A 144,179-nucleotide genomic window follows, 5' to 3' on the forward strand; every position below is an offset into this window, starting at 1 on the left:
TTTTATATGTGGATGCACTCACACTCCACACATGTGAGGCATTTGAGGGCCAAAGTAACAAACATAAGCTATTTTGACCTTTGTTTTATTACTCAGCACTTGCATGTCTTGGTTCCTGTAATTTACAATATTGGATTGCCCTTGTGCATCCTTCTGTGGCACAAGTACAATACTAATCCATTAGAATTAGACTAGTACAGGTACAACCATCCAGAGTAATGTCATGTTATTTATCTTTTGTCTGAGCAGAGATGGTTTATAATCTTTACATTGCAACATTTATAATGATATTTCTTACAGTGTTTTATCCTCACATCATACGCATCCCATTTATAGGTGGTAAGTTTGTGTGTACTTTTCAAGAAGCTTCTCACTGTATGTCTATCAAGAAAATGCATCTTGTTGATATACTCTTGACTACATTAATAAGGTAGACATTACTCATCATAACATTGTAATGAATGTAATTGGTGTGGTTGCACATACAATCAATCAATCAATCAGTACTTGTTAAGAGTGACTGCTCACTCGTGAGTGTCTCAAGGCACTGGGCAGAGGGGTGGGCTGCAGGTGCGATTGGGCACTGATGTTCTGAAAGCATTTGCAATTAAGATGTGCTCACTCTTCTTAAGGTTAAAAATAGTGACGGGCTTATGGTTACATTATGTTTGTAGACTTTTTATGAACAACCATCTAAATCTCATCATGCTTTCTAAAAATCATATTTATTTTCTTCCAGAGTTTCCTATCCTCACATGACAACATGTGAGTATTTTTATTTTTAGAAAATTTTACAATCACATATGTCAAATCATTAGTTATTGTGTGTAAAAATACATTAGTTTGCACGTTTCTACACATTTACATGTGTGAAATAAAATCAATGATCAATGAGGAACAAAAAATTGCCATTTTCAAGTGTTGCATAGTATTCAGGGGCATGAGTCGACAGTATAAAGAAACGCACAAACAAACAATATAGACCTGGGTAGCAAAAAGGGTGGCCTGATACCCTACACAGGATAGATAGGAAAACTTTCCAGGGGCATTCACAGATTTTCATCGGGACGTTCTTCTTTGGAAACTAGTGAACTCTACATCTTCCTCCTCTGATGCGTTTTATGCCTCCCCTGGAAGTTATGGTGTCTGTCTGAATGGGAGGTAGCTGAGAGATGTTACTAGCCTCAGGAAAACACGCATCAGAGGTAGAAGATGTAACTCCCATGTGTCCAACAACATTTGTGAGTGCCAGTCAGGCAGCCTGAAGGTCCCTGGCAAGGGTTTGTTGGTTAATCTACAAAACAATGATGTTGCTATTGAGCGCATTTGGTGATGCTATGAAGAAGTCTATCTTGGCCTCTGGGGACTGGATGGATGTATTAATGGCCCAAAACTGCCTAACAACTTCACTGTTGTCAAATAAAGAAGGCTGATGTTGTTGTTCCTTCTGCAGCATGACACCAGCGATGTCAGCCAAGAGTAGGTGTCTCTGATATCCTTTATCAACCCTTAATTATGACTATTAGGGACTCCTTCAAGTGTGCCCGCTATGGTCTCCATCCCCAACTGGACCTCATCAGCCATTCACTGCTGGACTCCTACCAGTCGCTATTGAAAAGCAACCTGAGGATCCTCAGAGTCCTCAGCTGTGAGGTCACAGGATAATGGTCCATATCCAGTGTGTCTTAGTTCATCTGGAGACCAAACAACATTGTCTTCCTTAACAGGTTGAGCATCACGGACAGGCTATTTTGATTATGACATAAGTGATTTCTATAACATTCTGACTCAATTTTTATTTACTTACAAGTACATAGGGATATATGTGGAACATATGTTTCTACAAGTGTATATGGCCATGTTGTACTATTTTTGCTTTTTAGATGACAATACTTGTACGTTTTCCACACAATCTCAGTATTCACAAGGGGTCCAGTTTGTGTACATTTCACACCTTGCAACACAGCTAGGTGGCTGTTTGATTCCCTGCTTGAAAGAGTGAGTGCAGAAATAGGGAACATTTTACAAGTTACGTAGCATTTCTGCTGTCTGCCTGCACTGATGGAAATGTCGCTTCATAGCACCACTGTAAGCACCACTGTAGAGACCATTGCATCATGTAGCAGGGGTGCCTGCATTTGCTCTAGCCATCAGTTTACATCCCAGCACTAGCCAAGGGATGTCCTATGTTGTGATACCTCACAATATCCTGCACACCACCTTTCACACAGGACTACACACCAAGCTGCCTTGCAGTACTGTCTTGCATGCATGTGTGCATTATGGCACCCTAGGGTTCATATTTCATAAATATCCACACAACATGGCAAGCCACCTTGCTGCACTGTATGAAAGGGAAAGGGATTGTACATGCCATAATTCCAATTTTTCTGGGGAATCCTGTAGTATCTTAGCACTCAGTGAGTGAACTCCGGACTCCACAACACAACTCGGCGATGCAGAGCAAGCAAGGTAAATAGTTTTATTTATTTATTTACTTACTTTACTCGTGGCCGTCATATGTCCGACTCCACTACCCCCCCACCCTGCCCCTTCCCGCCCCACCCCACCACCCCGCAGAACTCCCACTGTGAGCCAGCACTGCAACTAAGCCATCCTGTCATGAGCAAAAGCCTGATCCAAAGCACACTCTAAATATATGGAAAACAATAGGTCTGCCTACAGATAGCTAAAGCTGTTCTGTAGTCCAGACCTAATAAAAAACACATACTACATGAATACATTATATTTTGTTTTGTGAATTTTTTTCCGAGTTTTATATAGCACAAATTTGAGCCGAAAATATCAGAGTGCTTTATATGAGCACCAGTTGCATTACACACAAGGACACATTCATAATTTTTTTTGTTACGTTCGGGGAGATTAAGTGATTTGCCAGAATCACGGGCTGTTGAGTGTCATTGCTGAGACTCGAACCCGGTTCTCCAGATTTGTGATCGACTGCCATAGCTGTTAGGCCACATCCTCTTGTTGTAACAAGCAAAAGCAACAACCCAAAAATAGAAGTCTACTAGCTGGAAGCATATAAGTAACACCATGCCCTTCCAGTGTGCCTAATTACATTACAATATGCGGTCCTATTTAGTTGCTTGTAAACTAAATGGTAATAATGAGCAGTCACATTGTTACCACTTGCCACATTCACATTCCGGGAGTATTTAACTGCCGGAGATATTCGAGGTAATTACTATGTACTCATCATTATTACCAACACATATTTTCGTAATTACTGCAAACGTTTAAATGCCACTATTGCAGCTATTGAAACAGGAGAAATTCTTCATAAAACGAAGGGGCATATTAGCAAGAACCTCGTTAAAATGATCGCTGTTTTAGCAGCAGGAAACTGCCGCTAAAACGGCGATAATGAGCTTGCTAATATGTGTTATAGAATTCCAGTAGAAGCCCAGGTTAGATGTGCAGGACATATAACCTGGGCTTCTATTGGAATTCTATAATGCATATTAGCAAGCCCATTATCGCCGCTTTAGCGGCAGTTTCCTCCTGCTAAAACGGCAATAATTTTAACGAAGTTCTTGGTAATATGCCCCCAATTTTGCAACACTTACACTAAGTTAAATAAAAAAAAAAAATTCCACCATATGATAACGCTGCTACCTCCACGATCGAAGATGCAGATCTTTGTTTCATATTTTTTACTGTTTGATACTTGTTTGGCTAATATACACTTATAATAGGGGTAAAAATACATTGATATGATTAACATTAGCCAATAAAATAATCTTTAGATTTGATCAAAGCACCAGGCTTACTAATAAACACAATGAAACATATGAAGACCACCTGATGAACAGGCATATTACCCAAAAGTTAATCTAGCACGTAATGGGGACACATTCATTCAAAAAATCCTTTAAAAGTGAAATTATTTATCAAAATTCAAAACAATAGTATAATCTTAACAATCATATCGTTTTTGGAAGAACTCCTATAGGCGATTGTATACAGCTAACTAATATTTCAGCATATGCTTACTTTATTTCTGAGTTTTAGCTACGTTAGCCATATCCTAATTGTGCATTTGAGCAGAGAAAGACAACATTTTTTACCTAAGTCATACTTTCTCAAAATTATTAAAGATAATTTCTTTCTAAGTCGATTTTAAATTAGTAGATATAATTAGGGTCATTGTGTCAGCCAGATCTTTCCACCAGTTTAATATTTTTGAAAATTCGACAAAAATTTCTAGTGTAAATAGAATCACATCTCCAGCACCAACCCCTAACCGATCATGCCTATTTTTCCACGTTATGCCCCGTCCAAGTGGCTGTCAGAAATTGTTTCTCTTAGAAACATTTTCGGACAGGTTTTTAAAGATTTTGCATCAGGGATGTGACACTTTTTTGTCACAGCGCCTCCACAAAATCGGTTTGGTATTTACAAAGAAATGCAAAGACAGACTTGCATGGCTTGCATAACTTTGCAAATAAAAAGTAATACAAGTCAGTGCTAAGGATTGCCTTGTGTTACCTTACATCAGAGCGGTGTTACATTAGTGGAGCATGAGCATTCCAGTGCATCCTTCCATGTATTTTGACACAAACCCAGATTTACAAAACTCTGTAAAACTGGGTTGGTGCCAAAATGATTTGACTACTTGAGGCTGTCATAAAGAGGAGGAATCTACTTGAGGCTGGAATAATGAAGAGGAATATCTTTATTTCTACTTGTTACTTCTTCTGTGCATGTGTGCTGCATTCTGCAGCACACATACAAAGAGGAATTCACCTCTAAGGGTAGTTCTTGTGCAGGAACTTAAGCCTTTCTGCACAAACACTGCCCTGCTTAAAACGTAAGCACCAATGATGCAAGGGTACATGCTTTGAAGCTCAGATGCCACAATCTTTCCAGTGCAGAGATGAACAGTACCATATCTTTGTAAATATGGTGCAATTCAGTTCTTTCCTTATGATGCAACGCAGCACAGCAATTTAACTTTCTGCAATGTGTTGCATGAACTGTTAGTAAATCTGGCCCTAAATTTGTAGGACACACGTATCTAAGAAATATATGGATTTTATACTATTTTCTGTAATTTTTCACCTGTTGGTTGTAAGTCACCACACGCTTTTCTATTACTACTTCATGTATAGAAAAGATGTTCTTCTTAAGGCAACATTTGCATTGAAGTGATATTCTCATTTTCATTGAATATATGTTCCCATTGTACAAAATGTGGGTGTGACAAATTTAAGTTATTTGCTTCGCCATAAGTACACACAAATTTCAGCAAGATTATGCAAAAGTATGCAAAATGAAAATCCATTATTTAGTGCTGTAATGTGAAATGTGTCCCCATGTCAATTTTTAACATAAGAACACATTAAGGGGCAGATTTACAAGGCCATTGCAACACTTTGGTGCCACAGTTGCAACACTTTTTGTGACACAGTGGCTGCGTAAACACTGCGCCATGTTACAGCCCATTTACAAGGTGATGCATCTAGAGAGATGCATCACGTTGTAAAGCCCTGCTCCACGTTATACCTGCGTGAGGTATAATGTATGCCGGGTGGACATTCCCACGCAAAAAGCCATGTAAATCTTTGGACACCACCACCATAATATGCCCTTTCCGCCGCGGTCGCAAGGCGACCGGGGCGGAAAATGCGGCGGACGGTCATATTTGTATGGCGGGGGGAATTAGTGAAACAGTGTCGGGCGGATTGCCTCCTCCAGGCAGGCGGTGGCTACCGCCAGCCTGGCGGAGGCAATCCGCCCGACATTGTAATGGGCCCCTAAGATTGGTGACAATTGCTAAAAATACTATTATTGATATTTTCTCAGAAAAAGTGATAAGCAAGGCAACAATGAATAGGGATATATATGAGCTGAGCGAGCAAGTCGGTCACCAATTGGCAGTTCGAACTAGACAACAAAACACAGACAACGTAATAAGGGAGATTAAAGATCCACTATATGGTCATAAGACTGATCCTAAAGAGATAAGAGCTGCATTTCAAATATATTATCAAGAGTTGTATGAAGAGACCAGTATACGACAGGATAAGACTGAGGAATATCTAGATCAGATTCCGACATTAAGATTGGCACAAGAGGATCAAGATAGCCTGGATGGTATGCCACAGTGGGAAGAAATTCTACTGTCAATGAATAGTCTAGCTAAGGGAAAGGCAGCTGGGATGGATGGGATACCCTCAAGGTTTTATGCTATTTTTTTCAAGCCACTACAGAGGATTTTAAGTGATCTATTTGTACATATCTTCCAGGGTGGTCGTCCCCCGGGATCATGGGCTCGAGCCTAAATTGTGGTTTAAAAAAAAAATAATTAAAGACGCTACAGAACTTGGATCATATTGTCCCATCACCCTACTAAACGGTGACTCAAAAATATATGCGAAACTTTTAGGTAGTCGGTTGGCGCCAATTATTCAATAAATCGTATCTGGTCGCCAGCATGGGTATATCCCAGGGAGGTCTACTACCGACCATGTACAGAGTAATCACACTTTTTGACATTACCGAGGTTGCAGGAGACCCTATGTCACTCATACTACTGGATGCTGAGAAAGCCTTCGATAGGGTCTCCTGGAAATACTAGTGGACAGGGATGTCAAGAAGTGGTATACGGAGCCTTTAATTAAAGCAACCCAAATGTTATATACGGCAACAGAAGCTCTAGTGATGGTAAATGGGGCATTATCAGAAAAGATAGATATAACCAGAGGGACAAGATAGGGATGCCCATACTCTCCCCTATTATTTGCAAAATGTATTGACCCCTTTATCCGTAGACTCGAAAATAATCTGTTAATCTCACCAATATGGTCGCAAACCTGGGACACTAAAAACATTGGCTTTTGCGGATGACATAGCACTGATTACCAGTGATCCAGTTGTCGCAATAAAGCCCATAGAAGAGGAGGCTAAAATTTTTGGAGAGGTATCCCGGTATAAGCTGAATCAGGATAAAACTCAGATAGTTCTTATTAATAAACTTACGATGAGGGATGATCGAGTATTGGAGAAAGCCATATATCTGGGTGTCAGCATAACAGCTAATCTGGATAGTTTAGTGAAGGCTAATATGGATCCAGTAATACAACAGACCGAAAAAGATCTTAACAGACGAAATATCCCGCACCTATCTATTGGAGGTAGGTGCATGTGATCAAAATGCTTTTTTTCCAAAATGATTGTATTTTTTCAGGGTACTTTGTTTAAAGCCATTGATAGTATGTTTTCATGGTTTATATGGGGTTATAAAAGACCTCACAGGGCAAATATTAACTATTGACGCTAAACAGAGATAATAGGATAAGCAGTTAGATACCAACACCACAAGAACTTATCTTGGGCACTGAAGTTAGCGGGTTCCTAGGCGACACACATATGACAACTACTTCAAAAAAGTACGCTTTAAAACCACTATTGATATACATAAAGCTTGGAATAACGTGCGTAAACTTCTGGGAATTGGAAGGTATTCTTGCTATGCAGTATTATCTAAAAACCATAATCTTCCGGAGATATTCAACGACGTATGTATGAATAGATGGATAAACATAGGGATCACCCAATTAGGGTGTTTTTACTCCACTGCTGAGCTAAAATCATTTGAAGAATTAAGAAGTGATTATATGTTAGATTATAGGTATTTCTTCAAATTCCTTCAAGTTAGGGATTTTCTAACGAAGAAAGCGGGGGGCAGAGCTGAATTCCCCAAAATACAAACCATCGAAATAATAAATAAGATTACATCAGAAAAGACTGGAGAAATCTATGATAGAATGATCGCCTCACTCCCAGACGATATGAATACATTTTTGTTAAAATAGCAGGATAAACTGGGGACAACTGCAGAAACGTGCCTTAAATCGTATGAATTATTTCAATCTATATTAATGTCCGCGAGATTACAAGCTCAGTATTACAAGGTGTTTTTTCAATTGTACTACACACCAAGCAGGAGAGCTAAGGGGGGATCCGGTAAGGGAACAGAATGTCCACAAGTGCCTTATACAAGGCCAACATTATACATATATTTGCAACATGTGACGCACTACAAGAGTTGATAAAAGACTGATCTGGCTTTTTATCTGAGATCTTTAATGTAAGAATAGAAATTACAACGGGATAAATAATGTTGGGTGTAGATGGAGATATTCGACCAAGTAAAATGCAAGGACTGATATTTGTGTCAATGGCGGTGTTTAGAATATGTATAGCTTCCGCTTGGCTGGATCAGAAGCCGCCTGTGTTCCAACAATGGCATGCGCGTTTGCTGGCGTCATGAAGCTTAGAGGAAGCTATGTATAGAACGAAGGGATGAAATAAACGAAAAAAGGGGCTGGAAATTTGGGATCCCCTAATGCAGTGGATACAAAGAAAAGAGAGAGCAGGTTAGGTTCCCGGCGGTCCTGATTGTACAAACAACAAAATGCTTATGGAAATGATTTTGTTATAGAATTAATTGCTGTGATGATATTAGTTGCGCTAGACGATTCAAGTTTGTGAAACTTCTAATTTTTCTGATTTATGTAATATACTGAAATGTATTGTCTGAGTGGGGTGGGAGGGTGTGGAAGGGAGGGGAGGGACGTAATATATATGTAACATGCAATAATAAAGATTATTTGTAAAATAAAATGCTGAATTGATGTCATACATCATAAAGAAACAATAAGCACTGACAAAGATGCTCAATTATTGTTCAGCTAATACAAGCCAGAAAAAGCCCAGTAATTCCCCTTTTATGATCTGCAATGTATGATTTTGCCAGTACCAAAGGAAAAAAGGCTGTCTACCAAGAGCAAAACATGGTGGTGGGGCTTGAGTTAGAGCATGCTTTGCACCATGGATACAATAGCTGACAAATTTCTGGGTTTTCCCTGGGTTTTGTTGGCAGAAAAATATCTGACCTTTAACTGTGTGGATTTTCAATAAAAAAGTAATATACAAAGCTACACCGACACGCTTTGTGTTGTTTTGTCGCATGATGACACCCTTGTTTGTTTAAGCTGACATAATAGTTTGTATTATTTTGCACCAGAGTGCACATCTCCTTGGAGGTTTAGAGTATGATTTCGGAATTTTATGTGCTCTTCACCCATGCATGCACCTTTAAATATGTATATATTACCCATTGGGTAGTTAGAGTTAGGATGGTGTTTCAATGGGAAATTACCTTTTGATTTGCTGATAACTTTGGCGGTGTTTGATAAATCTTCATGAAACTTTCCATAAAATGTTCCTTTTTTTATTAGCTCCTTTCTTGGAAGTTTCAGGGTGATACATCAAGTGGGGGCTGAGATAAAAGGGGTCCCTAAATGCAATTTCTCCATGTCGTTTCTATACTGACTTTCAAACAGATCTACAGCAATAACAGCCAAATCGAACTACACCAAATTTGGCAGAAAGGTAAATGTTTATCCAGAATAGTGTGCTTTTTGTGATTTGTTGTAAATCGTTCAGTAGTTATGGAGATGTTAAAGTTAAAAATGCATGGATATTTGAAAGATTGGGCTCGCAGGAGTCTCGGGGGCATGCAAATTGAAAAAGTAAAGATTCTGATTGCACGAGAGGTCCCTTTTTTCCACCTGGCCTCTTCCTCCCATGGGAGCGAATCGCTCCTGTGGAAGCTTTTGTTCTGACTGGCTAAAACATTAACAGACATTTTGTGGCAGCCATTACAGGTTTGGGGACTCAATCTCCTTGTCCTGAGTGAAAATAGGGCATAAGGGGGCAGGGAAGGGGGAACCCTGAACCCCTGGTCCTTTGGAGTGTCAAAGAGGGACCCCATGGCGTCAAATAAAAACAAATATGAGGGGGTGCACCATGATCCCACGGGACTCACACAGGAGCCATTGCTGGCCCCTAGACTCCAGCGGCATGTCCCACCAAAGCCAACGCAGCCCCACACTGGACTGCGTGATTCCCATAGACTGAGGAAAGCAATAAAAAAAATCGAGGGTTGCTGTCCATTGGGGTTGCGGAGTGTTGACCGTTGAGGGGCTAGGAACAGGATCTGCCTCCCTGCACGGCTTAAGATCTCACATATTGCAACACTCATGGCATGTTGTATGACATCATGGATAACATCACCTATGACAACTGAAATGACATCACTGTGCCTGGCAAGGGTGCAAGGTATATAGGGGCATATTAGCAAGAACCTTGTTAAAATTATCGCTGTTTTAGCATCAGGAAACTGCCACTAAAACGGCGATAATGGGCTTGCTAATATGCATTATAGAATTCTAATAGAAGCCCAGGTTAGATGTCCTGCACATCTAACCCGGGCTTCTATTGGCATTCTATAACGTATATTAGCAAGCCCATTATCACCGTTTTAGCTGCAGTTTCCTGCCGCTAAAACAGCGATAATTTTAACGAGGTTCTTGCTAATATGCCCCTGAGTTATTTGAGTTAACTTTAACTGGTGGATTTCGGTGGTTCTTTGAATTTACAATGTTCAATTTAAACTGACAATTTCACATCCTTATCTATCTATCTATCTATCTATCTATCTATCTATCTATCTATCTATCTATCTATCTATCTATCTATCTATCTATCTATCTATCTATCTATCTATCTATCTATCTATCTATCTATCTATCTATCTGTCTGTCTGTCTGTCTGTCTGTCTGTCTATCCACCCATCCATGTATCTATCTAAATAAATATTACAAAGGCTGTTTACAGCCGAAATGTGTCGGCAGAGTCTCTGTGTTCCGTGCATTTCTTTCGGCTGCCACAGGATTCTGCAGAAATTGCCAGTAGGTAGTTATAGGCAGGACCATGTTTCCATAGGCCAAGTGGTTTTTGATTTGTTTATAACCTTGACACTGTTTGATGAATCATCACAAATGTTTCCCAAAAAGGGTTCTGGTAATTCTAGTTGTGCTTGGAATTTTTTGGGGTGAGCCGTGAATCAGGGGCTGAGAAAAAGAAGGGAGTCCAAAAAGTGCATTTTCAATGTTAATTTCCATAGGGATTTTAAACACCACAACAGCCTGAACTTCTGTATGGAATTACATCAAATTTGGCAGAAAGGTAACTTTTGGTGCAGAAAGCACACTTTTTGTTATTTGGTATAAATCCGTTAAGTAGTTTTGGAGACACTAAACGAAATCCAAATTTAAATATCTAGAGGCGCGAATTCTTTGCCAATCATTCATGGTGCTTCGCAAATTCACGTGCCAATAGCACAGTTGTGACTGGCTGGTCGCAGCCTGGGTATAAAGTTGCGGCCACTATTTTACATACTGTAGAACAGTCCTCTGCAGAATAAAATATGAAATGTAGATGTAGGGTAGAGGTACCCTGAACCCCTGGGAGGTACATGAGGATTTGTGAGGGACCTTTGGTGAGAAGAACATGCCCAGAGGCATTTTTTTATTCCATGTGCGAATATTCGCAAATTCATCATAGTGCTCAGTGCAGCACGCTGTGTATGACAGATTCGCAGATTCTATCAATAAATAATTAAAAAAGACTCAGTCACTCACTCAGATGCTTATCCATGTACTAACAGACCCACTCTGATTCTCTAGCACATACCCACTCAGCCACTCACATGCACTCACAGGCCCACTCAGATACTCTCACACCCAGTCACTCCGTCACTCATGCATCCACTCACACACCCACTCTGGCCCTCATGAACCCACTCAAAGACCTATTCTGACACTCTTGCACCTACTCACACTCCTACTCAGCAAATCACACATGCACTCAAACCCACTCAGATTCTCACACCACTCACTCAGTCACTCATGCATCCGCTGATACACCCACTCTGACCCTCATGTCCCACTAACAGACTCACTGAGACACTCATGCACCCACTCACAGACCCCCTCAGAGATGTATGCACCTACTCACACACCCACTCAGATTCTCACATACCCACTCATAGATCCACTGAGACACCCACCTACCACCCACTCACAGGCTGACTCAGAGACTAATGTACTTAGTCACACACCCACTCAGCCCTTCCCACATGCAATCACACACCCACTCAGACACTCTCAAACCCACTCACAGACTCACTGAGACACTCACGCAACCACATACAGACCACTAAGAAATTTACAAACCCACTGCCACACCCACACAGATCCTCATGTACCTATTCAAAGACCCACTGAGACTCTCACAAACCCACCCAAAGACCAACTCAGAGATGTATACACCCACTCGCACACCCACTTAGCCACTCACAAATGCCCTCACACCACTTAGACATTCTCACACATACTCAGTCCCTCATACATTCAGTCAAACAACCGTTCTGGCCTTAATGTACCCACTCACAGACCCTGTGAGATACCCACGCACCCACTCACAGACCCACTCACAGACCCATGCAAGCACTCACAAACCCACTCACACACAATCTATCACATCTACATACATCCACTGAGACATTGTCACACCCACTCACAGGCCCACTCTGGCCCACATGTACCTACTCACAGACTTAATGAGACACCCACACACCCACTGAGAGACCCACTCAGAGATGTATGCACTCACTCACACACCCAGTAGCAGTCAGGAGAAGGCTGGAGCTGGATGAGGCAGTCTTCAAAATGAAAGGCAGTTAAAATGGAGGTCAGATGCTGCTTTTAAAAATTACCTACTTGATTAGATGCTGTAAATATGTTGGTAGCTAAAAATAGGTAGTGATTTAATACATAAAGAAAATAGATCTGTGATTGGTTCTGGTTAGTTAAAAAAAGGGCATGCTGTTTTGGAAATGGTAACTGTAGCACCTGCTACAGTTGAACTTGAAGCTAGTATGCTGTTAACTGAAAGTGCTGTGAACTTATGACCTACTGGTAGAGTAGAGTGTTGCAAAGGAGGTTGCCATGGCAACTGAGGTAAAACAGTGTAGGGGATAGGATCTAAATGCATTGTACTTTCAAATTAGAAAGGAGAGTGGTTTACACATCCTACCTATTCGGAAAAACAAATTTCCTAAATTAGCATTATCACTGTATGTGAAATGAAGATGAAAAATAATAGAAGCATAATGGTAAATGCATTAACAGACTCCCATAGAGATTTGCTAATTAGTCGCGAAGGTACACGGGGAGGCCACGCTGAGCATTGCAATGGATTCACAAAAATGTTAAAAACTGACCATTTCAGAAGTTGAATAACACAGAAAAAAATGACAGAAAAGGTTCCGATTTGCTAAGTACATCAGTATCACTCAAACAAGAGTGAAAATATTGCCATTACTTGTTCTTTTCCAGAGAGCAGTAGTTATAATTTTTTCTACTACATATAAGTCACCCCTAAAATAGGCTGTAGGTAGGCTATTAGACAGGGTGTTATGAGCTTAAAAGATAAGACATGTTTCAAGTTTGATTGAGTTTAATGTGCATTTGCAGACCCATATGTCCAGTTGTAGATTCATACTGGTAATCACATACTTATGTGTAAAAGGATAGTCACTAATACACCAAGTCAGACAGTAAAAGAGGCACTTAAACATTCACTCACACACACATACAACTCTTATATATCTTGTAGTAATGGAGAGAGTTGCACACACAGTAAAATACCCAAAATCTCACTCACACAGCCAGTGAGCAATCCATGCAGTTCCTTACATACACATTGAGAGACCCTTAGAATAACTAAGAGAGCCAACATACTTACATCTGGAACTGTGGTTTCAGTTACCACAGAGGGGGCAAAGCAACCAACTCTGTCACCTACTCAGTCGCTGGCTCTATGTCCTGAAGCAGAGGGCAGCGTCCGCATCTCACTCCGCAACCCTGGTCTCACCAATGAAAATGACAGACGCAACCGCCACCGATCGGCTGCTTGCAGCGTGACCTGTGGGCCCCGCACTCCATACCACCCTGCTTTTGCCACCCTGGTCTCACCAATGCCGACGCTGCATTCTGACTGTGACTTCCATGACCACATCGTGGCTTGGGGGCACTGCTCGTAAGTCTCACAATGTACTGCCCCGTCCCACACCGCAATCCAGACCAACCAACGCCAGCTCTGTCGCCTGCACTGTGATTTGTTAGCACGGCAACGAGCACCGCCTTCATTTCACACTGCAGCCCTGGTCTAACCAACATCGCTTGATGACGTTCATCGAGCTGTTGCCTGCACTGCGATTTCAGGGTACCGCATGCCTCACTGCTACATTTTGCATCGCAACGGTGGCCACAACCGGCATGCACCAACATGTTGGGTGCAGCATAAAAGGCACTCTTTACAAGTCTGCTGACACCTCTCACCAACAAGGTTAAACAGAACTGTTGGATTCTGTTGTTTTCAGTAAAGCAGAGGCACCAGACAGAGCTACCGACTTCAAAGAACTGCATTTTTAAAGTATTCTTGCAAAGTGTTTTAGCCAAGCCAGAAAGTGTGGGTCATGGCCCAAGTGGAACTTTGTGCCTTGAAGGACAAGTGGGCTGGGCCTTTTGAGTTGGTGGAGCGCAAAAGTGATGTCACCTACCTGGTGAATTTGCAGACTCCCAGAAACCCTTTGAGAGTCCTCCACGTGAACCACCTCAAGCCTCACTTACGAGAGGTCCGAAGTGAGCATGCTCTTGGCGAAAGATGATGTGGTGGAAAAGTGGAGTGGACCTCTCCTTGACCTCTATCAAGGAGCACAATGGGTCAGTGGAATGTGTGGTCCTCTCCCCTACACTGACCCCAGAACAGCAGAGTGAATGTCACCAGCTGTTGGGACACTTCACCACATTGTTCTCTCTGACCCCAGATGTTACTCACTAGTGTACCAATGACGTGGATACTGGTGACTGCCCTCCTGTAAAACAATATTTACAGGCTAATGGACCGGGTCAAGGCCAGCATCAAATAAGAGTACTCTAAGGTGTTGGCTTTAGGGGTGTTTGAGCCCTTCAACAGTCCTTGGGCCAGCCCCATGGTCTAGGCCCTAAATGCTGCCCTTCCTGAACTGCTGTTCTGCGTGGACTAACGTGGGCTCAATGCCAATACCAGTACTAACGCACATCCCATCGCTAGAGCTAATGAGCTCATTGATTGGCTGGGAGCTGCTAAGTCCTTCAGCACATTTGATAGGATGAAGGGGGACTGGCTGATTGCTCTAACCAATGGGGCCAAGGAGAGGTCAGCACTCTCAACCCCAGAGGGGCATTATCAATTCTGGGTAAAGCCCTTTGGATTAAATAATGCCCCTTTAACCTTTCAGAGGTTGGTCATCAAGGTGTTGACTGGACTGGAGGATTTCAGTGCTGCCTTCCTGGAAGACATTGCAGTGTCAATCTCTAGCTAGGAGGATCACTTGCAACACCTCTGGGAAGTGTTGAAGGCTCTGCAGAAGGCAGGCCTCATGATCAAGGCCCAACTGCCTAAGATTTACACCATTCTAGCTTGGGAGCCCCCCAGACAGAGGTGAGAGCCTTTTTTTTTAGGTCTCACGGGTACTATTGAAGATTTGTTAAGGGCTATGGCACCATTGTTGCTCCCTTAACAGAGCTTACTTCCAGGAAGCAACCCAGGAAGGTCATCCGGACTGTTGCCTGCCAAAAAGCTTTTGATGTCTGAAGGCAGACAAGTGCATGGCACCCGTGCTCAAGGCACCCAACTTCTCCAAGGAATTTGTAGTGCAGACTGACTCTTCAGAGCATGGTGTGTGAGCGGTGCTCTAACAAATGAACGATGAGGGCCTAGACCAGCCTGTAGTCTTCCTTTGCAGGAGACTACTCCCAGGGAACAGAGATGGAGTGCCATAGAAAGAGAAGCTATTGCTGTGGTCTGGGCACTCAAGAAGCTAAGACCCTAGCTGTTTGGGACTCACTTCCGAGTTCAGACAGACCACAGGCCTCTCAGATGGTTAATGCTGATGAGGGTTGAGAATCCAGACCTTGCATCTTTTGACGTGTTTCCCTTGGCTTTTTGCTTCCTGGCCTCCCAGTTTTTACTCTGTTTTTTGCTAGTTTTATGTGTCTGCATACTTTATCACTGCTATTCAGTGTTAAAGTGCAAGTACTCCTGTTGTAAATTGGATTATGGATTGGTGTTTCCATGATTGGCATGTTTGGTTTTACTAGTAAGTCCCTAATAAAGTGCATTGAGAGTGCCAAATGCTGTTAGTGGGCCTGCAGCACTGATTGGGCCACCCACCGAAGCAGCCCTGAAAAGGAATCTTAGACCTGCCGCTGAAGTGTCTGCACACAGTTTGTAACTAATCTTCCCTTTTCTTACATGTAAGACACCCCACAGGTAGGCCCAAGGTACCCCTATAGGCAGGGTGCTGTGTATGTTAAATGTAGGGCATGTACTGGTGTGTGTTACATGTCCTGGTGGTGAAATGCATTATTTTGTTTTTCACCACTGCAAAGCTATCTGTTCCATAGGATAGAATAGTAGGTTGCTTATAAAATCTTACAATCATATCTTCCCATTGGAACAACATTGAGAAATGGAGTTTGGCATACCTGGACTCAGAATGTAATAAAAATGCATCTTTTAGTAAAGATGATTTTTATGTTCTGTGTTTGAAAATGCCACTTTTAGAAAGTAGGTATTCTCTTGCTTAGCCATCCTGTGTGCCTCTGCGGGTTTTGTGGATTGACTGTCTGGCTTTGGAGTGACAGGGGCTGGGGATGTGCATTCAGTGTACACAGCCACTGGGGAGGTTGATGTGTGTCCTGCCTTTCCTGTGTGAGTCAGGGCTAGGATGAATAGACCTGGGCTTCATTTACAGTAATGGGAGGAGATTTCCGTGCACCTGAATGGGCCTGGTCTACCTTACACAATTTTGTCTCCATCTCCTGCTGGGAAGCTGGGCCAGAGAGGACAAAACTGGTTTGGACTGAGCCCAGAGTCTCTCTGCCTCAGAGAACAAAGAAAAACTGAGTATAAATATTGGGGCCCAAAACCCAGAACATTAGAACCACTGGAATCATGGATCCTGTCAAGAAGAAGAGCTGGAAGAACTGCTGGGAGGAGTACTGCCCATTTGCTGTGTTGTTGCTTCGTTGGGTTGGCCTGCAGTTGCTGCTTCTGCCTTGGGCAGTGAAAGAACTGGACTGAACTTTCTTTACTTGTGCTGAGTATCTCCAAGGGCATGAAGTAGAGCTTGCCTCCTATTCTGAAGTCACAGGGACAGAAAAGACTTCACCGACCTCTGTGTACTGCCTCTGGAACCGTGGCTTCAGTTGCCACAGAGGGGGGAAAGCCCCCAACTCTGTCATTGGCTCTACATCCTGAAAACACCATAGAGGGCACTGTCCACATCTCACACAGCAACCCTGTCTCATCAATAACGACGACCGACGCTGCCTCCCCCTCATGCTGCTTGCACTGAAACTTGTGGGCACCGCTCTCCACACCACCTCACTTCACCTCACCACCCTGGTCTCACCGACGCCGTCGCTGCACCGCAGACCGTGACTTCTGTGACCGCATCATGGCTTGGGGGCACTGCTCGTAAGCCAAACGATGCACCGCCGTCCCAAACCACAGTTCAAACCAACCAACGCCAGCTCCACGCGACCAACTCTGTCACCTGCCACGTGATCTGTCAGTACTGCATCAAGCTCCGCCTTCACTCTCCGCCACAGCCCTGTTTTCACCGACGCCGCTGGACAACTATCACCAAGCCGCTGCCTGCATCGCGACTTGAGGGCACCGCAAGCCGAACTGCTACATTTCGCATCACAACCATGACTGTTGCCACGACCGGCCCACACCAACGTGCCGGCCACAGCACAAAAAGTATTGTTTACAAGTCTACCAACACCCCCGACCAACATGGTCAGACTGAACTATTGGATTCTGTTGTTTTCAGTTTCGCAGTAGCCCCGGATGGACCTACCGACTTCATAGAACTGTATTTATTTAAGTATTCTTGCACAATGCATTTTTTTAAGTAACTGTATGTTGAATTTTTATCATTTTGGTCTTGTTTTAAAATATATAAATTATTGGATATTTTTCTAAAGTGGTGTGGTGTTCTTTTGTAGTGTTCTCACTGTATTACTGTTGGTTATGTGCAAATACTTTACACACTGCCTCTGAGATAAGCCTGACTGCTCATGCCAAGCTACCAAGGGGGTGAGCAGGGGTTATTTAATGAGTGTTACTCCCTTACCCTGACTAGGAGGAAGGGTCCCTGCTTGGAGAAATGGAGACCCCCATTTCTAACAGTAACCCACTCACACATCTACAAACAACTCACATGCCCATACAACCACTTAGACCCCCACTCACACACCAATACAACCAATCACAAACCTACAGAGCTAGTCAGAAACCCACTCACTCACCCATACAGCCACGCAGGCACACACTCACAAACCCATACAGCCACTCAAACACACACTCGCACACTGATACAGACAGTCACATAGCAACTCAGATCAAATGTGAGAAAATATATAACTTATTAGTAGTACAACTAGTATACTAATGTAACTTTAGTAGTAGGTTAGTATATGTGTTTAACACTCATAAGCTCTTACAAAACACTTACACTGACTTGATGTCATCATTGAGCTCCTTTGAGATGTCATCAGTGATGTAGTATTGTATTGTATTGTATTGATGATTTGTAAAGCGCGTTGGCTACCCAGGGGCGTCCCAGCGCTATAGAAAAGAGTGAGTTGGGCTGGAGAGGCTGGAGTAAGAGAAGCTGAGTGAAAAGTTAGATTGGAATTTTGCTGAAGAGCCAAGTTTTTAATAGTTTACGGAAGGTGAGAAGGTTAGGTTCTGATCTGATAGGGAGGGGAAGGGAGTTCCAGATCCTAGCCAGGTTGTAAGAAAGCGAGCGGCCTCCACATCTGGCCCTCCTAATGCGTGGTACTGAGGCGAGGTGGGAGGTCGTAGACCTGAGTGGGCGGGAGGGTAGATAGGCTTTCATCAGGGGGGAGTTAATAGAGGGGCCTGTACCCCAGTAGGATCGGTGTGCGATGCACATGCTCTTAAATTCAATTCTGGATCTCACCGGGAGCCAGTGAAGATCCTTCAGTCTGGCTCTGACTGAAGTTCGGCGGGGGATATCCAGGAGGATTCTTGCCGCACAGTTTTGAATGACCTGGAGTCTGTTAAGTGTAGATTGTGGGGCCCCCAGATATAGGGCGTTTCCACAATCGAGACGGGAGAGGATCAGGCCTTGAACCATAATCCGTCTTGAATGGAACGGAAGGAGGGGGGGTATGTGAGGTCATAAGCAGTGCATTGTGGGGCATCAGCTACATTTAGCAAAGGTAAATATAACTGCTGAATTTCAATGGTCTTGTATGAGTGAAATCTAATCCTAACTCTAATGTCCCTGTAACCTTTGTTTTTTCCGTGAATTCTTAAGGTTTTTAATTCTATTTCCTAACTATAACATCCCTGTAACCTTTGTTTTTTTTCATTGAACGTCAAAGTTTTTTTAAACGTTAAGTAAGATGTCCATCACTATGCACAGTGGGGGGGGTGCTATTTTCCAATCCTGTGCCCCATCATTGCCCTACTGTTTTGCCTGTGTGCTTAGCTTCCTGCCCCTACTCTCCTTCCACCTGCCCTCTGATATCTATGAGCATTGCCCTGCTCCCTCCTTTCTGCCAACTATATTTCATGGACTCGCCAGCCTCCTATATACTCTGAGTGTTCTGTGGAGCTAGCACTGCTCCTCCTACCTGTCTTGCATGGTCAGATGGCTGCGCCTGTTTCTGGAACTTATACCCTGCCTGTCCAAGTTCCGTGCCCCTATCCCATCCCTCCTGCAAATACCCTTCCTGTCTTCCCTGCATGGTCCGCTGTGGAGCCCCTTTCTTCTGCCCTCTTTTTTCTGTGTCAAACCCCTACCCCTCCCTTCTTTCCTCCATGGTCCTATGTGCATTCCCCCTCCCAATTGCCCATTTTTGTTGTAAACAGATTTGATTGCATTTTCAATTAGGTATTACAGTCAAACAATAATAGGTTGCCTTTCTCGTCTTAGTATTTCCACGGCATTGTAGAGAATATGCTTTCCCCTTAATGATCCCACCGGGAGCAAGTGCTTACCAGTCAATTCCATAACCCCAATTCTGGAATAGGTATTACTTACACAGTATCAATATTGCATGTGACGATGTGAGTTGTAAATCAGATGACGCAGACATACTATCTTAACCTTACCCCAGCTACACCCCCACTCTACCCTCCCACCCAGGCGTGTCTCTATAGTCGGCTACCTGCCCAGCTGACTGCTGAGCCACATATTTTTAACTTTGAGGGTCACTAACATATGCTCAAGGGACTTTCCCTTGGCTTGGGGGGTTTATCTAACATGACGCCACTTCGCTAAGTAGGCCCAGTGCAGGGAAATCAGACAGCCCCATATTGGCCTTCTTCCTCTGTGGCCAGGGCGACTGACTCTGGAATCTGGGGATCCCGGTTCGATCCCCGGTGACGGTGGTAGATTAGCCCAGTACCATATGACTCTGGGCAATTTGCTTAATCTTCCCGACGGCCCCCAGCGCCTAGAGACCCTTACGGGTGATTGTCGCGCTTTACAAATGTGGATTATTATTATTATTATCCGCAAGATTTGGATTTTTAAGTATGTCAAGCAATGCTGTCCACTCTCTAGCTACTTCCAGCGATTTCTCACTTCCCGTTCGTTTAACTACTCTCAATCTGACAATGGTTTCACATTCAGCCCACTTAATGAACTCCTTTTTCCATCTAGAGAAACTAGGGCCAATTCTCAATTTCCAGTGACTGGTAATGTCTCTCTTAGCTAAAACTAGCCCAATGTCTTGGAACGTACTTGTTGCTTTGTTTTTAGCAGTATGGGGAAACCAGTGCAACAGACCGTATTCCGGAGTATTCCCTATTTCTTTCTCAGTCAATTCCGCCAGTATTAAGGTTACCTCCTCCCAGAAGTCCCCTAAGTTCGGGCAGCTCCAGAACATATACAAAAATCTGCTCCTATTGTATGACATCATAGGCAGGCTGCAGTTTGCATATTGAAATATTTATTGAGCTTGCCTGGGGTAAGGTGGGCTCTGTGTAGTACATAAATGTTGATCAATTGAAACTGTTAATTTCTAGTACTCTTCCACGCCCTCTCCACCAGTATCCCCCATTCTTTATCTGCTATGGGCTTGCCCAGGTCTGCGTCCCATTTGCAATGGATTTTGACCAGGGGAGGAAGTGTTGTGTATGCAAGTCGCCTGTACAGACATGAGACTGCTTTAAAGGTGCCCGGCGCAGTAACTAAATATTGGCATCCCATTGAGATACCTCCAATGTTTCCTCAATGGTGCTGTAAGGGCTGTGTGCAATAAAATGTCTCCTCCCGGTAGATTGTGACGCTCCCTGAGTTCATTGAATGGGATCAGCGTGTCCTCGTCATAAAGGTCCCCTCTCGCAGATATACCCAGATCCACCTATGTGCCCACCCTACACCAGTCCCCACCATTGAGGAGTGCCTCACACATAAGCAAAGGGATTTCCGGCACATATAGATGTTTGACCTTGGCCCTTCACAGACTTCTATTCCAGCATTTATGTGTGCACTGAGGTCCATAGGGCGATCCCCTTCACTGCAAGGAAGTCTCAAAATTATTTGCGACAGGAGCCGCAAGTCTGGGGCCTCACCCCTCCTTTCCACTGGTCCCCTAAGTTTATCCGCCACTCATTTTGTGAGCCATTGTAATTGCGCAGCTATGTAGTAGCATTCAAAGTTAGGTACTGCTAACCCCCCTTCAAAAGTGTGTTAAGTGCTACCCACTGCCTGCCGGTTCCCCATATGAACGCCGTTACCAGTGATTGCAGTTGGGTGGATCGATTCATTTGATATGATTTTGAAAATTTGGTTGGGATCCAAACTGGTAGACCTCCATAATAATAGAGCAGCCGCTGGAGCATCACCATGTTTAGGAGGGCCACTCTACCCACGCCGGACAAGGGCAGAGTCCCCCAGAAATCAAAGCTGCTTTTAACTCCCCGTAAAGCCCGCCCTACATTCCCTTCAATAGATCATCAGGAGAGTGAGAGATCTGGGTTCCTTGGTAGGCCAAGCAGTGGGGTTGCCATTGTACTCCTTACATCGCTAAGGGGACAGCTACATCCGCCCTGACCAGGAACAGGGATGACTTTGCCCAGTTCACTTTTAGGCCGGCTACTTGACCCAAGCCATGGAGGAGGTCCTTCGCCCCTCTAAGTGCGTCATTATCATCCACCAGAAACAGCAGCAGATCATCCCGTATAGAGAGCAATGTGGTGAATCTGACCGCCTAACTCCAGCCCCGGGAAATATTGTGCTGTGTGAGCTCTACGGCCCCATGGACAGGTCAAACAGCAGAGGCAACGAAGGGCACCCCTGCTGCGTGCCCCGTTTTATTCTACAACTTTCAGAAATCAGTCTGCCCGTCTTGACCCGCATATAGGAGGGCTGTCCACTTAATGAATGCTGGGCCTAACCCAAACTTCCTCATCACCTCGAAGAGGTAGGCCCATTCAAGGCTATCAAAGGCCTTTTCAATGTCCACTGCAAAGACGTTCTCACCATTCTCGCAGTCAGATCTCGCCTCTAGGATCCGAAGGAGTCGCCTAATGTTTAGTGCGATGTTTCTGGTGGGAATAAAGCCCGCCTGATCCTGGTGGATTAAAGTTGACATATGGGGTAGAAGCCAAGTCGCCAGTATCCAGTATCCGACTCAAGACCTTATAGTCCAGGTTTAGCATAGACAATGGCCGGTAGGTTGCTGTGTCCCATGCTGGTTTCCCCATTTGTAGTAATGGGATAATCACCGCCTCTCTTGTGGTGGAAGGGAGGTGACCCTCCCGTACTGCTTTGTTATAGAGCTCCAATAGTAGGAGTGAGTAGATCAATATAGGTCAAGTAGTACTCCACCGGGAGACCATATGTACCTGGTGTCTTATTTGTGGCCATGGTTTTTATAGCCCTTCTCACCTCACTTAACCCTGTGTCGGCTCCCAGATCTTCCCTATTTCTTCCCACACCACCGGTAAGTCCACTGCATCAATAAAATTAGCCAAGTCAACAGGGGTGGACGATTGTTTGCTCTTATATAAAGTCTCATAAAATTTGAAGAATCTATTATTGATGTCCTGCTGGTGGTACAGGGGTACGTCCCCTTGACCCCATAGTTCTAGTATCACTGATCCCGTTGAGCCGGTTAGCCAGCCAGGCCAGCAGGGCTTTAGGTTTATCTCATTCAGCATGGGCTCTGGCTATATAGTTTTTGTAGTCAAAACAACGAAGTCGCTCCACTTGGGCAGCCACCTCTTCCCTAGCTGCTAGAAGTTCCTCCAGCTTGGTTCTCTGTACTGGCCGTTCCCTCTCCAATTCCCTAAATCTGTTTTCCGCTGATATTGTGTCCTGTAGTAAAGTCTTACGCACACCCACACACTCAGAGATATACCGCGCCCTGATAACTGACTTAACAGCATACCACTCTATTATTTTTGGGATTCTCTTCAAAATACTGCTCAATAGCAGTACCCACCCCCGTTTTGTAAACCTGATCTTCCAAAGCCACTGGTTTCAAGCACCAGGTCGGAATTCTAAGGCGTTCATGACTAGTAGAAGCGGGTTACGAGCTGAGATTGTTCTAGTGAGGTACTCGGTAGTCTGTACATTTTCATGAATGTCTGGGGAGCATAGTATAGAATCCAGTCTAACATGGAGTTCTTGCAGGGCAGAGAAAAAGGAATAGTCCCTGTCAGCTGGATGTTGTGCTCTCCATGAATCTATCAAACCACAATGCAATTGCCAGGTAAGGCATGCTGCTGCTCATTTATGTGTAGGTGTGTCCAGGAGTGGTGGATGTGGCAGGTCTAGGCCAACATCAGTAACACACTTAAAATTCCCACCTAGGATTACTGGGCCTGTCAGTACAGAGGCCAGTGTCCCAGATAGCTGGGCCAAAAACTCCGGCTGTTCCATGTTTGGTCCATAGAGGATGCATAGGGCTACATCTCCACCATCTAATTTATCTGTGACTACTATGTATCTGCCCTCTGGGTCAATCATTTGGTTCATACATTGGAAGGGCACCCTTGCTCTTACACAAATCAGGACCCTAGAGCAAAAGGTGAATAGTTAGTATAAAACACCTGACCTCTCCATCTACGCTGGAGTGCGGCCCCCTCTTTAGCCATAACATGAGTTTCTTGGAGCAATGCAATCTTAACCACTCTCCTTACTAGAAAAGCATGCATCCTTTGATGTCGTGACAGGGTGTGCGTCCCCCATACATTCCAAGAGATACATTTAAGGTCTATTGAATTAGGCAAGACATCTTTTCTTCAATTACACTGATTAAGATACGCCCGGTCCCAACAATTCCCCAACCCTTAAATAGTGCAATAACAAAACCCCAACTCCCCCTCCCCAGGACAGGTGTAACCAAATGATTTCCCATCCAAACTCGGAGTAATCTCCAAAACAGTGCTCTATCTAGTGATGGGGCTGTGAAGTGCAAGCAACGGCTCCCAGAGCTCCACCAACATCTGCCCCCAGCAGTGTTCAAAAACATTACCTTGCCTAAGATCCAGTTTGGAAGGCCAACACCTTTCCCTCCAACCAAGTAATTGTAGGCCTAACGGTACCACTACTAAATAGCCACATTGACCACCAAGATTGTTCAATTCAGGCAATGTTGTCCGCTGTTTGAGGCGTGACCTGTAGCAATTCTTCGTCTGAGTTTTCATTAGAGCTAGCAGCCACCAATCTGTCTGATTTATCTACGTCCTGACCAGTCTTATTCGAGCCAGGGCAGGAGTTCCCACTGGTGAGTTTCACCACTGCTTGTAATGCCTTACGCCTTTCGTTTCTGGCTTCTCTAGATGATGTACAATTATCAAACAGTGTCCTGTAAGGTAAAAGTTAGTAGGCAATTATAAGTAGCATGCACATAGCATTACTTAGGTGGACAGGAAGGAGATTACTCAATTGTTTTTAATGAAAAAGTAGTTATTCATTTTATGTTGTAACGTTCATTTCATGGTTGGACATATACAGTTAAGTATAGCACTGCATAAATTGTGAGGACAACCACATAAGACTTGGTGCAACAAACGTGAATAAATAGTGCAAGTGGCGACGCAAGTGAGGGAGAACAGCGTGAGCGGCGCACTGTGGTAAGGTGCAAATTATATACAGTGAGTGGCTAGAGGCGGTACATGTGACATAATATATTCACAAGGAGCACAGTTAATTAGTTAAATTTGGAGCCACTAGATGATGGCGCACCTGCCGCAAGCGCGTTCCTTCCTGCGAACTGTTGTGATCTTTCTGGCGATTCAGTTACTTCAGTCTGGCTCCACCGACTGTCCAGCCAGTCACACGTGTGCTGAGGGGTGGTGAAAAATTGCGCCCCCGCCTGGCCCACCACTCTCAGCCGAGCTGGAAATAACATGGCATAAGGTATCTGAAGTTGTCTTAGTTTTTTCTTCACCACTAGAAATGAAGCCCTCTGACGCTGTACTTCCTTCATGAAATCTGGGAAGATCATTATTTTACTGTTGGCGGCCTGCAGTTCGTATTTTTGAGAGGCCGTAAGGAGCATATGATCGCGATCCCAAAAATTAAGCAGTCTCGCTACTATGGGATGGGAGGGGCCCCCGGATGGGATGGCGGGGCTGGGACCCTGTTGACCTGTTCTAGCGCAGAGAAGGGGGGGACTCCCTCTGGGGTGACTTCAGTTTTGATCCAGCCTTCAAGGAAGCCCACCATATCGGTACCCTCCGATTTTTCCGGCATTCCAATAATCTTCCTTCACTGTCCTCTGCGAGCGTCTACAGCCCTTTGACTCGGTCCTCAACAGTGGTGAGCACCTTCTGGAGCATCTCCACTTTCTCCGGTATATCCGTGAGCTCCTTTTCTGAGGCTAGCACTCGTTCTTTGTGTTTATGCGGGTTGTATTTTAGTAAACTCACATCTGTCCCAATCGAGTCGATTTTTGCCTCTAAGGCCTCCCTGGAGGCCGTGATAGCCTGCATGATGTCGGCCAGGGTGGGGGTTGCGCCACCCTTGTACTTTCCCGACTCTACTCACTCCTTCTCGTCATATGTTTGGGGCCCTGGACCCCCGGTGCTGAGGACGCTATCTTCCCTTCTCTTTGATGACTTCTCCATCGCTCCTTGTAGGCTTCCACTTACACACTCCTGTAAAGTCCTCTATGCGCAGATCTCCACTGCATGCTGGGCGCACAGTGCTCTCAGGTGGGGCCCCCTCCCAATACGCTCCTTGTTTGTGGCATTGATTGCCTGCACTGAGGTTCCGGTGGTGTGGCCAGGCTATGACCTCTTCAGTGGCCCAGTATCCCCAGGCTATCAGTCCAGTTAGATATTACTCCAGGGATTAGCGGGATTCTGCACTTTAGGCAGTGTGTATGGGTAGAATAATGGCAGGCCGGTTTCAGATTCCTGGCTCCCCATCACTAAATAATGTGCAGACGGAGATGTCTGGGCTTGTCTCACCACCGGCAAAAACACAACTTACCAAAGATGCTCCAGGCCTCTCAGTAAACTGTCCAGGACTCCCCTGTGGTCCCCCGCTAATGAATCCAAGGTGTATGCCCCCACAGGCCCAGAACTCTTACTCAGGATCACCGCTGGTAGCCTCCGGTTCAGTTCAGGTGCTAATGCAACAATCCAGGCACCCTGCGTGCACTCGTCACCTCAGCCACATTTTCCTTCAAAATGGTGATGTCAGGGGGAGGAGCCCTGCTCACCGTCCTACGATTGTGTCCCTGTTCACCCCCGGAGTCTTCTCAGGGCAGTCTGAGGCTATGCTCTTCTCTGGATGCGAGCGCCGCCGCCCTCCACTCACAGGCCTCGCTTACCGGACTGCCTCGGGGAGAGGCAGTTGCACAGGACCGAGGCACTCATCCAGGGCCCTCCTTTTCTGTCTCTGCATCAGTGTGATCAGCAGTGTACACAGGACTCCCGCCACCAACTCGCTTAGCCCTCTGCCTCCTCTTGCAGCAACTTCAGCGCCAAGCACAGCCAGGCTTTCTCAGCTTCCAGCTGCTCGTGCCCTTCGTGTTCTGCCGTGAGTTAAGTTCACCGGCCCTCCCCGCCCATCATCTTGCTTCTCGCCGGAGTGTCGACCACCATCTCGATTTTCTGCAATTCAGCCACGAATCCAGCACATTAAACCACGGCATTGAGATAAGCGCACTCCGAGCCACTTTCCCAACCAGGTGCTCTAAAATTGATGTGCCCGGGTCTCAGGATCAGTGTTTGCCGGGGAATGTTGACCGGAGCTTCGCTGCCCAGGTCACATTGGATCCTGGCCACGCCCCCATCCCTCCTACCCACCATGGCCGTAGTGCTGCTACTAACCATCCCACTTGACTTGCATGGGCTTCTATGCTGCCACAACCCCTACCACCTGTCCTGTTTGGTCAGCTTGCTGCCCCTGACCCCCTCTCATCATCCCTCTGTTGTCTGTGTGTGTGCCATTATATACTCACCATTGCCCTTCATCAAGTGTTGTAATCCAGTGCCCATCCCACCTGCCCTTCATGGCCAGCTTGCTGCTCCTACCCGGCCCCCTTGCTACCTGCCCTCCAATTTCCATGTGCCGACCCCTATCCCCTCCCTACTGCCTGCCTTGCCTGGTCGGCTGTCGTGCTCCTGCTCCGTCCCTCCTGCTCCTCATGGTCCGTTATGCTGAGACTGTCCCTCCTGTCTCTTTGGTAGGGTCAGCTTGCTGCCCTTGTCTCTTCCCCTCTGCTCCCTGTAGTCGATGTGCATGGCCCTGCCCCTCCCAATTGCTTATCATAGTCTGTTGTGCTTCACTGCCATCCTGCTTGCCCTGTGTGGTGTATTGTGCTGCTGCAGCCTTTGACGCCTGCCCTATAAGGTCAGTTTGATGCCCCTGCCCGTCTCCCTCCTGCCCTCTCTTAGCCAAGTCTATATCCCTACCCTATTCCTACTGCCCTCTGTGATCCAATATACCTTTCTTTCCAACATTTTGAACTTGGTAAGAGGGAAACTTTGACTTACATTGGAAAAGAGAAGATTTAGGAAGGAGTTAGATAAAATAAAGCCCTTTTGGGCTTAAAGCATCAAGAGTCTCCTACTTGAATCTGGCTATTGGCATGTATGGTTGTACTGCCACTACCTCTTCCTTCTGCCCTTAAAGTCTTTTATATTGCCACAGCCTCTATTGCCTGTATTACATGGCTGGTTGGTTTCCTCTGCCCCCCTTTCCCCTGCGCTCCATGGTCCCCTCCCACCTTTACAGCATGGTCAACTTGTTTTCTCTGCACCCTCTCCATGATAGGGTCTTATTCCCACAGAAATTGTGCTTAGTTCTCTGAACAACTAAAATGAGGACATATTTTCTGAGTTCTCAAATAGCAACAAAGCACTTTCAAATATTTTGCTATCTTTATGTTTTTGTTATCCAGTTGATCACTTGATTATATGTTACACTTAAGGGAGAGGATGTGGCATTATGGTAAGAGCAGAAGAATTTGCAAATGGGGACCCAGGTTTGAGTTTCAGCGTCAGCTCGACATCCTGTGATGCTGGGCAAATCACTTAATCTCCCCATGCCTAAAACCAAAATGAATGTGTCCATGTGTAATGTAACTGATGCTCATGCAAAGCTCTCCTACACCTTCAGGTCAAGTCTGTGCTATATAGAAAAACAAAAAAAGTAAATGGCATATTTACAAGTCCCTTGCGCCACTGTAGCATCGCTTCTTTGTACGCTCTGGTGGTGGACAGTGCATGTCCATATCTACAAGGCCACGCAAAGGCACCCAGCGTTGCTTTTCATGGGCTGGTTGATAAGGTGTAAGGCCAAGCAGACTAAGTTGCTGAATTGCCTTACATTGTGGCAGGCTAGCACGCCATGGGTGATGCTGTGGGTGTTCCCACGCAACATCCATGGATTTTGACACTGTCTCAGATTTAAAACATAGCATGAATCTGGGGTAGCACCAATAAATTATGCCTCCCCAGAGTAGGCAAAATGAGGAGAAATGTTTGCATTTCTTACCTTTTATTCTCTTTCAATGTGTGCTGCATTCAGCAGCACATAAAGAATTAGGAAAATGCCTCTCATGGTTGGTTCTGGGCAGGACGGTGCCCCTTTCTGCACAAAAACAATAATGCCAACACAGACACACTTACACCATGGTGCAAGGGTGCCTGCATTGGCACACAGCTGCAATTTGTGTGATGGCACTGGCTGAAAGGACAGGAATGAACTGTATCTTGTAAATATGGTGCATTTCTGTCCTTTCGAATTGGCGTAGGATAGTGCTACAAAATTACTTGCGACGCTGCCCTACACCAACTCATTGTTAATATGCACCCCAGTGTTTTGTAGACTTCTGTCATTGGACTATACTTGGGCTACATTTGAGTGATATTTCTGCTACATTTGCGCTCTTTTTTCTTTGATGGCTCTTGGGAGTCTCATTTGTTAATGAAGTTCCCTAATTTCCTCATTTACTGCAGTATCCTCAGTAGAAAATGCTTTCCGTTTTCAACTTTGATTCCATAAAGACAGCATTCAGATGTGCCATACTTTTGGCATAAATTCTGGATTTTAACCTTTTAGTGGCTCATTAGAACACTGTAGTAAAGATGATCACCAGTGAGTTAACTTGCAGTCTGCTGCTGGTGCTGAAGGTAGATGTTTCAGTCTGCATGTCAGAATGTTTTAACTAAATAGAAGAGGAGATATTTGAGAACTCATTTAAAATGTGTCCTCAGTTTTTTCTACAGCACTAACCATAATTTCTACAACAAACTGAATCCCCTCATTCTGTCCCTTTCTAAATTAAATGTTTTAAGTTTTACCAGTTTGATTCAATCAACATGGCATCAGATGTGCATACTTTCGTCTTAATTAACACTTTTAGCACTCAAGTCGTTCTTTAGAACACTCTGGGAGGCTGCAGTGAAGCACAACAAATCATCTGACAGGCTGCTCCTGTTCAAAGTACATGATTTACTGAGAATGTCAGACTTCATTTTCATATGGCTGAGAAAGATAATGTTAATTAAATATCAAGAGAAAGCAGTTTTCTCTCTGATTCATGAAATATTAGCAGAAGGCTATTCCATTGGGTAAAATCACCTTAGTACGCACCACAATTCCTAAAATTAGTATGGTACCATCAACAAATGATTTACACTGTAACTATAATCTGTTATCACCCTTTATATATTCTCCTTTTTGTGACCATTAAAACCTGCCATTCACTACATTGCATTTCAATGCATGTATATTGGTCCCAAGATGGCTGCCAACACTTCCTGGTAGAAGTGCTGACAGCCAATCAGATCTAACCATGAGATTTGTGCTTAGGCTCAGCCTAGATATACAAATGTGGTTTTCCTTCAATATATCCAAAACTACTAAACGGATATTCACCATATAACAAAGAGTTTGATCTCCGGAACAAAATCTGCCTTTCTGCCAAATATGGTGTAATTCCGTCCAGCGGTTCGGGCTGCAGGCTTGTCTAAACACTCTATGGGAATTAACAAGGAACCCCCCCCCCCTTTTTCACGGCCCCTGCTTGATGGATTACATTACTCTGCATTTGTTCATGCAGCACTAGAATAAGTGGGGAACTTTTGGGGGAAAATTTTGTAAATATTTGTCAAACAGCAGCAAAGATATAAGCAAGTCTAAAGCGATTTATCCTGTGGAAGTATATATTTTATGAAAAAACCCCTTCAATTTTGCAAAAAGAAGTGAAATCAGCACTCCGTAGAGTTCCAGTCTATTTTATTTCATGAGTTATCATCTACGCATTTCAGCTGTTACCTCACGGCCTTGTTCACGATACATATATGTACACAAACTATATATACCAGCTCTGTAGAAGACACATCCTCTAGAATTATTGTGAAAAACTGTGCTTTGTTTTATATTGACAAGTTTGTGGTGCTGATACGTTTTGCTTAAGAAGAGCCTTGTTCAAGTGGAGCGCCATGTAGAAAAGACATTGAAAATAGACTTCGAATCTATAGCATATTAGTCTTTCTTTTGATCCAGGAAACAGTACAGCATAAAATTTCTCACCTTCATGTAAATCCATATGTATAATAAGGCAAATCATTGGCTTATTTTTTACAGATTCATTACACAATCATTGCACCAGTGGACTAATTTATAAACAATTTTAGTCATCTCAATTTACTATTGTATCGTAAAAATGTATTATAATTCTATTTTCAATCCATGCCCTACCTTTTTCTTAGTACCCGCTCTGACGAATCAGCATGAAATTTGTCATGATGAACTTGAAGTAAAAGCCTTTTTTGTTTTGTGTATAGCTGTCGATCAGTGACAAACTATAAGGAAAACATTAAAAAATGACTTTCTTATTGAAATTCTGACTCAAGCATAACTAAATTGGCTCTATTGCAGCCACTGTGAAAAAGCAGTGGTATGACACCGATATTACACAGTTGATAGAGCACGCGGGACCACTAGCTCAATTTTACCATACTCACCTAGGCCCATAAAACATTCACACCTTGAACTAGTAGTCCTGCATTGGATTACTATCTAATCACCTATCACTACTTTGAGTCCTTTTAGGACTTATACCTGTAAACCATGACTTACCAATCCTTGTCACCTTTACTATTAGTCCTAGGGATCGAAAAGGGAGTTAGAATGAACAGGCAATATTTAAACACTTTTACCTTTCCTGTAATAACCACAGACTCGGGGAAAGTTTTAAAAGCTTTAACTATGCATGATTTTCTGAGTTAAAAAGGCCACAATACCATGAACATAAATTTACAAGCAAGAATGTAATCATTAGGACATAAAGTTTGTAAGAAATCACAGTAACACCTTTAAACATCGGTACCTGGGAAGGGTGAGAAAGGGAAATAGCACAAAGACATACCACATGGATTACATATACCTAGATTGGTGCAATGACCAATCCTGGTCAAGGGCTGGGGCAAAAAAACAGGGCTCCCGACGAATCAGGTGCCCCCGGGACAAGACAGGTGCAGTTCATGACAGGTGACCTCAGCTAAGTGCAACACCAGCATCACACCCTCTCTCTCTGCAAGCCAATTTGTACCCAACTGGGTAATCGATAATTTCCCACAAACACCTTGATTCTTCTGACAGAGCTCTCCGCCAGCACCTCTGCTCTCGAACTCCTATAGCTTGCGTTGGGTCAGTGACAGGTCAGCTACTCGGATAATTCGGACAATTTCTCTATCTAGACCTATCTTAGTTATACCATTTTCAGGGCAATGTACCACCCCTAAATGTTGCAAATCTATGTTTTCCCCTTCAATGATTGGTCAGAAAGATGAGGAGAGGTCATCACACCATACTAAGATGAGATCATTTCATTATTGGTTTTAGTTGATTCCGGTTACCACCCATAATGTATTTTCCTATGCACTTTTATTCCACCCAGAAATACTGTTCAACAAATGTGATACATTTTATATAGCTTCAGTTCCTCCTGAGGTCAGAAGGGCATTTTCTCATAGACATTGTGGGTGAGATGGTTCCTGGCTGGGATTCAATGCCAATGCTTCAGCAGCTTCAGAGCTAGAGTGCGCACGTGCCGCTTTTCCAATATGGAGTTTGTATCAGTATTCAGGTCCAAGTACGAGCTAGCAGCCATTTTAAGATACTCGGGTTAATGTTAGTAAAAACACATATGCAAGCTTCCCCAGCTTACTAAATATGTAGTGAAATGCAAATATTAATGAACAAAACATGTTGATTAATATGTTATATGTTATTTCTAGAGGTTTGAATACAAGCAAGTTTCTGTACGGGGTAAACCTTGCTCCATCACAGTGAACAGTGAAATATAGAAAATATTTCATGGTTCCCTGTAAAATACGTACTTTACTCTTGTCATAGATACAACGATTATGTGGCATGTGGAACTAAATTATTTGTTAAAGTTATCTAGAATTGCAAACTATGCTGCACTCTACCTAGCAATCATTTTTTCATCCATGTAAGCTAGAAATAAAGTTTTTGGGGTGAAAGCTGAAACTTGTGAAAATGATGTGGCAAATGATATGGAAGATGCAACACATCCATAACTATGCAGAAATTGCTGCAGAAACGGAATTGCCTAAATATTTTTGCCCTCACTACAGTCCATTGCCTTATCAGTAATGTACTGATAACAGGTAAACCAAATCTAAACATTCCAATTCTGATTAGCACCTAAAATTAGCTGCACTTTGAAGAAAACAGGTTTTTATAGGTAATTAAATGAACAAAACAAATTAATGAATGTAAGTTTAAGTGCAAAATCTGTGACCAGAAGCTCAGCCAGGGAAAGTGAGGCCACTACTTCTTCTGAACATTGAAAATGAGGAGAAAAGAAAGCATGAAAAGAGTATGGAAGATGGCAGAAAGCACGTGCCAAAGTGCAGGAGAGGAAAGCCATTGCTGAAGATGCATGGATGATCCTGGAGAAAGAACAGGAGAGGAAACCTCACCTGAGTGTGTTTGCATGAAATTCAATGAGAATATACGATGCATATACCAAACGTGAATAGAAGATATGAAGATAGAACAACATTCTCAAACGTTTTACCAACTTAAATAAAAGGTTTGAAAGTGGCTGTATGCCCCATATGCTACGTAAAAAACGTAAAAGAACAACAAAAGCATAAAAATACTCCAAAAGCACACTGATAAAAAATTGATCTTTAAAACAAATCAAAACCAAAAAACAGCTTTTTTAGTTCGAGTATTCGAGACCTCTTGTATATACTTTAGTATATTACCTACTGGCGGTCGCCAATAGGTATATATAGTTAGGATTGGCTACCATAGGAAATCCGCAACATTCTTTTGGGATTAACTCTGGCGCCAGTTGTGGAATTTGTGTGTCATTTTTCAAAATTTTGGCCAGCTCTGCTGCGCTCCTTCACTGAAAGTTTCGGGGGGATTCGTGAAGTGGGGGCTGAGAAAAAAGGGGGGTCCCAAACGTGTTTTCCCCATGTTCATTTCCATAGGACGGTCTGACAAGTCTACAGCCCGAACCGCTGAACGGAATTACGCCAAACTTTGCAAAATTGTAGGGACTGGTACGCAGATGTGCCTTTGCTATATTTGGTGACAATCCCTCCAGTAGTTCCTGGGAAAATCAAAAGAGAAAAAATATATATATCTATAGCAGCTTACGTGTAAGCTTACTGTTAGCTTACCTTTCCGAGCATGAGCTGCATTCTGATTGGCTGCCAATGTCTGTCAACACTCCAAACCAGAAAGTGTTGGCAGCCATCTTGTGCCTCAGTAGACTGAGGCACAGGAAAGCAGAAAAACAAACGTGTAGAACTCAAAAAGGGGGCAGGGTAGAAGCAACCTGACCCCCTAGACCTGCTCAGGGGGTCCCACAAGGACCCACAAGGCAAATAAAATACATTGTTTTCAAAATTCAAATTCTTCATCCAAGAAGTGTTGGCAGCCATCTTGGGACCAATATACATGATAGCACCTCATTAAAAAAGCATTGTAGTTAATAGAGGATTTTAGGACTTTAGTTAAATTATAAATCATTTGTTGATGGTACCATACTCATTTTAGGGAATTGTGGTGTGTTCTAAGGTGATTTTACCATGTGAAAAAGCCTTCTGCTGGGATATCATGAATCTTGTTTGAAAGAAAGCTATTATCTCATGCTTTTCCCACAGTGGTTTGGAAGGGGATCTATAAGCTAAACTGAAAGCATATTTTCTGTAAATTCACATTATCTTTCTCAGTCATGTGAGAATGAAGTCTGACATTCTCAGTAAAACATGTACATCCAACAAGGACAGAGACTGTCAGTTGATTCCCTTGTGTACTACTGCAGCTTCCCAGAGTGTTCTAAAGAACAACTAGAGTGCTAACAGTCTTACTTATGACAAAAGTATGGCTCACCAGAAGCCGTCTTGATTGGAATGAAGTGGTGAGTCTGAAAACATTTAATTTAAAAAGGAACAAAATGAGGGGGTTCATTTTGCCATAGAAAGTATGATTAGTGCTTCAGAAAGAAAAATTAGGGCACATTTTGAGTAACTTCTCAAATACTCTTCTATTTCATTAAACAATTCTGACATGCAGTCTCCCAAGATAGCCTCCAGAGACAAAAGAGCCCAAAATGTAGCCCAAATAGCACCCAGATGTAGCCCAAGTATAGCCCAATGACAGAATGTCCCAGAGTGTTCTAATGAACAACTAGAGTGCTAACAGTCTTACTTATGACACAAGTATGGCACACCAGAAGCCATCTTGATTGGAATGAAGTGGTAAGTCTGAAAACATTTAATTTAAAAAGGAACAAAATGAGGGTGTTAATTTTGCCATAGAAAGTATGATTAGTGCTGCAGAAAGAAAAATTAGGGCACATTTTGAGTGACTTCTCAAATCCTATTCTATTTCATTAAAAATTTCTGACATGCAGTCTCCCAAGATGGCCACCAGAGACAAAAGAGCCCAAATGTAGCCCAAATAGCACCCAGATGTAGGCCAAGTGTAGCCCAATGACAGAATGTCCCAGAGTGTTCTAAAGAACAACTAGAGTGCTAACAGTCTTACTTATGACAAAAGTATGGCACAACAGAAGCCATCTTGATTGGAATGAAGTGGTAAGTCTGAAAACATTTAATTTAAAAAGGAACAAAATGAGGGTGTTAATTTTGCCATAGAAAGTATGATTAGTGCTGCAGAAAGAAAAATTAGGGCACATTTTGAGTGACTTCTCAAATCCTATTCTATTTCATTAAAAATTTCTGACATGCAGTCTCCCAAGATGGCCACCAGAGACAAAAGAGCCCAAATGTAGCCCAAATAGCACCCAGATGTAGGCCAAGTATAGCCCAATGACAGAATGTCCCAGAGTGTTCTAAAGAACAACTAGAGCGCTAACAGTCTTACTTATGACAAAAGTATGGCACAACAGAAGCCATCTTGATTGGAATGAAGTGGTAACTCTTAAAACATTTAATTTAAAAAGGAACAATATGAGGATATATTTTGCCATAGAAAGTATGATTAGTGCTGCAGAAAGAAAAATTAAGCAACATTTTGAGTGACTTCTCAAATCCTATTCTATTTCATTAAAACATTCTGACATGCAGTCTCCCAAGATGGCCACCAGAGACAAAAGAGCCCAAATGTAGCCCACATATCACCCAGATGTAGCCCAAGTATAGCCCAATGACAGAATGTCCCAGAGTGTTCTAAAGAACAACTAGAGCGCTAACAGTCTTACTTATGACAAAAGTATGGCACAACAGAAGCGATCTTGATTGGAATGAAGTGGTAAGTCTGAAAACATTTAATTTAAAAAGGAACAAAATGAGGGGGTTCATTTTGCCATAGAAAGTATGATTAGTACTTAAGAAAGAAAAATTAGGGCACATTTTGCGTAACTTCTCAAATACTCTTCTATTTCATTAAACAATTCTGACATGCAGTCTCCCAAGATAGCCTCCAGAGACAAAAGAGCCCAAATGTAGCCCAAATAGCACCCAGATATAGCCCAAGTATAGCCCAATGACAGAATGTCCCAGAGTGTTCTAATGAACAACTAGAGTGCTAACAGTCTAACTTATGACACAAGTATGGCACACCAGAAGCCATCTTGATTGGAATGAAGTGGTAACTCTAAAAACATTTAATTTAAAAAGGAACAAGATGAGGGGGTTCATTTTGCCATAGAAAGTATGATTAGTGCTGCAGAAAGAAAAATTAGGGCACATTTTGAGTGACTTCTCAAATCCTATTCTATTTCATTAAAAATTTCTGACATGCAGTCTCCCAAGATGGCCACCAGAGACAAAAGATCCCAAATGTAGCCCAAATAGCACCCAGATGTAGGCCAAGTGTAGCCCAATGACAGAATGTCCCAGAGTGTTCTAAAGAACAACTAGAGTGCTAACAGTCTTACTTATGACAAAAGTATGGCACAACAGAAGCCATATTGATTGGAATGAAGTGGTAAGTCTGAAAACATTTAATTTAAAAAGGAACAAAATGAGGGTGTTAATTTTGCCATAGAAAGTATGATTAGTGCTGCAGAAAGAAAAATTAGGGCACATTTTGAGTGACTTCTCAAATCCTATTCTATTTCATTAAAAATTTCTGACATGCAGTCTCCCAAGATGGCCACCAGAGACAAAAGAGCCCAAATGTAGCCCAAATAGCACCCAGATGTAGGCCAAGTATAGCCCAATGACAGAATGTCCCAGAGTGTTCTAAAGAACAACTAGAGCGCTAACAGTCTTACTTATGACAAAAGTATGGCACAACAGAAGCCATCTTGATTGGAACGAAGTGGTAACTCTTAAAACATTTAATTTAAAAAGGAACAATATGAGGATATATTTTGCCATAGAAAGTATGATTAGTGCTGCAGAAAGAAAAATTAAGCAACATTTTGAGTGACTTCTCAAATCCTATTCTATTTCATTAAAACATTCTGACATGCAGTCTCCCAAGATGGCCACCAGAGACAAAAGAGCCCAAATGTAGCCCACATATCACCCAGATGTAGCCCAAGTATAGCCCAATGACAGAATGTCCCAGAGTGTTCTAAAGAACAACTAGAGCGCTAACAGTCTTACTTATGACAAAAGTATGGCACAACAGAAGCGATCTTGATTGGAATGAAATGGTAAGTCTGAAAACATTTAATTTAAAAAGGAACAAAATGGGGGGGTTCATTTTGCCATAGAAAGTATGATTAGTACTCCAGAAAGAAAAATTAGGGCACATTTTGAGTAACTTCTCAAATACTCTTCTATTTCATTAAACAATTCTGACATGCAGTCTCCCAAGATAGCCTCCAGAGACAAAAGAGCCCAAATGTAGCCCAAATAGCACCCAGATATAGCCCAAGTATAGCCCAATGACAGAATGTCCCAGAGTGTTCTAATGAACAACTAGAGTGCTAACAGTCTAACTTATGACACAAGTATGGCACACCAGAAGCCATCTTGATTGGAATGAAGTGGTAACTCTAAAAACATTTAATTTAAAAAGGAACAAGATGAGGGGGTTCATTTTGCCATAGAAAGTATGATTAGTGCTGCAGAAAGAAAAATTAGGGCACATTTTGAGTGACTTCTCAAATCCTATTCTATTTCATAAAAAATTTCTGACATGCAGTCTCCCTAGATGGCCACCAGAGACAAAAGATTCCAAATGTAGCCCAAATAGCACCCAGATGTAGGCCAAGTATAGCCCAAATGACAGAATGTCCCAGAGTGTTCTAAAGAACAACTAGAGCGCTAACAGTCTTACTTATGACAAAAGTATGGCACAACAGAAGCCATCTTGATTGGAATGAAGTGGTAACTCTTAAAACATTTAATTTAAAAAGGAACAATATGAGGATATATTTTGCCATAGAAAGTATGATTAGTGCTGCAGAAAGAAAAATTAAGGCACATTTTGAGTGACTTCTCAAATCCTATTCTATTTCATTAAACAATTCTGACATGCAGTCTCCCAAGAAAGCCTCCAGAGACAAAAGAGCCCAAATGTAGCCCAAATAGCACCCAGATATAGCCCAAGTATAGCCCAATGACATAATGTCCCAGAGTGTTCTAATGAACAACTAGAGCGCTAATAGTCTTACTTATGACAAAAGTATGGCACAACAGAAGCGATCTTGATTGGAATGAAGTGGTAAGTCTGAAAACATTTAATTTAAAAAGGAACAAAATGAGGGGGTTCATTTTGCCATAGAAAGTATGATTAGTGCTCCAGAAAGAAAAATTAGGGCACATTTTGAGTGACTTCTCAAATCCTATTCTATTCCATTAAAAATTTCTGACATGCAGTCTCCCAAGATGGCCACAAGAGACAAAAGAGCCCAAATGTATCCCAAATAGCACCAAGATGTAGCCCAAGTATAGCCCAATGACAGAATGTCCCAGAGTATTCTAAAGACAACTAGAGCGCTAACAGTCTTACTTATGAAAAAAGTATGGCACAACAGAAGCCATCTTGATTGGAATGAAGTGGTAACTCTTAAAACATTTAATTTAAAAAGGAACAATATGAGGATATATTTTGCCATAGAAAGTATGATTAGTGCTGCAGAAAGAAAAATTAGGGCACATTTTGAGTAACTTCTCAAATCCTATTCTATTTCATTAAAAATTTCTGACATGCAGTCTCCCAAGATGGCCACCAGAGACAAAAGAGCCCAAATGTAGCCCACATATCACCCAGATGTAGCCCAAGTATAGCCCAATGACAGAATGTCCCAGAGTGTTCTAAAGAACAACTAGAGCGCTAACAGTCTTACTTATGACAAAAGTATGGCACAACAGAAGCGATCTTGATTGGAATGCAGTGGTAAGTCTGAAAACATTTAATTTAAAAAGAAACAAAATGAGGGGGTTCATTTTGCCATAGAAAGTATGATTAGTACTCCAGAAAGAAAAATTAGGGCACATTTTGAGTAACTTCTCAAATACTCTTCTATTTCATTAAACAATTCTGACATGCAGTCTCCCAAGATAGCCTCCAGAGACAAAAGAGCCCAAATGTAGCCCAAATAGCACCCAGATATAGCCCAAGTATAGCTCAATGACAGAATGTCCCAGAGTGTTCTAATGAACAACTAGAGTGCTAACAGTCTAACTTATGACACAAGTATGGCACACCAGAAGCCATCTTGATTGAAATGAAGTGGTAACTCTAAAAACATTTAATTTAAAAAGGAACAAGATGAGGGGGTTCATTTTGCCATAGAAAGTATGATTAGTGCTGCAGAAAGAAAAATTAGGGCACATTTTGAGTGACTTCTCAAATCCTATTTTATTTCATTAAAAATTTCTGACATGCAGTCTCCCAAGATGGCCACCAGAGACAAAAGATCCCAAATGTAGCCCAAATAGCACCCAGATGTAGGCCAAGTATAGCCCAAATGACAGAATGTCCCAGAGTGTTCTAAAGAACAACTAGAGCGCTAACAGTCTTACTTATGACAAAAGTATGGCACAACAGAAGCCATCTTGATTGGAATGAAGTGGTAACTCTTAAAACATTTAATTTAAAAAGGAACAATATGAGGATATATTTTGCCATAGAAAGTATGATTAGTGCTGCAGAAAGAAAAATTAAGGCACATTTTGAGTGACTTCTCAAATCCTATTCTATTTCATTAAACAATTCTGACATGCAGTCTCCCAAGAAAGCCTCCAGAGACAAAAGAGCCCAAATGTAGCCCAAATAGCACCCAGATATAGCCCAAGTATAGCCCAATGACAGAATGTCCCAGAGTGTTCTAATGAACAACTAGAGCGCTAACAGTCTTACTTATGACAAAAGTATGGCACAACAGAAGCGATCTTGATTGGAATGAAGTGGTAAGTCTGAAAACATTTAATTTAAAAAGGAACAAAATGAGGGGGTTCATGTTGCCATAGAAAGTATGATTAGTGCTCCAGAAAGAAAAATTAGGGCACATTTTGAGTGACTTCTCAAATCCTATTCTATTCCATTAAAAATTTCTGACATGCAGTCTCCCAAGATGGCCACAAGAGACAAAAGAGCCCAAATGTATCCCAAATAGCACCAAGATGTAGCCCAAGTATAGCCCAATGACAGAATGTCCCAGAGTATTCTAAAGACAACTAGAGCGCTAACAGTCTTACTTATGAAAAAAGTATGGCACAACAGAAGCCATCTTGATTGGAATGAAGTGGTAACTCTTAAAACATTTAATTTAAAAAGGAACAATATGAGGATATATTTTGCCATAGAAAGTATGATTAGTGCTGCAGAAAGAAAAATTAGGGCACATTTTGAGTGACTTCTCAAATCCTATTCTATTTCATTAAAAGATTCTGACATGCAGTCTCCCAAGATGGCCACCAGAGACAAAAGAGCCCAAATGTAGCCCAAATATCACCCAGATGTAGCCCAAATGTTGCCCAATGACAGAATGTCCCAGAGTGTTCTAAAGAACAACTAGAGCGCTAACAGCCTTACTTATGACAAAAGTGTGGCACAACAGAAGCCATCTTGATTGGAATGAAGTGGTAACTCTTAAAACATTTAATTTAAAAAGGAACAATATGCGGATATATTTTGCCATAGAAAGTATGATTAGTGCTGCAGAAAGAAAAATTAGGGCACATTTTGAGTGACTTCTCAAATCCTATTCTATTTCATTAGAAAATTCTGACATGCAGTCTCCCAAGATTGCCACCAGAGACAAAAGAGCCCAAATGTAGCCCAAATATCACCCAGATGTAGCCCAAGTATAGCCCAATGACAGAATGTCCCAGAGTGTTCTAAAGAACAACTAGAGCGCTAACAGTCTTACTTATGACAAAAGTATGGCACAACAGAAGCCATCTTGTTTGGAATGAAGTGGTAACTCTTAAAACATTTAATTTAAAAAGGAACAATATGAGGATATATTTTGCCATAGAAATTATGATTAGTGCTGCAGAAAGAAAAATTAGGGCACATTTTGAGTGACTTCTCAAATCCTATTCTATTTCATTAAAAAATTCTGACATGCAGTCTCCCAAGATGGCCACCAGAGACAAAAGAGCCCAAATGTAGCCCACATATCACCCAGATGTAGCCCAAGTATAGCCCAATGACAGAATGTCCCAGAGTGTTCTAAAGAACAACTAGAGCGGTAACTGTGTTACTTATGACAAAAGTATGGCACAGTAGAAGCCATCTTGATTGGAATGAAGTGGTAAGTCTGAAAACATTTAATTTAAAAAGGAACAAAATGAGGGGGTTCATTTTGCCATAGAAAGTATGATTAGTGCTTCAGAAAGAAAAATTAGGGCACATTTTGAGTGACTTCTCAAATCTTCTTCTATTTCATTAAAAGAATTCTGACATGCAGACTGAAACATGCACATTGAATACCAGCAGCAGACTTCCCTGGTGAGCAGTAGCTTTACTACAGTGATATAATGAGCAACTAGAGTGCTAACATTCAGAATTGATGGCAAATGTGTGACACATCTGAATGCCTTCTTGATGGAACCAAAGTAAACAAGCATTGAAAATGCAATAGATCTCGCCCTCGTTTAAGTTAAAGCCATTCTGTTTGTAATGAGGTGGCTTTTTAGCTTTGCTTTTAATAGTGTTTTTCAAACTTTCATGTAAATAACATGCATATGTATGCATATAACAACAACACACCGATCAGATTGAGGACCCACCGGAATATTTAAAGACCTCAACTCTGGGAACATTCCCGAACTAATTATAACAAAAAAAGGGTTCCAGAGGGTCTAAAGGTACAGTGAGTCAACCGTGCAAGTCGCCGGAACGCACAACAACCTACCAACTGACTGAGAAAGATGGTAAACAAAGACACCCTATTAGATGGTCTAAGGTACCCATCAGTCACCACTCGGAACCGCCCTTCATCATTTGGGATTCCTTTTTTAGGCCATATATGCGGATGTGCTATTCTCATGAACAAAGGTAACCAAGATGGTGAAGTGGTTCCTTTGACTGGAATAGAGGGTAGTATGGTCCTATACTTCCTTAGAAAGGTAAGTGGCAAGTCATATAGTGACTAACAGTGTGCAGTGCAAAAAAAGGAAACTAAATGCAAAAGAATAAAAAGTGTGCAATTAAAATTGGATTGGGGAGTAATGAACAATTTTATTCGAGTGATACTCGCCCTACCAATGTTTAAAAATTTGCCAAGACAGGTAGAAAAATAGCTGTCTAGATGTGGTACCAGGTCGAAATGTTTCAGCAATAGTGGACGCAATTATCCTTGCTTTCTTCAGGACCCAACAACAAATATTGCTACTGCAAAAACTAAAATAGGTGAAAAGTGAAAAAGCATATGTAAAGACAGGTACAGAGATCACCTGAAGGTTCCTAGGTGTCACTTCATGTCTTATTCTTACAGGTCGTGTGTTTTTCACTGAAAAAAGTCAGAAAGAAGAAGATAAGTGCCACCGGTTCCTCGGACACATGTTAATACACAAACATCACTAGCTTGTAAACTGTAAACCTTAGTATAGCCAAATCAGCGTGCTATCCATACCCATTGTAGTAGTATTCCATTATAACATTCAGGGGTATATAGTTATATCCCACATAAACACAGTAGTATAAATCTTACCAGGTTTGTAAGAAGTGAGGACCTCACCCCACCTGGCAGCGGCTCAGGAGTAGAGTGAAGCACCGCTCTGTATCAGGGTAAGTAAGCAAAAAATGAGAACAAACCCCTCCTTATAGTAAGCACACAAAAACTAAGTTACACACTCACACGCACACAACTCTTGAATTAAAAACTCTCAATTATTCCATGTTGTAGAATATTCGCTGTATGTCTCATGTATGAAAAATGATTGAATCTGTCCCTTTTCCGTTTTATGAAGAGCGGAGCAGTATTTGAGCAGAGTTAAAAGCTCAGCCGCTAATCACAGGAAATGGACAGCTGGTATCTGGCATAAGGCTCGACTCGTAGAGTCTCAAAGATTCGATGCTCAAAGGTACGTAGATTTAAACAGAACCGACACAGCAGAGCATTACTATCGATCTAGGAGCTCAAAGTAACATAATGCTGTCAGCGATAGGGACATAAACAAAAAACCCAAACTATCTCGGGCTCACCTGTCCGTCGGTACTCCAACGCCGTCATCTGAACCGACTGGGGAGGTACCGGCGTCACAAACCACACCTGTTTCAAAGGCATGACAGGATTTGTCTACTGAGTCATGTGACCCGCCGGCTTGTTTCTTAATTGGTCAAACCAACCGCATAGTTGGAACAAGCGCAGCCATTGGTGCTGAAAGTGACTCTGGTTAAGAAATTTAAATATGTAAACAAATCGGAACATACTTCGTCCTATTGCTGCAGCTAGCGCTATCACCATGCGTTTATTATCGGTGATCTAAGTGCATGTAGATCGCGTTTTTCTTCTATAAAATATTCACCTTCTGAAGAGGCAACATCTAGATATCACCTTAAACATATGTTATGTGGATGTTCACGAAATAACAGATGTGTGCATAATTCTATTAATACAGATGTGGCGGAACTAATGCCAAGTCTGCATGTTAATCAGAGATGAAATATTATCAGAACAGGGAGGGTTGCGACCTCAAGATGATGAATCAATGATGTCATTTGAGATGTCATCAGTGATGTCACTGATCATGTCATGAATGATCTAATATGTGACATCGTCAGCAGTGGATTGCAGGTGCGCGAAATGTAGTTAGTACAACTAACTATATAGGAGCCATTTCAATGGTTTTGTATGAGTGAAATGTCCAGCTAAACTATAACACCCCTAAAACTTATAGTTTTTTGAGTGAATTTCAAAGGTTTTTTAAAAGCTAATTCCTAACTATATAACGCCTGAAACCTATGGTTTTTTTCAGTGAATACTTATATGTGAATGTACATTGTGGGCTCTGGAGATCAGCCCTCGGACTTGTCTGCTTCTGCTTAGGGATTATTTTTCTGTTCAACTTCCTCTATTTAACTGTTTTGATAGAAAACGACCAGTATAGGTCAGTAAAATACCAACATTTGAGGACTTTCTTTTTTTCTTCTGGCAACTGCTTCTATTTAACTTTTACGATAGAAAACGACCAGCAGAGGTCAGTAAAATACCAGAATCACTTTAGCATTGTCTAGATTCCAGTCCATAGAAAATGTCTTCCACAAGCACCCATAGACAATCATTTTTTTTTTAAATCTTGTATTTTCAGTGATATGACCTCCGAAGGCCATGATTTATATTAATAACAGAGCTTTGGACTATACCATTTCCTGCTGAAAGGCAATGTTTCTCTCCATGTGTTCCCATACCTGGCGTGTCACTCAGTTTGGTGCTTACTTTCCCTCCATGTTAAAGAACAGTAGATGTTTCATCACCCAGGCTAATACGCTGCATAGCTAAATACATATGAGGTCCCAAAGGCTAGACCGGTTGCATTGCAAATGCTTGTTCTATTAAGCTCTGCATGCCACGCAGTGGGTTGGGTGCATGTACTAGCTGCAGGCCAGGCCCTGCACTGAATCTCCGCTGCACACAGCCAAAGGCTATGCACAGCGGACGTTGTCTTCCTAGCTCTCCTTCCTTAGTGATCGGTGATAGTTTGGAGTGGACAGCACTTTTTAATACTAGCTAGCACTACTGCATGATGGAAAGCACTGCACCATTATGGGTCCTGTTTCCATCTAGTGTTCTTCGCCATATCATGTAGGGGAGCACTGTTTTTAATATTGGTTATCACTGCCACATTTAGCGGAATTGTGACATGTTAGTCAACATAGGTGACTTTGATAACTAGTGTGTTGTTCTGAGCAGAACTGTCCTGCATTTAGCATCATTGCATGAAACTCACCATGGCAGTGTCATATTTTAACTGCTCTGCATATTACAGTATTCATTTTAAAGGCCCTGATCATGTCTCTGCATGGATGCTTTATGCTAAAGAAAACGGTATGTAATAGTTTAGGTTACTTCACTTTGATTTTTCTTTACTTTTTATTTTACCTTATGTTTAACTTCACAATGCAATATAAATTGTCTTTGGGCCCAAAGGGCCATATGTATCAACATTCCGTTTTGCGGATCCTAAATAGCGATTTTTAAGGAATCGCTATTTCGAAATCGCAAGATGGTATGTATGTAGAAATCAGCTTCCTTTTAGCGATTTCGTAATATTCCTTAATTGTGATTAGCAAATTGCTAATCGCAATTAAGGAATAATTTCCCATTCATTTCTATGGGCCAGGAGGCCCATAGGAATGAAGGGGTAAATGTGCGATTAGCAATTAGCTAATCGCATAGTGAGAATATTTTCAAGGGTGCAGGGGTGTCCAAAGGACACCCTGCTGCACCCCTGAAAATGACATGTGTGAGCATATGGCACACATACATGCCCTAAGGGCATGTATGAGCGTCACATGGCACCTTTTGTTTTTTTTAAAAAATGTTTTTTTAAAGGAATTCGCAACGTACCATCAACTTGAAGTTGGTGGTACGTTGCGATTCCTTAGGGACAATTGGCAATATTTTTTTGTATCATACATTGCATTTAAGGAATCGCAAATTTTGCAATTCCTTAAATGCAATCGCAAAATAAGGAATCGCAAATTGTGCGATTCCTTATTTTGAACCACATTTGCATAATACATACCAAATAGGGAATTCGCATTCGCAAAGGCCGAAATTCTGAGAATTTCGGCCTTTGCGAATGCGAATTCCAATGATACATATGGCCCCAGAAGTCTCCGTTTAAGAAAGCTGTGAAATGCAACTTTTTACCCAGACACTGCTGTGCATGGCTACTCGTCACTTCGCCGATACCAATTCCAGAATCTTTGGAACCCTTTCACTCATTCAATACCATCGTTGCATGATGCATGTTGCAGTTTGAATTTCTGGATCGTCCAGTGACGTAGCTCGGCATTTTGCCACCCGTAGCAGTCCCAGCCTTTTTCTGCTCTGAGGTATCCATCAGAGCATGGGGGGGGGGGGTACTTGTGATAAATTCCTGCTTTTCCCGCCCACGTGGCCACAGGTAAGAGCGGGGGTTAATTCCGCAGGCGCACCAAAAACTGGTGCAGGCTGGGGCGCCCTGCCCCTCCCCTTGCTATGCAACTGGGACCTTCTCTGATTACCCCGTCTTGTTTTGGTGTGCATACGCTAAGCATCTCACAGGCTTTACGGCCACGCTGGTGCTGTGGAGCTACCTATATGTTTCAACACTTATTACTATTATAACTAGTGCATCTATTTCTTACATTCTCATCCTTCATCACGCAGGGTATTGCTTTCCATAACATATTAATCACACCTCAGTGGTCATCATGTATGAAATGAAATCACCTGTCCACATAGGGTCCAATCAAAAACACTCTTCTTACCCCATACCCTACACAGTTACTTGTTATGCATGTGGGCAAATACTTCAGTGACTCACATTGGGGTAGTAAGAACTATACACATGCTACAATACAATGCAATACAATACCATACAAGAAAGTGGGTCCTCAGTTTATTCATCAAGTTTTTTTTTTACATTCCGTGTTGCCCCTCATGTCTCATACTTTCTATATTTTGAAATCGGTGGCCATGGGGGGAAACATCCATCACAATGCAACTTTTACGACGCACTACCATTACAACGCAGGATTTACAACGCAAGTCTTTACAACGACTTGCGCTGGAGGGCGCTGTAGAACAGGGAATAGTTTAATTTACTATCCAAAACCTTCCCTACTATCCACGGTGACTGGAGTTGGAATAGTAAATTAAACTATTCCACTATCCAGCGCCCCCCAACGCAAGTCGTTGTAACGCCTTGCGTTGTAAAACCTGCGTTGTAAAGGCATGCGTAGTAAAAGCATGCGTTGTTATGACATACATCCGGCCAAGGGCATCTTGGAAACTGAAGTTGGAATTGTAATTTGTTGGACAATTATGCATTGCGGACTAGAGCAACTTAAGAAAAGCCTAGACCTATACTATATGCCAATCTTGTTTACTTTGCACTTGCAGTACATTTATTTGATGGATGAAACATGACAGACACTGCTCTTTGCAGAGAAGTAATGCGGAAGTGATTGAACAACCACCTGCTTGTAGCAAATAAAGCCCTTTTTTGCAGTCTCGTTAGGGACAGTTTTAGCTCTCTGTTGCAGACAACATTTCAACGAATACTTTAACTTATACGTAAAGTGGGTTTTTGTTCTGCCCCTTGCTCATGATTGAGTAGCTTTCATATCCATTTCCATTCAAAATCTCTGCACCTGATTTGATACTTGTGCTTGTCACACCAATGGAGCATTTTGTTTCACTCTGTATTTTTATCCCCCTGCTTATATCTGGGAATCCTTTTTTTCTTTAGCGTGTTCCAATGGCATTTGATATTTTGCACTCTTGGGAGTCTCTGACCCTTTCTTTTTACATTTCTTATATTCACTTGCAGCTCTTTCTCAGTCTTTGTGGCAGGATTCTGCTCCCCCGATCTGTGCCTCTCTCCCCCCCTCTTCTTTTCATCCTTCCATCGTTCTCTATTCTACACTCGCGCCCTGGTGCTTTGCACGCCTTCCTCTTCCCCATGTCGAGGCTGCTTCTTCGAGCCTAAAAGCAACGGGACAGATTTACAATAACTGGTGCATCCCTGCTTATCAGCAGGGATGCGCCAGTTATTGTGCGTCATGGCAGACACCTCTTGCGCCACCATGGATGCGCCGCATTCACAATGTGGCGCACCATGGGGCAAGAATAGACAGAAGCGTGGCTTGTAAATCTGCCCCAACAAACCTAGCTGACCGTACCCTCCCACTGCTACTGTTGCCTTTATTTGCTTCGCCAATGCTTGCACAATTGCAAACTTCCAAGATGGGTGTAAAATGGTGTCTACGTGTGGCATCTAGATGCAATGTGAGGCCATTTTGATGCATACAAGTTCTAAGTGCTTTTATTCATATTCCAGGGCGGAACATCCTCTTTATTTTCCAATTGGGAGTTTTAGCTGGCTTGCCAAGCTTTGACCCTGATGAGAGACATTTCCACTGGACTTGGTGCATTTGGTTTTGCTGATAGAGGCTCAGGTCTTGGAGTGTGCTGATATTGCCCAGTTTGCATTTGTGCTTTTCACAAAGTGTGTGTTGCTGGTCCATATGCCAGTGGTACTGCCTAAGGAAGCTTATGTTGTTTCTTAGATGAAATCTTCTCATATTGATCTTCTCAGGGATACCCAATGTAGATCAATTGGTCTGCTACTCTCACCAGATTGAAGTCTGTTATCTGTTCCTAACTCCAACACTGTCATCTTTATAAGCTCTAAGTATTCAAAGTGGTCAGCTGATAATATAATCTGAAAATTTGTCAGGTTAAATAAATGAAGGATCAATACAAGAGTTTATCCAAAAACTTTACTTTACTTTTATTTCATTTGTATAGCGCATAAATCACCCGAAGGTCTAACACTAGTGGTTGGCTTTAATTGATGGGTAGATAATTCCAAAACTAAATGATAAAACTGTTCAGAAAGACCTAGAAACAAAAAGCAAAACTCACAAATTTCTTTATGACTGAAAAAAAGTTTCTTATATCATGCTTTAATAAACGATAATGCACAGTAACAAAAATATAATAGGGCTATTCACAACGGTATTTTGGAACACTTAAAAGCATATCTGTAGAACTTTTTACGTACTCTTACATTACTTTTGATGTCCACAAGGATTACCTCTCTAAGTTTGATCCCCTTCAACGCATACATGACCCCTCTCGCTAACACCATCCACTCAGACAACATTGACGTCCTTTCCTATGCTTGACGACACTTAGCCTATTATCTCAAGCAAGTTTCTCAGCACTCAGAACAAGTTCACAGCCTAAAAAAACAATATTGCCCACTGAATGACGACCAGTTGCCTGAAACTGAATGCCGATAAGACCAAAGTTGTGAGCTTCAGAAAGAGCACCTCAAGATGGTACTCCACTTGGTGACTGTCAAAGCTAAGACCCACTTCCACCTCCACCATCCATGCCAGGAACTTTGGTATTGTCCTTGACTGCAAACTCGATATGACTGCCCAAGTCCTTGAAGGTGTTGAGGAAGATTTTCAAATGGCTCCCTATCAGCACCTGAAAAAACGATGCTCACACTCTCATCACAAGCAAGATGGACTATGGGAACAACCTCTACATAGTGATAAAAAAAATGTCACCAGAAGACCGCAGACCATCCAGATCACGGCAGCTGGAATCATGTTCAAGCCCCCATATGTCACCTCAAGGAGCTCCACTGTCTACCCATACACACATGATCAGAGTTCAATTTCCTAACTCACACATACAAAAAACTACACAACACTGAACCAGCATACCTCAACAATCGCATCTCTTTTCACAAACCCACAGACAACTCCAGCCACCCTCCTACTTTCTCACATCTCACGCATACAGAGAACTAGATGTGGCAGCCGAGCATTCTTCTACATCATTCCTAAAGCATGGAAGGACCTGCTGCTGAACAGCTGAGTCTCCTCTTCACCTCATGAGTTCCGCAAGAAACTGAAGATGCGGCTCTTCAAATAGTCCCCTACCGCCCTAACAAAGGCCAAACTCACACCTGCTCAGAGCCAGGAATCCCTCCTGGATGGCAGTGCTCTTTATTAGCCCCAAAAAATCCTAAATGGGAATATTCAGGAGGTATTCATTAGTGCACAACTCGAGACCTCACGGCCGACATTTAAACAGTACACATATAGGCAACAAGACCGACAAATACTCTTGCTACCCATCTCCAATGTGCTACCTTGCCAGGGGCATGGAACGTATATTTCAATGCAACTGCAGCAACTGCAGTACAATATCATACAATATCGACCGGACACCCAGTGCTAGGCAAGTGTAAAATAAGTGGCAAATGCCATCCGCAATTAAAAAGCAAAATGCCTTCCAATCCCTAAACTTTAAAATTTTTCTTGGTGAATTTTGAAACCTAAGTGATACACAGAGTTACAAATAAATTCCATTTAAAATTTTTTAGATTTGAATTGGATGTGAAAGAGATTTTGTGGCGATCTCCGTGTAAAAGAGGTCTAAGAGTAGTGATTTACTCAAGAGGCATTAATTGGCTGCATGGGTGTATTTAAAACGAAACAATATATAGCTACGTTTGCAAATTATTCTACAATTACATGGAGAACACAGAAATACAAATTACTTACAGTGAAACTGCGATTATGTTCGTCAAGCCACTGCCCAGGAAAACTGAGTATCAGGGAAATGTGATTTGAAGAGCGTGGCAGTATCAGAAATAAACACATTTTGAACGTTCCAAATTTAATTTAAGCTGCTTTCCCCTGAATGATTCTGATAAACATGTCGTCAGTGCCAGTATTGATGTTCTAATGTGTTTGCATATCAGAGAAAATGGAGGTCTTTTGTTGCGGGATGGCTTTTCCGTCATCATGTTGGCTTTAATGCCTCAGATGCAGCCGCAGTAATTGGCTTCTTTATTTCACGGACTGCAGATTCGAAGCAGTGATTGCTGCAAATTGCCTGTTTTCACAAATGACCCAGTGCATTTTCTTGCTTGTGTGTCCCTGCGGTATAATATGGAGCCGCTAGACAGTACCAATTAGTCGAAAGATAAAAGATTAGTCTGAAAGGGTCAGGCCCGGGCCATCAGCAGCTACTCCTGCTTGCACACATCACCAGGGTATTTACACAATGGTACGCATACGCTATATTACACATCCTGTACACGTGTTTGTATTAAGATTCTGGCCAGATTTGATTGTCCCATGTTATAAAACAATTTTATTGAAAATTTGGTGTGGGAGAAATCCATGATGGGTCACAGTGGTGAGTCATTCACATAGGCCCTGATTTTGAGGTGGGTGGTGTGTAGCCAACTGGAGTTATGCAGCAATGGGACATATTGGTGACAAGTTCAACTAAACTATGTGGCATGAATATGGCACGGTCTGTGGCAGTATTATTTCTATATTTTGTTACTTTAGTGCACATTAATACTCTATTAAAATGATTTATCTCATTTTTGGCATTTTACACCCAAATATAGAAATATACTACTGAAATTCCAGCTTCGCGTTCGCACTATCAGCATCGGCTTTAACGCTTTCCCAGATTTATGCCATGTTGTAAATCTAGGAATGTGTCAAAACCTTTGAGCATTACACAGGAACACCCATTGCAATGCCCATTCCACTCCTCTCCAACGCAGTGTGAGGCAACGCAGTGACTTGCGCAGTGTTGCCTCACTCCATATCTACAAGGCCATGAAAAGCCATGCAGGGTGGCTTTGTGAGGCCTTGTAGATATGGCTAAGCCATGTGACGTTTGTGCCTTTGAGCAGCTATCACAGTTATTACCCTGATTTGTAGCCTTGGTGTACTGTGTGACAGGATGGACAAGGTGATGCTTGTTTCATACATTTTTTTATAGACCTAAGCCTTTCTACTTCAGCACTGGCCAGACACAGAAAAGGCCAGTTTATTTTTGAAGTGACCACTCCTCCCCATCTTGCCATGAACACTGTTTCCAGTCTTGGACTTTCAACCCACAAAAACGTGCTATCAGGTGTGTCCGACAGATTAGCTCAATGAACTGAATTAAGACTACATCCCCTGGAATGCATCAGTGTATTGTCAAAGTAAAGCACAATACTTAAAACTATGTGGCATATTAGCAAGAACCTCGTTAAAATTATAGCCGTTTTAGCGGCAGGAAATTGCCGCTAAAACGGCGATAATGGGCTTGCTAATTTGCGTTATAGAATTCCAATAGAAGCCCATGTTAGGTGTGCAGGACATCTAACCTGGGCTTCTATTGGAATTCTATAACGCATATTAGCAAGCCCAGTAGCGCCATTCTAGCGGCAGTTTCCTGACGCTAAAACGGTGATAATTTTAATGAGGTTCTTGCTAATATGCCCCTATGTTCATGATGGCATGGAATGTGGTGGCCAGCCAAGTTACGCCAAACATTCTGTTGTACCATCGAACTATGCAACTGAATGTAGATAAAATGTAGGTGTGTCTACAAAAACTATTTATCCTACACACATAAAAATAAACGTGGAAGATAGGGTGATGTTCCAAACCATGCGTTTTCTTTAAATGATCAGCAGACTAGCAATTTAAAGTCACCAGAGGCAGTTGGCATTGATTACTTATTGATTTACAAAAAAAATATTTATATGTCACGTGATATGAAGGGGACACGTAAAGCCTTTATTTAGTGGTTGAGTAGTTTCAGAAACAAATAGAAAGATTTATTTGTCAGTCGCTTTTAGTGTCAAGGGAATGATTTCTCTTTATTTAGACTTACTCATCACACTATTAGACTAATCAAAAGTAGAGAAGTGTCAATGATTGTGAAGAACTAAACAATCAGAAGGTCCTTTGGGTGTAATAATTCAGAAACGCTTCTGTACAAACTGTTCCTTGGGATCAGGGATACACAGGGGGCCTGGGCAATACTAATATCAGTGTTAAGGGCATGGTGCTGTCCTGTTTAGACACTTGACTCAAAAGGTTTCGTGTGAGAAATTGGGTAAGTGGTTGAAAGGGGACCTATTCAAGCATCAGCCACAATTCCTGTCAATTTGAACCACAAAAGTCACTAAATTAACAACTGCTGAACCATTTGGTAGCTAGGCACAAAAGCAGTCAGGCTTCACCTGGCACAATATGTAAAGTATTTATTCAGTACACAAAGTGCAATAAAGTGAAAACACAACACAAGAAAAATCCCACACCAATTTAGAAAAATCGAGTCAATTTTAATGAATCGTTCCACATCAAATTGACAAAACCCAATTAGTAGAACAGGAGTTAATCATTTTTAAAGTTTTTAGCAAAGCTCCCATCTAAAAGATCAACTCGTCAACCACGGACATCTAAATGTGCGAGAACGGGACAAAGTAAAAAAATATGGCATGGGTTGAATACAAATAGTGTATTAGGCCCAGTGAGCACTTACAATTTTACTTAAAAGAAATTTTGAAGAAAAAGTTGAGTGAAGTTTAAGTTCAGCTGGGCAAGGATGCAGACTGTGGCTGAAGAGGAAGCGTCGTCGATGAGGAGCCGCTGCATCAAGTCGTAGTGAAGATTTCCTTGTTTTAACTCAGCAACTTTTTTTAAAGTAAAAAATCTCCCATGGGATGAGTCAGGAGACTGCAGCCGAAAAGAGCTCCAGAAGGTTACATACCCTTTTGACGAAAGACAGATGAACAGGATTGGCTGCTGCAGAGAAGAATGCAGCAGGAGCTGCCTGGAAGTCAGGCCTACTGGCAATCCACTTAGGGGGGACAGATAAGTAGATTGGTCCCATTCTTCTATCAGTTCTCAGAGCAGTTTCTAGCTTAACATTCCCAAGTTTTGAATTCTGGCTATCTGGGCACCTTTAGCACCACCACCAGAGATCCAGGATTGGAGGAGCATCACTTAGAGGGCAAAACTCACTACTGCTCAGTCCAGGTGCTGGTTCAAGGTGTGGGAGCCTGTTATGTCCCTATGACTCTGAACAGGAGGCCTGCACACTAGCCCAGGGCTCAAAAAGCAGGGCACACCTCTGAAGGTTCAAGGCAGGCTTAATGTGCCAAAGCAGTCCTTCCAGGTGCATCAAAGCAGTCTTGTGGAGGAAAAGGAAGGCCACAGCATCATCCAGTCCTCTGAAAGTCCTTCTGCAGGTCCAGAAAGTGAACTGAAAAGTGGCTCTGATGACCGCAGTTTTATATATGGTGCCTTCTTTGAAGTAGAAGACATTTCTATAGGTTTCCTTTTGAAGTGCTTTGTATTTTCTTACTCCACTGTCCTGGCTTCAAGCTGGAAGGCCTGATAAGCCCTTTGTGTGAAGGCAGAACAGCCTATTCAGTTGTAAGTTTGGCTGTGCCCAGTTATGGCCTGCATCCTGCCAGCAGATGTCCCATTCACACACACCTAATCACTCTACTATGTGACTGTTTGGGAGGAATTCACAAAGCCTAACTGCCAACTACATCCAGTCATGTGACTCAAGACAGGCTGCAGGCACTAAATGGTAGATGGCAGGAAAATGCCAATTTCTAAAGAGTGCCATTTTCAGAAATTTAATTTTAAATCCAACCTTACCATTAAAAATGATTTTTAATTGCAATTTCATAGATCCCAAACATGAAATGCATATCTATCCCAAATCAAGCGTTAGAACTTATTAAATGTAATAAGGCAACCCAATATTATCCTAGGGTCAGGTAGGCCTCACAGCAGTGAAAAACTAATTTAGGTGTTTTTTACTACCGGGACATGTAAAACTGAAACGTAGATGCCCAATCTATTAACCTTGACCTATGGGCTACATATGGCCTACCTTAGAGGTGATCTATATGCAATAAAAGGGGAGTTCAAGGCTTGGAAAGGGGTTTGTTAGTGACGGGGTTACTGGTTGACTGGGGTATGAGAATGATCAAGCAGCAACCACAATCCTATTCTGGGTAGGGCACAAGCAAACCCCCAATTTAACCTGTGCTCAACTCCCTGGTAGTTTGGCACAGAGAAGGCATGCTTAACTTAGAGGCACCGGGTAAAGTATTTGTGCAACACTTCAAACAGTAAAACACTGAAGTAATCCCACAGAAAGACTCCCATGTCAGGTTAGAAACATAGAACTTAATTTCATGAAAAAAATAAGACCAAAACAACAAAAATCCAATTTGTAGAACCAGAAATATTCATTTTTAAAGTTTTAGGTAAAAATAGCGCCAAAAAGCACAAAGAGCCAACTGTGGATATCTGGTCTTGCCAGATCAGGACAAAGTCACAAGTTCAGGCTAACAACGATGGAGAGTCAGATGGCTGCAGGGACCCATTTAGGCCCACTGAACAAAGTACCTTAAATTCTTCTTATTAGAGCGTTAAGAGGATCCTCGACAAAGATGTGCTATGCAGCTGAAGTGATTTGTTGGTTCTGAGATAGACTGTGATGTGAGGGCCGGCATCACCATCAATGATTCTGTTGGCGGGGCCTGTGGTGCAAAGTCCGGGATGGTGAATGTGGCGGGCAGTCGGGCGATGTGTTGCTTAGGAAGATTGTGGACCAGCGATGCAGACTTTCATTCTCAAGGCTGCCATTGAAGAGGGAAGCAAGGTCCTGCACTGAGAATGTTTTGTGCAATGGTGGTTCTGAAGCTATTTCATGTTGTGGCGGTGATGTGGGTCTTTGTGATGGGTCCAAACCATGCTGCAGCAAAGATGCGTTGGTTCTCTTCGGATTTGTGCTTCTCAGCAGAGGAGATGCGTTGGTTCTGCTGTATCCACAGAGGTTGGAAAAGCACCATAATCTCACTTCCCAGGTTCCAGGACAGGTGTGGCACCACTTAGCAGGGTAAACATACAGATAGTAGAGTCCAGGTGCAGATGTAAGGTTGTTGGGTGCCTGTTATGTCCTTGAGGCTTCAGATCAGAGAAATATCCGGAGGAATGTTTTGAAGTGCACAGATGCCTTGCCCTCCCTGTCCTGGCACCAGACTATCCACAGGGGTATGCAGCCCTTTGTGTGGGGGCAGGACACAGCCTATTCAGGTGTAAGTGAGGCTGGATCTAGCTCCTCCCTTCCATCCTGCCAGTGATAGACCATCCAGTCACACCTAAGCTCCCATTGTGTGTGGATGTCTAAGAGGCGAACACAGAGCCCAAATGTCAACTACACCCAGTCATGTGACCAGAGAGATGCTGCAGCCTTCAAAGAATAAGGCAAGAAATTGCCTACTTTCTAAAAGTAAATTCACTTGGGGGCTTGAGGAGTTTTAAGGACCTGGGTGAGCCAACTACCCACCTAACTAATGTCACACAAGAAAAGAGCCACAGGTCAGGATTAGGAGGAGGTTAGTTAACTACCATGCAAGACGGGGGGTTTCCCTAATCAGAACGGTTCCCCTCACACATCAGAGGTGTCATGCTTCATCATAGGGGTGCCTCCTCACACGAAAGACCTAGTCTTCGTGTGGGCTACAACCCCCTCTCTACGAGGGAGAAGCTCAGGGATGTTTTTGTTGAGTCAGGCGGGGTGTACTAAACCAATGAAAATGAAAAGCATGTGGGTAAATAAAAAGTAGCCTCCACTTCTGCCGAGCAGACGCCGCATACTGTACCGGCTTTATCCACATCCTCCCCGAAGTCAGCTTCATGTGCCAGAATCGAGGCGCTCACCATAGTCGCCATTATTCCATGCAGGAGACACCGCGTAATACACCGGTTTTCTCCACCTCCCACCTCGCAGGCACTATGGCTCTATGCTCCGCGCCCACCATGGCTCTCACCTTCAATACAGCCCCATCCGCTGGATACAACCTTCACAGGCTACCTGCAGGCCCTTTGGCTCCACGTGCCGGGAACCGTCCTGATAAGGGAAACCCCCGTCTTGCATGGCAGTTAACTAACCTCCTCCTAATCCGGACCCGCTGCTCTTTTCTTGTGTGACAACTTACTAAATTGCCCTTTTCAGAATTGTAATTTAAAATCTGACTCCACCATCAGTTTGGATTCTAAATTAAGATTCCAGAGACACCAACCATGAACCAGGATCTCTTTCCATTTGGAAATTACCTGTATAAAATGTAATAAGGCAACTCCAATGTTATCCTATGGGAGAGTTAGGCCTTGCAGTAGTGAAAAACAAATGTAAGAGTGTTTTACTACCAGAACATGTAAAACTTAAAAGTACATGTCCTACTTTTCACCCTTCCCCTCTGGGCTGTCCAGGACCACCGTAGGTGTGATTTATATGTATCAAATGTAATGTTTGGGCCGGGCAAAAGGATTATTTACAAAACAAATGATTGAATGCATTCCTTATTGTACTCAAATTTCAAGGATGCTAATGAAAACGTTTTGGCATGCAGGCTTGTCTCGTGATCTGCCACAATGGCACAGATATGTAACTCCATAACATGTGGCACATCATCACACACCAGCTGCAAGTCACATTCCCAATTCACCCTGTCCAGCTTCACACATATTTACCTAATGCAATTCAGGCTAAACGGCCCTTCGATTGGGGTAACTACAATATTAAAAAGAGCATAAATACTCTACAAGGTTTGCTTGAAAAGAAAATCTATAAGAATCATAGCCCCATGGAAAAAATGCAACCCATAAAGTGATTACCACTTTTGCTTTGTTGTGAATAATGAAAGCATTGAAGAAGTTTGGAATAAAACATGGATGTGAATAGTTTTCCGGACTCTTGTCTATTAGACAACGTGACTTGTAGCTGGTGTGTGACTACATGCCACAAGCTAAAAGGTTTATTTTGCCAGGTTGACATGGCAGGCTAAAACTGCACACACAGGCTCTGCAATGGCATGCCTGATACATATTTAATGATGAGCCACTTAAGTGGGTGGCACAATCAATAATGCATTTAATTTACAGTCCCTGGACACATATAGCTCACTTTATTAGCGACTTATAAGAAGCTTAAATATGCAAATGTTATCATGCTCTGAGCAGAGAGTATAATCACGTTACCACTCGTTAGCAATGGTAAAGTGCACAGACTTTTAAGGCCAGCAAAAACAAAGTCAGAAAAAAAGGAGGTCTCAAGGCAAAAAGGTAGGGGTAAACCACGACAAGGATGCCAGGTCTAACGGTTATATTACCAAGTCAAATTAGCAGTATATAGCTGCATTCCGGCTGCAACGGCAGGTCTAGTGCATGTTCTCAGGTGCTTCTTAAGTGGGTGGCACAATAAGTGCTGCAGGCCCACTAGTTGCATTTAATTTATAAGCCCTGGGTATATAGCATACAACTGTATAAGGGACCTACAAGTAAATTAAATACGGCAATCAGGTGTAAGCCAATGTTACCATGTTTGGGGGAGTGAGCAAAAGCACTTTAGCACTGGTTAGCAGTGGTAAAGTGCACAGAGTCCTAATGCTAACAAAAACTAATTCCAACAAAAATGGAGGAAAAAGGGCAAACGTTTGGGGAAAGACCACCCTAGGGTTGACAGGTCAAACATATGTCTCCCCCCAGCTGAAATCAGGGAGAACTACCCAACCTCCTGGAAGTTTTCATCACTAATGCGGAAGAACCTAGGCAATCAGCAGTGGAGTGGTCTGAAACAAGATGGTGTTGTACCCTAAAGTCCTTTCCATGTAGGGAGATGGACCACCTCAACAATTTTGAATTATCACCCCTCATGATCTACATGAACCACCTGAGGGGCCTGAGGTCTGTCTGAACCCAAAAGTGAGTCTCAAAGATGTATGGTCTCAGTTTCTTCAATTCCCAGACCACTGCAAAGGCGTCCATCTCAATAGCACTCCACTTCTGTTCAATGGGAATTATCCTCCTAAAGATGAAAGCTACAGGTCAGTCCAGGCCCTCCTCCTTTAGCTGTGATAGGACTGCCTCGACACAATGCTCTAAGGCATCTGTTTGGACAATGAATTATTTGGAAAAATCATAGCCCTTGAGCACATGGTCTGTGCACATGACCTGATTGAGGGAGTCAAAAGCTTGTTGACAGGTCCCTGTCAAGACCACCATCTTGGGCTGAATCTTGGCAGTCAGCTCAGTCAAAGGGCAACAATGGTGCCACATCCCTTGACAAACTGCTTGTAGTAATCAGTGAGGCCCAGAAAGGACCTTTTTTCTGTCTGAGTTTTATAGGGCTATCAGGCCTGGATAATCTCTGTTTTGGCCTTGGAGGAGCTGCACCTTATCCCCACCCTTGTGTATCTTCTGAGCTACTTCATAGCTGAAAATCACTTGTCTATATCATCTCCTACCACATAATTGAGCACCTCTTCTTGTGGTGTGTGGAACCCTCACCTCTCCAGTTGACATGTCCACTATGCTGCCATCAATACTGCTGGACTCTGCTTATTTGCCTCTTACATACAGCTCTCTGAGACTGAGGGCCTAGTTTATGAGCCCCCATGCGCAACTAGAACATAATTTTTTGTGACGCTCCGTTTTGTGGCTCAGGAGCCTGCTCCATATTTACAAGGCAGCTCTAAGTCACTTTTTGTGGCTGAATGCTACCTCGTAAATAATGTTTCTTTTAGCACAGTTTTCTGCATTAAAGGTGTGTGCAATGGGTGTTGCTGGGGGTGTTTGCAGCAATATCCCTAGCATTTTGACACCACCTCAGATTTACGAGAAATAATTAATCAGAGGCAGCACCAAAAATGTACGCTTCCCTAAGGGAGGCGTAAGGGAGGCATTTCTGGGATGATTTTTTTGTGCAGGAAGGAAAACCTTCCTGCATTTTGAAGCATACACAGAAAGAGGAAAAAAGTATCTTGTGATTGTTTTTGTACAGGAAGGTTTTCCTTCCTGCACAAAAATAATCATCCCCGAAATGCAGGCACACTTGCACCATGGTGCGAAGGTGCCTGTGTTGTTGCACGGCAGCCCATTGTGCACCAGCGCAGGGGAAAAGGTTAGGAATGTACCGTATCTGATAGATGCAGCACATTCCAGCCCTTCTCTTTAGCTGTAGGGCAGCGCAGCAGGAAGGCCAAACCTCATAAATGAGGCCCTGAGTTTATAGGCCATTCTTTTCCTGGCTATCCTCCACTCTGCTTCCAGCTTCTATTTGGTCAGCTACACGTTGAGCTCCCTCTCTGCCTTCCTCTCCTTCAGCACCTCCAGAGACAGGCCCCTGGTGGGCCCATCCTGGGCATCCTTGGCATCAGCTGGGGTTGAGTTGGGCTCTCTTTGCAGCTCAGGACCCAGGGCTGGGTCTTTAATCTCCTCCTCATCCTCTGAGAGTGCTCATCCCTCCTCATTATCATCTTCATCATCATTATCTCTTGATGTGAACTGCCACCTCAACACTTCCTCCAAGGCTCCAAGGACTATCTGAAGATCCAGTTCAGTAGCCATCTTGTCTGCCTTCAACCCAGTCTGTTTGCAAAGCTTCAGCAGCTCAGCCCTTTTCAGGGTGTAAACATTGAACAGATCCATCTCCATGGTAAAAAGAAAGAAAGAACACTTACATTTAGGAAAAGGAGAAAACAGACACTAGAAAATTAAGATGAATTTATAAAGAGGTCAGCTCTGGTGTCAAACTATGTATCTGCAATTTTCTGTAACACAATTCACTCTATGTGTTTGAAATGGGGGACCTCAGTTATGAAAAGTGTTGCATCACTGTGGTAAAACAGCGATGCAACACTTTTCACTGTGACCTCCTTGTGACACCATGGATGAACTGTATTTACTGTATGATGCTCCATTACACAAGGATTGACAGATGGGTCAGAAATCCTGAGATATCTGTTGGTACAAAACTCATGCATTGCTGAAGTTGTGTCATAAGCATGATGCAACTCCAGCAATGCATGGGGAGGCCTATACCTATTGCACTGCATCACCCTTATGCCTGCTGTGAGGCAGGTGTAAGGTTTCGCTGTAGTGGTGTCCTAGAAGTGGTGCATTGAAAACTGATAGATTTCATCGTGCCACTTCTACAAGGCTTTCTTGCAGTGGAATGCCTACCCTCCATACATTTTACATAAGGCAGGTATAATGTGGTGCAGGGGTTTACAAAGTGACACATCTGCCTAGATGTGCCACTTTGTAAATATGGCACAACTTGGCACATTATTTATGCTGCCGCTGAGTCACGAAAAGTGACACAACGGTGGTGCAAAAGTGTCACAAGGGGCTCATAAATAAGCCTCTAGTTTGCAGAGATATGCACCATGTCCAAGTATGGACCACCACTCTAGTCAGGATAAGTCGAATACACAACATAAATTAACTTGTGCTCACCCTCTGATAGTTTGGCACAGAGCAGTCAGGCACACCTCAAAAAATATTCCACAACAGGTTGGAAAATAGACTTTAATTTTATGAACAAAACAAGATCAGAATGACAAAAATCCAATAAGCAGAACCGGAGTTATACATCTTTAAATAATATCTTGAATTACATTGCCTAGAGTTATAAAGGACCAACAGGGGCTATCTAGTCTCTCTGGACTGAGTCAAATTTGAAAAGTCAAGCCAACAGCGATTGAGGAAGGGTCGGATACAGAAGCGATGCAGGCCCGATGAAACAGTACCGTTATGGAGGACAAGCGTCGATGTCGAGGACCAGCTGTGTTGGTTCCAAGTTGTGCAGTTTGGTAGATGTGTTGTCGTCGGGCCTCGCAAATGGGCCTGTGTTGTCGCAGACCCCTTACTGTGAAAGCAATGCATCATCATCGAGCCTCACAGTTAGGTTCTGTGTCATTGTCGAACCCCTTACAATAAAGGTAATGTGTTGCACAGCGCAGTTGATGCTGTGGAGTCCTTGAAGTAGCGATGCGTCTGCGTCGAAAAGGCAGGTGATGCATCGATTCTGGCAGAACAGCACTGAAAGCAACTCCTCCAAGGGCCCAGGACTTGATTGGCACTACTTGGCAGGACAGGACTCACAGGTGGCAGAGGCCAGAGGCTGTAGCCGGGTTGAATAAAGTGTTTGATTTCCAAGAGATTTCAGAACAGGAGGAAAGTCAGCAAGCCATTGGAGCCACTTGGCTCTGGGGATGAAGAGACTCAGGCCTACTCCTACTCACCACCAGGCACGGAGCAGCAGGGCAGGCACAGTAGAGAAGGAGTCCAACAAATCCAGCAGAGATCAGAAGAATGTCAGTCATTTCAACAGCACAGTAGTCCTTCTTCCTGGCAAAGTGTCCACAGGTCCAGAGTGTACTGAGTTGGTGGTGTCAGGGTCCAGTACTTATACCCAATTGTGCCTTTGAAGAGGGGACACTTCAAAGAGAGGCAATTGAAACCCACAAGTCCCCTGCCCTTCCTGCCTTGGCTCCAGACCCACTACAGGAGGATATGCAGCTCTTTGGTTGGGGAAAGGCACAGCCCTATTCAGGTGAACGTGTCAGCTGCTCCATCCCAGCTACCTCAGAAAGGCCCATCAGCCTGGTGATGTGCCATCGGGATGTGAATGACACACCTCTGCTCCCTTTGTGTTTAACTGTCTAGAAGGAAAATACAAAGACCAGTTGTCACCCAACCCAGACTTGTATTCAGAGACAGGCAAAGGCATGGAACGGTTAAATTAAGAAAATGCCAACTTTCTAAAAATGCAGAAAGAACAATTGATGAACAGAATGCTAAACGATGTCAAACATTTACCCCAGTACAGAGATCTGGGCCTAAATCTATCATTTTGTTTCTACCCATGCCATTTCAGTTTAAACCCAGCCATATGCATATCAGCCTTGACCCCGCTCCCCATGGGAACAGTCCAGCCCGAACTGCCATGCCCTACCTGCACAGGAAACAAGCATCCTGGGACCAGTTTCGGAGTTTTACCCCTCACCAGCCAGGATAGGTTGACTCCATTGGCAATAGAGAGCACAGGACCCACGTCTGGGAGTACTCGTACCACTCGGGTTAACAAATGCCAAAAGAGCAATTGATCGACAGAATGCTGAACAATGTCAATCATTCATCCCAGTAAAGCGACAAAAAACTCAAAATGCCTATTATGTCCTAATTTAAAATTATATTTATAAATTGGAACAAAGTAATCCCAATGTTAACCTATGAGCAAGATATGCATTGCAGTAGGGAAAAATGAATGTATTAGTTTTTCAATACCTTGGCACCTAAAACTTAAAAGTACAGGTCCAACTTTTTAAACGCACTGCACCCTGCCCTTGGGACTGTCTAGGACCTACCTGAGGGGTTACTTATATGTATTAAAAAGGAAGTTGTGGTCCTGGAAAGTGGGGTATCGTGTCTGGTCGATATGGCAGTTTAAAACTGCACACACAGGCTCTGGAATGGCAGCCCTGAGACATGTTTAAATGGCTGCTGAAATGGGTGTCACAATCAGTGCTACAGGCCCGCTAATAGCATTTAATTTACAGGCACTGGTCAAGTGTAGCACACTTTACTAGGGACCTGTAAGTAAATGAAACATGTTGATTGTGGATAAGTCAATGTTACCATGTTTTAGGGACAGAGCACCTGCACTTTATCACTGGTTAGTAGTGGTAACATGCCCATAATCCTAAAGCCAGCAAAAATTAAGCCAACAAAACACGAGGTCAGTAAGCAAAAATGTCAGGGGAAACCACGGCAAGAATGCCACACCTAACAGTATGGTACAGCAAAACACAATTCCTGATCCACACCTCTGAACATCAATGTGAGAAGTTGGGTTGTTGGATGAAGGGCTGGTGATCCCTATTCAAGCAATAGCCACAATCCCAGTAAGGGTGAACAACAACAGTCACTATATTAACCTTTGCTTAACCCACTGGTAGCTTGGCACAAAAGCAGACAGGTTCAACTTAGAGGCAATGTGTAAAATATATGTGCTGCTCACAAACATCAACAAAGCGACAAAAGCACAACACAAGAAAAATCCCACACCAATTTAGATAAATAGAATCAATCAAAAAAATTATTTAACACCAAACAACACATATCCAATCAGAAGAACTGGAGTTATGAATCTTTTTTTTTTAAACTAGTGCCTTAAAGATCAAAGTTCCAACAGTGGATATCTAGTCATGCAAGACAGGGTCAGCATCAAAAAATATGCCTGACCGTGTTGGGGTACATTTGGATTCAAAGTGTAGATTGGGCCTGGTCAATGGTTATCTTCAGACTTAGAAAACAATTTTGGGTTCAAGGAGTGTGTGTTGTTATAAAGAAGATGCTGGACAAAGTCCGGGTGAAGATTTCAATGTTTGGACCTAGTCACCTGTTTGGAAGTTGAAAATCTCCAGAGGGATGAGGCAGGAGGGTGTAGCTGATGAGAGTTTGAGGAGGCCAATATCTATTTGGTGATGGATCTCTGCACAGGATTTGCTGATGCAGAGAGGAATGTAGCAGGAGTTGCTGCGGATAAATGAGCAGCTTGGTCTCCATCTTCTCTCGGTTCTCAGAGCATTTTTTTGCCAAAAATGTTGTATGTTCCAGGTTTTGGATTGTGGCTATCTAGGTACCTTTTGCACCACCACCAATGGTCCAGGACTGGAGGGGCACCACCTCAGGGTTTAATACTAACACAGGCTGGGTCAGGTGCTGGTTCAAAATTGTGGGAGCCTCTTATATCCTTGTGGCTCTGAACAGGAGGCCAGAAAACTAGCCTCTGGAGTCTATCTGGTAGAACTGGGATCAGGTGAAGAAACAGGACTCAAAGAGCAAGCCAGGCCTCTGACTGTTCAAGGCAGGCTCCAGGAAGCAAAATAGTCCTTCCAGGTGCAGGAAAGCGGTCATGTGGAGTACACAGCAGGCTAAAGCATCAGGCATTGCTCTGGAGTCTTTCTGCATGTCCAGAAAGTGAACAGAAGAGTGGGTCTGAGGGCCCTAGTTTTATATCTTGTGACTTGTTCGAAGTAGAAGTTTTTAGAGGTTACTCTATGAAGCGCTTACATTTCCTGACTTCCCTGCCCTGACTGCAAGCTGACTGCAGGAACAATGAAATGGTGACAAGCCCTTTGTGTGAAGGCAAAGCACAGCCTATTCAATTGCAAGTAGGGCTGTATCCTGCTATGCCCCCCCCATCCTGCCAGCAGACGGCCCATTCAGGCAAACCTAATCCCTCTATTGTGTGACTATCTGGAAGGAAGTCACAAAGACTAACTGCCAAAAGTACCCAGTCATGTGACCCAGGACAGGCCGCAGGCACCAAATGGAAGAGGACAGGAAACTGCCAACTTTCTAAAAGTGAAGAAAAAAACTAAGACTTGAGTCTTAGACAGAAGATGCACTACTAAATACACTCTAAGAGTGTCTAACACATAATGTTCTCATAATAGACTAGTTCAAATAAATAGACTTACATAATAGAATAGAATCACAAGCAACAATTACATTATTCACAAAATCTCAGTGAAATGTCCTTAACACAGTGAATTTGTTGCTTCTTCGTTATTTATTATTCAAACACAGACATTTCATGGGACAAACGATTAGTCATCTTTTAGATGTCACTCATAAATTTCATGCGTGGATTATGCGAGTCCCAATGCATTTCGGGTATCAAAGAGGTTGCACAGGTTTTCTTTATCACACTCAGTATTGCATACTTGGATTAAAGTAAGATTTCATCTTTGAAACGAGCAATTGTGCTATTGGACCCTTCTGGGTATCTCTAAAGATTAATACAAACGTTTATTTAAATGATATTCTCTGAAAGGAATTAGTTCACAGCTTTTATGTGCTTCACTTAGCTCTCTTTTACTTTACGAGCGGTTTCTGAACAATTTTGAATAGTTTCCTACATTTATTTATTGCCTCTAAGTTTAGCTGTAAAAAATATTGACCTTCCGCCTATATCATTTTCAACAGCCTTCGGATAGAATCTGTCAGTCCTGATTCTTCTTGAGTTCTTGCTATGAACGCCCTGCCTTTACAGTAGACGAGCTGTTTCGCAAGGCATGCATTTTCTTCGAATGTTTGGGATTTACAATGCTTTGATATGATAAAACATAATAAGTACATAAAAGAAAGAAAATAAAGAACCACAGAAAATAAGGGGACATATGTATCATTCCAAATTGCGATCGCAAACGCTGAAATTCGCAGAATTTCGGCATTTGCGATCGCAATTAGGCTTAATGGTATGTATGAAAGCAAATCTGCCTCGCAAAATAAGGAATCGCAAAATTTGCGATACCTTATTTTGCGATTGAATTTAAGGAATCGCAAATTGCTATTCCTTAAATGCAATGTAAAAAGCACAGAAAAAGTGCCATTTGGCCTTAAGGAATCGCAAATTACCACCAACTTCAAGTTGGTGGTAATTTGCGATTTCTTTGAAAAATGCACTTTTTTGCATTTTTCAAAGTGCCATGTGGCGGGCATGTATGTGTACATAAACAAAGTGGAATCCACTCAAGGTGGTGGTGATCCCTAAAGTGTTGGGGAAGCACACAGTGTTGTTTAAATGCCCCTCACACACCAACAGGCCCCTTGGTGTCATGCTTCATCATCGGGGCCTTCGCACCCCTCTACGGGATGCGGCGTGCTACGACTCGCGGATACGCAGGAGCACTTTGAAGTGGACTATGTGTGGGGGTGTGTGTGTATATAGGATCAAAAATGTGAGCGAGGTGAGGTGAAAGGTTAAAAAATACCTTTCACCTCACCTCACTCACATTTTTATCCGCGAGTCGTAGCACGCCGCATCCCGTAGAGGGGTGCGAAGGCCCCGATGATGAAGCATGACACCAAGGGGCCTGTTGGTGTGTGAGGGGCATTTAAACAACACTGTGTGCTTCCCCAACACTTTAGGGATCACCACCACCTTGAGTGGATTCCACTTTGTTTATGTATACATTCAGGGAGACTGAATCCACTGACCCTCTCTCTCCCCCCTTCTGTTACAATTCGGGCATGAATGTGTGCCACAAGTGCACACATGCAGATTTTAGGGGTGCAACAGGGTGTCCTTTTGACACCCTGGCACCCTTGAAATTGCATTCTCAATTTGCGATTCTCTAATTGAGAATTGCAAATTGAGAATGTCTTCCATTCATTTCTTTGGGCCTCTAGTCCCATAGGAATGAATAGGGAGGTATTCCTTAATTGCGAATTGCAATTTGCGATTCGCAATTAAGGAATATGTAGGATTCGCTAAATTATTTGCAAATCCTACATACATAGCATTTTGCGATTCTCAAATAGCGATTCTCCAAAAATCGCTATTTGAGAATCGCAAAACCTAAGTTTCATACATATGGCTCATGATCTTTCTGCACGATGATCAACCTAAAAATATTTCAACATAGTTGAGTACTCTGCAAAATATGACAAAAGAGACATTCGCTTGGTACAGTCCGAAGTGCTATCTAAATGCATCGCGCCAACAATGTGATTGCAGCTCCAGCTAAAGTACAAGTCACACAATTTCCTAACACTGAGAAAAACGCAGTAATAGATGCGCTGTTAGTATGCAGGGGTTCAAACATGTATCATGTGCTTACCATGATTGTTACTCGCCCCTGCACGGCACTAGGTAGTTAATGTTGCTCAGCATGTGACATCCCCTAGAGCCACAGTAGCCATAATCCTTGACAGAAAAGGCTTCATATTTCATTTTCGCTGGCTATCAGTGCTGCAGAGCCGGGAGAGGCCAGATGCATCATAAACCCCGTCCCCTGCTGTGTTGCAAACACAGCTGCTATGCTAATGCGATCATTACTTCATCAACCTTACAGTACGCTTTGCACTTCGCAGTCTTGAACTTTCTGATAACTCGGATGTGAGGCTGTTTCAGTGACTAAAACAGACAACGTTTGAACAGTCTATCCGTTATTCTCTTCAGTTTTTAACGAAAACGTGTTTTAAATATTGCTGCCCTAGTGGTTTTGCCCGAAATAGGTCCTGATCTTCCTAGTGATTAATTTCGCGTCAATTAGTATATCTATATCTGATCCGAAAAAAATTCCCTCCAATCCCTCTGACTACTGTTACAGATTTAGAAATGTTGCTCGCCAATTAGTTTTTTATTACTTTTATATTCATAGCTGGACAGTAGGTTGGCAGACTTATCTGCATGGTGCCTAGAATTGACAAATGGGTAACTTGGACTCTGTACTATCACGAATTGTTTCTATTATAGGAGGTTACATCAGCTTTAAAATTGGGGACTGCGGCATTTGAATTCACTGAATGAAACTACTTTTATTTAAGCGTTTTTGTATAGCGCGGACTTTACCCGAAGGTGTCAGAGCGCTTCACAATAGGAACAGAACTGATACAAGAGAACATTACAAGCAAACAAATTACAAAAGCAAAAGTTACATTACATGAGGCAAAAGTGAGAATGGTGAGCAAACAAAATACAAGAGGTAGCCAACGGCGCATTACAGGAAGAAAAGTGACATGTGTGCAGGTTACAAAAGCGTACAAAGTACAAGTAGAGGTATAATACTGCAATAAATGGAGGACACTCAAACACAAGAACAAACGTTACTTAGGCAATGGTGGCACTTGTGCAAGTATCGAAAGCAAACAAAAAGTAAGAGGTAGCAAACAGTGTGTTACAAGAGAAAAGTGACGTGTGCATGTTACAAAAGAGTACCAAACACAGGTAAAAGGGTAGTACTGCAATAAATGGCAAAATTACAACTGCGACACACTTTTGGCTATACACTTCGAGTGCACCAGGGGTGAATGCAGGACAGGTCACAGCAGACACTGCGTTGCAAAGGTACCCCAACTCTCCAGGGGGCTCCAATTATTCAGGAGGGGAAGGGCAATGCAGCCCAAGGCTAAATATCTGTGAGATATGGGAGACTCAAGTGCACTGCTCACATTCTGCAGGGATGGGTGTGGGGAAGTAGCATCATTTTGCTTTACATCACTGGAGTGCATACTGGAAAACACGATTTATAATGTAATTATTATCTCAGGAACAATAAGTGAACTGTGTGTTAGAAAGTGTTGAGAATGTAAATCATATGTACGATGCGTGGAGTATACTTTCTATGTCTTTCATGGCCGCGTCACATAACGTCATCTCCGAATGTTCGGAGATTACTTATGTGACGTCACCAGGTTCGATTGCCAGAGGCTGTTATCTCTGGCCGATAGCGTTTCTTTATCTGCTGGCTCCCTGTGGACCCTTATTACTTGTTTAATAAATCTTTCATCTGGAATCTTGCTGCGTCTTCGTGTCCTTCCCACAACAAAAAGTCACCCTTTTTGGCTTGTTAACCCCCTATATTTTTGTACTGACTGACACTGGTGGTAGCTGGCTCTGGCTGTGTCCTGGGCTCTGCTAGCCAGCTGTGTTAAAGACAAACACATGCATTGAGGTATACTTATAATTGGCATGACCTACCATGTATGTTCCTAATATATAATAGGGCAAGGGAATAACAACAACCTATAAGTCCTTAGTATATAATAGGCTAGTAACCTTTGTTGCACCTGTATGTGTGCACTGAGGAGAGCCTGAGGTCATTTTAAAAGTAGCCCTTTTTGCAGCACTGCGTTTAAGAGTAGACTGCACTGCAAACTTGATCTTGGTGGTACGGGCACATTAAAAATGATAATCTAACTTATTTGTACATTGTGGGTATCCCCAAGGTCCCCTCCAGTGTTCCAGTGGTGGGGTGTCATGTAACCATAAACAAGATCCCTACAAAATATGTTTTAGAAACTATGGTGAGCGAAAGCTGACCATTTGTATTTTTTCGCAGTGTAGGAAATTCACTACAAGATTGACTTTGGTGCTGTGAAGTAATAACCAAAATAATTTTTGCATATGTGGTACCCCCCAGATCTCCTTTAAGCCCTGGTGAGGAGGAAGCTGCACATTTCATGTTCCTAATTGAAGTTAGTTGGGCTCATAGGCTAACATGGCAAAATGTTGGGGACACATAACAATTGCTAGGAGATTGTACAAAATTTCATTTGAAGACTGAACAGAATAGTATTGATAAATCCAGCAACTTGGCAGTGTTGAATTAAACAAAACTTGTACAAAAAAGAAGTTATTCAACTTTCTTTTCTGTAAGTCAAAATCCAGCCTCTATTACTCTTTCCTGATTAGTCAGCCCTGAGGGGACTAGCCAAGCTGCCTTGATCAGGTGATAAGTGGCCTGGCCAGGCAGAGGCTATCTGGCGGAGATAATTCTGTGGGGCACATGAATACTGAAGCAGGGGGTTGGGTCACAAAGCATCAGCTTCAAAGGAAGAACAGGCCAAGCAGGCCTGTCAGCCAGGGCCACCCCCTCTACCTGCCATATGGAAGGAATAAGGAGGAATTCCCAGATGTGAGTGAGGGGAGTTTATGGAAATAAGCCATACTCTGATTTTAGTTTAGTTAGCGCTTGCTACTCTGCTGAAACTTCAGGCATGATGGATTTTGAGAGAATAGTGCTTTCTGGGACAAGACTATGCCACAAATTGAATTAGAACAAAACCTTTGACTTTTGGACTTTAAAGATTGTGACTAAATTGATTTGTAATCCATTGTTTGATTTTTCTAATGTTGTTCTAAGTCTGATTGCTACTTGTTGGGATACCAAGGAGCTGGATATGACTAAACTGACTGCCCTCAGAATGACTGAACTTAGGGTTCTTTGAAAGGCCAGTGGGCTACCCGCTACTAACAAGATTAGGAGGGCAGCATTGGTTAGATTACGTAAGGCCTGGGAAAGGCCACTTCCACAAACTGATGAGAGTGACCCCTCCAACCACCACCAAGAGGTGGATGATTGTTAGACCTGGCATCATTGGCGTGAGTCTCCCTTCCATTTCTAACGGATTGCCTCATCTGTTTTGATATGTTTTTGCTGGTTTAATACTTTGGGCACTGTGCCACTGCGAATCAGTGCCACAGTGCAAGTGTTCCCTATGTTAAATTTATGTACTAATTGGTTATTCCATGATTGGGTTATTTGATTTATCCATCAGCCCAGAGTACAGTGCACCATGTGTGCCCAGGGCTTGTAAATCAAATGCTGCTGGTGGGCTTGCAGCACTCGTTGTGCCACCCACAGGAGCAGCTTGTAAAGTGTATCTCAGGCCTGCCACTGCAAGGCCTGTGTGCAGTCTAGCATTGCCATGTCAACTTGGCCAAGTGCACCCACTTGCCAGTCCCTAAACCTTCTCTTTGCTTCATAGTAGACACCCCTATGGCAGGGCCAAAGGCAGGGTGTATTGTAAGTATAAGGTAGGACATGCTCTGATGTGTGTAGCATGTTCTAATAGTGAATTACAGTCATTTTTGTTTTTCACTATTGAAGGCTACCTGTTCTCCATAGGCCAGAATGGGCAGTTAGACTATTACATTCTTATAATTCTAACTGACTCAGGGAACATGGTAGAAATTTGATTTAGTATGCCTGAACTCAGAATAATAAAATACATCTTTTAGTAAAGTTGGTTTTAATATTCTGTGTTTTAAAATACTACTTTTAGAAAGTAGGTATTTTCTTGCCTAACTATCCAGGCCTGCCTCTGCCTGGTTGTGTATTCCTTGTCTGGGTTTGTGAGTGACAGGGCTGGGGGATTCCAAGAGACAGGCTGGGGGCAGCCCGGTGGTGAATAGAGAGATCTGCATTTAGATGGAAGGGAGGAGTTGCACCTGGGACCTGAATAGGACTGGGCCTTCCCTCTACAATGCTGGCTCCACCCCCTGTGGCTTGTCTGAAGTCTCTGCCCTGCACTGTGAAAGGAGAGGAGGAATCATGTCAACAGAGTGCTCCAGAGCTGTATCTTCCATCCCCTGTGCTGGCTCCACCTCCTGTGGGGTGACTGATGTCTCTGCCATGCACAGTGAAAGGAAGAAGAGAGTCATGTAAACAAAGTGCTGAGGAACAGGTTTGGACTAGGCAGAGGTCTCTCTGCCTTCAGAGAAAAAAGGATTTTGGGGTATAAATATTGGGACCCTGATCCCAAGAAATTAGATCACTTCTGGGCAAGAAACCTTTCTGCCAAGAAGAAGAATCAAGGAAGCTGCAGGAGTTGTACTGCCCCTCTGCCAGTGTGCTGTTTGCTGGGTTGGCCTGCAGTGGTTGCTTCATTGCCAAGGGAAAGTAGAAAGAACTTTGTAAGGACTTTCATCTACAGAATATTGTCCAAGGGCTTGAACTGTGCTTGCCTCCTGCTGAAGTCTCAGAGACAAAAGACTTCACCTCCAGGTCCCCACTGAATTTCCTTGCTGGGAATTCTGACTCCAGGCACTTGCGTGCCGCTGGGAGTTGGAAACGTGTCGCATCAAGAAGAAGCGTGTCACCGCCGCAGCTGAAATCGTTGCATCACCGGAGAAGCGAGCCTTCGCCACATCACCCTGGAAGTGTGTGCTCATCGAAGCTGCCTCGGTCGCATCACCGGAGAAGCGTGACTCCATCGTGAGAGTCGCTATCGCATCACCAGAGAAGCCTGTCGCAGGGCCTGTCGCGGCTCCAAAGTACAGAGTCGTCGCAAGGCTGCCAGGGCGTCATCGCATCGTCATCGCATCGCCGCATCAAGGGCGCCATCTTCTCGCATCGCAAATGGATCATCGCATCGCATCAAGGCGCCATCTTGGGCATCGCAACGGGCCCGCAGGCCGAGAATCTATGCATCACCTCCGCACCGGTAAGAAGCACGACGCATCCCCTACTCTGTGCAAGCATTGAGGCCCGACGCATCATCTCCCATGGATCACAGAACCGACGCATCTCCCCCTTTGTTAGCCTTTTGTTTACTTTGCGTTACGCATCCAGGTACTTTGTTGAAAACTTTGGCGCATTTACTAACAACTTGAACTAAGCAACTTTAATCATCTTTAAAGCAATCTTAAGTGTAGTATTGTGTTTAAGTCTATATAAAGAATACGTATTTTTATAAAACTGTGTTGTGTCTATCTGTAGTGTTTTCACTGTATTACTGTGTATATTCACAAATGCTTAACACACTGCCTCTGAGATAAGCCTGTCTGCTCGTGCCAAGCTACCAAGGGGGTGAGCAGGGGTTATTAAGGAGTGTAATCCCCTTATCCTGACTTAGAAGTAAGGGTCCGCATTTGGACAAAGGTGAATACCATTGCCAGCTAGAGACCCCCAGATCTAACAATGATGATCTTCTTTCCCTTTGTCTGGCACCAGGTTCATTCTTCACATGGATTGGGGGAGGACAGGTTCCCCTGTGCAGGGCTCTCTGTGGTCCTGTAAAGCAAGGGAGATATCTCTGAGAGAAAGAGAGATGATCCTGTTAAAGATTGCAGGAATTACTGTTAGCATGAGCTGAAAGCCATTTTGTACTTGGCAGCCATCTTAGCTAGCCATGTGCTTGCCATGTGCTTTCTCCCTCTTCCAGAGCCTTGTTCAGGCTCAGAAAGGCGTAGCTTTCAGAAATGGGACCTGGTCCTAGTATAGAACTGTCAGGCTATTCTTGTTGATGTAAGGAGAAATATTTCTCCTCCCACTTTGTTGAACAAGCACATTTTGTATACCCATATTAGTCAACTTGCATGCTTGTATGTGCCAGGACCTCCCCTTGGTTTTATGTTGACTATGTAACCTATGTATATATAAGGCCCCTGTTCTCTGTACTCCTTAGAGTGCCTCCTACAGTGGCCTAAGGGTACTGTATGACACAATCTCCCTCATGTGAGGTTAATAAATGCATTGTTTTTATATTAAAGCTTCCGTGCCAATTTCTTCTTTGTTGGTTTAAAGGACCAGGTGTATCAGTGAACCCCTTAGAAGGTTTTTATTTCTTCAATCCTAGATGAGAATATGTGGGAGAGGGAAGAGAAAGACAGACAAAATGGTGGCAGTGATCATGATGAAGAGGTTGAGGTGTCCCGGGTGATGGGTTTAACCCTAAGCTGCCCAAGGGAATAGTGCCCAGGTACACAGAGGGAAATTACATTGACAAATGGCTCACAGCATTTGAGAGGGGCCTTTAGATGTGGAGGGTCTGCCCCAAGCATTGGGATTCACTCTTGTAGGAACTAATTCCAGTAGCTGGGAGAATCGGCTTATGAAACTGCAGGGGGATGAGGCAAAATCCTACTCTCCCATGAGGCAATGCTTAGTTGAGAAATTTGTTTTGACCCCAAAGCAGTACAGGCAGAAATTCAGGGACACTTTTAAAGTGAACACTCAGTCCTGGGTGGGCTGTGTGGATCTCTCAAAGAAGGCACTAGGAGGCTGGATTGATGGTATCCAAGTAGACAATAATTAAGGCCAGCTGGACCCAAATAGGTCAGAGTTTGGTGGTGTACCAGGGCCACCTTGTAGGTGGAGGCCATGTATAGCCTAAATTGAAACCATTTTGGATTAGGCAGCTCCCATTACCCAGACACGGGTCAGGGCATTCCTGGACTGACTGGGTACTATAGGAGGTTTGTTCAGAACTATGGGAACATTGTGGCTTCCCTGACAGATCTCACTTCTAAGGAGAGGCCAAAGAAGGTTGTAGGGACCCCAGAATGTCAGAAGGCTTTTGACACTCTGACAGATGCTATGTGTTTGTTTATCCCCAGTGTTGCTGGCCCCTGACTACACCAAGGTATTTGTCTTTCAGACAGATGCTTCAGAAGACAAGATTGGGGCAGTGTTGGCAGAGGTAAATGAAGAGGGCCTTGATTAGGCCTCTAAGTCCCTAGTGTGTAATAGGACATGGCAGTTTAGAGGCCAGCAGCCTTTGTTGCACTTGGATGTGTGCACTGTGGAGATGATTTTAAAAGCAGCCATGTGTTGCAGTACTTCTTTTAAAAGTAGAAGTCACTGCAAACTCAACTTTGGTGGTATGGGCACTTTAAAAGTAAAACTCTACCTTATTTGTACATTGTGGGTACCCCCAAGTTCTCCCCTAGGTGTTCCATGGGTGGGGGGTCATGTAACTATAAGCCGGGTCCCTATAAAAGATGTTTTAGAAATCCTGATTAGTGAAAGATCCCCATTTTATTTTTTCCCAGTGTAGGAAATTTCAATACAACATCAACTTTGGTTCTATAGGCCCCGTGAAGTAATAACCAAAAGTGTTTTTGCCTATTAGGGACCCCCCCCAGGTCTCCACTAGGTGTCCCAGAGGTGGGGGGGTCCTTAGATTATGAGCAGGGGCTTTATAAATGAGTTTTTAAATACCCTGGTGTCGATGAAGTTGCACATTTCATTTTACTCATTGAAGAAAGATAGTTGACCTCACAGGGTAACATGGCAATATGTTAGGGATGTATAACTATTGCTGGGAGATTGTACAAAATATAATTCAAAGACTGAACAGAATGGTATTGCTAAATCCAGCAACTTGGCAGTGTTGAATTTATAATAACTTGTACAAAAAAGTATTTATTAGACTTTCTTTTCTGTAAAACAAAACCCAGCTTCTAGCACTCTTCCATGAAAGGTTAGCCCTCAGGAGATTAGCCAAGCTACTTTGGTTAGGTGATTAGTGACCTGACAGTGTATAGGCTATCAGTTGGAGTAAGCTCTGTGGGGCCAGGAATTCCGGAGCAGGGGGTTGGGCCATAAAACATCAACTTCATAGGAAGAACAGGTCGACCAAGATTTTCAGCCTGGGCCACCCCCTCTCCTTGCCAGATGGGAGGCTTATGGAAGGAATTCACAAATGTGATTGGGGAGAGTTTATGGAAATAAACCATACTTTGAGTTTGGTTTTGTTAGCTCTTGCTGCTCTGGTGAAATTTCAGCCTTGATAAATTTGAGAGAATGGAGCTTTCTGGAACAAGATTATGCCATATTATGGAGGAAGTTGTCATGCTTTGGGGTGTTGCCATGCACTTCATTGGAAAAGGACACTACCCTTTTTGCTGCCAGAGAACATTGGATAAATAGGTGAGAGTTGCAGAGCCTCTCAGTTCTGATGCCTGAAACTACAAGAAGAAGGAGGATTGTCCTGTTGGAATCCTGATTTGCACCCAAGGGCCTGCCTAGTGAAGACTGCATCTGCTGCACTATCTGCGACTACAGCTCTGAGGATGTTGTCTGACTTCAACAAGGAGTAAGGAGTGGACTCCTGCAGCTACAGGTTAACAGGGATAAACAGCTGGGCTGACTCACTGGGCTGAATGGGACATCTGCATTGGGAGTAGTAGGAGAAGTAATCCCCTGACCCTAAATAGGTTTGTGCCTAGCCGGTTCAATGCTGGCTGCGCCCTTTGTGGTGTATCTGATCAATGAGCCCCCACCTGACAAAGGGGAAGTGGAACCTTGTAAACAATGTGCTCAAATTCCCCCCTGAACCAGTTGCATCTGGTTCCCTCAAGCCCTGTACTGCAGACAAAAGAATGTGTTGTAAAAATATAGGGGCTGTGACCCCATGATGGAGTGCTGTTTCTGGACTTGCTGGGGGCTTGCTTCTGCTGGGGACCCGGGAGGAGCCGCCACAGGGGCCCTGCTGGAGGGCCCTGTGTGTTGGCCTCCCTGGGCCCAGCTGTGCCCCATGGACTTTTGGTTGCCTCTAGCGCCTCGTGAGCGCTATACTTTGGTGGCCCTGAAAGAAGAAGAGCGTGTGGGCATTACAGCGCTGTGCTGCAACTTGTTTGGAGGGAATCCCGACATGGGAATCCCCCCCATTGATGCCAGGAGAGCAGGTGCCCACCCGGTATTGTGCCTGCCAAGCCGGAGCCTATTCCACTTTTTGAATAATTAAATTGTGCTTGCCCACCCTGCATTTGGTGCTGACCTAGCGAATTCCCACCCCGCTTATGCTTTTTGTTGACTACCTGGAGCCCACCCCGCTTTATGAGTGTTCCAAGCGGCGGGTTCCCACCCCGCAATATGATGTCTTTTCACGGGTGTCCACTCCGCATTGCACCGCCAGGAGAGGAGAGGCACCGCACCTCGGGTGTGGCGCGGTAGCCAGGCATCCTTCGTGCCTGACTATGGGCTGGGCCTGCTTACGTATCGGAGCCGGAGCCTCGAGGGCTCCATTCCCACCCCTTCCACCCACTGCAGAGATGACCGCGAGAGGAAAGCGAGGCCACGAAGGAGAGGAGGAGTTCTCTGGCAGCCCCAGTGAGTGGGGCTTCTCAGATGTCCATTGTGTGTGCCGATCGAGGCACAGTGCCAGTTCCATTTTATGGGCAGACCCGCAGGAGAGCGGGCCACTCCTACGATTAGGGGCCATTTGTTTTATAAAGTCCCAGAGTTGGGCTTGGGGGCAGTTTTGTTTAAAGAGCCCTAGAGAGGGGCTTCATTATTGGCACATAGTCAGAGCCCATTTTTTGAGCGTACCCGCAGGAGAGTGGGCCGCTCCTACGATTGGGGGTATTTTGCTGTAGAGTCCCTGAGTAGGACAGGAGAGGCACAGTCCTGTCAGGGCCTCTTAATTTGAGTCACAGCTGCGTCACCCCAGGGCGGGCAGCTGAAACGTTTGGCAGTATTATTTTAAAGTCCCAGTGGGGACCCACCTAGAGGGCACAGTGAGTGCCAGTGCCCACATTTTGCTTCACAGCAGCACAGCAGTTAGTGGCAGCAGCAACGTTTAGGCCAGAGCAATTGCGCACTTTTGGATTCTGCTGCATTGGCAGCATGCCCTGACATTATGGACATAGGGCATTTGAGCCCTCTGAGAAGGCCAGTTGCCCAGGGGGACTGTGTAAGGTTGGTTGGGCGCCAGGTCCTAATGTGATTTTTGTGACAATATGCTAGATGTGTTTTATGCACCATGATTTGTGCCTCTGATGTTTATCGAGAAGACCGTCAACAAGCAACTGGCCGCCTTCCTCGAGACGAACGGCTCCCTCGACCTCTCGCAGTCTGGCTTCCGGGCCAACCACAGCACCGAGACCGCCCTGATCGCAGCCACAGATGACATCCGAGCCCTGCTCGACAACGGAGAAACAGCGGCCCTCATCCTCCTGGACCTCTCCGCGGCCTTCGACACTGTCTGCCACCGCACCCTAGTACAGCGCCTCAGCAATGTCGGAATCCAGGAGAAGGCACTGGAGTGGATCACCTCCTTCCTCACCGGAAGGACACAGAGAGTCCGCCTCCCCCCGTTCAGATCCGAGGCCACCGAAGTCATCTGCGGCGTTCCTCAAGGCTCCTCGCTCAGCCCAACTCTCTTCAACGTCTACATGAGCCCCCTCGCAGCCATCGCACGCCAGCACAACCTGAACATCATCTCCTACGCCGACGACACCCAGCTGATCCTCTCCCTCACTAACGACCCCGCCACCGCCAGAGCCAACCTGCACGAAGGGATGACAGAAGTAGCCAAATGGATGTCGAACAGCCGCCTGAAACTGAACTCAGACAAGACGGAAGTCCTCATCCTGGGATCCTCACCCTCCGCCTGGGACGACTCCTGGTGGCCCCCCGCCCTGGGCAGCGCACCCAAACCAACTGACCACGCACGCAACCTGGGCTTCATCCTGGACTCCTCCCTCTCCATGACCAGACAAGTCAACGCCGTCTCCTCGTCGTGCTTCCACATCCTGCGAATGCTACGCAAGATCTTCTGATGGATCCCCACCGAGACCAGGAAGACGGTCACCCAGTCCCTCGTCACCAGCCGTCTGGACTACGGCAACTCCCTCTACGCCGGAACCACCGCCAAACTCCAGAAGAGACTCCAGCGGATCCAGAACACCTCAGCACGACTCATCCTGGACATCCCCCGCCGCAGCCACATCTCCGGACACCTGGGAGACCTGCACTGGCTCCCGGTCAACAAGAGAATCACTTTCCGGCTCCTCACCCACGCACACAAAGCCCTACACAACCAAGGACCAGGATACCTCAACAGCCGCCTCAACTTCTACGCTCCAACGCGCCAGCTTCGATCGACCAGCCACGCCCTCGCCGCCGTCCCCCGCATCCGAAGAGCCACCACAGGAGGAAGGTCCTTCTCCTACCTGGCCGCCAAGACTTGGAACTCCCTTCCGACCCACCTCCGCCTGACCCAGGACCACCTCGCCTTCAGGAAGCAGCTCAAGACCTGGCTGTTCGAGCAGTAGCGGACCCCCCCCCCAGCGCCTTGAGACCCTCCGGGTGAGTAGTGCGCTATACAAATGCTCTGATTGATTGATTGATTGATTGATGTTTATGTTTAGAAGGTTATTCCCTAATCTGAGGTTTATGCGTGTGTGGTTATTGCATACTGTGTTTATGCTGGTGAGGATATTATGGTCTAATGTGTTTAGGCTTATGAGGTTGGCGCAGAATGTATTTTATGCCTGATGTGATGCTGATTGCATAATATGATTTATGTTGCAGGATATATTGCTGAGTACAGTGTTTTGCCAGTAGTTACTGGATGTGTTCTACGTTTACTATTTTTACCATGTGGTGGTTCTGACAGTGGCCCAATTGGCCCTGTCATGTGTATATAATCCCCTGTAAAATATTGCCTTTGCCACTTGGCACAGTGTATATTGTGTGATTACTATTCTAATGGGTTTATGATAATTCAAAGGCTCTTTTATATATAACCTTGTGTGGAGTTCCTTTTGTGGTGTGCCTGGTGTGTTGCTGCTGTGTGTGTGTTGCGCAAACGCTTTGCACATTGCCTCAGGGATATAGCCTGACGGCTCGTGCCAAGCTACCAAGTGGGTGAGCAGGGGTTATCTTCAGCATGTAACTCCCTTGCCCTGACTAGAGTGGTGATTTCTGCCTGGCTTAGTCTCAAGCCCTAGCCACCCATAAATCCCATTTCTAACAGTTACATTTCAGCCACAAAGCAGGCACAACCTGATTCTTCAGCCTCAAAGCAGGCACTATGTTGTTTCTTCTGCTGCACTGCAGGTGCTTTGTCAAGAAAATGGTTACCAGGTTACACTTCCAAGGGCCCAGGACTGGCTTTGGCACCACTTGGCAAGTCAGGGCTCTCAGCAAAAGAACCCAGGCTATAGTAGGTAAAGTCTTTGATGGCACTGAGACTTCTTAACAGGAAGCAAGCACGCACAAGCCCTTGGGGAACCATGGAAGCTGGAGGTATAAAGCAAAGTTTAGTTCTTTCACTCCCGGGACAGAAGCAGCAAGCAGCAGTCCAACACAGCAGCAGGCAGAGTGGCAGTCCATCCCACAACATCCAGCTCTTCTTCCTGGTAGAATGTCCTCAGTCCAGAGGTGTTCTCATTTTGGGATGTCTAAGATGGCAATACTTATACCTTTTTTTTAAATTAGAAGTGGGCAAACTTCAAAGGAAAGCCTTTGTAGTGCACAATACCCTGCCTCTCTCTGACCCGGCTTCCGACACACTACAGGGGGAATGAGAAAATGTGTGTGAGGACATGCACTGCCTTATTCAGGTGTCAGTGACAACTCCTACCCCCGCTCTAGCTCAGGAAGACTCATAAGTCTGGTGATGGGCCATCAGGATATGCAAGGCACCATTTTGTGTGGCTGTCTGGAGTGAATGCACAAGAGCCCAACTGACAGCCAACCCAGACCTGTATTTTATAGACAGGAATGTAGTGTAGCTCCTATTTTCCCAATAGGCTCTGCGCATTTGAATAGTACCTACAGCAGTAAAGGCCTAGGCCAGACGTTAACTAGGTCTACTACTGTCGATGCTAGACTTAATTTTTGGGTTTGCCAGCTAAGCTCAGAGTTCGCTAGAAACTTTCTCGAATGTTCAAGGAAGGGATTAACTCCCCTGATTAGACAAGAAGGGATTTAGTTTCTGACAACCATAGAACATGACAACTTTGCTCTCCCCTAATCAAGAGTCAATCTCGAGAGTCGTGTGAGCACAAGGCAATTATTTTACTCAGTCAGTACGTGCATTCTTAGTCTCATCAGAATGTAGAGAAAAGGAAGAGACGGGCGTGTTCAATAAAAAGGTGTTATTTATTGATCAGTCTCTTTTCTCGTACAAGAGAAATGGATCGATATTATTGCAATACTTATAGTTAAGTAAAGTGCATACATTAGAAGCAATAGTATAAAATAATACTGTAAAAACATTGATATGGTTTCTGAGCCATATGATGTTTAAAATGATTAAAATATATTTACATACACATATACATTTGACTAAACGTACTCAACTGGTGTTTCTAAATACGCCTACCCCGTGTACCTGACCTAAGTCTAATGCGTGGGCGGGAATAGAAAGTTACAGTTTAAGTTAAGTTTGTTTTTGCCAAGTGAATAACTAAAGAATTCTCTGTGAGGGGTTATTCAGTTCTGTACCTGGAAGTTAGGATGAATGAGGAATGGTATCTCTTTCTCTGCTCTCGATATTCCAGGCTGCCTGCGAGGGCTACCCGGAAGCGCCGGTGCTGGGTCTCTCGGCTTGAGATAGCAGCGCGTCTCTCAGCGCGTCAGGAAGGCGGGGCTGCTGCCAGCGGGGTCTGCTTCTGCTCTCGGCTTCGGCAAGTATGGCTGCTCCGTCTTGTCACCACGCGTGTGTTTGCATAGGGCAAGGTCGGCAATATTTATACCTTAAAGGTGCCGAGATTGACGTAAGGATGGACATAGGTACGTCAATAAAGATGTCATATGACTTGCTCGTTAGCACATTCTTTTGCAAAAGTTCTCTGTGAAATCAAAACAATGGCCGCACGGATTATCCAGGTTGTCATAGGTTTGATTTGTTATGAGAACGTCGTATGCCTTATCAGGGGCTGGAGGAATGTCGCTTGTCTAATTAGATCTCAAGCGTTATGACCTAATCAGATAACACGTTCCTGTGCCGTAGTGTGACTGCGTCAGATAACGGTATCTGCATCATGGGGGGTTTCTTGCCTCATGGGCTGACTGTTAGTTAACTTGATAGTTAGTTTAACCAGAATAGGGTCAGGAATAGGGGGACTGATTCAGAACCTATAGAAATACACGACACCCACTCCACGCTAACTATGGTCATATCTACTAATCTATGCATAGTATAACATAGTACAACATACTATAGAGTATAGTGTATACCTTACCACCCCAAAATACATAAATGCATTTCGAAATTTTCAAATATACTGAAAACTTGCAGTCATATATACTGTATGCACTTAAGCTATGAATTAAATGCAAAAGTAAACACGCATTGTTATGCATTATTGCTTATTGGTATATGAGAAATACACATGAAATGGCTCTTAATATGGCTATCCAGAAAGGAAGTTCGAGACCATTTCATCACATAATAAAATATTTGTGAACCTACCAGCGGGCAGCTAAAGTCTATATAAAGTATCTAAAAATAGAAATCTTAGTTCTCTAGGAATAGTTTCTTACTTTAAGCAGAAGATCAGTGTCCCGGGAAAAAATATGTAGAAAAATATTTTAAGGGGCATGCTGAAAAAATTGCTGTCCGTGAACTGGAGTGAAATTGTTCATGTGACTTTATTTTTAAAGTTGAAGGCCGAATTCAGGGAACGCCGTGTGCGAGTTTACTCAAAAGTCTCTATTTCTGTCCTGGAGAGAACATCATATCATTCAGGCTTTCGAAAAAACTGTCAACAGCTTCATGGGAAAGTTCCACTAAGTCGGAAATAGGGGTAACCATGCATTCATGCGCATGATTGTCTCCATTGACATTCTGATTCGCATTGCTGACAGAAGGTCGTACCTGTTCGATGTTGCATTCATCTTGAACTTCACTACTCTTCAATCGTAGTGGTGAAGATTCCAGGAATGCCGTCATCAGGATTGGCAGCCTTTGAGGGCAGCACAAAGCGTGAACCTTGGTAGGAACCAACAGTGTATCTGCATCCACCGGCGCATCCGATTGTAGCGTCAGACAGGTGTCTAACACGCATTCTTCTCCGCATAGCAGACACCTTAGTACAGGTAAAACACACCTTTGCCACATTGGTCGAAATGATAGAAACCAAGTCATGTTCAGGTCTCTAAGCCGGGAGAGTCCCAGGATTTTTGATATCCGGTCCCGGTATCCAATGGCTAGGATCGTATCTTCCATTGTCGCGAGAGTTTGATCTGTGACATGGGTTGCCATAACGAAAAATAAGGACTAGGAATAGGATTCCTGCAATAAGTCCCAGGATCAGGGGAAGTCCGCCAAAAATCGAATGGACGAAATCTGGAAAAATACCCAGTATGGCTTTGAATGGTGTTAATGCCATCGAAAATACTGTCTTAAATACCTTTGAGACCCCAGTGGTATCAGAAATATTTAAGATTTCGCTCAGGATTTCCGCGAAATGTACGGGGGAATTAGTTGATAATAATGTATGTATCTCTGCAGTCGTCCTTGCGACTTGTAGATCATACGTTTCTTTTGATGACGTGAGCCTTGTAGGCGTCTGAAGAAGCACTGTTTTCATTCTGCTTAAAGTGTCTATTCGAATAGAAGTAATTTTCAAACTGGGCCATGCCCTTGCCTCCCTGTCTGGAAAGGAGCTGGGGAACAAAGAACGTCCACAGCACTTGACCTTCGCTGTTGTAGTTACTAGATAAGGACTCCCGGGCATAAGACTGCAACATCTGCGGTCTACAATAAGAATGTAACTCCCATTATAGAGTCTTTGAAAGAATGGTTCTATTTCAGTTGCAGGTGCGCCTTGCTGGTGACATGAAAGGTTGTATGAATTCCCTTCACAGGCTCCATGCAAACTAATTCCGTTACACAGAAGCGTGCCGCTTAGTGACATAGCACAATTGTTGCCACTAAGAAACACTTTCTGTCCTTTATTACTGACACATGCATGTGAATAGGGCAGGTTCCAAGTTGTTTTAAGGTACCCCTTTCCCAATTTCTCGTACATGCCAGCCTGTATATATTTTTGGCAGTATTGAAACCTGAAGGTTGAGATTGGAATATTTATGATTCCGTGGATTATCCATTCACTGACAGGTCGTTCTGACATTGTCATTGGTAATCTTTCTAGTTTTTCAATGCTCAAGATTGTATAATCAGCACCCTTCTGCGCCATACCGATTTGTCTATCAGTAAGGTTAAAGATTTGGAATAGTGACGTTGTGTTGATTAAACGCCAAGGCACATAGCCTGAACGCAGATTTTGTAACGTCCAGCCAAGCTGTACAATGGAACGCAATTGTGACTGTCCATGTTGTAATAACAGTAAGTCTTGCGATAATATATCGATTGCTGAAGACACAATGCTGTCCAATGAAAAAATTCTGGAGGACAGAGTCATTAACCCATTGTCCACTACAGAAAGTGATTTTTCCAAATTGATACGGTCAATTTCCCGTATTCTTTCTGCTGTCTCAATTTGAGTAACCTTCCAGGCCTCATTGTATGCTGCATATACAGAGGCTGCTATGAAACGCTTTTGACGCTGTTTGCGTGGTCCCAGTATGAAATCACGCAAGTCAGCACCATCAGTAAGTAAAGTTAGGTGTTGCTTAATTTCAGGCAGTGTGGAAGTCTGTAGCCATTGAAGGCATAATTTGCCCACACTGTAGGTTGTTATTATCCCTGGGTGATGTCTTTGGGGATATCTAGGGTCTGGCCTGGTCATTTTGAAACCCTGTGTTTTATTCAGGAATCTATCTTGACAGTTATTTGTATCTGTGGGCCAGATCAACCATTGTTTCCAATCAGGATGTGTTCTGTTTTGGTTTAATATATGGTTAACGTCTATCTCTTTATCTGTATCAGAGCTATTGCTAAACATTGTTGGCTTTGGAATAGACGGGTTATTTAAATCTTTGATTTTGGCTAAGCCAAGACAGGTGGTTTGTTGAACAGTGTCATTTAAAAATATCATTTGTTCTGGGATCATGCAGGCTCTAAACAAAGCTTCTATACCCTGTACTTGCCATTCTTTTGTACCCCAAACACTTTTCAAATCAACATTTTTGTCCCAATAATCAAATCCAAAAGTATTCATTTTTTCAAAGAATGAATCTGAATATATCAATTTTGTGTTGGTTATCATGGATTTCATCCCTGTCTTGTTTGACAATTTAAAATAAAATGTTTCAGCATTACTTGTGTTAAAACCTGAAAAATATGAATATTTGCCGTAAACGGTTCTAGAGCTTCCTTTTGGAGGCGTAGCACAATGTTCCCATTGATTATAATTTAAAACATTTCTAGGTTGTGCAGATTTATGCAGAAAATGGTTACCATAATGGTTATAGCAATACATACTATCATAATTTGTAGAACCTTGCAAATAATCATGTTTTGTAAATTTAGCAGACATTACTAAGTCAGACATCATATTGTTAATACTTTCAAAGTCCCAATCATCAGCAAATGAGTTTGGTTTTGCAAAGTCACTCAAAGAGATCTTGATTTGGTGTGGATATTTCAGGATCTCGACCGGACCATAAATTTCATAGTCAGTGTTGTCCCAGGCTACCCCACCAGGTATAGGATTGGCTGTGAAGTTGGCTGAAGAAAGTTCTGGAGAGAGTTCTCTTTTCTCGACGTGTGAAGATGTGTGTGGTTTGAGGACCAAGTTGATGTTCTGACTTGCTGTGTCCATTTTAGCATATTTTCCCTCAATGAAGCGTCCCAAAGTAAATACCATGATGAGCCAAAGTATGAGGATAAATGCACCAAAACCCACCCAAAATTCAATCCATGGAGAAACCAGATATGTTTCTTTCAGTTGTTTCAAAAGTTCCTTAGCTTTGTCTTTAAAGGATTTTGATGATGGCTGTGTCTTTGGTTCACTGGAGCCTTCAGAGGAATCATCGAAGTTGATGAAGTAACCAGATGCAGTTCTGTCAATTGTTCCAATTGGTTCAGGATTTTTGTTTTTTGCATTGTCACTTGGTACTTCAGTATAGATTGGTGTGTCTCTGCTAAATGTTTTTATTTGGGTTTTCAGAGGTCTGAGTTCTATTGCATTGTTGCATAGTCCTTCTTGTTCTTCTGTAGGCGTTTCGAATGTGATGAGCCTCTTTGTTAGGACCTCTGTACTGGTAGCAAACCTTGGTGTTCTGCTACTTATTGGGAGTCCACTTGGCCTACTGTTTGTTATTGGCCACATGTTGTGGTTTTACCAGGTCGATGGATACAACTCGGTTCTCCTTTTTTCCAGCAAGTGGCGGTAGTACAACTGATCTTGTCCCGTTGACAGACAAGACAGGAACTGCTTTTCTGTAAGAAGGCCCAAATTCCTTCTTTACCGCGATCTTCTCCCTGACTAGATCCCCGACTTTTGGAATCCAGACAGGTCTTGCTGGGACAGGTGGTGATTCTTCAGTGGTCGTTGGCTGTTGTTTCAACTGTATGTTGCTCAGGTCTTTTCTTGTTTTGTTTAAGTCCTGCAAAATAGCCAAACGGTCTTTGACATCAAAGGTTTTTTCTATTACCACTGAAGTCTGACTATCAAGGTCAGAGATCAACATCCTAGTTCCGAATAATAATTTGTACGGACTGAATCCCTTCAGAGAATTTCTTGGCAAGTTATTTAGACTACGTTGGACACTTATTAGATGTTTGACCCACCCAGCTCCCGAACCTAATATCCTTTCTATTATAGATTGCTTTCTGCCTTGGTTTTTTCTTTACACCATCCCGTACCCTCAGGAAGGAAGTGAGAAGATTCCCGCTGGGCTGTGCTCATTTGGCCATGTTTCCCCCCCAGGCTGGATTGCCTGAGTGAAAACAATGGTCGAACGTAGCATGCTCTTAGCGTATATGCCATTTAGACTCGCAAATCTTGTATAACAGTCCGGACGTCAGCCGAGTGCTGGTGATCTACATTATAAGTGGAAACTAGCCTGTATATGTTAATCGCAAGCCATTCTTTTTGCTGATAATATTATCTGCCTTGATTCGACGAGGTATTAAACTGCTTCTCTCCCCACTGCGATCTCTGTTGCAGTTTGGGCAGTTTTTTACAAACATGGTGTAGTGCAGGCTCATGCCTGGCCACCAGTACCGTGATTGTAATTCTTCCAGAGAATCTTTTAATTTAAGGTGTCTGAGACCCTCGCCCATGTGTGCGTCTGCGATTAACAAGCTTCTCCTGTCCATGTTTGGAATCACTCTATCCCCCACTCCAGGGATTCGAGCAAAAGGGACGGAGTTTGCATCGATTATGTATGTATAATTGAGTGGATAGTTGATCGGTAACGCTGAGCAGTCGCCTTTAGATGACGTTTTCACCGCCAGCATTGTTTCACCGTCAATGTATTTTAATGTACGCTTTTTCCGATCTACGGGAGCCGATTTAGTGGCTGCCGCTGCGGCTGTTTCAGCCAATGAATTCCCCACAACGTGAACGCCATCACGTTGATGACTCAGTGAGTGTGTCACGTGAGTCTTTGGTAGTTCTTTTTGTAAAAGAGCTATTTGTTCCCAGAGCAGTCTCTGCTTTATTGGTGCATCTGTGTCATCTTTGTAACCGTTTTGAATCCATGTCTGCAAATCCTTGTTATATGCTTTGACGCAGTAATATGAATCTGACACTATAAGTGTCGGGAATTCGCGATCCGCATTATCTAGCGCCATTTTCAAAGCTATTATTTCAGTTTGTAGTTCTGAATTAGTTTCTACTGAGTGTGATTTTGTTAATAGAGGTCTTAGTTTACCTCCGCGCCACACTTCTTTTGTAATCTCACATGTGGGATTGTATGCATGTTCTCCCCAAACGGAGGGTTGAGCATGTCCGTCTGTATAGATTACACAGGCGTAATGTCGTAGAGGCAGAATGTCGATTGGCAGAGGATACGTCTTTTCATATTTTAGATTTTTTAATTCTTCTAGTTCTGGATCAAAGTAGTAGGATACTTTGTCCGTTGTGATTGAATTCACCCATTGTATCCATTCCGGATCCAATGTTGTTGATGGTAAATTACACGGTGTTGTTAATGCCTCAAAGGCTGATTCAGCTGTTCTGACTGTGATATGTCTACCGTCAGCTATGTCTTTTTCTCTAGCTATTGCGGTTTGAACTGCTTGAACAATTTTTCCTTTGTTGCTGAATCTCTGTTCAGCTTTTGTGTACAAGTGTGATTTGAATGCAATTGGTACCTTTTCTCCCTCATTAGAGGTTAGGTATGTGAATCCGCATCTCCCTGGGATGATTCGGATCACAAGATTGCGTGTGTTATCACGTGTTTCTAATTTTGTTTTAATTAGCATGTCTGTTTGTAAGGATCTCAAAATTTCTGTGTGTGTTTGAGTCCAATTGGATCTTTTAAAGTCTGGTTTAATTAGATCATAAAGGGGTTTGACCCTTTCTGCGTAATTTGCAATGTATGTTCTTCCGAAATTTAGGAAGCCTAGAATTGACTGTAGGTTTTTTAGTGTTTTAGGAGCTTGGATTACGGCACATTTCTCTAGGAAATTGTCTGCCAGGCTTTTGCCTTCACTTGATAACTCATATCCTAAGAATAGGACCGTCAGATGGGCAATTCTGGACTTTTTGAAGTTGAATTTGTAACCCTCTGCAGCGAAACCAAGTATTATGGTGTTCACTCTTTTCAAGTGAGTCTCCAAGTCATCATCTGTCAAGTAAATGTCATCGACATAAGATAATGCTTCATCATCATATAGTTGTAGTAATTCTGTTACTCTCGCTGAGAATACCCCCGGGCTGTTCTTGTACCCCTGGGCTAACCGACAGAATTGTTTTTGAGTGCCATTTACTGAGAATGCAGTTAAATATCTGCTCTCTGGTGCTATGTTTTGACAAAAGAATCCATTGGAAATGTCCAAGGTTGTTTTGTATTTTTTGCGCACTATGTTATTCATTAGTGCAGCACTGTGTGAGTTTTGCACTGCAAATGTTTTGCAACATGTGTTAAGGTGTCGGTAATCCAAAACTAGACGGTACGAATTGTCTGGTTTGGAGACCGGAAACAAAGGATTGTTCATTTGTGAGGTGCAAGTTTCAATCACCCCCTGGTATTCTAGCTGATCTAGTATTTCATTTACTTGTTTTTTAGCTTCTTGCTTAATTGGGTACTGCCTTTGTGCAGTAGGTTGTGATTTTAACTGGATTTTGTGAGGAGGAGAATCCTCATCCCATCCTACATGATTTTTATATAAAGCAGGTGCTAAGGCCACTGCCCACTTTCTAGCAAGTGTATATTTTTTATGAATCGGGATTTGATTCGAGAAGGCAGGCATAATTACTTCTTCGCCATGAGGGCACTCCCTGACAAACTCTGGTGGCCAGTCTTTTTCAGCTAGAAGGATGTCATAACCCTTTGAGAGGTTATCCCAAAATAGTCCCCTTATTTTCCTAGTCTTATCTCCCTCTATACGTAATGTTATCTCGTATATCTTGTGGGGCTTGCTAACTCTGGTGTCTGCAGTTTCCACTTGAAGGTATTCATTCGTGTCCACTGTCTCCAGATGATTCATAAGGACTTTGCGAGCTATGCTCACCTCTGCTGCGCTGTCTAGCATTGTCTGAGCCCATTCTCCGTTTTTCAGTTGTGTCCTCAGTATTCTCGGCATTGTTAACTACCTTGATACTGGCTACCTTCTTTTTTGGAAATTGTAATTTCTTTTTCAGTTGAGCAGGTTCCTTGTCTTTGGACTTGGCGTGCTCTTCTGATCGTCCTCTTCTTTCCGATTTCTGCGAGGAATTCTGAAAAGATTGAGAGGGACGTGAATCAATGTCTTGATATCTATCAGGTTTTTTAATATTATCCCTATTTCTAAGGTTATATCTATTCCCAGAGGGGTCACTCTGCGGTGACCTCTGTCTTTGGTTTGGAGATTTCTCTCTTCGCCTAGGAGACCTTCCTCTGGACTGGAATTTCTTTTCTTTAGGATTGGATTGTTTGTTTCCATCCCAGTTCTTTTTTGGTGAATTATTACTATTAAAAAATATTTTTTCTGGACTTGTAGTCAGTTGCGGTTTTACTGGTATTCCACCTAGACTATCTCTGCCTAGTTCTTCATAGGATTTTTCTATGATTCTTGCAATTTCAGCTGGTTGGTCTGCTATATCTGTCTCTTTTAACCTCTGGCGGATCGCCACGTTTGCTGCTTCACCTTTTATGTTGGCTAGTAATATAGCCGAAACCTGTTTGAAGTCTTTTAGTAATTTCATACCAAGAGTTAAAGCAGGTTCTGGACCGTATTCATCTTGAATTTGTTTTAGCACATCTGGTATCACCGAAATGGATGGGACACCGTGCGTTTTTGTGTAGATGGAAGCAAAGACTGTACCCCAAGTGTCACAGTCCTCAATGTGTGGTGCGATTCCCATTGGGAGACATATAGTCAGAATCCTGTGTTTTTCCAGCGGGGTGGTGTCAGGAAACACCGCCTCTATTTGGGTGATTTTCTGTGCCAACCAGAATGGTATTTGTTCCCGTTTAGCTGGAACTTTACCTAGGCAGGATTGGATGTTCTGTGGTGTAATTTTATTTGTGTTCCCCTGGTGAGGGGTCAGCTGTGGAAGTTTAATCGCTGGCTGAATTGTTGAAGTCCGCATTACATACTGAACTAATTGTCTATGAATTTTTAGTAGTTGTTTTAGCTGTATTAACAGCTCTGCTGCAGGCATTCTTTCGATGTCTGGATGTGGTGTGTATCCGGCTAAGACCGGCCACGTTGCTCCTGGTCTTCCTAAAGGACCGAGCCTTGTAATGTGATTGTTATGTTTTAGGGCGCCATCAAATAAGAGCAAATGCTCTTGGAATTTGAGTGGTACTTCCACCTCCTCGAAAGGAGTGTACGTTTCAGGAGGTTCCTCTACTTTGTAATAGTGGAAGTACTTTGTTACAGCATTTGCTGCTGGAAAATGTATCCATGAATAGTATACCTCTGTCTGCCGATATTCGTGTGCCTCGATTACGAATATGACTGTGCCACCTCTAGGTGTCAGTCCATTTTCTATAAGTTTTAAGGTTATAGATCTCCTTTTAATGACCGGAATGAGTATTATATCCGCGTCTGCTGCTTGCATGGTAGCATCAGCATCTGCGAGTTCAGTTGCTAATCTAACTGCCTCTCTTTCTTCATCACTTTCTGACATTTTACTGTCAGGATGGTATTATGTTTATTTGCAGATCAGGTTTCTTTATGGAACAAAGATTAGATGCACAATATTTTGGGACTGTTTTTATCCTTCAACGTTGACTTGACCAAGAACCATACATAGGAGTTCCCTCCTGCGAGGTTTTGGAGGATATAACCTTTCACCCACTCCAGACGTCTTTGGAGTATTCGGGAAAAGGGGTCTGAGTGAGAAAGCACGACTGAGTTACTCTAAATGTCTTACGTTAGTTTTATCGCCCTTTCCAAACGCGTTGGGCGCCATGTAGTGTAGCTCCTATTTTCCCAATAGGCTCTGCGCATTGGAATAGTACCTACAGCAGTAAAGGCCTAGGCCAGACGTTAACTAGGTCTACTACTGTCGATGCTAGACTTAATTTTTGGGTTTGCCAGCTAAGCTCAGAGTTCGCTAGAAACTTTCTCGAATGTTCAAGGAAGGGATTAACTCCCCTGATTAGACAAGAAGGGATTTAGTTTCTGACAACCATAGAACATGACAACTTTGCTCTCCCCTAATCAAGAGTCAATCTCGAGAGTCGTGTGAGCACAAGGCAATTATTTTACTCAGTCAGTACGTGCATTCTTAGTCTCATCAGAATGTAGAGAAAAGGAAGAGACGGGCGTGTTCAATAAAAAGGTGTTATTTATTGATCAGTCACTTTTCTCGTACAAGAGAAATGGATCGATATTATTGCAATACTTATAGTTAAGTAAAGTGCATACATTAGAAGCAATAGTATAAAATAATACTGTAAAAACATTGATATGGTTTCTGAGCCATATGATGTTTAAAATGATTAAAATATATTTACATACACATATACATTTGACTAAACGTACTCAACTGGTGTTTCTAAATACGCCTACCCCGTGTACCTGACCTAAGTCTAATGCGTGGGCGGGAATAGAAAGTTACAGTTTAAGTTAAGTTTGTTTTTGCCAAGTGAATAACTAAAGAATTCTCTGTGAGGGGTTATTCAGTTCTGTACCTGGAAGTTAGGATGAATGAGGAATGGTATCTCTTTCTCTGCTCTCGATATTCCAGGCTGCCTGCGAGGGCTACCCGGAAGCGCCGGTGCTGGGTCTCTCGGCTTGAGATAGCAGCGCGTCTCTCAGCGCGTCAGGAAGGCGGGGCTGCTGCCAGCGGGGTCTGCTTCTGCTCTCGGCTTCGGCAAGTATGGCTGCTCCGTCTTGTCACCACGCGTGTGTTTGCATAGGGCAAGGTCGGCAATATTTATACCTTAAAGGTGCCGAGATTGACGTAAGGATGGACATAGGTACGTCAATAAAGATGTCATACGACTTGCTCGTTAGCGCATTCTTTTGCAAAAGTTCTCTGTGAAATCAAAACAATGGCCGCACGGATTATCCAGGTTGTCATAGGTTTGATTTGTTATGAGAACGTCGTATGCCTTATCAGGGGCTGGAGGAATGTCGCTTGTCTAATTAGATCTCAAGCGTTATGACCTAATCAGATAACACGTTCCTGTGCCGTAGTGTGACTGCGTCAGATAACGGTATCTGCATCATGGGGGTTTTCTTGCCTCATGGGCTGACTGTTAGTTAACTTGATAGTTAGTTTAACCAGAATAGGGTCAGGAATAGGGGGACTGATTCAGAACCTATAGAAATACACGACAGGAAGAGGCACAGAATGGTTACACAAGACAATGCCAACTTTCTAAAAGTGCGATTTTCAAACACACAATTCCACAGCCAACTTCACAAAATGATGTATTTTTTAAATTGTGAGTTCAGAGACCTCAAACTTTAAATGCCTTTCTGCTCCCAATGGGAAATTACACGTTAAAGATATTTCCAGGCAATCCCCATGTTATCCTATGGGAGAGATAATCCTTGCAATAGTGAAACATAAAATTAGGACATGTAAAACACATCAGTACATGTCTTACCTTTTAAATCCACTGCACCCTCCCAGTTTGCTGCCTTGGACCAACCTTAGGGATGACTTACATGTAGTAAAAGGAATGGTTTGGGCATGGAAAGTGGGTGCACTTGCCAGGTCAAAATGGCAGTTTAAAGCTGCACTTACAGACACTGCAGTGGCAGGTCTGAGACATGTTTGCAGGGCTACTTTTGTGGGTGGCACAATCAGTGCTGCAGGCCCATCAGCAGCATTTGATTTACAGACCCTGGGAATACCTGGTGCACTTTACTAGGGATTTACTAGTAAATCAAACATGCCAATCAGTGATGAACCAATCACAAATGCAATTTTCACAGGAAGCATTTGCACTTTAGCACTGGCCAGAAGTGGTAAAGTGCTCAGAGCTCTAAATCCAGCAAAAAAGAAACGCTGGGGAAATCACACCAAAAGATGCCAGGTTAACAGTGTGTCAGTAGCTGTGAGAGTGACTAGGCTAGAAGGGAACCTCATCTGACCCTTTTTACAACAAGAGTCCACAGGTATGCACAAAAGGTCTACCCAACTGGAGTACTTTCTACTCAAAACTCAAATCAAAGCAGATCTAGGTCCGGGCTGAGTTCATGCAGTTGCGCTATGCAGAACTCTGTGAAGTGGTAAAAACACTTGCTGTGCTACGCAGAGTTCTGTGATCATATGAAGTATTGCTTGCTTGGCCACCCTAACTACTGCACATCACAATTAAAAAAAAGTCGCTCCCTCCCCATACCTCTGATGCAATCCTGGACTGCCCTACTTGATTGACAGGCTTGAAGGAGACACATCATGATTCAACACTATTGTGAAGTACCCATTCATGGTGCTTTTCCTTCATAATGATTTTTCCCCATACTCCTGCAGAATCCAGTGCCAGTCCAGACAACTATAACACAGCGACAGGAAAGAGAAGGCCATAAATAAAAATGAATGCTTCCACCACTGGGGCAAACCACACAAACATCACTGAGCCCCGCGTGGTGCTGTTAATTCTCGAGGCAGTGGGAGGCTGCAGTGTGGGCACTGCAAAAAGAAACTCAGATCATCATGACTGAGTGAGCTGCCCCCCAGCCGTTCGCCTCCTCCTCAGCCACCCACCCACTAATGGTTGGGGCTGGAGGCTAGTGTAATGCACATATCACAAAATAGGGATACCCGGTCAAACAGTGTGTGTTGTTGTACAGAAAACTATGGAAAGAAGAGACAACATACTATACAAGACGAGTCATATCTGGCTGAGAAATTCCCATCAGACCACCCTTATTGGCGGAGTATCGTCATGTGGGAGTTGGTACTTGATCCAAATACCGCCCAAACCATCAGGCGACGGTGCTGATATGGATCATTCAAAGATACTCTAGCCAAGATAATGCTCTAAGAGTAGAAAAGATGAGGTGCAGTGCTCTAGTGAAAGTGAAGATAAAATTGACTACTCAAACAAAAAATATGTTTAATAGAGATTGTTTAAAGTGTCAAAATTAAAACCACGCACTGTAGTGGAAATTAATAACTACAAAGTGGCGATGTGCAGGACGGTCGACATGTTTCAGCCATATGGAACAGTTGTCCGGCTTTCTTCAGGACCCAAAGGTGGAACAGCTACTGCAATTTATACAGAGTGTGGTGAAAAAGAGAAATACTTTACGGTACAGGAATCTCCATGGAGATATCACTCGTCTTGTATAGTATGTTGTCTCTTCTTTCCATAGTTTTCTGTACAACAACACACACTGTTTGACCGGGTATCCCTATTTTGTAATATGTGATGTCAAGTAGGGGAATGGGATACTAGGTCGGTAAATCTTCCCCTTGACCCCCTTTTATATAGCATTTTTTGTGGGCTAGCGTGATGCAGCCAACCACGATTCTCCTGTCGTCACCCGCTTCTGTGGCTGCAGCCAGTGAAAGTATGGGGGAGCAAGTGAGCTACACCAGATGTGCCGGTAAACTCCGCTCCCTGGCGGTTGCAGAGTTTTTGTCAAACTGCATTCCAAGCTAAGCGCGGAAACTAGGAGTCCACCTCCCACCCTTAATCAAACCATATTAAATAAGAGCACAAAAGATCCATAATAGACAGATATTATTAGTTGCAAAAAAGAGAAACCCAAATGCAAACAAAATATAAAACTATCGGGAAACCATCCAGGGGATAACAAAATATATAACAATATTATCAATAGGCATAAAAAATCAGCACCATGTAATGCATCAGATAAAAATCGTGACATGAAATAGCACACATTGGGCATGTAGGAATTGTAGGGACAAAGAGCAGGTCTCGTCTGACTAACCTTCAAAGGTAAAAACAACGGACGGACAAGCTGATGGCACAGATTATTGAACTTGGGGCAAATCAGCACAATACGTAGAGCATCAGGGATGGACATATTATCACAGGTACATGCTTGGAGCTGCGTGATTTTGGTCCAACCCCCTTTAGAAAACATCATCTGATGGAACAAATTTAACCTGAAATAGGACAACAGCCTGCGCTGATTGCTGGACAGCCCCGATTCAAATAATATTCCAATCCACTCACTGATTTGACCCATGTTAAAATGTTGCATCAAGCTCTTAACCAAGGCGGAGCTGCCACCCCAGACTGAAAGGCCTGCCTCAGCTAGGCGATGCCCCTTTCACTATGCAACTGGGATCTGTAAAGAGCTCTGGTCTGACCATCTCGATGACATTTCTCCAATTAAATAACAACCAATGTACTACTATCTGACTTATTCATAAACCATCAGCTTTCACCCATTACCAATCCGGAAATCAATGCTAGTTCCTGAGATCATAACGTTGGGGAATAAAAAATATAAGAGCTTTAGAACTGCAATTGTGTGGTTTATGAATGTATCATGGCATATTTTGAAATAGTAGAAATACAGCCCCCCTTTTGTACCGCTTTGTTCGCCATAAGTTGGCAGGGTATGCTCAGACGTGAGTGCCTTGCTCACTTTGCCACTGAATTCAAGCAAGCCTGGCTGAAGACGGCTGTAATGCCAGAAACTGGTCCTAGGAAGCTTGTTTCCGGTCCAGGTAAGGCATGGCTTGACAGTTCGGGCTGGACTGTTCCCATGAGGCACAGGGTCAGACTGATTTGCATATGGCCATGTCTGAACTGGTGTGGCAAAGTGGGCTAAAGAACGGTGATGGATTAAACCCAGATCTGTTGACTGGGTGTGAGTGTTTGATTGGTTCAGATGCTCTGTCCATCACCACCCCCTTTTGTACCGCTTTGTTCGCCATAAGTTGGCAGGGTATGCCCAGACGTGAGTCCCTTGCTCACTTTGGCACTGGATTCAAGCAAGCCTGGCTGAAGACGGCTGTAATGCCAGAAACCGGTCCTAGGAAGCTTGTTTCCGGTCCAGGGAAGGCATGGCTTTGCAGTTTGGACTGGACTGTTCCCATGAGGCACAGGGTGAGACTGATTTGCATATGGCCATGTCTGAACTGGGGTGGCTGAGTGGGCTAAAGAACGGTGATGGATTAAACCCAGATCTGTTGACTGGGTGTGAGTGTTTGATTGGTTCAGATGTTCTGTCCATCACCACCCCCTTTTGTACCGCTTTGCTCGCCATAAGTTGGCAGGGTATGCCCAGACATGAGTCCCTTGCTCACTTTGGCACTGGGTTCAAGCAAGCCTGGCTGAAGACGGCTGTAATGCCAGAAACCGGTCCTAGGAAGCTTGTTTCTGGTCCAGGGAAGGCATGGCTTGGCAGTTCGGGCTGGACTGTTCCCATGAGGCACAGGGTCAGACTGATTTGCATATGGCCATGTCTGAACTGGGGTGGCAGAGTGGGCTAAAGAACGGTGATGGATTAAACCCAGATCTGTTGACTGGGTGTGAGTGTTTGATTGGCTCAGATGCTCCGTACCTCACCACCCCCTTTTGTACTGCTCCCTTTGTCTTGGGCGGCTTTATTATAACCATTAAAACTACCCATCTATACTTTTATGGACTAGATCTTAAAAATGGCTCAGATTTCTGCTACTTGATCTACAATGGATGCACATTAAATTGTTGCCTTTTTCAGTCTACTCTGGTGAAATACACAAAGAGGTTATCATCTTGTTGTATAATATTGACTTTTTAAAACTCCCAGCCTCGATACTGAGTTTGTGATATTTTAAATATTTTTTTAAAGGAAAGAAGGCTTTTAAAATGTTCCACTTGCCATCCCAGCAGTGTATCCTTGCTGTACTCTGTAATACATAAGGTAATTAGGGGAAGAACAATACTTGTTATAAATAGCTATCGGAGTTTGCATTTGTAAAATGCATTATCTTCATGTTATGCCTTCCTCGTCTCATTCATATCGACGTGAAAGTTCCCATATGAGAGATAGCCGGTTTACAAAGTTTTTTTGTTTTTTATGTATATATGCTTTAGTCTTGTTTTTTTGTTTTTGTTTTTGATTATTCCTTACTTTATTTTAATTACACCAGATGTCCCCTGCTTTCCTTACCCATAATATTGATATTCACTTTTCTGACTGATAATGGGTAGGATGTGGAAGGATATTTTGACTGTGATGAGGAAGATTGAGACACAAAATAGCACTGTCAAAAGCAGAAACCCTTTGCTTCTTAAACAGAATACTGTCATTCCTTCTGTATGTTTTATATTGGAAATATAACATGAACAAGAATTGCCAAATCAAATAGATCTGATTTTAATGTTGTAATGTTTGTGCACATCTGAGTCCTGACACAGAGTTAACAATGACAATAAAAAGGTTGAAAAAATAACAAAAAACAATTGCTTAAATTATACATTACATATTTGACATAAGGAACTGAATGTATACTGATTGAATAAGATTTTTACATGTAAAATAGTCCTTCACTACTTGCAATGGAAGCAATAAGAATGCATCCAAACAACCGATAGCTTGAGGTGAGAGAGTATTACGCCTCTAGGGCCAAAGACCATTCTATGTATATGTTAACACCTTCACCGCTGGGCTAATTCCCCCATGGTGAGGGGGGAGGGGGGCCGCGGGCGGCACCGCAGTCCTCGTGACGAGCTCAGCTCGTCATGCTGCACAGTGGAGCTGTTCTCATGACGAGCTGAGCTCGTCACAACTCCGCCCACTCAATGGAACGCCCCGCACAGGAGGAGAATTAGCCCTGCGTGGGCGTTCCACGGCCGTTATGACGAGCTCAGCTCGTCATGAGCACAGCTCCACTGTGCCTCATGACGAGCTGAGCTTGTCATAAGCAACGAAGGAGTTAACATATTGGTAACAATAATTTCTTGCATAGAGTTGCAGTGCCAAACTAGACCTAATGGGCCTGGTTCACAAAGGTAAACTTTGATTTTGGTGTAAGTTTACTATTTTTTTGATATTCACGAACTGCAGCTTTAATTTGACTAATAGTAATTTCACAACTGCAGAGACTCTCTACATAAACATATAGGCCTTTCCTATCTTTTTATGTGCAGCGTCTCCACAATTGGCAAGTTGGGGGTAGAGGCCAGGGACCTACACTTCTGGGAGGCAGCACAGGTGGTGGAGAAACTGACACTGCAGGTGCCCCTACATACAATATTCTTCACCACTATATACTATACATGTCAGGCGCTGAGACTAGGCGCCTACCGATACACTGGAGGAAGAACTACAATTCCCAGATGCCCTGCCAGAGGAAAGGGCGAGGCGCTCATGTCATCTCCCTGCCAGCGCGAACAGTCAGCGCGCGTTATTCTGGCCATTGTTTATTGCCGAGAGGATTCTCGGCTTCTTGGACCTCTGCTCCTGTGGTGGTTAGCGAGGCGTCTCCTCGTTAGGCTGCTTCTGTTCCAGATATTGCACTGAGGTAAGCGCTGTCTACAGAGATTGTTGGTACTCTGTTTCTTTGGTGGCTTGCGAGGCTCCTCCTCGCTAGGCTGCAATTTGTTTCCTGTTACCGCACTGATGTAAGTGCTTCTGTGACAGGGAGTTCGTTTGGATAAGTGCTAACATTGCCAAGGATTTTTGTGGTGCTTGACTCGTTTTCTAGAGTCTGGGGATAGTGCTGACGTAAGTGCTATCTTTTCTTTGATTTCCTTGTTCCGCCTGCTGCTGGATAAAGGATTCAAGTAATTAACTATTTTGCAACACTGATTCAATTGCTCTGTGCTTCCGCGAATGGAAGTTTGAAGAAGGCTTTAATACAAAGATTGGGAGAAGAGTAAAACCAAGTAGGTTGTGTTCTGAAAACGGTGCTCAGTATTTCTTTGCTTGTACCTCCCTCTATACATCTCGAACAGTATTTCCCGAGGCTTGGTATTTTACCTTTTACCTTTTTAACCTTTTCAGCGCGACCGCGTTTCCCCCTCCGGTGCTGGGCCCTAATAGAAACGGGCGTGGTCATGACGGAACGGTTCCGTCATGAGCACAGCTCAACCGTAGCTCATGACGGAACCGTTCCGTCATGAGCATGGAAGGGGTTAATCAACATTGTCAGAATCTCCTATTTAGAATACCCTCTTCTTTGCTAATCTCTTGATACGCTGCTGGAAAGCTGATTGGGAAGTTATTATTGGAAATCACTATTTTTCTTTTCTTTTTCTTCTGAGAGTGAAAGGAATGTCTTTGGGTATGTATGATTACGAATGTTAATGTTTTGGATGCTGGAATTGTATGCTTGGGGTTTGACCTTTCTATGCTTTATTGTTGTAGGTATACTACGGTGCAATTGGAGAGGAGTATCTCTGATTTGATGTACAGGAATACACCGACATTCCCGAAAGGGTCACAGGTAATAGGCAGCAGTAGTGAGATCATATGAGTGTAGACTTTGAAATAGGATTGGTGTTAACCTTGTATTCTTTTGTTACAGGTATCCTCATCCCTGCTGTTCCTACCCTAATTCCTTTCCCTCGCCTGATTGCCTTAATACTCTGTGTTGCATTATTCAGAGTTATGGACATCAGGAGGTGGACCCCTTTGTGCATCATCTGGATCCTAAGGAGTCACCGTGGATCTTACAATATAGACTATATAGTGTTGCCCCATGTGAGGAGTCAATATCTGGAAGAGGTTGAGTTGGGCCATCACCTTTTATGGCTGGAGGGTTAAGTTGTCTCACTTGGTGGATCTCCAACTTAGCGATCCTATGCATTCTCTCATGAGGTAATGCCCCCTTAACTAATATGGTAATCCCATCGGATACGCTGTCATGCAGAGGTTACCTGGTACCTTGGTCGATATTTTATGTAAAGCCAATGTCTTCTTGATATAGATTTCTTTTTGTGCTATGGGGAAGCAAAAGCTGCCGGGAAGCGGGGACAAAACTGAGACCGCAGCTGCCCCAGCAGGTTCTACCCTCGCCACCTTTTTTGGCAGAGCAGTTTGGGATCAACCTTTGGGTTGTCTCGAGGCATCGGACAGTGCTGTGTCTTGGCGCTGATCTTGTTCCTTTTATGCATAAACGGTCTGACACCCTTTTTATCAGCTAATTGGATGGACCTCTGAAAGATAAATATGGCTCCTGTTCCAGCAGTGCTTTATGCTGACGATGCAGTGATACGTTCCCGTAGGCCCCGGGGTTTACGGGGGCTAATCAAGAACTTTGTTCTGTGTATGGACAACTTAGACCTCTAAACCAATGTATCTAAAACTCACTATCTGATGTGTGGGCACCAAAGTATCAAGGTTGCACCCTTAACCATCAAGGGAAATCTCATTCCAAGGGTGACAGAATTTCATTCCAAGGTTGACAGAATTTCCATACGTTGGAGTAATATGCGACTCTAGAAGTAGTTTTTTTACCTTGCATCTCAAATCGTTGCCTTTGTTCTATTCATTCACTTGGGGCTTTGTATGATGTGTCTTGAAAAGTCGGTAACGAACTCCTGGAAATATTTAACTTGAAATGTATACTTGTTCTGATTTGTGGAGCAAGTATATGGGGCTTTCAAGAATGCACCAGGCTCCCACAGGAGGAGAATCATTTTTGCAGGCACTTGCAGGTCATAGGCCCAGGTAACCCACATTTCCTAAATGAGGATTTGGGCCCGTTCTATGTGGTGGACCTGGTGGGCTTGCTCCACGCCCGTTATGGATCTCAATTTGGAGCAATAGAAAGCATTGCTCACCAAGAAGTTATTACAGATTGGCTGGCTTGTGACTTTGGGATTAGAATCCCGTGGCTGAGCTATGTTAAGAAAATTGTGGAAGACCTAGCAGGACTGAACTGTTTACATCACAGACTATCACCAGCGGAGAGCGAGCAAAGGTGAGAGAGCTGTACTTGAATTTTGTGGCAGCCAAAAGAGAGAGTAGAAAACTGTCCAAGCCTACTGTGAGAGGTCTGGTCACAATTAAAACAGGAATGAGTACTGAACTAGGCGTGTTTATTGGGAACAATGCGTGGAAGTTGGCACTTTTGACCACATTTCACCAAGGCTGCATTAGATGTCACCTATGGTTTCCACTAGGTCAGTTTGATACAAAATCTATGTCGATATGCCCGTGTGATGAATCCTCCCCCCAATCTTTTGCTCACTTTTTTTTCTGTGAATTTTATTAGATGGCCACACATACGTACCTTGCACCTGTTTTAAAACTTTATGGATTTTCCCAATAAAGACCTGTTTTTTTATTTCCTCTGAATGTTGCCTGATCCACATGTTACGCAGTGGGAAGTTTCTTGAAAATGGCTCTGAGCAATAGAAAATAAATGGGCATTGAATAGTGTGCCTGTGCCTCAGTTGCAATTTCCCATCAAGCACATGCACCCACATGCATCATTGTAGGAATTTGCGATTCCTAAATTGCGAAAATTAAGGAATCGCAATTTAGGAATCGCAAAATCCTATGCATCAAGAAATTGCAAAAGTTTTTGCGATTCCTTAATTGCGAATCGCAATTAAGGAATCGCATTACATTGATTCCTATGGGCCTAGAGGCCCATAGGAAACAATAGGAAGGCATTCTCATTTTGCGAATTCGCAATTAAGGAATCGCAAAATGAGAATGCAATTTCAAGGGTGCAGGGGGGGTCCAAAGGACCCCCCCCTGCACCCCTGAAATGTCACGTAAGTACATTTTACTCACACACATGTCCCAAGGGCATGTGTGTGTGACATATAAGTTTCAAAAATGAACTTTTGTGCATTTTTAAAACTTTTCACAAATTACCATGAAGGTTTACTTCATGGTATTTTTCCCCTTGCAATTTAAAAAAAAATCATGCATAGCATTTAAGAAATCGCAAAAATTGCGATTTCTGAAATTGCGAAAAATGAAAAAAAAATGATGCATCCCCAAAAATGTTTTTGCATTCGCAAACGGCCGAATTTTGCGATTCGCACCGTTTGCGAATGCAAAAAGGCTTGATGCATGTGGGCAATGTTGCTATTGGAGGGCAGTTTTAACCTTAGAAAGCTACGGCTTGATCTAATGTTTTCTAGATGATGTAACTTTAATTGATTTCCGCTCATGTTATTTATTGTATAAGTTTTTTAGTATGTCTACTGTTTTTAAATTGGCTCTTTAGATAAATGATCAATAAATAAGAGTTTTCCATTTCTGACATGGATTTATTGCTGAGATTGTGTCGTATATTCTATTATTTTATGATTATATTTGTATAATCGAATAAAGATTTATTTCATTTGAAATAAACTCGCAGTTTGTGAAGAACTAAACAAATAGTAAACTCACACAAAAATGAAGGTATACCTTTGTGAATCCAGCCTAATAAAAAATTACTTGAAAGAGCCTTCCAAGTCCTTCTAGAACAGGGGTCTTTAAACGGGGGATGCTGGCCCCCCCTAAGGGAGCCTCAAGTGATCCCAGGAGGCCGCCAATCTCTACCCGAATGACGCATTATGTTGATAACAGTGCTTTGTGTCAAGCAAAAAAAAACATGAGCAGCAGTAAACTTCTCTGTAATAGGTTATCACTATGGGGCTGATTACGAAGTCCGTCCGCCATCGTATCAGGAATTGGGCCCACCGACTATAAGGCGGCGGTCCCACAGAGCTAATTATAATGCGACCGCTGCAGTCGCATTGACTATGTTTTGTATTGCGAAGGGTGCTGCGTTCTGCACAATACAAAACAGAGACCCCACATATATCCCTGTACTATGTGGTAGGCATCATGTGGTGGTGTCTTCAACAGCGGACCCCACCGACCTCAAGAACTTCCGCCCCATCTCGCTCCTCCCTTTTCCTGCCAAAGTCATCGAGAAGACCGTCAACAGACAGCTCGCCGCCTTCCTCGAGACGAACGGATCCCTCGACCCCTCACAGTCCGGTTTCCGAGCCAACCACAGCACCGAGACCGCCCTGATCGCAGCCACCGATGACATCAGATCCCTGCTCGACAACGGGGAAAGAGCGGCCTTCATCCTCCTGGACCTCTCCGCAGCGTTCGACACTGTCTGCCACCGCACCCTAGTGCAGCGCCTCAGCAACATCGGAATCCAAGAGAAGGCACTGGAGTGGATCATCTCGTTCCTCGCCGGAAGAACCCAGAGAGTCCGCCTCCCTCCGTTCAGATCCGAAGCCACCGAAGTCATCTGCGGCGTACCACAAGGATCATCACTCAGCCCAACCTTCTTCAACGTCTACATGAGCCCCCTCGCAGCCATCGCATGCCAACACAACCTCAACATCATCTCCTACGCCGACGATACCCAGCTGATCCTCTCGCTCACCAACGACCCCGCCAATGCCAGAGCTAGTCTACACGAGGGGATGAAAGACATCGCCGAATGGATGAAGGACAGCCGCCTGAAACTGAACTCAGACAAGACGGAAGTCCTCATCCTGGGATCATCGCCCTCTGCCTGGGACGATTCCTGGTGGCCCCCTGCCCTGGGCACCACTCCCAAACCGACGCACCATGCACGCAACCTTGGCTTCATCCTGGACTCCTCCCTCTCGATGACCAGACAAGTCAACGCCGTCTCCTCATCATGCTTCAACACCCTGCGCATGCTCCGCAAGATCTTCCGATGGATCCCCACCGAAACCAGGAAGACCGTCACCCAGGCACTTGTCACCAGCGGGCTGGACTACGGGAACACCCTCTACGCCAGAACCACAGCCAAACTTCAAAAAAGACTCCAACGCATCCAGAACGCCTCCGCATGACTCATCCTGGACATCCCACGACACAACCACATCTCCAGCCACCTGAGAGACCTGCACTGGCTCCCCATCAGCAAGAGAATCACGTTCAGGCTCCTCGCCCACGCACACAAGGCCCTCCACGACCTGGGCCCAAAGTACCTCAACGACCGCCTGACCTTCTACACGCCCACCCGCCAGCTGCGATCGACCAGCCACGCCCTCGCCTCCGTACCACGCATCCGCCGAGCCACCGCCGGAGGAAGATCCTTCTCCTACCTGGCAGACAAGACTTGGAACTCCCTTCCCATCCACCTTCGGCTGACCCAGGACCACCTCTCCTTCAGGAAGCAGCTCAAGACCTGGCTGTTCGAGCAGTGACGTACCCCTCTCCCTCAGCGCCTTGAGACCCTCCCGGGTGAGTAGCGCGCTATACAAATGCCGTGATTGATTGATTGATTGATTCCACATGGTGCAGCGATATGTAAGGGGACACTATATGTGCCCCCAGGTCCCATGTCTGTGGGCCAGGGGTGACCTGCTGCATGGCCCCAATGTCCCTTTCCGCCAACCATTTGATGGCGGGTAACCAGCCATGAAATGGCTGGTGGAAAGGGACATAGTAATCCCTACAGCAGTGCCTGGTTGGCACCAACAGGGCTTACAAGCACCTCTGCAACACTGGCAGGCTCAAGAAGCTCATCGGATGCATGGCAGTCGGTCTTTACAACCACCACACGTCCGCCCACCATCATAATATGTGCAGTAAAGTTGGTTACGATGGCAGGGAGACCGCCACCGACAGCCTGTCGGTGGCGGTCTCCCAGCCATTGTAATCAGCCCCTATCATCTTTTATCACTTATATACTAGCTAGGAGTTTGTGTCAAAAGGGAAGGGGCTGCAAATATTCTTCAAAACCCCACACTCATTTCTAATAATCACGCTGTGGATACTTTTACACGTTAGTATGGCCACCATGACCAGAATAAGAATAGTATGTTTTGCAATCATGTATTTGATCACATTTTTAAAATGGTAAAAGAACTTAACTGCAATTTGTGAATACGTCTAGACATATTCAAATATTGCCAATTTAATAGAATAATTGTGAGAATTTCTGAGGGGGGCCAAATATACATTTTTCCACTGAGGGTGTCATGGCATTAAAAGGTTTGAAAACCTCTGTTCTAGACACTGGGAAGACAGAATGAATTGCCACTATCGATCATGGGTTTCTTTATATGCCCCTGTGTGGTGACAGCTACAAATGACAGTCGGAGCCGTCACGTAAGTGAACAGAAAGTTTATTAAAGCAAGTACAGAGACCTGCGACCTCAGCCACAGCCTAAGGGTACGATGTCGCCTCAGTGTGTCCCCGGCGCTTGCCTTCGAACGCTGGTCGCGGTGACATTCGGAGTGACGTCACCGCGAGCAGTGCCAAGGTACACAGAGCCGCCGGGGGGGGAATGAAGAGGGAGATACCACACATCCCCCTTCCCTGCAGACATGGAAAACATTAGATAAAACAAAGGTGCAGAAAACAAGACAGAGAAAAGCTTACATTAGGCAGGAAAGTAATAATTACAACATTACATATCGTTCAAGGCGGAATGACAATAGTTACATCATCACATACTGATCAAAACGCCTGGGTGGTCTGGTCACTCTCCTGTTGGGCCTGTGGCCCGGGTGAGGGACACCTGACAGCCTCCTAACAGTGAAACCACTATCTGGTCTGGAACCACACTCCCCCTCCCTTGCACCTTCAGTGGCTTCTATTGGAGGGTGGTACTTTACAACTCTCCCTAGGTTCCATATTTTCCCCTCTCGGGTTTTGACTGCATTCTTGAAAAGTTTTGTGACTTTCGTGGGACTGCTGTACTCTGACCAGCTTGCCTTCCCGGTGGGAGCTTTGATCTTGATATTGTCACCTACTTTGAACTCAACCTCCCGTGAGGCCTTGCGTTGGTCATAACCTACTTTCCTCGATTTCATGGCTCGTTCTTGCCTCCTCAGACTATCCTTTACTTTGGTGCGGTCTGACCACCCCTTGTGCCATTCCATCCACCCTGGAGCGAGCTTAGTGTTGGGTGTCCTCCCGCGGAGCAATTCGAACGGGGTGACGCCCGTCGTCTGATGCGGGGTGAACCTGTAAGCTTCCAGACGCCTCCACAGTTCTTCTTTCCAACTTATGCCACTTGCTTTAGCCAGCTGGATGCTCTCCTTGATGGTCTTGTTAAAACGTTCGACCATACCATTGGTCTCAGGGTGGTATAAAGCGCATCGCTTGTGTCTGATGCCTCTTTCTTCTAGGAAGTCTTCCATCTCTCTTGAGCACAGTTGCACACCGTTGTCAGTGAGGATGTTGCTGGGGAGCCCCTCTCGGATAAATACCTCCTGTAAGAAACCGATGACAGTCTTGGTTGTGACTTCACTGACGAGTTTTATCTCCGGCCACCGAGAATACAAATCCATGAGCACAAGAATGTACGGTGTCCGCAGCTCTCCAGTCATCGGGCCTACGATGTCCAAAGCCACTTCGTTCCAAGGTTCTGACGGGAGCGGTCTACACACCATGGGTGGCGTCTGTTGCTTCAATACCTTGTCACTATTGCAGCACGGGATGCACTCCCTGATTCTCCTTTCGGTGACCAGGTCCATACTCGGCCACCAGTAGCTCTCCCTGAGTCTTTGCTTGGTTTTTGTGATACCCAAGTGTCCCTCGTGAGCTATCTCGATCAGGTTGTCCCTCACAGATGCAGGTGGCACGAGCCTAGTCCCCCTGAACAGGCATCCGTCTACAATGGTTAACTCGTCCTTGACGGCCTGAAAAGGACGCATTTTTTCATCTCTTTTGTCACCGTGTTTCCAACCATCCCTCACTCTTCTGCAAATTTCCTCCATGGTCTTGTCCTCTTCTTGCGCTTTTCTCCACGTATCTTCACCCAACGCCTTCTGAATGGCGCAGACATTCTCGACCATGTAACCCTCTTCTTCTTCATCAGATTTCTCTCGCATTACCTTTGCTTCTACACCGCTGACGAGTCTGGACAAGCAGTCAGCTGCAAGATTTTGCGTCCCAGGGACATACTCGACATGAAATGTGTACTCCTGGAGACTGACCACCCAACGCCTTATTCTGCTGGAGATGGCATCCAAACCCTTTTTGCTGAACACTTCTACCAACGGTTTGTGGTCGGTTCGGAGGGTGAACTGCGTACCCCACAGGAAATCTCTGAATTTCCCAACAGCCCATGATACCGCCAATGCCTCCTTTTCGATGACTGAGTAGTTGTTCTCGGAATTCTGGAGTGACCTCGAGGCGAAGGCTACGGTCTCTTCTCCTTCCACGCCAATCTGGGTGAGTACAGCTCCTAACCCTTTTGCACTTGCATCAGTGGTGAGGATCGTTGCCCGGCCGGGCAGGTACGATTTCAAACTAGGAGCTTCTGCAAGCGTCACAACGCAAGCGGCCATTTTGAGATCGAATTTCCTCAAATAAACGCGAGAGAAAGTATTTACTCCGATAAACGCGAGTGAAAGCATATACTCACTAGAATTAATGGGAAAAGCGACAATTATTCTACTTTAATCCCAGAAAGAAGGAAAGCAGATATAAGAAGTCTAAAATAAATCTGCCAACTTAACAAGTAAGATTTATTGAACACTTTATTTTAAAATGGCAACATCAAACAATAATAACAGTGGAATTGTAGCACCACCTTCATTTTTAATTGCTCCTGGAAAGCCTCCAACTCCATGGCACAAATGGTTAAGAGTTTTTACTAATTACTTGGAAGCAATAGATGCTTTGGAATACTCTGTTATCAGAGAAATAACCACGCATTGTAATATCGAAACCCCATTCTATGCAGTGTTTTAGAAAAATACAAAGTAGTATTTGAGGACAGAATCGGTATGGTGAAAAATTTTGAACACGATATTAAATTAAAAGACAAAGCATGTCCTGTAGTTCAAAAAGTACGCCCAGTACCTCTATCGATAAGACAAGATTTGAGGAAGCACATAGAATCTCTTATTACTCAAGACATCATATGTCCAGTTGATTCTTCAGAATGGGTTTCGGCTGCAGTCATAGCGAGAAAATGTTCTGGAGAAATTCGTTTATGTGCAGACCTTCGGGTACTTAATCGTAACATTGTTATTGACGTGCATCCTTTGCCAAAAATACATGATATGCTGGCCAACATTGGTAGTAGCACACCCTGCCATGGTAATATGGCTGGGGTAAATGTGGTTATGATGGCAAGTGGATCGCCACGGCCGGCCGGGCGGTGGCGATCCGCCCACCATCATAATCACTCCCTTTGTCTGCATCAAAAGCCATGCTTACGTAGTTTCTGCACAGCATATTTGGTAGACTTCAGTACATTAAACAGGCGCATGGGATTTAAGGATAAAGAAAAGTCCTTTAGTATTCATCCAATGGATAGACGTAGAACGTGGCCCGTTCAAGATTTTGGAAAGCATCTTGCAATCTGAAATGATAAGCATAATTTGTCAGCAGTAGGCCTGTACAAAAATGTTGTTATGCAGACCTAATATTTCATAATTTACAAATTTCTAACTAAGCACAATGTGTGAAATGTTTCTTATTTCGCATAACGCAACGTTACAAATGATTTGTACTTGCAGGAAACTAGTTCAAGTGGAACATATTTGACAGAGAAATACTTACTCCTCAAACTAAATAATTTTCCTGAGCAGTCTTCTTCCAGCACACTGTATGGCTCTTAAATGCGTGGTACTCGCATGAAAACCAAAGGTTACTTGAGTCTTAAGATACCAGTGAGTAGAATTTTGTCTATTGTGTGTCATTTCTCTCTCACCACTATGCAGCAATTGTTTGCCATGAGCTGGCTTCTGCCTCATTCTTGATCAATCTGAGCATTTGATTCTGAAAATGTAACTCCTGTAGATAGATAGATAGATAGATAGATAGATAGATAGATAGATAGATAGATAGATAGATAGATAGATAGATAGATAGATAGATAGATAGATAGATAGATAGATAGATAGATAGATAGATAGATAGATCTGGAAGACAAAATGGAAAATGAATCGAGGTCTTCTTAGTGAAGTTTAAATGTAGAGGCATGTGTCAGTGGGAAACAGCAAGGGAAGAGACATATATAGTTCAATACAGTGAACTACGTCATCTGTACGAAGCTCATCACTGAAAGCAATTAAATAGATTGTTTTACATAGTGATTCATGTTGATATTAGGCCAGCTTCTAAGCACTTCATTTTATAGGTAAGGTAACCGATGCCTAGGACAATAAAGTGATCCAATAAGAATCATACAAGCATATCACAAGAATTAGAATGCAACACTTTTGGTGCTAGAAGTGCGAAGTATGAAGCGTTTTTGCTGTCGAAACCAGACCAATTCGCATAATCATACATTTTGCACCTACAAAAATTGCATTTGGGATGTATTAATCCCAAACTGCGATTCCGTCACATGTAACAAAAGCACAATTTGGAATTGCAAATATATACCAATTTGAAATTTTAGGGGGTGTGTTTAGAGAGTCCCTTCCAAATACTGAATGAAAATCAGATGTATGAATGATTTGCAACCGAAATGCAGTTGCAAAACATTAACACTTTACCGCCAACTCAAAGTTGATGATAACCCATTCGCAAATGGGAAGGGGTCCACAAGGGACCCCTTCCTCTTTGAGAATGCGCGGTAAAAAAATCAAGGACCACTACCTACTCTTAAAAAAATATTTTGAAATGTTATTTTTTTCTATTTAAACACATTCGGTTTTCCTTTAAGGAAAATTATCTGCATTTAAAAATAAATGCTTTATTAGAAAGCAATTACAGACATAGTGTTCTGCTGCACGCAGAGGCCACAACACCTGTGATGGCTGCAATTCCTAATCAGTAGCAAATTGTGACCTAACTCATTAAGATTCATGAGGTAGGTCAATTTGCTACCCACTAAGAATCGCCAAATAAACCCACTGGGGGCTTATTTACAAGCTCATTGTGCGGTTGGTGAGTCATATTTTCGGACACTCCGCTGGCTCAGTGTGCCTGCCCATATTTACAAGGCCACGTAAAGCCACCCTGCATGGTTTTGCATGGCCTTGTAAATATGGCCCCCTTTCACATATTATTCTGTGTGAAAGGGACGCTCCATGGTTTTGCTGTGGGTGTTCCCATGAAACATCCATGGAACCTGACGCATTTCCAGATTTACAGGTTTTGTAAACCTGGGAATGCACCAGATTCTAAGCCTCGCCAGAGAGGTGTAACAAGGAGAAATACCTTTATTTCTACTTGTTTTTCCTTTTTCTATGTGAGATGCATTCTGCAGCACACATAGAAAGAGGAAAAAACCTCTTGTGATCGTTTTTGTGCAGGAAGGTGTCTCTTCCTGCACAAAAATAATCACCCCTACAACACAGACACCAATGCACCATGGTGTAAGGGTGCCTGTGTTGGTGCATGGTAGCCCATTGTGCACCAGCGCAGGTGAAAAGGACAGGAATGTGCTGTATCTCGTTGATACAGTGTATTCCTTTCCATTTCTTTCGATGCACGGCCTTGCAGCAGAAAGGCTTGGTAATCGGTATTCCTAATATTGACACCTCTAGCCCTGGGTTCCAGAGAGGCAAAAAGGTGTTTTAAAAGAAACTTATAGAGGAAAAGAAAGAGTAAGAAAGTAATGGTTAAGGACTTAGAAGTGGAATGGAAGAAACAGAAAAGAGAACTGAATAGAGGCAAAGGGAGATTTTTGTTAAGGTTAGAGAGAGAGTGAGAGTGAGAGAGACAGAGATAAAGGAATACCTTGGGACATCAACATACCTAGCCCAGATCAGATCATCTAAGGCAGACAGACACAGCTATGGAGCTCAAACCCACTTCTATTTTACACCAAGTATGTATTCAGAAAAATATTTTTTTTCCCTGGGAATGCATTCAAGTTGTGTAATGTCATTGCCCTGGTATAAGAAAGAATTCTGCTCATAAAGTCATCGAAAGGGATATGAAGTCTACTGGTCGACTGTCACTTCACAAGTTGATCATTGTTAGAAATGGGGGTCTCTAGTTGGCAATGGTTTGCACTTTGTCAAGTAGGGACCCTTATTCCTTGTCAGGGTAAGGGAGTTACACTTCTAAAATAACCCCTGCTCACCCCCTTGGTAGCTTGGCACGAGCAGTCAGGCTTATCTCAGAGGCAGTGCGTAAATCATTTGCACACGACCAACAGTAACCCAGTGAAAGCACTACAAACGGTCAACACACCAGTTTAGAAAAATACCAAATTTTGAATATATATAAAACAAGACAAGTACAATAAAGATTAAACATACAGTACTTAAAAATATGCACTTTGCAAGGAAAAAACTGAAAATGCAGTTACTTGGAGTCGGTAGCTCCGTCCGGTGCTACAGTGATCCTGAAAACAACAGAATCCAACAGTTCTGTCAGACTGGGTTGGTGGGGTGTCGGGGGGCTCGTAAACAGTGCCTCTTTGTTGAGGTCAACATGTTTGGTGCAAACTGGTTGTGGGAACGTCGCAGTTGCGATGCGAAGCGTAGCAGTGCAGTTTGTGGTGCTCTCAAAGCGCGGTACATTCAGAGACTCAGTGACTGTCATCCAGTGGTGTCAATGAAACCAGGACTATGATGTGGAGTGAAGGCGATGCACATTACGGTGCCGAGAGATCACGGTGCAGATGACAGAGCCGGTTGCAGGGAGTTGGCATCGGTTGGGATGGAGCGGTGTGTCGTGAGACTTACAAGTGGTGCCCCCAAGCCACGCTGCGGTCACAGGTGTCGGAGTAAGTAGGCAGGTACTGAGTAAGTGAGATCAGCATAGCAAAGTGAGGCGAGGAGGTGTGGAGGGTGGTACCCACAGGCCACAGTCAAAGCAGAGGCTCGGTGGTGATGGCAGCAGTCGTCATCGCCGTTGAGACCAGGGTTGCGGAGCGAGATGTGGGGGTGCCCTCTGCAGTGCCTTCAGGGCACAGAGCTAGTGACGGAGTTGGTGACGGTGATGGAGTCAGCTGCTTTCCCCCTCAGTGGCAACTGAAACCGTGGTTCCAGAGTTGGTACCCAGAGGTCAGTGAAGTGTTTGCTGTCCCTGAGAATTTGTGAACAGGAGGCAAGTTCTATTTCAAGCCCTTGGAGATACTCAGCAACAAGTTTGAGAATGTTCAGTCAAGTCCTTTCACTTCTCAAGTTCAGACGTAACAACTGCAGGCCACCCTACCACAGCAACAACACAGTAGCAAAGTTGAGCACCACCTAGCAGTTCTTCCAGCTTCTTCTTGGCAGGTTTGTTGATTCCAGTGAGTTCTAAAGTTCTGGGTTTGGGCACCCATATTTATACTTAGTTTCTCTTTGTTCATTTAGGCAGAGATTATTTGTACCTGGTCCAAACCAGTTTGGTCCTCTCTGGCCCAGCTTCCCCGCAAAAGGTGGAGACAGCATTGTCTAAAGCAGAGCAGGCCCATTCAGATGCAAGGAAATCTCCTCCCACTACTCTAAATGCACCCCAGGTCTATTCAGCCAAGCAGTGACTCATCCAGGAAAGGTAGGACACACCTCGAACTCCCCAGTGGCTGTCTGAAGAGAATGCACATCCCCAGCCTGGTCACTTCCAAAGACAGTCAATCCACAAACCCAGTGGTATTTTCAAACACAGAACATAAAAATCATCTTTACTAAAATATGCATTTTTACATTCTGAGTCCAGGAATACTAAACACAATTTCCCCATCTAGTCCCAATGGGAAGTTATGCTCACAAGATGTTATAAGTAAACTCCCATTCTATCCTATGGGACAGGTAGCCTTTCCATAGTGAAAAATAAAATACACTGTAATTCACCACCAGGGCATGTCAAACACATCAGTACATGTCCTACCTTTAACATACACAGCACACTGCCCACAAGGGTACCTTGGGCCTTCCTTAGCGGTGACATACATGTACGGAAAGAGATGATAAGGGCCTGGCAAGTGGGTGTACATGGCAATTACAAACTGTGCACAGAAACTGCAGTGGCAGGTCTGAGAACCCTTTACAGACCTGCTTGTGTGGGTAGCAAAATCTGTGTTGCAGGCCCACTAACAGTATTTGATTTACAGGCCCTGGCACTCTCAGTACACTTTACTAAGGACTTACTAGTAAATCAAATATGCCAATCATGGAAAAGCCAATCAATATTCCAAATTACAACCAGAGCACTTTGCACTTTAACACTGAACAGCAGTGAGAAAGTGCAGAGACACTAAACCACCAAAAAAGAGTCAAAACCGGGAGGTCAGAAAGCAAAAAGACAGGGGAAACACACCAAAAGATGCCAGGTCTAACACATGTCCCCTCCAGCTGAAAGTAGAGAGAACTACCCAACCTCCTTTGAGTTTTCTTCTCTGAGGTTGAAGAACCTGGACAGACCATTAGCGTAGGCGTGTTCTGTGCTACGGCAGTGTTTCACAGAAAAGTCCATTCCCTGTAGGGAGATGGACTACCTCAACAGTTTTGGGTTCTCACCCCTCATCTACATCAAACATCTGAGGGGCCTGTGGTCTGTCTGAACTCAGAAGTGAGACCCAAACAGGTAGGCTCTTAGCTTCTTCAGTGCCCAGACCACAGCAAAAGCTTCTCTTTCTATAGTACTCCATCTCTGTTCCAAGGGGAGTAGTCTCCTGCTAAGGAAGACTACTGGCTGGTCTAGGACCTCTTCATTCAGTTGTGAGAGCACAGCTCCCACACCATGCTCTAAAGCATCAGTCTGCACTACGAATTCCTTGGATAAGTCGGGTGCCTTGAGCATGGGCGACGTACACGTGGCTACCTTCAGGGGATCAAAAGCTTTCTGGCAGGCATCAGTCCAGATCACTTTTCTGGGCTGCTTCCTGGAAGTCAGCTCAGTTAAGAGGTAACAATGATGCCATAGCCCTTAACAAACCTCTTATAGTACCTGGTGAGACCAACAAAGGCTCTCACCTCTGTCTGGGTCTTGGGGGCTCCCAAGCCAGAATTGTTTTAAATTTGGGCTTTAGGGGCGCCACCTGGCCGCTTCCTACCTGTTGCCCCAAGTACACCACAGGGCCCTACCTGATCTGGCACTTACAGACCTTGATCGTGATGCCTGCCTTCTACAGCGCCTTCAACACTTCCCAGAGATGTTGCAATTGTTCCCCCTAGCTGGAACTGAACACTGCATTGTCATCCAGGTAGGCGTCCTTGAAATCCTGCAGCCCAGCCAACCTCTGAAAGTACCAGGGGCATTCTTCAACTCAAAGGGCATCACCAGAAACTGGTAGTTGCCCTCTGGGGTTGAAAATGCTGACCTCTCCTTGGCCTCCTTGGTTAAGGCAATCTGCCAGTACTCAGACGTCAAATCAAACGTGCTAAGGAACATTGCAGCTCTCAACCGATCATTGAGCTTATCAGCTCTAGGGATGTAGTGCGCGTCAGTCCTGGTAACAGCATTTAGGCCACGGCAGTCCACACAGAACCACAGTTCATGAGTGGCACCTGGTGCATCAGCTTTGGGACCAAGACCACTGGGCTGGCCCAAGGACTGTTGGCGGACTCTGTTACCCCTAACGCCAACATTGTAGAGACCTCCTCTTTGATGATGGCCCTGACCCAGTGAGTCAACCTGTAAATCAGGAGGGCTGTTATCAGTGAATCCAAAACAACAATAGAGGAAGTATAGAGGTAATGAAAAAATCCCCCTCCTGACTGATCTGTATAAACAATAGGATTCTATAAATGTGTACAAGTGAATAAACTTAATATTGGTGGTGGTGATTCAAAATGTGAGACGTGGCCCTTTCTTGTAATGACAAGATAAGGGCACTATGTGCTTTTAAAATACCCCTCACACACTAAGAAACCCTTTAGTGTCATGCTTCATTATGGGGGTCTTCCCGTCCCTCTACGGGGCGGGGTGTGCTACGACCTACGACCTACGAGCTACGTGGGAGCACTAGTTGGTGTGACGATAGGCTATGTGTGGTGCAGTGAAGGTGGTATCAGTGAAGTGTAGGGACCTGTGCAAGTGAATGCAGAAAAAAATTAAAATTCCCTGGCTAGTAGAAAAAATTTAATTTATTAAGTTCTCTGGCTGGGAACGTTAAAAAAGGGGGTTTTGTGTAGGTAGAGCATATTGCTTGCTACCTGGTCGACATGTTTCGTAAGTAGTCCCCTACTACTTACTCATCAGGACCTCTGATGGTCCCTACAGAAAAAATAAACTCAATTTCGAAATCTAAAGAGTATATGCCTATAGTCCTATAACTGGGTAGCAAAAATCGGCTACCTAGTTAAGCTTCCGGGCTTGAGTGGGCCCTGGGGGAAGCGTGAAAAAATCCGACCTGATGTGGTCCCTGTAATAAGAAAAGAGGGAAGGAAAAGGCACAGAAAACATGTACATCAGTGTTACATTTATCCATTCAAATGATACTCGATGTCTATTATCCACGTACTTCATCCATTGAATAAACAAGTGTTTCAAAATGTTTCAAGCGAAGAGCGAAAAGCAATACAGGAAATGAGTAGTAACAACAAAATGGTGATAAAACCAGCAGATAAAGGCGGGGCGACGGTGATACAGACTAAAACACAATATGGCAATGAATGTATGCGACTCTTACAGGACCAACGGAACTACAAAATTCTCCAAACCGACCCTACTGAGAGCATCAAGGTAAAGATAAACACAATGGTAGAGGAGGCACTAGCTCACAATTGGATCACCAAGAAAGAAGGCGAATCCTTATGCCAAAAAGACCCTAGAACTCCTTATATGTACACTTTACCTAAGATACACAAACGCCTGGACAACCCTCCGGCACGTCCCATTGTGTCCGGGATTGGCTCTATCTTGGAACCGGTCTCGAAGTTCGCTTATGCTTTCCTAAGACCACTGGTTCAACGGACATCGACTTACCTCAGGGATACAAAAGATGTACTAAATCTTCTAGAAAACTTGACTTTTGATCCAAAAACTCAGCTCCTAATGAGCTGTGACGTGGAGAGTCTATATACTAGCCTCCCACATGACGCAACACTTACCATCATTGAAGATGTCCTGTTTGAAGACGACTGGGAGTATCAGGCACCAAGAAACGTGATTATGGAGTGCTGTTCATTGGCCCTAAAAGAAATTCTTTTTAATACAATGGCACTCTATACTTACAACAGCACGGGACAAGTATCGGAAGCACGTTTGCTCCTAGTATAGCGGGCCTCTACGTGCACCATTTGGAGGTTACGAGAATACTGAACCCCAGGAATCCTTTCAGAGATAACATCCGGACCTGGAAGAGGTACATCGATGACATCTTTATCATCTGGGATGGTGATGAAAAAACTGCTCAACAATTTCTAACCTGGCTGAACCTACAGGATGATTTCCTAAAATTCACTAGCACTAGCTCAAACAGTAATCTTGTATTCCTTGACCTGAACATCTTCTCCAAAAATGGCAAACTGATGACCACCACCCATTTTAAAAACACTTCAAAAAATTTCCTCTTGCTGTAACAGAGTTTCCATCCCAAACACCTGTGAGACAATTTACCTTATGGTCAATTTCTACGCTTACGTAGAAACTGCACAGAAATTGAGAGTTTTAAACCCCAGTCAAAAGAACTAAAGAAAAAATTGGAAATCCGCCAGTATCCTGAGAGAATCATCAACCAGGCCTACAAGAGGGCGAGAAACAACTGCAGAGAAAGCCTCCTGGAAGAGAAGGTACCAAAAGAGGAGGAACGGAGACCTATTTGTATAACCACATACAACACCAGCTCTAATAAGGTCACGAAAATCCGAATAAAAATTGGAAAATCCTCAATAGTGGAGGCCTCCAGATACCCAAACCCATTTTCTCCCATAGAAAGGGGCGCAGCATAAGGGACATACTAGTCCAAACAAGCCCTAAAGCTGTTAGAAACGACAAAAACCCAAATTTTGTACAAGGACACCATCCATGTGGAAATTGTAAGGTTTGCTGTTTAACCAAAAAGAGCAAAGAACTGACTTTCCTGAATGGGGCCATCTGGGAGCAGAGAGCCTTTACTAATTGTAACAGTGCCAATGTGGTATACCTCATCACCTGTCCCTGCAAATTGGAATACGTGGGCATGACCAGCAGGGCTATTAAGACCAGAATAGGAGAACACAAAAGCACGATAAGATGCAAAAAAACAGTACCAAGCTGACCACACACTTCCTAGAGAGCGGTCACAAACCTGAGGACATTTCTTGGACAATCATTGAATCAGTGGCCCACAAAAGATACCTTTTAGAGAAGGAGCAGCGATGGGTGTTCCGCATCAACTCAAACAAAACTGGCCTGAACGATGAAATTCCATGGGGACATCTTTAATGTATGCTCACCTATGCCTTTATAAGATCCATAAGGGTAAAACCTCCCATGGAGCACTATGTTTCAGCCACTATGATAATGACCGAAACACACAGAACATACGTAAACGATTAAATTGCACTGTCTGGATATACCATTATTTATAATTAGATACATTAGAGTTAACCACCTTCGATGTTTTCTGATTTTTAATAATTTTATAACCCATACTGGCCTCCATCACCACCAGAATACTAAATATTTTAAATGCAACAAAACTTTTTCAAAGAAACAGTAGAAAGACTTAAACGACACGTCTTTCATACTGTGGTGCCATCCACGGCAGCCATCTTGGGTTAGCTCTCTAGTCTATGTGCTCCCACATGAGTCAGGAATGACTAATCGCTTTCGCCGTTCAGTGAAAAGACGGCAGAAACACGGCCCCACCATCCCTCGGAGCGGCACAAGGGTAGGAAAAAGGCAATGCTCCATGAAGCGGTTATGTAAGTAATAGACTCTGACCACGAGTCTTTAATGAACTGGTCGCGCATTTTACCAAGGTAACAAGAAGTAACAAAAACTCGCAAACACCGTGGAGTGACTGTTTGAAGCGGGTTTTTTTTTCAGTACACCGAGGAGACCACCCTTCGCTTGCCGGCTCATGAGGCACGCTAGAAGTGTCTAATCAGTATGTATAAAAACCATTTGATTCTGCCACACGTGTGAATCGCGTTAATCCCTACAGCTAGCGATTGAAAGAGGGTTAACATATGTCGCTGTAAATACCTGTTTTTTCTAAGCCTTCACATTACTACTATCGGCAGATAATCCCCTATATTCCCTTGTTTGGTGTGTGTATTTGGGTGCATTGAGACTTGAGAATACGTGTTTTTGAGATGGGATGAGCTCATCCACAGATTCTGTGGTTGAGAATCTATAAATATATATTAACCATATGACGAATCTTGCGATCATGATGGATACAACCAATCTTGGGTCCCAGTGTATATTAAATTAATCAAGCAAGCGTGTATCTTATATGGACACGCAATGATAATATGATCTTCGTTGATAATAGACATCGAGTATCATTTGAATGGATAAATGTAACACTGATTTACATGTTTTCTGTGCTTTTTCCTTCCCTCTTTTCTTATTACAGGGACCACATCAGGTCGGATTTTTTCACGCTTCCCCCAGGGCCCACTCAAGCCCGGAAGCTTAACTAGGTAGCTGATTTTTGCTACCCAGTTATAGGACTATAGGCATATACTCTTTAGATTTCGAAATTGAGTATATTTTTTCTGTAGGGATCATCAGAGGTCCTGATGAGTAAGTAGTAGGGGACTACTTACGAAACATGTCGACCAGGTAGCAAGCAATTTGCTCTACCTACACAAAACCCCCTTTTTTAACGTTCCCAGATAGAGAACTTAATACATTTCATTTTTTCTACTAGCTAGGGAACTTTTAATTTTTTCTGCATTCACTTGCACAGGTCCCTACACTTCACTGATACCACCTTCACTGCACCACACATAGCCTCTCGTCACAGCAACTAGTGCTCCCACGTAGCTCGTAGGTCATAGCACTCCCCACCCCGTAGAGGGATGGGAAGACCCCCATGATGAAGCATGACACTAAAGGGTTTCTTAGTGTGTATGGGGTATTTTAAAAGCACATAGTGCCCTTATCTTGTCATTACAAGAAAGGGCCACGTCTCACATTTTGAATCACCACCACCAATTATTCACTTGTACACATTGATAGAATCCTATTGTTTATACCGTGCTGTTACCAGTGTCCACATCATGGGTACACCAGTAAGTACCACCTGAGGACAGAGAGAACAGTGTGGCGAACTGCCCCATAACTGGTGACAGTTACTCTGCTGCTCTGGGGTCAGTGTAGGGGAGAGGATCAGACATTCCACTGACCCATCGTGGTCCTAGGTAATCAGGAGGTCAGGGAGAGGTTTACTCTCCTCTTCCACCACATCATCTGTCACTAAGAGCATGCTCACTTCGGACCTCTCAAAGTGAGGTGTGTGGTGATGCACATGGAAGACCCTCAAAGGGTTCCTGGGAGTCTGCAAATTCACCAGGAAGGTGACATTACTTTTGCGCTCCATCACCTCAAAAGGCCCTGTCACTTGTCCTGCAAGGCACAAGATTCAATTGGGGCAATGACCTACACTTTCTGGCCAGGGTGAAACTCTACCAGAGTTGCATTCTGGTCGTACCAGCCTTTAATCTCTTCCTGGTTTGCTTCTACATTCGCCTGAGCAAGTTTCTTGAAGCGGGCAGTTTGCTTTCTATAGGCGAGCATGTAGTTATATAGATCCTGGTGAATTTTTCTGGGAGCTGTCTCCCAGCCTTCCTAACCCAAACTAGAGGTCCTCTCACAGGGTGCCCGCACAGACGCTCAAAGGGACTGATCCCCAAGGACTTCTGTGGTACCTTCCTGTATGCAAAGAGAATGCATGGTAAGAGGACTCCCACTTATGTCTCATGTGTTCTGTTAGGCTCTTGATCATACCTTTTAAGGTTTGGTTGAATCTCTCCACCAAACCATTGTCTAGTGGGTGGTAAGGAGTGGTGAACTTGTAAGTTACTCCACACTCCTCCCACAGGAAAGTCATATACTTCAATATGAAATTGTTACTGCGGTCAGAAACCATCTCTCTGGGGAAACCCATGCAGGAAAAGACACCCATTAACGCCCGGCCCACCACTGGTGCCATACTAGTCCTCAGAGGGATTGGCTCTGGGTACCGGGTGGCATGGTCCACTAAGACCTGGATATACCTGTTGCCCATGGCTATCTTGGGATCCAGTGGCCACACAATGTCCATCCCAACGCTATCAAAAGGGGTTCCTACCATTGGAAAAGGTTGGAGAGGAGTGGTACACTTCCTTCCACTCGTAGCACTTGCCTGGCAAGTTTGGCAAGACCTAAAATGTACACCTGACTGCCTTCACATTTTGGGCCAAAAGAAGTGGGTCGACCCTCCCAGTGGCTGTCTGAGGAGAATGCACATCCCCAGCCTCGGTCACTTCGAAAGCCAGACAGTCAATCCACAAACCCAGTAGAGGCACGCAGATGGCTAAGTAAGAAAATACCTACTTTCTAAAAGTAGTATTTTTAAACACAGAACATAAAAGTCATCTTTACTAAAAGATAAATGTTTACATTCTGAGGCTAGGCACACTAAACTCAATTTCCCCATCTGGTCCCAATGGGAACAGTGGCGTAACAAAACTTGAGGGGCCCCCTGCAAAGCACATGGAGGGGGCCCCCCATTCTCGATGCCAGTCAAGAGCTCTCAAGCCAACAACCCGCCATACTGCCCATGAAACACATAAAAACGTGCCTCCCTTCGTCATTAGTCGACCCTCTCTGAAAAACAGGGCATGTGCTAAAATTGTTGAAATCTAGTGGGACAGCTGGTGAAAAACCTGGACTGTCCTGGCAAATTCAGGACACCTAGTCATCCTAGCCCCTCCAGAGGTTGGTGGCTTGTGCTCTTCTCTAGTAGTTGGTGCTAGCTGCGAGGCAGGGGCTCCCAGTGAGGCACTGCGGCAGAGGCAGGAGCCAATGAAAAGTACCAAGAGGAAGGATGCAGACATGGACTATCATTTAGAAGTCGCCAGGGATCGCACCTGCGACACCTTGCTACCGATGGCACTCCCCTTGCGACCCATGGCAGGTAGATCAAAATGAAGAGCAGAAGGCAAACAGGATGCCGATAAGAACTGTTTCCTTTGAGAAACTTCTTATGTTAGCCGCTTTCTGTTTTGTGAAATAAATATATTCATCCTGGCAATGTACGCTCTGAAAAACTTTCCTCAGTTGTCTTGATTGCAAAGATTAATACAATATATGATCCTTAAAATGTAAAGCCTTATTTCTCTATTCGGGCCATATAGATAGATTCCAAATTACAATGCTTTGTAAAAGGAATAGATGGCCCTGAATAGCGTGCCCCTGGTGACATGGCCTATCTGTTAAACGTACTATACATTAATACCAGCCTAAGGGCCTAATGAAGAGGAGATTGTATATCTGATAGTTATTGAGAACAGAGCCAAACTTTGCAATTATAAAACTTTTTAAAAATACATTATGTGACACCCCACCGTCAGCTATGCCAGGTTTGACAAACTCTAGACAGTTCTGACCTTCAAGCCAATCACATGTTGCATTTTTGGAGATGTTATTCATTTCCCCCATATATGAGGTTGTAAATCCCATCATTCAGTGTGCTTAGCTGAAGAGCCGTAAATGGCTGAGGGTATCACACTTGCTATATATCAATCTTACATAGATGCACATATTCACTCCCTGCCTCTCTCTAGAGTATGCACACACAGCCTGGCTATTTGTAACATCATGATTCTGATTATGCGGAGTCAAGGGATGCTGACCCGGGCTTGAGACTAGGCTACTATGATTCACAGGTAGGGAAAGACAATGAGGAGACAGTGAGGCAAGGGAGAATGCAAACATGTGCGTCAAATAAAGAGCATAAGGGAGAAGCTGATTGAGACAGAGACAGAAGGACAAAGAATGGAATAGACAGGCAAAGAGAAAAAAATAGACTTATAGAGGAGAACAGTGAAAGAGAAAGAGAAAGAGAGTCAGACAGCTAAACAGAGAGCCAGAGAGCGTATGAGAGAGATAGAGGAATAAATATGGAAAGACAGAGAGGGCAAAGCAGGGCACGAAAGTGAGCCTGGGTTAAAGAACAAGAAAGTGGAAAAGATAGAAAAAGAACACAAGCATGAGAGAGAGGGGTACATGCATACAGTTTCTAAGCGCTGTTATTAAGGTTCCAACTCAATGCCAGTATTATTGATTTTCAGATTTTTAACTCTTTTGTTACAGCACTGGCATTTGGAGGTGCAATAAGTGCATAACCTTTAGATGAGCAACAAGAACAAGCACCCTGATACACATAAGTGGGTGTGTGTCATTCTAGGTAATGAAGTCCTACGTGTTTTGCACATGACTGCAATCCCTTCCTTGTTTTATGGTCATTGAGACCCTCAGCTGTCTCCGGCTGTGAACCTGATAACACTTAAAATAAGTGCCCATGTGCTGCTTTCAAGCTGAACAAGTGTAATCAAAAGAACTGGACACTCTGATAAGTGTGAATCTGAGCTTGAGTACCAAGACATTAGTAAAGGAAAAGCCAATACAGCACATTATATGTTGGAGCTATTCTGTTTCTGAAATCTGCCATGTATCTGCAGAAGCGGTCAATAAAACCTTATTGATAATATTGTCCAAACTTGGACCCAGTAGACTCCTCAAGTCTGAAACCGACTCACGCATCCATGACGTTACCAGCAGGTGTTTGTCAAAGCGGAAGTGCGCAACGATCTTAGGAGCATCTGGTGACAGTGAGCTCATCCAATCCTGTTGGACGAGTTCCTCGGGCGCGTGCTGAGATAGACATCACAGGGGCTTGACTCACAAGTGGCACAAGGTTTATTAGTGAAACTGCTCTTCAACACTTGTTTACACGCTTTCATTGCCGCCCACAGGGCAATGATTTCTAATATAGTTCCTGCTTTTATTATTTGTTTTGTAAATCGTTTATGAGTGTGGGTTTTTAACGTGCTGTGAAATAAGCTTATAGTTCTACTTACAATCATATATTGAAAACTGAATTAAAAAATAAATAAATAACTGATCGAACACCTAATTTGGCTGGTAGGAGCCAGAACCCTGCCTGCTCGCTGGTATGTCACTCCATTGTCCTTCTTCTATTTCTCCACACAATCCTGTCCCCACTCTGCCTTACCCCTTCGCTTCCATCAGGTCTCTTGCATCTTCTGTTCCTTGTCCTCCTGGCCTCTTGTTCCACTAGTGAGAGGGAGTCACCGACCCTGGCACAGAGATTGCCCTTTGGTCCATGAGCCCTGCAGGAGAGACCTTACTGAGCACCCTCGCTCACCCCCGCTAACCCCCTCCAGTGACCCTTGTTTCAGGATCAACTGCTTATTCCTGTATTTTCAGCGAGCCCGATAAAAGCCGTTTAATGGAAAGTTCCAATTTGAAAAGAATTACGTTATCAGGCAGCATGACTATACAGCGCTTCCTGCCTCACTTCGGGTGTTTCTAAACGCTATAAATAATGGGTGATGGCATTATCCAATGACATGATTCTCAATTTACTTCGATGGCTCCCACTCTTTTTACATTATATATTAACGGGGTTGTTGCTCGCATGTTGTCTGCAAATGTGGACGCTCCTTCATTAGCTGGCACCAAAATACCTATTTTAATGTTTGCAGACGACACGTTGATTTTATCAAAGACCCCGAGTGGTCTACAGCATGCTTTAACCATCTTTGACCAATTCTGTGGGGAGCACGGCCTAGAAGTCAATGTGGCCAAAACTAAACTTATGGTTTTCAACCCCCACCATAGCTTTAGATCCAAATTAACTATGAACGGTCGCCCTCTAGAGGTAGTAAATGCCTTTACGTACCTGGGGATCCATGTATCTAACGATCTCAGATGGACCCAGCACATCAACATTGCTGCATTAAGGCATAGGCAATTGGCTGGCGTCTTGGTTCAGAGCATAGAAAATCTATGACCAAACCAATAAAACCAGCATTGCAGGTATATGAAGCCAAGGCCCTTGGCTCTGCGCTTTACGGCGCTGAGCTGTGGGGCTTTGAGAAGATAGTGACACTTCAAACTTCGGAAAACAAGTTCTTCTGGGCTATTACCGGCCTCCCAAAGAGCACTCCATTGCTGCCTCTTAGATATGACCTGGGCCGGAAGGCTGTTGTACACTTGGCTAGTCTTCGTCCAATTTTGTATTGGCGGAGGCTTTGGACTACACCTGAGCTTTCCCATTATGCTGAGGGGTTCCTAGACATTATTAAAGCAGATATGTTCCACAAAATTGGATGGCTGAACTCACTTAGTGTAACACTGAGCGAACTTGGTCTCAGGTCGCTTTGGGAAAACTCAGCGGGAACAACCTTCCCAACCAAAAAAATCATAAAAGAAATCTATTGGGAGAATGTGGCCGCTCGGAATTGGAGTAGTACTAGTTCAGCGTCTATGGCTGGAGGATTCTTAGAAGCCAAGTTGTACCCCTGCCTTGAACCATACTGGGACGCTATAACTAGATCGGGTGACAGAAAGCTCCTTTTCCAACTAAGAGTAGGTGCCCTTCCCCTTGGATCTCTGACAGGCAGGTAGGGAGGCACACTTACCAACCACTGTCCCGCTTGTGGAGCCCCCAAGGAAACAATTGGACAATTTTTATTTACCTGTACAACCTATGCTGTGCCAAGACGCATTTGGTTAACACCAATGTGCAAGAACTTGGGTACCACTAGTAGTACTGTAGCTCTGCATATCATATGCACTAGCACTTTACTGCCCCTAGCAATAGCTACGGCTAAATATCTTGGATGGGCATGGTCCATCAGGCAGAGATTTCTAGGCACTTGATTGTCTTTTTTATCATTATACTACTAGTCTGTCTGCATTTTTATACCTGTAATTTTTATCTTTAAATTTTACCTGTAAAATTTTACTCTGTAATGATATTTATATTTTAAACTATCTGTTCGCAACCAAGTCTTATTCTTAATTGAAACATTTGCCAGCCATGATTTTATATTGGTGATTGTATATGCTTTTATGAGAGAACTTCGAATAAAGCAATATTTGACTTTGATTCTCAATTTACTGGCCTCAAAGGATGTAGAGACAAGTGGGCCACGCAAGGATTCAGGCTATGAACTGAAGGTCACTGAAGTACCATTGAGAAAGTTCTTTTAAAAGTAGATATAATAAAACATAATTATTTTTGAACTTGTAAATCTTGAATATTCCTTTTTTAACGTGGAACACATATTCACTCTAGGTTTGTATGTGTCATTTCCGAACTTTCAACATTTAAGCCTTGAATACGAATTTGGCATTATTTTGCTATCTCTGCACAAACACCTGTTTGAAAACATTGATGATACAAGAAATCTGCCCCTCGGAGCTTTGCCTCCGTTATGTTTCAGCAAATAAGACGCGTGGAAATGCAGTGGGTAGAAACGACACAGTGAATAACCATATGTGCAGATTTTGGTGCAGAAAGCTTCAAAATCCACAGTTATTTCCTATTATTGGGGGAGAACTTGTAATCAGTGCTGATTGTGAGGGCTGCTACAATCAATCCTCGGGTCCCAGTGGCTGTACTCACAGGTTGCTAATAGCACGGTCCAATGGCCATTGGGGTACTCACAGTCTGCAGACAGCACTCCTTCCCATCCCTCCCTTTCCCCTAGCGGAAGCTGCACCCACAGAAGACCCACAGGACACCTTCCTGTATCCCCTGTCTGGGCCGAACTCACATGGCCCCAGCCCCCCAGCCAAAGCTTCTGTCTGTAACCGTTTAGGAGTCAAAGTAGGGTTGTTGTGGGTACTCACAGGCGGGCAGTCTGCGTCTTCTGGGGCTCATGCCCCTCTGTCCTGCCATGGAGCGGAGTACAAGACTGAGCACACAAGTGCTCTCCCATAGGGGGAGGGAGGGTAGAGAGGAATGCCGGGCATCGGGCAGAATAACTTGCCCTGTCTTGACGCAGAACGGAGTGAAACCTTCCGCATATTCAGTCTTCCACTGCAACATAATCCTAGTCTCCCCAAGCCCCCCCGCCTCCACCCCAGGCAGAAAGATCACTGGGTTAACACGTGTGTCAGGGCTGGCTTTAGGGCGGTGCGACCAGTGAGGCGGCACCGGGCTCCAAGCCTGGGGGGGAGGGAGTTATTTGCGCTCTGACCAAAACGTGGAAATAAAAGAAGACATTGGAGCTCATGTGGTTGCAGTTCGAGCGGTATGACATCCCGAGCACAGCGGGCGTACATCCTTTCTGGAACCAGACAGGTCTTCAAAGACATCTTCTCTGACTCAGAGCAGTTTACAAAGCAGGAGACAGCACTGGTCTTTACTTGAGCGACAGTCAAAGAAAACGGAGGAACAGCACCGAGAAGGACAACAGTGCTTCCGTCTCTTATATACAAGCTCTCCGTGTCGCTCTGCAATAGTTTCCTCTTGTGAGCAACCTTTTCATGTGCACAGTCTGCATGGCTCTCTTTTCAATGTACACCTTTCCCCTTTTTCACTGCTGTACGGATGTATTGAGTCTTCATTTACAGTGGTGCCCTGAAGAGCAGAGCCTGCTAGTGCCTCTTCTCTCATGCTGTAGTGTAGTCAGGGTGTCCCGAGGAAGGAAATAGGCCTGCCAGTTGCTTTATAAACTGTAAGCTATAATATACATTCCAACAGAGAAGATTTTTCTCCTGAGACTGGGTTCATTTTTAGCAGTCTGCCGCCTAAAATTATCTGTTTCAATGTATTTTAATGAGGATAATAAAGTCCCACGATTTATTTTTCAAAAGTCCTCTTTGCAGAGTTGAAATGTTGGCATGTATCGAGGTTCACTTGGCCTTTGGATACTTTTGCCAATGCATGTGCTGCACCAGTGGAAGCTATGTCCATGCCTGCTGTGTTCAGTCTACCCCGTCTGTACACTGTTGACCTCATCTGTACAGAATTCCCCGTCTCTCTTTGTGCTCCTCTTCTGGTGTACAGACTGTGTGTCTTTACACTGCTATTCCGACATATGCAGTATGCTTTTTACACTTCTGTGCTGGTGGGTACAGCCAACTGGTATCTCTTTAGATGGCTGCTCTCGTCTGTACAGTGTGTACAGTCTGATCTATTTATGCTGCTTACTTGGTGTGTACAGTCTGTTTTGGCATATTTGACAAAGCTGTCCATATGATCCAGTCATGGCATTTGACAAATCTGAGTGGCCAGTATAGAAGATGCGGCCTAACAGAGCTGCCAACTTTAGGAACTGGGGAACCACGTTCAAGTCTCCAGCTCGTTCTAGTTCTCTTCTTAACTCAGGTCTTTCTATATTCCATTTGGGGTCTGTCGTCGTTTTTTTAAAGTTCTGATGCACAAGGGCCTAGGCTTCTAGCACTTTCACGTTGGGTCTTCTATGCTCGAAATTTCATTTTTTTCCATTTCGTTTTCAAAGTCTGACTGTTCCAAGCAGCGTGCACTTGGCTTTATTTCACACAGTCTTGCACCTGACACTGTGTGTGCCACACAATGCCTTGCAGCAGAGTGCGCTTATTGACTCTGCTACTCTATGTTCTACTCTTTCCCACTGTACTGTGTGCCTCAAGATTAAATGTGTTTCCTATTTTAAGGGACACAGTAAATACTACATTTTAAATGTTATCCGCTCGGAACAGCATACATCTCAGCCCAGAAATAAGCATGACATCAGCACTGTTTTACTCCATGTGTTTAAGGTAGGAAAAAAATGTTGTATGGAGGGGCCGCCAACAAATATTGTGGCACTCGGGCCACCAACTCTAAAGCCAGCCCTGATTAACAGAGATCCCTCCAAATGCGCATCCCAGGCCTGTAACTCTAAGGGCCCCCACCCCCGTCCTTGTCCGGGCCTGGCTCGTGGTTCTGACTGAAGGGAAACAATGTAACTTGTTACTTTGTTTATCTTCAGTCCTGGGTTAGAGCGATGGGCTCAGAGCAGGCTCCAGACTGAAGCTGCTGCTGTGGAGCTTCTCTCTGTCACAGCTCTCTGCAGAGACGCTGAGGGGGCCCCTTTCATGTACTGGACACAGGGGGCCCCCCACACCGCGGGGTCTGCGGGGGTGTTTGTTTCGCCCCTGAATGGGAAGGTATGCTTATAAGATGTTATAAGTAAACTTCCATTCTATCCTATGGGAGAGGAAGACTTTCCATAGTGAAAAACGAAATGCACTGTAATTCACCACCAGAACATGTCACACACACCATTACATGTCCTACCTTTAACATACACAGCTCCTTGCCCACAGGGGTATCTTGGGCCTACCTTAGGGGTGACTTACATGAACGAAAAGGGAAGATTAGGGCCTGGCATATAGGTGCACTTGCCAGTTCAACATAGCAGTCACAAACTGCACACTTTACAGGGCTGCTTGTGTGGTTGGCACAATCTATGCTCCAGGCCCACTTGCAGCATTTGATTTATAGGCCCTGGCACCCTCAGTGCTGTTTACTAGGGACTTACTAGTAAATCAAATATGGCAATCATGGAAACACCAATCCATAATTCAATTTACAACATGAGCATTTTGCACTTTAACACTGAATAGCAGTAAAAAAGTAGATACTAAACCAGCAAAAACAGAGTCAAAACCGGTATGTCAGAAAGCAAAAAGACAGGGGAAATGCGTCTAAAGATGCCAGGTCGAACAATCATGTACACTTTGTTCCTCAATAAGGGAGACTGTATAGCTGATATTCTGACTGTGCTTCATCCCTATAGTCTACCCAATGGCCAATCTAGGCAAATCATTCTACTTGTAGATATGTATATTAACCACTATGTATCTTGTTGCATTTCCTCTTTACTCTCCCACCCTCCGTTACCAAGTCCCAATTCATCTACTGGATATTAACCCATGGCTGTTTTCCCATGATCTATTTTGCAATCTAGTTAGCATTACTTCCTAGAATGTGTATCTTGTGTTTTTCTAGTTTTCCTTGTTTATAGCTCCCTGGTACTCACTTGCGTATTACTTGCATTAAAAACAACAACAAGCAAATAAAGAATAAAATATTAAAGTAAAAGGGTGTGAGAGAGAGAGACAGAGAGAGAGAGAGAGAAAAGGGGAGAGAAGAAATTAATAATGCGGTAAAGTGGTAAAGCTGTACTGTTTTGCTTACTTGTGCCAACTGGCACTCGATGTACCTTGCATGGAAAGGTTTCCTTGTTTTGCATCTGGAAGACAGGTACATTTCTTTTTGAAAGTACTGAAATACAACAGCAGGATTTTGCATACAATTAGAAACGTCCTTGACGCCCACCTCTCCTTTAAAGAGGACAACACCAAGAACATCATGACACCATGATTCCAACTCTCTTCTTGAAGACCGTGAATCCTTTTCTACCAAAACCTGATTTTAATCCAGTTACCTAAACTTTAGTCATTTCGTACATGTATTGGGTCATCGTTTTGCTCTGTGCCCTCCATGACTCAACACTGAGCCCACTGAGAGACATTTTACAAACCGAAGCACGTCTCATCAAAGTCCTAAAATGTTCAGTCCTATCTTCCAACACTGATGGAAATAAACTAGAAGACCCACCCATTCCACATTAATGGGCAGCTGCATCTGTTATAAGGCAGCCGGAACCTGCACCCCTCCATGCATGTTTGCGAAATTAACCACCAGGTAGTGTCACACCAGAAGCCAGGACATCGCTTGACTGAAAAAAAAGCCAGCACAAAGAAGAGTCCCCAATAAAAATAAATGTACATCCTTATTGCCAGGATTTGAAACAATATCCCAGCCACATTAGAATCAACGATGCTTGAAAACCCAGCTCCACCGAAACTACAGCTACTTTTTGCTCTGAGCTCCCCCAAACAAAATGTTTTGAATTTGGGCCCCCACTCCAAAAATATATGGCAAGAAAAAGGAGAGTAGGAGGGGAATGGGTGAGCTACCAGACAGTGCTTGGGACATCATTTCAGGGGAATCTTTCTGTAGCTCATAATTCATGCTATATTTGAGACCTAAGGTACAAATATATCAAACCAAAACAGAAATTGACCAAAAACACTATGCCCCATAATTAGGTGTTGTGAGCCTGGGTCCAAATGCACTTGCTGCAGTGCTGCCAAGTATCACGCATCACGTGTGACACTAACGCATTTCAGTGTGGTGTTCCGCATCACCTCACTGAAATGCTGTGTCACGCATTTTAATGCCACTGAATTGGGTGCTAGCGCGCCGGCTCTGCTGGGGTACTCCCAGTAGACTTGCCGCCAGCAGGCAGCTCTGGCTCACATTAGTTAAGAATCATGTAATACTCCAGAGCGCTGGCAGAGTCAGAGTGCTCTGCAGCAGTGCTACAATGTAACAATTTACGGCTTCACTGTGCGGCGCGGCGCGGCAGGTTTTCAGTCACTGACTGACACAGCCCACACTCTGCTGACACCAGGGCGCCGGGGCTGTCCATTAAATCCCGGATGTCTGACCTCAGAGAAGCACCGCCACGGCAGGGGAGAAGTCTTCAGTTTTTCTTGTCGTTGTATGGGGCCACTAACTGCAGTTTTATGTATACGTTTTACGTCAATATCCACTTTTCTTGTTTTGCCGAATGGTGGGAAACTTGTCAGCAAATAGATTAAATTAATGTATCGAAAGCTGAGAGAGGATGTGATCATGTGGCATGGAGGGTGGAGAGACCTGAAAAGTTTTGGTTTCTTTTTCGCATGCTTTGTCTACGAGTGTTAACAGGCAGACAAGGGAGCGGCCGGTCGGATAACCTACTTTTCAAAAGAAGAGAAAATATACGTATTTTAAGCCTGTGTGACGGTGAACGCATATGACGGATTTCGGATGACAGGTATTTTGTTCTTCGTATTAAGTCTCCAGTTTTTTTTAACAACTAGAACTTCCGCCTACTCAATGCCTGATACCGAAAGCTACCTGCTTTCCAAGTTATTTCTGTAGCTGGTTTATTTGTATTTTTTCGTGAAGAGCAGTGATTGTGCTGATATCATGACTCCTCGTCGGAGTGGTGAAGTGCACTCGCCGCTGCAGCAGTGCTCACACTCTGATGACTGGCATTATCCTGGGCGCTGTGGGGAGTCTGACTGTAGTGCCTGCAGAGTGACTGGTGGTGCCAATGTGCCCGCCCTGCCCCCATCACTCACCATGGGTTGACCCCGTGCAGCTCACTGCCGCGGCCGATCGACGAGACCGGTGTTTCTCGGGGTCAGATGACATACAGTGAGGGAGGCTTGACTGAAGACTACCGACGTTGTTTAAGTAAGTTTTTACTGCTTACAGAGTTTTTCCTTTCTTAGTTTCAGCCACTGCCTGGGCAGAGGTGCTGCTGCCAGTGTCCTCACGTAAGTAACTAGTAGTCTGTCACTACAGTGCACTAGCACGAGCTGAGCGCACCGTCACGCACGCTGCAAGTGATCTCAGTTTCAGTCAAAATCTGCAGGCTGGGCTGCTCTTACTCTTCATCCTGTCTGACGGATGTATGACGGTACAACGCGATATAAAACACCGCAGACCATCACAACGCAGGTTTTACAACGCAAGTCGTTACCACGACTTGGGCTGTAGGGTGCTGGACTTAGGAATAATAAGATTTACTATTTCAACACCAGCCTACGTACAGTAGGGAAGGTGATGGAATAGTAAGTCTACTATTCCTTAGCCTAGAGCGCCCTCCAGCGCAAGTCGTGGTAACGACTTGCGTTGTGAAACCTGCGTTGTAATGGCACTGCGGTGTCATTACTGCTTTGTAAAGGATGTTCCCCTGTCTGACTGAGTGTGAGATTAATCTGCAAGATGATATAATCTGCATGTATTTCATCAATTTAATCTGCAGGTCGAACAGCAGGGCTGCTCTGTGAGTCATCCTTCAGAGGCATTGGGCACTAGTACAAACAAAACTGAGAGGATTTCCATCTTCGGACAAAACCATTACCGTGACGGGTGGTGGGTGTTTTGCCAGGCAGGGCTCACAGTTTTTCTCTCTGTCTGCTTTCATCCTGTGTGTGGGGGGGAGGGGTGGTTAAAGACTCGCACAGTTGTTTTTCTGCCGGCATCAGGGTCTCTGAAATAAAACATGAGAGAGTTAAGCAATTAATAGCCCGGCCCGGCCCGGGCCGCATGATCATTGACAAGGGAGGAGGACTCAGAGGCCCCACCAGCACAACACAGATGGCCAGGCAGGTTCGCTGTCGGTTCAGCCTGCCCGGCCAGGGCCTCTCTACTCTCACAAAACAGACACATCCTGTTTAGGCCGGCTCAGGTGGTGGGGGTGGGTCGACTCCCACCACATGACGAGAGAGAGAGAGAGGGCCTGAAGTGTCAGATGGCCACCAGCCCAGGTTCGTTTTTGGTTCTCAGCCTGCAGCCCAGCCTCTCTCACATTCTTTTGTTTGGGCTGGTGGTCGACTCCACCACGTGAGAGAGGCCCTGAACATGATGACTGACTCGGTCTCGGGACACTCAAATCCCAAGAGGAGAGCCTGGACACTCTCTGTGTGTCAAGTTGGTTAGCGCCCTCCCATTTTTGGTGATTTGCAGGTGTTTTAAGATGATCTTTTAGTTTCTTGATGCACAAATGGGTGTAATTTCTGATATTTATGTTTCCCTTGTCCGAGACCTGGCTAACCCCAGACTGCGACCCGGATGTCATTCAAGCCCTGCCACCGGGCTACCAAATTGAGCGTAGGGACCGCTCACGCGGAAAAGGAGGAGGCCTTGCCATTATTTATAAATCTATATACCAATGCTACTGCTCCCTCGACTCAATCCCAGACTGCGAAAACATGTCTTTCTGCCTCAAACTCACCCCCAACGACTGTCTGACAGGGGCACTCATATACCGCCCGCCAGGCCCACTTAATCACTTCCCTTCCTCCCTACCCTCGTTAGCGGCAGAATCTGCTATGTCTTCCTCCAATTTCACGCTGTTGGTGGAATTTAACATCCATTTTGATGTTAACACCAACAGCACCGCTAACGAGCTAGTCTCTAGTCTAGCCGCAATTCAACTACAACAACTAATCAGTACCCCCACTCATGACAAAGGGCACCTGCTCGACCCAGTCTTCACCAACTGCTCCAACCTAACAGTTGGCTCTATCACTCCTTTACCATGGACAGATCACTAGCTAATCCCCCTCAATTGGTCCACTTGCAAAGTCACTCCCCCCCCACCACCTCACGCAAGATGAGAAACTGGTCGAGACTCCCGCTAGAGCAATGGTCTAGCCTTCTTTCCACCTCCAAACCCGCTCTCTCCAATAGCCCTGAACTTGACAGCAGGACATTCAACAAGTGGATTGAGGAATCTATCGATACCATCCTCCCCTCCAGGAAAACCAGACTAAAAAGAGCGCGAGAAACTGCCCCCTGGTATTCGGATAGACTCAGGGAACTGAAACGACAGTGTTGAATAAGGGAAAGGAAGTGGCGCCTAGGATATACCATCACCGAGAAAGACAGATACAGGGAAGCCATCAGGGCATATAAAACTGAAATAAACTCAGCTCAGACCAGCTACTATAAAGAGAAAATCTTGGCAGCTCGCTCTAAACCAAGAGAAATGTTTCAAGTAGTCAAAAGCCTCTCTAAGATCCCCCCTCCCATTGCCCCAACCTATGATCCTATTTCTCAATGTAACGAACTGGCTGAATTCTTCTTTCAAAAAATCAATAAAATATACTCTTCCTTCGTAGCCACCAGCCTGGAAACCATCACTGTCACATCACCCCCCCTTAACGTCACAAAACATCTTCCGCAAATCCATCTGAATGAATTCCCACCGCTAGACCTGAAATCACTCGAATCCCTTGCACTTCAGGTAAAATCTGGTTCCCTCCTTGACCCAGCTCCCCCGCAGTTGATGAATATGGCCAACAGAGTAATCTTTCCCATCATAGACCTACTCAATAGTTCCATGAAAAGAGGAGTGGTTCCCCCCTCCTGGAAACAAGCAATGGTGAGAGCACTGCTAAAAAATAACTATCTCAACCCCACAGACCCTAACAATTACCGTCCAATCTCCCTGCTGCCGTGGACAAGCAAAATTCTGGAGAAGTATATTAATCTCCACCTCACCAGCTATCTTGAGGAGAACCTTTTACTGGACTCCACCCAAACAGGGTTCCGTCCTAAACACGGCACAGAAACGGCTCTTCTAGCCGTCACGGAAGAATCCAGGAGGATCTTGGATCGAGGGGGGTCAGTGGCAGTGGTCCTCCTCGATCTAAGTGCCGCATTCGACACGGTGTGCCATAGAACCCTGTTGTCTCGACTATTCGATCTTGGAGTCTCAGGAGTAGCCCTCGATTGGCTGAGTTCCTTTCTCAGCGGAAGAACCTTTCAGGTCTTCGATGGCGACTCCTGTTCCACGAGCAGACCCTTAAACTGTGGTGTACCGCAAGGCTCCTCCCTGAGCCCTACGCTGTTTAATGCGTATATGAGGCCACTGGCTGGGGTCGTCCAAAAATACGGTATCAAAATCATCTCGTATGCGGACGACACCCAGCTGGTGGTCTCCCTGACACAGAAAAACAGTGGGCTCCCCTTATCCAACCTGGCAGCCTGCATGGAGGATATCAGAAAATGGATGACATCATCATCCTTAAAACTTAACGGTGACAAGACCGAGATATTGATGCTCGGTCCCCCTACTCTTATCACCTGCGACCAGTTATGGCCCGCAAGGTTAGGCCCACCTCCAACTCAAAAGGAGGACATCAAAAGCCTAGGAGTATGGTTAGATAAAACACTCACCTTCAACACCCAGGCAACCAAAACAGCAGCAACCTGCTTCGGGATTATCCGAATGTTGAGAAAGATCTTGCCGATTTTACCCTTTGAAGTTAAGCAGGTCGTTATTCAGGGTCTCATCCAGTCCAGGCTGGACTTCAACAATGCTCTATACCTGGGAGCACCTGAATACGTGCTGGAGAAACTTCAGCGCACACAAAACTGTGCAGCTCGGACTCTCCTCCAGATCCCTCGCAGAGAGTCAGCTAAGGCAGGAATCAGATCTCTACACTGGCTCCCCTTCAGGGACAGAATAAAGTTCAAAACCCTATGTATATCACATCAAGCCTTTCATAGAGCTTGCCCGGAGATTAACCATTCACTCCTTTCCCCTTATTGTCCCGGTAAATCTCTCCGATCCACAAACGCATTTCTTGCTGCAGTACCCAGAATTATTAGGTCTAGAGCAGGAGGCAGGTCCTTTACGCTCAACGCTGCTAGACTATGGAATTCTCTTCCCGTTTCACTAAGGTCTAACCCTACTCTTTCGACCTTTCGCAAAGAGTTGATGACATTCCTATTCAGAAACTAGCTCCCCTCCTAGTCCTTCCTCCCCTTCCCCCCAGGGCTCCTCCTTCTCTAATCAGCGCTTGTACGCCCTCGGGCAGCAGTCGCGCTCTACAAAACCCCTTCACTTCACTTCACTTCACTCACTTCATTGCTTGATTTTACTTGTGGCGGTAAAGTGTCACTCATAGTCGTCGAATGTCACTCATAATTACACTGAAATTATGAAAATGTCACACATAGCAATCTGAAACCTTGGCAGCTATGTTGCTGCACTCAAAAGCTCTTTAAAAAACTCCCCACTTTCCTCAAGGCATCTAAGGCATTTCTCTGAGGAAGCGGTCTCTATCATTTGTAATCTAAAAACATAACCCGCTCCCCCATATAGCGTCATTTCCTCTGCGATATCTCTTTGATTCTATACAAGGATTTCACTACTTTCCTCTTTCTCCTGGACTGTTACTCTGATGCCCAAGGGATCCAGACAATAAGAGTGCTCCATCTGAACGTGACCCTGCTGGCCTCCTCCCTGTCACCCACTTGACTCATCTTGAAGGACATGTGCATGTAAACAGAGGTTGAAGTGGACTGGATCTATGGGGGACCCACATGTCCCATGCTTTTTGAATTTTACAAAAGCTGTTGCCATACTTTTTGTTAAAAAACAGCCATCCCTGAACAATTATTGTGGCCCTTGATGTCCCTCTGCGGAAAAGTGAAGGGCAGGCGGGGTTGGGGAGGGTAAGAGTTTTCCTGTGTTGTGAAGCTCAGCGAGGGGGAATTAGCTAAGGATGAAACAGGCCTTCTCACCAGGGTGCCTGCTACCTGAAAGAATGTAAATGTGCACAATTGGTTTATCACCAAATGAAAAGCCTGTTTGGAACCCAATTTAGGTTTAATTGATGGACTCACCTGAGGCTTCATGGGAACAATTAGTAATTTGTTTTATACTTATTATATAAGCTGAGTTCTAGAAAGTTTACTTTTAATCGACACATGTTTGCTCTAGGTATAGTTTACCTACTACTAAAATATATAGGATAAACACACTTGTTTTATCTTAAAACACTAAATAATTGTGCAGCAGTCTCCAAAATACTGTGTATCATACAATTTTAAAATAATGACTTCCATATTCACAGTGCCTTCTGCTCCAGGCTGAGACCTTTTAGCACCCCAAATACACAAGTCACTATTCTTCACATCTGCAGTGGTCACATTACCCAAATCAAATTTCTTAACGTAAAAGATTGTACTTCTATCACATTAGCTTATTTATTTTTTGTTGAAGGTTTCTGCATTATTTTATATGCAATTAAATGAAAATGAAAAACAAAACACTTAAAGAATATTTTGTCCCTTTTATCCACGTTTATTTACCCTACCACCATGTGGCTAAAAGGAATAAAATATTCTGGGCCTCATTTATGGAATTTTGGCATAGGGCAGCGCAGCAAGGCATCTTGCAGTGCTGCCCTACCCCAAAGCGAAAGGGCAGGAATACACCATACCTAAGTATTACAGTGCATTCCTCTCCTTTCTGCCTTTGCTGGTGCTGTTTTTGCAGCCTAGCACCAACGTAGGCACCATGGTGCAAGGAAGGTGCAACTTAATGCACAAAAACAATCCTAATAGGTGTTTCCTTCTTTCGATGGGTGCTGCAAAATGCAGCACACATGGAAAGAGAAAAATAAGGGGAGATATAGACATATTTCTCCTCGTTTCCCTCACCTCGGAGGCATACATATTTGACACTTCCCCAGGTTTACATCACTTTATAAATCTAGGGCAGCGTCAAATTCAATGGGTGTTGCGTGGGGAAAGCCACTGCAATGCCCAGGGAACTCCTCCTGGGTGCACAGTGGGTCGATGCAGAGTTTTGCGCTGTGTTGCGTTACTCTAGATTTATGGGGCCACTCAAAGCCGTGCAGGGAGTCTTTGCGTGGTTTCATAAATCTTTATGAGAGCCCTGCATCACACATGTACCACTTTATGTGGTGCAAATGTGGCTCATGTCTCTCATAAATAATCCCCTATGTGTCTTGTTTTTACCACTTTCAGTTAGCCACATATGAAATAATACAGAAACCTTAAACAAAAATACATTCAAGTTAAGTTAATTTGGTGGAAATACATTCTTTAACATTATGAGATTCACATGTATGTTTTTTTAACCTCTTCAGGGAATGCATGTAAATGAAGACAGCTTGGAAGAGTGCCAAGTTGTGCTTCCAGGCCACCTTCATTTACAAGTATTTGTTGAGCCATTTGCACCCCCCTGAAAAAGCAGCCACAGCTCCCCAGGAGGGGTGTCCCACAGTTTGAAGATCTCTGGACTACAAAATCTCTATATATTCGACTTACCACTCAATAAAAACCTGCTTCATTGTAAACAATCCTGAATCCTATCTCAAAGCTACGACTCTTGGTCTGCACTCGGTTGCTCCTTTTTTAGGTGCAATCTGCACAAACTAGCACATCTGCTCTTTTTGTATGGTATAATGATATAAGAAGTTATCCCTTCACATTGGCATGTTGGAGTGAACTCACTGCAGAGATCTGTGGTGACTCATTGCTTACAAGTTTAAATCACAGTGGATCCAGGCTTTCATCATCTAGAACTAGTAAAATTAACAGCCTCATTGTGCATGCCACAGAGCCGTACCTGGTAACTTTGCCCCCCCACCTCCCCTCCACTAGTGCCAGATAAAACTCTGTGGAGGCCCGTAGGCAGTCGAAAATTCGGGGACCCCTTGCAAAATATCTCCTAATACCCAATGCACCAGATGTTTTTAGAAACTGACAATGCCAGAAGATGAGCAGATGTCTCTGGTTTATGTACTTTAAGTTGTTAATGGGTCCATTACATTAATACAGTATTTTCTCTTTTGAGTCTTTAATGTAAAGTTTTCGTTTCTTTGAGATGATTTCTTTTATTCTATCTTTTGCAAACAATATTTAAAAAAGCTCTATTGTAATTTTCTTTCTAGATCAAATCAATTTTATTTTGATCCATTCTCACTGGGCCCCTAAAAGGAGTTGGGCCCAAAGGCTGGTGCCTACTTTGATATTTGGTATGCCGGTACAGTCCCCCACGATTTGATGTTAATAGAAACATTGGTAACCCCTGGCGTGTGAAGTTGCTGATTATTACCTGTGAGATCCGGCAGGTGAAAATCACACAAATTAGAAGGAGCTTGGCGAGACTCTGATTGTTGGTTAGAATTAATCAGATCAATGGTTTGTTTAAATGTGGAGTTCACTTGCTTACTGATGCATTAAAAATGCTTATCGGTACTCCTTAAACTATAGAAATTACTCTACATTTTACTCATCCTGGTGAAAGGTCAAAAAATGCGGGAAAATTATGATATGATAATCGAAGTATTTGACTGCTGAGAGGTAATAAGAAATATAGAGGCTCATTAGGATGGCGGTCAGACTTTCGTCCGACCGCCATCCCTTCAGAATCAGGACCGCCTGACTATCTGTCAGCAGTCCCGTCTTTGGAATCACGATGCAACTGCCTTCAAGGCATTCGCAATGTATATCTTTTGTATTGCGGTGTGTGCTGTGGGCTGCAGCACATGCAGCAGTACAAAAAATATACATTCTGCAGATCCCTGCACTATGTGGCAGGCCCCATGCGGTGCCTGTCTCATGGTGCAGGGATATGGGGCACATACCGCAGGTCCAGGGTGGGAGGGGGGCCCACTAGGGCCCCCAAAGTCACATTTTGACATTGTTCTCATGGTGGGTTAACCGCCATGAAACAGCCGGCGGAAATTGTCATTGTAATGGCTATGGCGGTCCACCATTGTAGGCATTACAGACAGTCCGATGGTCGGACAGGCTGCTTGAGCCTGTTGGATTAGTGTTGGACGGTCTTTCCACCCCTGACCATCCACCCGCCATCCTAATGTGACGGGCGGTCTTACATGGTCCAATGGTGGTGGGACCACCACCGACGGGATGACGGTGGCTGTCCCACCGCCATCGTAATCAGGCCCTTAGTTTCTTATATTCAAGTGTTTTCAAATGATTGGATTTCCCTGAAGTTGGGGTACCACTGTGAAATGCATTAGGAGAAGGAATGTTTACACAGTACAAAACCTGGAATAGTATTTTTTGTTGAAGTGAAAAAGTCCATGAAGATGATATGATAAAAAATATGAATTCATGGAAATTAAACCAGCAAAGAGAGTATTCAATATGAAATTGTGAAAAAATTAAAGCTGTGAGAGCCCGTGTGATTGTGGAGACAGAGTTAATTAGAATGAGTGAAATCATTGTTCTGTTTCGCTCTTTCTAAGCAGTCGTGCCTTGCTACTTTTGTCTTTGATACGTCAATGCATCATTGCACAGCGATGCTGCGTTTTGCAGCTGATGTGGCACCCCAACCGATCAGCGACAGATGCATAAAATATTTGCAACATTTTGTTCTTTTGTTGAAATAGAGGTCCAACACCCCTGTCTTTCTGAGTCAAGCTATTAAATGCCTCAGTGTCTAAAGCAGTAATTGCTTTAACAGAAGGCATCTGAACTTGCACCAGATTGGAAATGCCAGGTCAATGCAGCTACTTATCCATAAACTGCAGCTGAATAACATGGTAGATAGTGACTTTTGTAAATGTTTCCGGCTTGTATTGTGTCTGTTATCAGCAGTACTGAAGGCCTGTGCACATCAATAATAGATTAAATCTTGTGATAGGGTCTCTGTCTTTCAAGGATGTGGAAGAGTGCAAATCAATTCTTCATCTAAAATCGGAGTCAGCATTACTTAAGCAGAGAAGTTAAATAATGCGAGTTTTCTTGGCGTCCTTAACTAATTCTAGCAACTTGATTTTAATGCTTACCATCTGTTAGGAAATAGAAATATTTATTTATCAAGAGGTGCTAGATGTTTGGCTAAAATAGTCGTGTTGAAAAATATATCAATGAAATGCATACTTAACCCATTATTATAAAGCCAGCTGCCAAAAACCTCTAAAATCTCTTATTAAATTGTGGTCCAAAGTGACACATCTCATGTATGTCTCTACAAGGCCCAATTCACAATGGTACTTCACTACATTTAAATGGGTTGCGCAAAAGTATGCATTTGTAAAGGATGGGCTTTCCCAATACAGAGATTGTTGATTTTCCCTGTTTGCAAATGTGGTTAAAGGTAAGGCTGTTTGTATTCTTAGAAGATAATTTCTTTAAAGTTCCGTACACTCTCATTGACGTGTTAGTTGTGGTAGGTCTTCTCAATTTTGACAGTGCTACTAGCGCCTGCCACTCTACCTGTCCGTGATCTGCATCACTTAAGTTTTGTATATTCCTCTTGGACCAATCAAAACAAATTAGAAAAGTGCAGATGATTTGATTGGTCAAGAAGGATCATACTTGTGGGTCTTTTGAGCAGTACTTGGTTTAACAATCTGTCAGCATCCATGTGGGACCTGCATTTTAGTGTCGCTGAGAAGGACGTAGATCCAGCTATAGAACCTGTCTTGTGTCTTTCTTACTTCCAGCCTAAGCTAGGGTAAAAGATTTTGAGAGACTCTCTTCTGTGACAGACCTGCGAGTCAGGCGGCAAGGCTACTGGAACAGAAGATGCCGGACTGTATCTATCAGGAGAAGAATCGGACTGTCATCATGGTACAGAGTCCAGCCGACTGGTAGGATCTCTAGGAGCAGTCATTTGACTGTGTCTGCTAAAGGAGACATGATGGTTACCCTTGCCTTCTGGTCCAGAGTCATTCATCATCGTCATCTGACGCAGCACACTGAAATCGGGACCTGGGGAAAAAAATCATGTCATGAGCATAATTCATCTAGCACCACACCCATTCAGTGTGGAGCATGTGTGAAAATTTTACTTGCCATCCGAGGTCTTAAGCATTTCCTCAACTTTACCCAGTAGTCTAGGAATTAGGGGGCAAATTATCAAGGACGGGCGATACATTATCGCCGCTTTTATCGGCAGGAAACTGCCGATAAAGCGGCGATAATGGGCTTGATAATATGCTCTATGAATTCCTATCGAAGCCCATGTTAGATGTCTTCACATCTAACATGGGCTTCGATAGGAATTCATAGAGCATATTATCAAGCCAATTATTGCCGCTCTAAAAGCGGCGATAATGTATCGCCCGTCCTTGATAATATGCCCCTAGGTTCGCATCTGAACCCCAGTACCACAGAATATGTAATGTCTCCACCTTTGTCTCTGGTGATTCACAGACCAATGTCAGTTTCCTGTGGGCACTTGCACCAGTAGAATTTACACCATATTCAGCAAGTACTCCATACAGACTAGCCATGGGGCACATAGGGCTCCAGTGAAAAGTCCCTCCACCCTGACCTGTGGGCACCTCACACCCTTCCATAAGCACTTTAAAAGAGTTGCGTGTGTTTGCCAGAACTGTGTAGACACGTCTGCGCATATTCATCAAACATTTGCACAATGCAGGGCAGCAAGCAAAGTTGTTGCAGTGCTCTGCATTTCTTGAACAGGATAGAGTTGAAAAGTTCCATATCTGCTAAGATATGGTACCCCTCAGTTCTCTCACAGTGCTGATGCACTTGTGGTTGCCTTCTGCCAAAGCAGGCACCCTTGCACTATGGTGAAAGGGTGCCTGCATTATGGGCAGGATTGTTTTTGTGCAGAAATAGATGCCATACTGCAAAAAAACAACGCAAAGAGGCATATTTCTCTTTATATGTGTGATGTGTGATGCATTCACACATAGAAAAATCAAGGAGGAATAAACATATTTCTCCTCTTTATACCTCTCACTGTGGTATGCGTACTGATTTAACACATCTTTTCTTTTAGACACCTAAGTAAAACAGGAATTGCATGAAATCAATGGGTGGATGCATGAGAAAGCCCATGGACCACGCATGGAATGCCTAGCACTAAGAAATATAATGCAACACAGCGCAAGCTACTGCATTGCATTACGTTTCTTTACAAAGCCATGCAAGGCCAAACAAATCAGGCTTTGCATGGATTTAAAAATCCCAAATAAGCCTTTGCATTGCACTGTGTTGCCTTGCATGGCGCAAAGGCTTAGTAAATTTGGACCTTCATTTATTTAGTGAAGGTCCCCGGACATGTTAGAGAGGTATACACTGTCTTTTGGAAAATGCACACTTTCTAAACCCAGTACCTGAAACTGAAATTAAAGCAATACAAATTCAATACACTTTGAAATATAGCAACATGACCTTCTCTATGTTGCAGTGTTTCACTTTCATGATCCTTTGGCGAGCAATGCTACAGGTGTTCTGAATTCATATTTGCAGTACTCTGAATTCACCTTCTTCTGAAGCATATTAGCCACAGGACCCTGTGTTCGATTGTTTTATATAGCTGTGCAAAATAGAACTTTACTAGTAGCTCTGGTCATGAAGGAGACTTCTGGCTTCTTTGATAATAGGTGCTTTATATACAGTTTAATGGTCTATAGTTTAAAGTAATCTCATGAAAGTGAAATACTCACTGATGTATTAGCCTTATTGACTGATCTTACTAAATTTGTTTTTTTCTGAGTGTCTTATCTATATCACCTCCTTGAGCAAGCCATGGATTACTTTGTCTAGCCTGTCTGAGTCAAATGCAGTGTTAAATTATTCCAATTGATGTCGGTTTTCTTGAGTATTCCTGTAATCCTTTGCAAATCCAAGAAAAGTCATGAATTCCCTCCGAGTGTGGAAGAGATCTGAAGAGAGAATACTTCTATGTTTCTATAGAGCGCCATGAGACCCTTGGCTGATATGTGCACTCTCTTTGACTTGAATTGAAGTGGCGGCTCCTCTATACGGGTGTTTGGGCGCCGCCCTCCTGCTTTCTCGCAGTGCGCGAAGGCAGAAACATAAATGGTAATAACTACCATTTATGTTTCTGGCTTCTCGCACGGCGAGAAAGCTGAAGTTCCTGGTTGGGAGTGGGCGGTGTTTCTCGAGGGCAGGGGGGCAGTTGCTTGCCCACTGTTGTTCCTACTGACTGTTTGGGTAGCCTGAGACCGCCCAAACAGTCAGTAGGAACAACAGTGGGCAAGCCTCTCCCCTCTGCCCTCGAGAAACACCGCCCACTCTCCCTGTTCTCTCTGTATGCTGCAGCATACAGAGAGAAAATGACGCATGTGGGGCAGCGGCCTCACCAATCACAACGCTGCCATTGCAGCGTTGTGATTGGTGGAGGGGAGGGAGGCTGCCTGCAGACTTCCTGGAGACGAGCTGCAGAATTCAAAGAAAAAGGACGGCGGGAGTCGGGAGTCTCGGGAAAAGCGGGAAGGTAAGTTTAATTATTTTATATATTTTTTTTCCTTAAACCCCTCCCGTCTCCCCCCAACCCCTCCGCGGCGACCCCAATATCACCCCCCGCAATGCCAGCAGCGACTTGTAACATCGTGTAACGCAATGTGAATTAACATGAATCAAAGTGTAGGGCAATAAAGCGTATCATAGCATAGCAACTCATACTGTAACATTACGAGAAAAGATCTAAAACATACATGTTTTAACATAACATACATGTTTTAACGGTATACACCCGTTACAACGGATCTTTTACTCCGCACTACCATTACAACGCGACCATTACTCCGCATACCATTACAACGCATTGCGCTGGGGGGCGCTCTAGGATAGGTAATAAGTATAATTTACTATCCAACACCTTCCCTATGGTCCACGGGGACTGGAGTTAGAATAGTAAATTATACTTACCACTATCCAGCGCCCCAAGGCGCTATGCGTTGTAACGGTATGCGGAGTAAAAGTCGCGTTGTAATGGTCTGCGGAGTAAAAGTATGCGTTATAACGTCATACATCCGTTTTAACAGAACATTAAACATACCCTGGTGTACAACGTGTCATATGAAATAATATAACGTATACGAAAAAGGAAGATCGAAAAAGCAAAATAGATAATAGAGAGGAAAAGAGAACTAGTCGGAAAAAGGGAACCAGAAGAGAAAAGTGGTCGTAAGAAAAAGAGATATGAAAGGTGAACTAGAACAAAAATAACGGAAGACAGGTGAACCAAACTAATTGGGCAACGGGCAAGGAGAAGAGAACGATTAAAGAAAGTAGTAGAGAAAATGAAATCCGCTATAAAAAATGATCGAGGGATATTTAAAAAA

Source organism: Lissotriton helveticus, chromosome 4_1 (genome assembly GCF_964261635.1).
Source record: "Lissotriton helveticus chromosome 4_1, aLisHel1.1, whole genome shotgun sequence".
Lineage (NCBI taxonomy): Eukaryota > Metazoa > Chordata > Amphibia > Caudata > Salamandridae > Lissotriton > Lissotriton helveticus.